General features: G+C 39.0%; 5 protein-coding genes across 8 annotated transcripts in view; 1 reads left to right on the forward strand and 4 right to left on the reverse strand.

The window, feature by feature from the left end:
- Positions 1 to 23,036: 23,036 nt before the first annotated feature.
- On the forward strand, positions 23,037 to 74,127 carry mapkapk2a (MAPK activated protein kinase 2a). 4 transcript variants are annotated; one of them, XM_036559022.1, is made up of 11 exons: positions 23,657 to 23,743; positions 42,274 to 42,366; positions 60,697 to 60,836; positions 66,963 to 67,027; positions 67,116 to 67,195; positions 67,775 to 67,901; positions 68,035 to 68,110; positions 68,227 to 68,351; positions 68,496 to 68,581; positions 69,591 to 69,671; positions 69,915 to 74,127. In XM_036559022.1, the coding sequence occupies exons 2-11, from the start codon at positions 42,340 to 42,342 to the stop codon at positions 70,059 to 70,061; spliced, it is 954 nt and encodes a 317-aa protein (XP_036414915.1). In that variant the 5' UTR covers positions 23,657 to 23,743; positions 42,274 to 42,339; the 3' UTR covers positions 70,062 to 74,127. The 4 variants fall into 4 exon arrangements, with proteins under 4 accessions (XP_036414913.1, XP_036414914.1, XP_036414915.1 ...); XM_036559020.1 differs by lacking the exon at positions 42,274 to 42,366 and having other exon boundaries at positions 23,037 to 23,743; XM_036559021.1 differs by lacking the exon at positions 42,274 to 42,366 and having other exon boundaries at positions 23,037 to 23,743; positions 69,594 to 69,671.
- A 4,758-nt stretch (positions 74,128 to 78,885) lies between these two features.
- il10 (interleukin 10) lies at positions 78,886 to 81,751 on the reverse strand. The gene is made up of 5 exons (XM_036559511.1): positions 81,576 to 81,751; positions 81,261 to 81,323; positions 80,805 to 80,960; positions 79,508 to 79,570; positions 78,886 to 79,342 (listed from the first exon to the last, which is right to left on the reverse strand). The coding sequence occupies exons 1-5, from the start codon at positions 81,741 to 81,743 to the stop codon at positions 79,247 to 79,249; spliced, it is 546 nt and encodes a 181-aa protein (XP_036415404.1). The 5' UTR covers positions 81,744 to 81,751; the 3' UTR covers positions 78,886 to 79,246.
- Positions 81,752 to 94,075: 12,324 nt separating this feature from the next.
- il19l (interleukin 19 like) lies at positions 94,076 to 98,551 on the reverse strand. Its single transcript, XM_036560168.1, has 5 exons — positions 98,405 to 98,551; positions 97,650 to 97,712; positions 97,408 to 97,560; positions 94,840 to 94,914; positions 94,076 to 94,173 (listed from the first exon to the last, which is right to left on the reverse strand). The coding sequence occupies exons 1-5, from the start codon at positions 98,549 to 98,551 to the stop codon at positions 94,090 to 94,092; spliced, it is 522 nt and encodes a 173-aa protein (XP_036416061.1). The 3' UTR covers positions 94,076 to 94,089.
- Positions 98,552 to 107,172: 8,621 nt separating this feature from the next.
- Positions 107,173 to 115,765, reverse strand: LOC118799635 (proline/arginine-rich end leucine-rich repeat protein). The gene is made up of 3 exons (XM_036559602.1): positions 115,471 to 115,765; positions 109,779 to 110,752; positions 107,173 to 109,626 (listed from the first exon to the last, which is right to left on the reverse strand). Exons 2-3 carry the CDS (start codon positions 110,746 to 110,748, stop codon positions 109,460 to 109,462), a joined length of 1,137 nt encoding a protein of 378 aa, XP_036415495.1. The 5' UTR covers positions 110,749 to 110,752; positions 115,471 to 115,765; the 3' UTR covers positions 107,173 to 109,459.
- Positions 115,766 to 137,645: 21,880 nt separating this feature from the next.
- Positions 137,646 to 144,179, reverse strand: part of zgc:113307 (uncharacterized protein LOC553753 homolog) — a 7,627-nt gene continuing 1,093 nt past the window's right edge. The window contains exons 2-4 of the mRNA XM_036559568.1: positions 143,986 to 144,179; positions 142,432 to 142,749; positions 137,646 to 137,812 (exon numbers count right to left, since the gene is read on the reverse strand). The exon at positions 143,986 to 144,179 is cut by the window's right edge and continues 440 nt beyond it. Coding sequence (XP_036415461.1) covers positions 137,661 to 137,812; positions 142,432 to 142,749; positions 143,986 to 144,179 — 664 coding nt within the window. The 3' untranslated portion in view covers positions 137,646 to 137,660. The remainder of the gene's footprint in view (positions 137,813 to 142,431; positions 142,750 to 143,985) is intronic.

The following is a 144,179-nucleotide window of genomic DNA, read 5'->3' on the forward strand; positions in this document are numbered from 1 at the left end:
ACCCTTCATTTTTCAAACATGACAAACTGAATTGCTGCCAAAGGGTTCTATTTTTGTTTTATTTAACCAAAATACATTGTCCAAAATGATTTGTATAAATGATCTTGTGAATACTTTAGACATGCATCTCTTTGTTTTTTTTTATAGAGAGTTTTGCATGAGGTTTTATAATGGAGGTGATTGTGGTGCAGTTCACTGCTTATTGTTTTCTGTGTTTCTGCTGCTTTCAGGTCATCCCGCAATTCTTTTCAAGTAACTCCTGGCTTCTCTCTTACCTTCCTTATCATTAGTCTGAGAACATGTTGTGAAATCTTGAAGGGTGCACCTGTCTGGGAATGATTAGTTCTGGTTCCATGAACTTTCCACTTGCATATGATTGAACCGATTGTACTGACATGGTCTTGTTTAAGATCTTTGCTAGGGCTGTGTAGCTTTTTTCCATTCCAGTGTTGTTCAATAATGTTGCTACTTAGGAGGCACATTCACCATGATTTTATGCAACTATAGTTGTTTCTGGTTTAGTAGTTTCAGGTTTCAGTATAGGTGTAAATCTCTGACCTTACAAGAACTCATCATGAAATCCCAAATTTTGCTTTAATTCAATTCAATTTGTTTTGGGTACAATTCAGAATTTTTTTTTAAAATACACAACAATGGTAGTAGTAAAGTAATACAGACAACAATACCCCAAGATTTTGGGGGGCAGGAATTTTACACTTAAACATAGCTAGAGAATTATATATTTAAAAAAAAAAAAGAGCGCACTTTATTGAACAGGGGAAGCCTTCTAGGCCTTTAGAAGGATTTCAGGGAACTAGAAAAATATCTAAAATATTTAGTTAATTTTTATTTCATAGAATCATTATACTTGTTGTTTTGAAACTCTGCAAATATTGTAATACTCTTATTTCATTGTTAAGTTTGGGTTGGAAACGAATGAAAATTGCCCAACAGAAAATTGTCCAGTCCTCATATGTGGTCTAATATCTACCATCTGGATGGTATCTAGGTAGATACATACAAGTTCACTTATTTATTAAGACTTAGGGACTGGACAGAAGGCTTAACATGTCAGATTAACTACCAACATAAATAGAAAGTGGGTGGGACCAGTTTTATGAGAAATTACTTCACTCTAGGCTTTCTGGAAGACCTCAGATACATCACTGACAGCAAATACAAGCAGTAGTCCAACCATTGGATTTCATCAGTGGTTAAGCCCTGTTCCATTTGCTCTTACTGGGGCCTTTGTAAAGAGCCACGTCGTACCATAATAAAAATTAGCTTTGTTAGCTTTTTTCCTCACTTTTTCGCTGAATTTTCTACATGTATGGCTCAAACTGAGGGCCGCTGCTTTATTGAATATTCGAATAATCAAATACAATCAGTTATTCCAATCAGTTGTAACACTGCCAAATCAATATTGGGTAAATGCTTTAATGAATTTTGACAACCTGGCTTTCAGACGTGGGTGTAGATAAATGAGTTGAATAAAGTAGCTTAAGGAGTGTCTAAACTTAACCAGATTGCAAAACCATGAATCCATCTTAATATTGCACCCCAGTCCATGATGAGTTTGACACTGGGCCAGATTCTCTTCTGTTGCTGTGCAGGGTTCTGCTGAATGTCCCGTCAAAAACTGACCACAATAAAAGCATACACTGCAGGGAAAATGGTGAGAAAATGAAAGGTGCTCATATGTGGCTCCCTGGAGAGCTGGGACATCAGCCCAAAGTTTCATTCTTAACTCAATCACATATTAAAATCATAACTAATGTCATAACTGCAGTAAATAGCCTGTAAGGTATGTGGCATCTGAGATGACTCATCCATAGTTTCACCCAAAGGCACAAATTAGTGTTTTGGGGTTCTGCGGTTTATCCGGAGGGGCATTGTCTCAGGGATATTGCAGCATCGAATGCTTGTTACCGGGGCATCACTGTTGCTAGGTAAACAGTTTATTTCTGGCCAGTGTCAGGTTTCGGTGGGGGAGTAATGGAGGAAAACCGTCTTGGGCCAGATTACAGGTGACATTCAGCTCTGCCTACCTCGACCAGGAAGAATCTCCTTCTTGTACACATGCGTGCAGGTGTGGCCTTTTCTGAGAACACTTTGGACTGTAAAACGGCACCACTATCAGCGTACCGTAAACACAAATGCAGACTTTAGTCTTTTTTTTTTTGTTGCTGTCAACAATGAGGAAAAAGACAGAAATGCTTGTTTACTGAAGACGTGACTGACAATGTTACCAACCAAAGCATGTGATCTATACATTTTGTACTCAGCTGACAGTGTGGAAGATATGGAGACACTCATTTAGCCATGGAGCAGATTGACTAAGTTTATATTACTCTCACCTGCAGCACCTGCAGAAACCTCTTTATAGTTAAATGGAAGCAATGAAGGTAGTGTGTGTTTTGGCTGGGTGACCGAATTACCTATAAAAAAAAAAACTTTACCTTCCTCTTTAGGAGCAATCAACATTGCATTTGTGACACATTAACTATAGCTATTGATATTCTCACTTAACCTTACTGTTGTGAGCTGAATAAACAAGTAGACTATTAATAAATTACGTTTATCTGTATGACACATCACGTGAAGGCCTGCTGCATCTTTTCGGGAAAGCTAAGGATTGATTGTTTTGACACTATCAGAAGTAGATAGGGTTCCTATAATTAGCCTTTTAAAGGGAAAACATCCCAACAAGCTCTTAAGGTTAAAAATACACAAAGCTCTCCTCTGAAGGGGCTTACCAAACCTCTCTGGCCTATGAGTGTGTGCATATGTGTGTGTGCCCTGCTGCTTGCTTTAGGGGGACAGGTGGGCCAGAAAGAGGTCCAGACCTCCTCCCAAGCAGCTGCTGGCCTGCTGAGAGTCCTGTCGAAGCTTTGTTCTCCGCCCTCACTGACCACTGAGTAGTTTTCCATGTCAGCGGGAGCAGCCCAATATCCATCTGCACGTGACAGGGAGCAGGGAGAGGTTTCCCTTCCATGCTAATCAGTTTTACAGTTGCTCTTCTACGGGGTTTTGGAAGAGTCTTAGTAAGGGAACCTGGTCCTAGGTCAGTGCAAAAGGGCACCAGGCTGGTGTGAGTGAGTGTGCCCTACTAAACTCTGAAAGGCATGGCACCCATGGACACCTGATCAGGGATTAAACAGCTGCTGGAAGAGGATTAGCAGAAAATCAAACACTAGGCAGCCACGTTTGTCTATATTATCACATTCAGTACTGGATGCTTTGAGATTCAAGGCTCTGGAGACTCACAGACTTAGGTCAGTGAGGGCAAATGTAATGTGTGGGGTAATATTTGTATCACAAGAAATGGAGCCTTTATTTCTGTGGAATTTGAAATGCTGGGTGAAAATGTTCTGATTAATCTGCATGAGCTATTTTCAAGTAGGCCTGTCAGCTGTCCAGGATCTCCCTTGATTTCTCCGTCTGGGAAAATATTTCAAATCCTAGGCGCAATTCATGTCCAGGTATCAAAGCATTTGCATATGTTAGCATTTCTAATAAAGTTTAAACTACTTATTTTTCCAGTCAAACTGTCTGTATGCAAAGAATGAGTTCAGATTACCCTCAAAGTCGGGACAATTCTTTATCAAATGTTGAACTGCTGGTGACATTTTTAGGCAACAGGCAGCACATAATGTTAATCAGAAGTTATAGTCTAAAAAAAGATGGTGTTTTAAGGGTTCTTTAGTAAAGAAAAAGACTCTGTATAGAACCATGAACACTCAAAAGGGTTCTTTGCATCATGAAAGTGTTATTCAGGCTGATGGAGAATGTGCTAAAGATGGTTATATATAACACCCAAAAGGAGGCTTCTATTTTAAAGGTGTCAAGTTTAATAGAAGAAGCCTTTTCAAAAAGGTTCTATATAGAACCGCCTATAGCACATTCATTTTTCATCAATCTAAAGAATCCTTTCATGATGCAAAAACCCTTTAATCATGCAAAGGGTTTTTTGAGTGTTCATAGTTCTATATAGAACTATTTCCTTTACTAAAGAACCCTTGAAGCACCATTTTTGTTAAGAGTACTTTTAGAAAATACAGTTTTTTAAATGCAGATTAACTGTACATATGTATTATATTATTATAGTAATAATTAATAATAACAATAATAATGATTATAATAAGAACAAAAATAATAATAAAATATGCAAAACTTTACAGAACTATTGTTTTTTGGTTCATAATGTTGCTTATTTCAGGATAGAAGGCATATAATTTTGCTTGTTTGAAAAAAAAAAAAACAAGCAACCAAGCAAATCAATCTGTCAACAGAATAAGGAAATTTTATCTATACAATAAAATGACTTAAAACAAGTAAAAACTTATAGAAATCAGTTAAATAATCTTTATAATTATGGTATTCTTAAAGCAATCTTAAAGTAACAAATATTGCATATATTGACTTAGAATTAAGATGTTTTCACTTACCAAGATATCATTTTTGTATTGATTAGCCATCAATGATCAAATTCATCAGCCTGGCAATAAAGATGATGAGTGTTTCATTAAGTAAACGTAGATTTGAAAATACAACAATTCAATTGCTAGCAACTCTACAACACTTGGAATTATACAAAAAGGCTTCAGTTTAAGAGGATGAGACAGAACATAGCTAAGAAAAACCTTGACTCAAGAAAGTGGAACAGGAAATAGTAGAGACCCATGAACAGGGGTCCTTTAAATAATTAATCTTCCATAAAGATGTCTATGGTAAATGTTGGCCGAACCAATGCAGTGAAAATCGTGTGCTATTTTAAGACACGCAAAGTGGATGTAGGAAGGCAAGGCAGTTATTCCCTTTGGAGCTGCATCTTTGATGATAATGTGAATAATTCAGTTAGTTCATTTGTTCAGCTTGCGCTTATGTTTCTTTCATATCCAGTGTATCAAATGCTCCTGATGACCACTTCCAGTGAATCTAAGGGCAACAAGAGCTCAGACACGAAGTAATAGATCATGTAAACAGTAAGGTTTCTGGTTGACATAAGGCCAAAAGAATGTGGACTTCTCTCCTAATTATTGAATTCAGGTGTTTCAGCCACAACCATTGCTAACAGGTGTATAAAACCAAACACACAGCCATGCAATCTCAATAGACAAACTCTGGTAGTAAATTGGGTCGTATTAAAGACCTCAGTGACTTTAAATGTGGCACTGTCATAGGATGCCACCTTTGCCACAAGTCAGTTCATGAAATTTCTGCCCTGCTAGATGTAGGTCAACTATAAGTGCTGTTATTGAAAAATGGAAGCATCTAGGAGCAACAACAGCTCAGCCACAAAACAGCAGCAGATCACGCAAACTCACAAAGCGGGGCTGCTGAGTCCTGAAGCGTGTAGCATGTAAAATCACCTATCCTCTGTTGCATCACTCACTACAGAGTTCCAACCTGCCTCTGGTAGCAACATCAGGACATGAACTGTACATCAAGAACTGCAAATGGGTTTCCATGGCTGAGCCACTGCATACAATTCTAAGATCTCTATGTGCAATGCCAAGTGTTGGCTGGAGTGGTCCACCACCACTGGAATCTAGAGCAGTGGAAATGTGTTCCCTGGCATGATGAATCATGTATAAAAAATTCTGGGTTTGGCAGATGCCAGGAGAACACTACCTACTGGAATACAAAGTGCCAAGAGTAAAGTTTGGTGGAGGAGGGATAAAGATCTGGGGCTGCTTTTCAGGGTTTGGGCTAGTTACCTTAGTCCCAGTGAAGAGAAATGTTAATGCTACAGCATACAAAGACATTTAAGACAATTACATGCTTCCAATTTTGTGGCAATATTTGAGGAAGGCCTTTTCCTGTTTCTGCATGACTGTGTTCCTGTGCACAAAGCAAGGTCCATAAAGACATGGTTTGATGAGACTGGTGTGGAGGAACTTTAGTGGCCTACACAGAGCCCTGACCTCAACCACAGCGAAAACCTTTGGGATGTTGTGGAATGTTGATCGCAAGCCAGGCCTTCCCAACATTAGTGCCTGACCTCAGAAATGCTCATTTGAATGAATGGCCACAAATTCCCACAAACACACTCCGAAACATTGTGGAAAGACTTCCCTGAAGAGTGGAGCCATAAAGGTGGGCGTGGGAGGTGGGCGTGGGGGGAGGAGGGGTAACTCTATATATTAATGCTCAGGAACTGTGGTTATGTAATGGGATGTCCAGCAAGCTCATATATGTGCGAAGGTCAGTTGTCCAAATACTTTAAGCCATAGTGTTGATTGAGCTGCTGGAGTGAGACTCCCAGGTGGAGTCCATTATGAGCTCTATCTCTCTATCCTATTGCTTACATTGCATGTACATTGGACCTTAGCATTAGCTTTCAAACAAATAACAACTACATGGAATTATTTGATTTGGCATCGCTGAGTGCATTGTATTCTAGCTCAAGGTTAGACTAAATTGAGGGCAGTGTGTGTATATCTTTGCCATGATCGCATGTTTCCCTGCTGTGGAAAACCTGGGAGACATCTGCGTATGCTATTTGAGGTGGACTCTAATTGGCCAAGAGGCCTTGAGGGGGGTAATTCGGCTAATCCTATTAGGCAGTGAAATTTACACTGGAAACGTGAGGCCGGCGTTTGTAGCAATATCGGAAAGCGATGGCGACACGGATATCGGTGGCGCTCGCGGTTTATTTATATTTTCTCTCCTCTGAAAAGACATGAGGAGGGATTAGCTCTTTCCCTCTGTGTCCCCACCAACCCCCAGTCGTGGGGGAATGGAAGTGGAATGGACCAGTTGGCCTTTGGGTCAGATGTCCCAACATGGTCATGGGCCAGGCATGACCAGAGGCTTGAGGCTGCAGGAGTCTTGTGCAGTGTGTCTGGAAAGGAGGGAGGCCATGCCAACTGGATAGACTAAAAATAGTTTGGGAAGCAGAGCATGCAAAATGCACCAACAAGAAATGATCCAGTTAAAAGCTCAAATCTACATGACAGGCCTGCATTTGAAGTGTGTGTGATGCAGTGAAGGGAATAGGAGGAGCTATCATACATTTGACTAGCATATCTTCATCAATGGAGATTTCCATCAAGGTTGTAGTATCATGCAAATAATGCTGGAGCTCAGAAAAATGGATGGTGCTATCAGTTTGAAGAGGTGGGAATACAGAAAAAGCAGTGTTATCTGGGGCAGTAGGCTGTGTTGTGGCAGTGTTGAAACGTGACAGGGATCAGACAAGCCAAGGGATTAGCGAGCTACTGCGCTGACGTAGCCTTTCAATGTACAGAACTACACTAGTGGTGGGGAGGGGAAGAGGACCACCAATGGAGAGTGATAAGGCTCCAGGCAGACTCTCTTCAGCCATAGGTGTCAGTAAAGTCACCTATTTATGCTAACCTAAGGCCCTCATCCAATACTTTAAACCCTAAGCAAAACAGTTAATGACCATAATGCAAAGATGACTTTAGATCAGTGTTATTCTCCAACTTTTTCTCTGGCATCCAGCATGGCTTACCCCATTGCGCCATATGTGGGTGACTTATGTTTCATGGGTAATCTTGCTCACAAAGTGGCTCTTTCACCTCCAGTAATCTAAATGCAGGATCAGGAGGTTTAGGCGGATTTAGCGTCTGTGCCCAGACGCCGAGGGGCCTAGTGCATGGACTGCGATGGAGCAAGTGGCTTGTGTTTCCTTTCTCTGCACCTGGGCTGAGTGGGTGGAGGGGTGAGGGGGAGACGACAGCAGGTGTGTGGGTCTGCAATGCGTCAATGATGAGACGTCACTGACCACACAGACAAGAGATGGTGCCAGCAAGCTTACTCGTCACATACTAGTTACTTCCATGTGAGGGTCATCATACAGAAACAGCTTTATCTGTGATGTACACCTCATAATTTTAAATGTCTTGCTGGGAAAACATAAATGTGCTCATGAATCACCTCATAGAGGTCAAAGCATTTGGTGATTTGAGCGTGATGACTGAAGGCCTTCTGTGATTGCTCGATGACCAGACACAAGTCTGATCTTGTTTGTGTGGCCAGGCATGTTTTGCCTTCGCCAGGCCTGTTGGGGTCTGTCCAGGGTATTGGGTTACTGCATCGGGGGGGATGGACATGGGGGGATAGTTATCATGCCTGTTGGGAGCAGCTCCTTGGGCTGATTCCCAAAAAATCAGTTGTATGTGACAACTGGGGCATCTTAGCTATGTCATCAGAGTGCTCCTGTGTGACTGGGTGGACCAGGCTAAAAGTGGGACAGTTCTTCCACTCGAGTGGGACCCGAAGAGACCTGGCACAGAGAAGTAGGCTATACAAACGCTCACCATGAAGCCGCTTGTTGTTTATGGGAACGGCAGAGGGGGAGGATGACCGGAATTTCCATGTGACTCAAACGTGCAAGAACTGCCTCCGTTAGTGATGCCCTACTAACCTCCCACCTCTCTGAAGTTTTGTCAGCACCTTTGTTGTACTCTAAGAGAAGAATTTCGAGATAAGCGAAACATGGGCGATGTTAATTACTGTTTTATTAAACCTTTTTCCCTGATCAAAATGAATGAAGCATTCTTCTCCATCCTAATTATATAACAAAACTTTTATTGTAGAACCTGCAAAGCATTATTACTACATATTTCCGAGAGCTCCTCACAGAGTTCCTGTACACTGTTTCATCTTAGTGGTAAGGCTGTTGTTTGAGAGTGTAAAGGTGATGTGCTAGTGGATGTGATTGAACAGACTGTTACTATTGTATGTGGATGTGAGGGGGTTGAAATGGGAGTGAAGGTGAGCTGGGTCCACTCTTTGTCTGATACAGGACCAGTGAGGTCATTGCTCCAGTTTTTCCTCACTTTTACTCTGAAATGGTTTTGACAGCTTTGGCATGATGCAGCACTTTGTGACATGGCATAAGATAGCCTAACATTTTTATTTTATTTTATTTATTTTTTTTTTTCCATATGATTTCATATGATTTAAAGAAAATAACATTTAAAAAAATCCACAAATTCAAAGGTTTTGCATAATTAAATGGTTAAGAAAAAAAATGCAGAGTGGTTTGCTATGAAACGCTCTGTTCACAGTTAGAACTGTTCACAGTGGTGGTGATAGGAACCAGACAGCCGACACATCTAACGTCTCTGTGATCTATCTCACAAAGTTATTGCAATAATTGTTACAAATATATCGCCTGATGTCTAAGACATTACTTTACAATAGTTTTTCGATAAGCTTTTGGCCTATGATGTATTTTTTTTATTCTATTCAGGGTGGAGAGATACATGCAGTACATTGTAAGGCAAAACAGTTCCCAAACAAAATGTATTTTTTCAGTTTTACTAGTATTTTGGCAACATCAGCATTACATATAAAAGCTCAGAAGACATGCATAGGTTCACTGGTGTTTTCGGATAGTAAATAAAATAGCTATATTTGCAGTGTTTACATTGCAACCCCTGGTTCCTATCACCACCACTATAAAGACATCTGAGTTGGTAGGTTTCTCTACAGTGAGACAATTCATAACAAAACACTCTGAATAAATGATTATTCAAAAAATTTGACTCCCTTTAAGTTTGATTCCTGTAAAGGATGTGTTAACATATTTCCACTTACCAGATCAGCAAAATGTGTAATTTGACCAGAGGTGTTCAAACTTGTGTGTTGCTGTGTGTGTGAATGTGTGCACATAGTAAAATTAAAAGAATGTATTGATTGTTCTAAATTGAAATCAGATGTAAAGGGGAGCTTTGTATCTTCTGTTTTACAGTAAACTCAACCCATCTCTATCTCTACATATTGTGAAATTATACAAAGTAATATGATACAACTGAATTTATTGTACCCAGTTTTTTTATTGCTCTTTAGATTAATGAAGTTATAAAATGGTCTTGACTGTGAAAGAACTGGCCTTTGTACAGCCTGTTTACTGTAACAGACAAACGTGACAAGAAGTATATGCTGCCATTAAACAGTGCCAGTAATCATTATTAGCATAGGATTTCCATTAGACCTCTCTTCCACAAACTGTATATGGCTCTGTTTTGCTGAGATGCATTTTATTTCTTTGTGAGTTCTGGGAAGGTGACATTCTCTGCTTGAACCTTCCTGCTCCCCTCCCCCCGACCTCCTCGTTCTTTGGCCCAGGGCTGCGATAAAATGGCCAGCACACGAGATTCACAATGCCTTTCTTTTCTACTCTCTAAAGTCCCGTGGACTTCACCATCACGGGGAATTTCCACTCAGCGTCACATGGGCAACCAGAATTACAAGCAGCAGTTTTATGGATGAAGAACCTCTTCAGAAATTCCTTATTTCTACGTTGCTGTCATTTGCATATGCACATTTGAGGCTTAATGCTTTCAACTGCATATTCAACTGTAGACTGTTACTGCTCTCTCTCTCTCTCTCTCTCTCTCTCTCTCTCCTGTGAGCATGACATAGTGCGGCTATTTTTGCACACTTGTGTACGTTTGTGTGCTGCTGGAGAGTAAGCACAGTGCTTTTAAGGGATCAGCTCTGACAGTCATAAAGAAAGACTTGAATAAAGAGAAATCAAACATCAGTGAGCAATGTACAATTTCTTGTATTAAACATTCCCTTTTGGAAAATACATTAGCGAGATAAATAAATTATGATTGCTTGGAGCTGGCCTGCACTTTCATGCAGCCAGTACCTCACCAAGGAAACATTCCACTCTAAAAATGTCACCGTATCCCATGCAGTCTGGAAAGCAGGCCCTACTGAGTTTTACATCATGCACTTTTTACGTGGCCTTGACATTTTTTGCCTATTTATTACTAGCTAATGGTGTAAAGTTTTATGACTATGCTGCTGCTTCTGTCGCACTAGACGCTTACTTTCTCCCAAGTTGCACTGCTCAATCTGTTTGTCCTTTAATGCTAATATAGCTCTGTCTGTGATGCCACAGAGCCTGAATTCCTCAGTCTCTAGAGAAATGGGAACATGTTGAGCTTGCTTCATCGCTGGGGGAGCCTGTAATAACTCTAACTGTACCTGGACTCTGATTGGTGGAGCCGCTGTCCCCTCCTGCCACTAGGTGGAACCGGGGTGGCTGTGGCATGCAGACAGGCAGTGTCTGGACACTCTGGCCATGCTGCTGAACAAACAAAGCCAAACATGTTAAAATGCCAAAATGAGCACTGATGCTGTTGCAGCCAGTGACAAACAGTGTCTATATGATTCTATTCACATTAAAGCAGTAGCTTGTCAAAAAATCTAATTTACTCAATTTACTTTTTAATCCAAAAGTGGCTCATCAGCCAAGATATGGTTTGGTGTCTGCAAGGCTAACGTGGCTCATATGTAATGGAAGTTTAAAGTAATAAGCTACGGGAGGCCGTGCATTACAGTGATTTTACCACAAGTAAGGGTGTTATCTGCTTTATGTCATGCCTGAAACCCTTACTTGTGATAAAATCAGTGTAATCTAATATATTATTATATTGTTTTAGTCTAAATTCCATTAGCACCTCTATGTGATGTGATACAATAAATCTTAAATAGCTTGTTGTTTAAAATACTAAAATACTGTGCCAAGTGTAGTCAGTCTCTAGTGTCACACTGGTATGTCCAAGATTCAATACGTAATTTAAATTATTAATGTATGTGTTGACCTGTGTAAAATGAAATATTTTGCAAACTGAACTACTTTAAGTAAACTTAGCTGTTAAACAAAGATATAAGACCTATCTGTATTGCAGCTGCTAGTGGCAATGGATTAACAATAAAGGTTTTAAGACATAGTTGATTAGGTTTGATCACTTCAAAAGGGAATGAAGTTGGCATGTCATCATTGACCATACTGTTCAGAAAGTTATGAAGGCTGTAATGTCAAGTTTTGAATCCTTCCATGTCAGTGACTGATACCAGATTTCTATTTCAGCACACCAGTTTACAGATGCTGCTGCTCCAAGTCACTTTTCTAATAAAAAGTATGTTACACATTTAAATAAGTATTTGTTCAATTGCAAGGCTGGATAGCCTATTCCACCCTTTAGCGAACACTACTAAGCTAATTAACACTAGCACCCGTATAGCAAGATGATAGTCGGTCACTGTTAGCCTGCTGATGTCAAAGCTGGTAGCCTACTGGCTTTTTGCTCAATGTTTTCCAAGTGGCCCACTGGTGGTAGAGCATTTTACAGCACTCATTTTCCATTCACAGTCTAATTTAGCACAGTCCAATATTGCACAGTGTCAACAAGAAGTCATACATTTTTTTCAGAATTGTTTGTAATATTTGTCTTAGATCATTTTCCAGAAAAAAGGCTTTGTGAATTTTAAATCTGTTTGAGGAGATAAAAACTAGTTAGACTGTGTATGGAGGACAATAATCTGGTTGATCTGGGGGTGGACTAGCAGTAGCCGAACTAATCAAGTCAAGGGACCAATATATGCTTGCTGCTGTGTGTGTGTATGTATATGTATGTGTGTGTATACATATACACACACACACACACACACACACACACACACACACACACACACACACACACACATACATATATATATATATATATATATATGAACACCTTTTCTAAGACCCACTCCCTGTAAAAATGTGCCAAAACTCTGGGACAAATGAAAAATTGCAGAAGTTTAAGACCAATAGAAGCAAAAAAGTACATCATTAAAATCTGTAAATACAAAAAAGGAAAGCAATGACTGGAAAAAAAAATAGTAGTAAAGTTATAAAGTAACAATCAATTTTGATTTATCTTTCATTATTTGTATTTGAACCTTTTTATATTTTGAATCTTTTGCTTGTGTATTGTATTATTTTACTTAAAGTTCCACAAAGAACAAGTGAAAATACCTTCATTTTCCATCTAAGAAATTTAGCAAACTCACTTAGCAATCGTATATCTTAGCTTAAGCTATTGTAGGGCTTGTTTGAAGGATGGACTCTCTGGATTGGGGTTTCTGCTGACAGACAAGCGATGAGAGCCATCTCACCCAGTCATATACCTCTCTATTCAATTCCAACGGTAACATTTCCTGTTAACAAACGTCCCTGTGGAGCTCAAGGCTAGCCATACAGTTATCTAAAAATTTGGACAAACGTCACTCGTGTAAGGCATGATCTTAGAAACCAAAGTAAGTCTATTTGAGATTACAAAGAACTAGATGAAAGACGATTCAGGTATTTAACATGGTGCTAATTGGTGGTTAAGCTTTCATTAATTGTTAGCTACATTAGCCTCATAGCTTCAGTGCCAAACTAAAGAAACCAGCTTTCTATACAAAACATGTCTGTGTTGATCAACTACAGCTGGGATAAGGGACAACTAGAGAGGACAGCATATGATGAGGTTAGGTGACCAGGTGCAGTGGGTTCACAATAGTCTGTCGACACAAGTGAGTCTGCTCCCTGCATAGACTACGCATGAAATCAGATCCTCTCCTCGATATAGGGCCTAGAGCCCTCCACCAGCTGAGCGTGTTTTAAGCTTTTAGGAAGCGAGCGAGCCTGGACTGAACTTGCTGTAAATAGTTGCTGGCTAGGGGAGCTCTGGGGCAGAGGAGAGTTTCCCCATGTGCCAAGTGATCACGTCTGGGAAAGAAAGAGAGAGTGTAGGCCCTTTGGGTTTATATTTCGAGAAGTTGTTTACACTTCTGAAATGCATTGAAATGGGACACACACAGATTGCATTAGAGGATAAGATGGGTGTTAAGGGACATGCAGGTAAACAGGCAGGTGCCTTAGAGGGGGTCTTGGCTATAAGCTCAGCCAGCAAAGAAGGTTGAATGAAAAATTTCCACTGTAGAAGAAATTGTTGTTATTTCCAAATAAATGCACCTAAATACAAACCCAATTTCAAAAAAGTTGGGACGGTATACAGAGAGCAGTACAAAACCACGATTTGATATTTTACTTTAAAATCATTGTTTAATTGTTTTGGAAATAAAGACAAGAATTGATCCAGATTTGAAAGCTAATTGTTTTTCCTATTCTTCGCTTATATATGTCTTCCACTGCACAACCATACAGGGCCTTCTTTTTGCATTTTGAGCTTAATAATGCGTCACACATTTGCAATGGGAGACAGGCAGGCCAGTCTAGCACCTGTACTCTGATTACACAACCATGCTGTGTAACTCATGCAGAATGTGGTTTGGTGTTTACATGTTGAAATAAGCTTGGCCATCCTTGACAAAAGATGTCTAGAAAACAGCATATGTTGCTATATGGTACTTTCACAGATGTTACACTTAATACTCTCCTATCATGATAGAACCCGGCTTTTGAACTTTATGCTGGAAACAGACTGGATGGTCCTTTTCTTCTTTGGCTTGGAAAACACAGTGTCCGTTATTTCCATAAAAACATAATCCGAAAGGTTGACTCGTCAGACCACAGTACGTGTTTCTGCCGTGTATCAGTCCATTTCAGAGCTCGAGCCCAGAGAAGTTGACTTCTCGACTTACATCTTCCTCTGTGCATAGCATAGTCTTAACTCCATGCAGTGATATTCATCGCAGAAATATGCTGGTTTTTTATGCAGTGCCGTCTGAGGGGTCAAAGGTCACGGGCATTCAGTTGTGGTTTTTGGGCTTGCCCTTTATGCACAGAGATTTCTCTGGGTTCCCTGAATATTTTGATGATATTATGCACTGTACAGGGTAAAATTATCTTCTTCAATTCTTGCAATCCCTCAATGAGGAAGATTATTTTTTTTAAAAAAAGTGTGTATTCATAAGCCTAAACCAAGATATTTAATAACTGATGAAAAATGATCAGTAAAAAGGTATAAAGACACTATATTAAAATAAATAGGTAAAACTTACATAAAAATAAATCAAGGTGTAATGCTGCAAGGGAAGGTTTCTATGCTAATCGCAACAGATGTCTTTATAAAAGATATTTCCATTGGTCAAGAAGATCTCACATAACAAGTAGCCATCATGGTGAAGGTGAAGGAGCTTCCTAAAGTTAAGCAAGACCTTAAACATCCCTGTCAGTACAATTGGTTTGATAATATGCTAGTGGAAAGTTCATGCAACCACAACTCATCATCCTTGGACATGTGCACCACACAAGATTTCACAACATGCTCTAAGAAAAATCATAAGGAAGGAATGAGAGAAGCCAGCGGTAACTTGAAAAGCATTGCAAGACCTGGAAGCAGCAGGAACAATAGACAGAGAACAATAAGCAATGACCTCCTTTTTACAAGACTTTTGGATAATGTATTCTAGTTAAACAAAACAAAAATAGAACTCTTTGGCAATAATTCAGCCTGCCATGTTTAGAGAAAGAAGGGTTGCGCATATTATCGCAAGAACAGTAAACCCACAGCGAAGTATGATGTTGGGAGCATTATGCTATGGGGCCACTTCTCTGGAAACAGTACAGGGGCACTACAAGTCATCAAAGGAAACATGAATAGAGTGATGTGCCGGAACATATTTGAGGATTATTTAATCTCATCGGTAAAGAAACTGAATTTGGGGAGTCGATGGCTGTTTAAGCACAACATCAAACCCAAACATGCAGCCAAAATGAAAACTGCTTTCTTAAAAAAAAGCTGAAAGTGCTTGCATGGCCTGGCCAATCTTCTGACTTGAATCCCACTGAACATTTATGGAGGATTTTGAGATTGCGAGTTTATAAGGGGGAGCCTCATAACTTTGTGGAATTGAAGATGGTTTGCCAAGAGGAACCTGATTCCCCTCACTGTATTTTATTGATCCCCAAAGTGAAATCTGGGAATAAATAAGCTACTGAGTGTATTCACATGAGTAAAAGTTTTTGCTGGCCAATGACAAGGCAATAAATGTTTTCCATTGTCACCTGGTGTTGGCTTATGTGAGTCGGGAATAGCTGTGCAAACAGAGCGCAAAAGTGCAAACAGGAAAACTTGGATCAGCCCAATTCACTGGAACAGCAGCGGAGCAAAATTGTGAGTAATGACTTCTGGTGAAACTGAAAAGCCTGTGAACATTTTGCAAACTCTTTATGAAGGTTATGTCTTCTTACTAGCATAGCGCTTTGAAATAAGTTGCTCTCCTGCCAGGGTAATCCACACTTATCGTATTCATTAATGATGACGTGGGTCCACAGGCACAAGCTGAACACAGTGCAAGCCTGCCTCTGGTAAGCTTTATTATATGGGGTTGCAAAACTAAATGAGCAAATTCTGGTACTTTGAAAGTTCTTCTGTTACACATGTTTATACTTAGATGAATTGCCAGAAAGAGTAAGTACCAAGGTAGTAGTGAGCTGGCGGATATGACGTAAATGGCTAGCACTGGTGCTTTGTTTATAGCCAAAGTATGTTATAAAGAGCAATAAAACGAGTTCCATATAACTGAGCAACCATCATTTCCTCTTTTTCTTTAAACAAACAGAATCAGCTTTACATCATTTTCTCTTTATCACAGATGTGGTCATTCAGCAAAGACATATTTGGTATCTGAAGTTACTTCTTTTGATTTGCACTGGAGCTACAAGGCAAATGTGAAAGGCAATTTGAAATACTGCTGTTTCAGCAGAGACAAGCAGGCCATTTGATAGCCACGAAAGCTCATGAACTGTGGTGTGTAGAAGCGTGTTGGGACTTAAAAGCGTAATGTGTAGTAGTTGAAATTCAAAAAGAAAGAGAAAGTGTGTATGTTTGCGTGTGTGTGAAAAAGAATTAGCTGAATGCTTAGTGAAGCAAGTGAGGCCTGGTTACATAACTGCCATCGTAACACTCAAATCTAGCCAACAGGGGGTTCGCAGTGGAAGGTACATTGTGACAATAGTGCTTGTGCTTGGGATTTTGCACGGCCTCTCAGGGTTACAGTCAGAGCTGTTCACCTCAAGCACTCTTTCTTAATGCCGTTTCAATTTTCAATGCTGCTCAGTGGGGATCAGAGTGACGGTGTTAGAAAAGTTAGAAATAACTTTAATTATCTGCTGTACTGGACTAGTTTATACTTTAGGTTCTCTAGACAGCCTATGTAGGCCTATGTTAACAGTACTGCAACCATTATTCATTTACTTGAGCACAATTTGACAATACTGTGTAGTTATTGCATTAGTTTTACTGTATTGCTAAATTAAAGCCTACTATGGTAGTTGGTTTGTTTGGTAGTTAGAATGAACAATGTCTACTACAGAATCCGCTCCGTTTCAGAATTAGTTTCAGCGGCTGTGCTGTGGAGGGTAGTATATGAGGCCTTAAATGTATATTTACATGTATGTTCATGTGCATTGCTGTAGAGCGTGAACAACTAAGGTGATAGGATGAGCCTTATGAGACTTCTCCTTACACCTGCAGTTTGCTGGACTCCCTTCATGCTCTCTTGCTAGCAAAGGAACATAAATCGTAGTTGAACGCAGCCAAATCTAGACTTGGACACATGCACAACACTAAGACATGTCCTGAAACAACACAAGTAGTCAGAGTACACATACTGAAATCACATTTCAGTGATTCCTCAATACAAAACAAACAAACAACTTGTCCTGGTCATAACACTAGTTATGATTGGCTAACATTGTCATATGCACAATGCTTTTGTAACCCTAAATTGGGCTCTGATTGTTTCATAACAAAATGCACAATAAGTTTAAAATGTGAGCTCAAGTATATTCAGCTCCCAGCTGCTGTAATCATAGGCACAGGCCAAGACGCCCTCTTGTGTCTGTCAGTGTAAGTGCATGGCTGCTGGCAATTTATTGCAGATTATGGTGTCTCATGGTTATTTTATTATATAAATTGTTTCATTTTTCAGTTATGTTATCCATGCACTGTAAACACTTTCAAAGGTAAAGGTAATTCACATCTACATGATCATTTTCCATCCTCTCTTTATCCCTTAGACTCATACAGGCTGGTTTTGTTGCTGTGCCTTTCAGACTGATATATGTAAATGACTTCTGTCCTGATAGGCTGCCCTCCTGTGCCTTGTTCAAAGAGCAGCCCAGGCTGAAACACTCTTTATGACTTCAACGTGAATGGGTGGAACAGCTGTAGGCTGATATTTGGACATGTGCTAGGTTTTTGTGACATCACAAAAACAACCCATTCAAAACAAGCTGTTTCTGCAGCTATATGGACCGTGTGGACTGAGGAATGAGCAATACATTTTTACATTTTTAACAGTGTTTGCAAACTACAAAGACACTTTTATTTTGAAAAAACTGAGACAAGTTCAGCTTTCTATGATTATAGACCCTTTAATGTCAAGCAAGCACATCTGAGATAAATAAAAAAATCTGGAAAAAAAAATCTGGAAAACCTGGCATCTCCTGATACAAAGATATTTTATAATGGTTTTTAGTATCTGTTATAATTAACATATTTTATTATATTATTGTTCTACTTATAAACCTTTCACATTAAATGTCTTAGTTCATACACAAACAAATTAATAAGATGGAAAATGTGGAAAAGATTTTGTCGCATAAAATATGTGATGTACTGTAAACATTTCAAATCCAGGCATAAATGAAAATAAATAAACTGCAAAATATGAAAAATGTAACGTTAAAACACTTTATGATATCGATGTCAACATGTAAATGTTCTACTGTGGAAAAAAAATTAAACCCAGGAAGAAAGAAAAATGCAAAACATGGCACAGATGACCCATCCTGTATTATACTGTTGAGATAATTGAGAAAACATATGGTGGTGTAGTAAGAAACTGTAGATCATGTGAATACAGGTCACTGTGAAAATGTTAGGAAATGATTTGTAAAGAGAAACGTCAGCGCCATCTGGTGGTCAAAGTATGTTACTGGACTCGAGATCACAGCCAGAGACTAACACCTGTTGATAAGCTATTCAGAAGTGTCCCCTCTTCTAATTAGAGAGATGACCCAGGGGGGATACATGAAGCTGAGAGCCGCCATATCAAAATATTTCCAGGAACGCAGTCATGTGGTTTTGGGGAGAGGGAGGGTGGACTCACCTGCCCCTTAAGCGGACAACAGAGATTCGAGCCCCATTCACACATGCGGGAAATTCTGCCCATTTCACCGATTCCACCAACACCCACACCCCCTGAATTACATGGTCATGAAGGAGCTAAAACATGAACATTGCTACATCCATGCTAATAGCAAGCTACTAGTCCTGCACACTGTCACATGACAGCAAGTCTACTATTAACCTTAAACACAATTTACAATAACTCCAGATACTCCTAACATACTGTGCTAATTACTCAATTCGGTGCACAGCAGTGCTAGTTTGCACATAGCAAAAAACATATTTTGGCTCCTTAATGACCTCGTAACTCAAAAGATCCAGTGACATTCAGAGGATGCAGGTTAAAACATATCTAGTTTGGAGCAGTTTTGTTAACCACAGGGCGTGATTCATTTTTGGCACAGAGAAACACAGCTCCGACCTGTTTTTAGTATAGGCATGACACGGACTACAGAATGATGACATTATTACATTACTTTACAATCCTTTACAACTACATCCATTTATGACCATTGTGATAATGCTACTTTCTACTAGATGAAAAAATGATGCTAGAAGGCTGCCATGATCTGCTGTGAGGAGCACTTTTTATTGAACACACAAGCAAAAAAACACAGAACACCAAACTCATAGGGAAGGTTACCTCTAGCTACACACTTCTCCCTGACGGTGACCCCACTTCCTGACACAGATTGACACGTTAACATATATACCCAACTTAAACTGAACAAAAACAACATTTAAACGACATAAACAGTCCTTTTTCAGGAGGGCGCATACCTACCATGAGAGCTGGAAGATCATGTCATGCTGTCTCAAAGGCAGATGCAAATTCATCTGGCCTTCAGGGCTGGTTAAAAGGCTGCGGGTAGTATGCAGCTATCATTAATGAGTTGATAATTCTGAGAATGCTACAAATGTGACAGGTAGATAAGCCAAATGCATTCCTTAAAGGACATCTGTTCACTTGATTATCTCTAAGACTTAGACTAAACCTCCATGCCTCTACATTTTAAATGTCCCTATTAGGTAGTGTTAATGGCCTTTCTGTTTCTAAGGATGGTAGGATGCATTTCTAGAGCACTACATCATCCAGTCAGAAGTATTCTTCAAACAAAGCTGAGAAATGACATTATGACCTTTATGTTATGTGAGTATCCTGTACAGTCCTCTGTCAATTCTTTGCGCATGCAAAAAGTTCAAGAGAAGTGCTGGCAGAACTAAACCAACCTCTACACATTGTTTAAATAAGGCTTGAGACTAGTATTTTTAAAGGTGGATATAGTTTAGTATTTGCTGCCTATACTAACATGACAGCAGGGATAGCACACCTGATTCAATTCATTAATTAATTAACAAGCTAGTCCTAATGGAAATCTAATGAAGTCTATGATACCTGTCTAATAATAATCCTTCTAGACATTACTAAAACACGCTACGCTGAGGTGAGGGATGTACTATACCCTCTGTGATTACTTTGTTTGGACTTTAATGATTGAATTAAGTAGACATTATGAAAGAACAATAGAATTCCCCTTAACTGGTAAGCGATTAGCCCAGACACCTATTAACAGTTGTACAATATTTATACATTTAGCTAACAAATATTTGTATTTTACAGATTCTTATAGGAATTCATTTGACAGACAATATTTATGAAAGGATTCACGGTATACAAAGTAAAGAACATCTTACATGCATGTCTTACAAGGTTCATGTGTCAGTGTTTAAGCTAGAACTGCCTAGAATTAAACCCACTTGGCACTAACATAACATGAAAAGGCCACATAGACACTGATAGAAAGTAGCATTGTCACAATGTCCATAAAGTTACATCAGAAATGCTGCATTTTAGTAGCCCATATCATTTATTTAGTCCTGCTTATTTATATTCAGCAAAAGCCCTCATAATGTAAGGTGAACTAGACTGATTTGTGAAAGTTACCCCAGCAGTACTGCAATTTTTTCCCTACCTCAAATGTTGCTGCATATTCATATTTCTAGTATCAAAAAGTTGATTTAGTTGGATGTAACTTTTGTTGTAAAGATTGTAAAAGACTGAAATGATACTATTTTATTAGTGTAGGTGATTGGGCTTGGCCAATCAGATGGCGTTCTATGCGGAGCTTAATGAATGTTAATGAGCTTTTCCTGCATATTCTACAAAAATACATGCCACTACCAGGGATGGGGACAATGATATTACAAAACAGATAGTTCAGGTCCTAAAATCTGTGTTCGAAGCCACTGTAAAATACTTACTATATTCATACATAAAACCACCTCACAAAAAACGGAATCTGTATTACAATACCAAATTACAAAAAGCGCGGGTGATAGTATAATTGTTGACTGCAATGCGGCTCACAAGGATCACTGAGTGTACTGCTGAAGTAAGAACACGATTTTGCTTAAACTGAGGGTCTGACAAATTGTTTTCTTAACTAGTACTAGGCTGATCAGCTGGCTAACATGCTAAACAACTTCTCCATTAACATTACATGGTTTGAATTGACGTACTAGTCTATGATTCACTGTAAAACTGCAATATAAAAATGTAAAATGCTTCAAATGTCCATGTTTTAGTTAGGATCTGCCTTAAGTAGCATTAAACCCAGGCTGACTCTCAAACGGCTCTCTACTACCTAAATAATGCGCTAATGCAAGTTATAAAGTTCTGGCTTCTGCAGTATTTGCCCAGTGTGCACATGTGACTGAATCCCAAATGGCTATTTGTAGATATACACTGTTAATGCACTGCATAGGGAGCAGGCCTCCATTTGAGGTTTAACGCCAGCATGGGAACAGGGATGTACAATGCTGTTCGCTTACAAGATGTTCACTGCAATGTTTGAGAAATGACAAAATATGAATGTAGGCCATGTTTACAATAATTAAACCAGAAGCAGACGGATTTCCTGTTTAATAAGTGGGGAGTCTTTAGTGACAGGAGCCACCCCTTCAGGTAAGCTAATGCTAAAGCTAAGGCTGGAACGAGTTTAATCTGACCGACAGCCAGTTTATTTTTGGAAGAAAATTGTTTTTAAATGTACTCCACTGTGTGCTCCTAAATTCTGTGTACTTTTGTACTGTTAACACAAATGCTACATGTGCTAGCAGGTAGTCTAAAATCAAAATTTGATAGCTGTAGCAACAAAAACTAATGGGGATGGGACTTTCTTAGAATTTTGCAGTCGATTATATTTCTCAGTTTCCAACACTGCTCGAAGGCGGCATAATAAAGTGTGTTTCGGAACGCCCGTTTTTCATGATACAATCAAATCTCGACTGATATATAATCATGTCCCACTGATGATAATTTCCTGCCTGAATATCCTGTTTTACTCTGAATATAGCACAGAACAGGCTAAACAGAGCTACATAGCTAATGTTTACATCATGATGGGGCTACTCTCAGGATGCTGAGGGAGCAGATGAGCCTGTCGGCTGAAATCTGGAAACCCTGATTACCTTTACATGAAAAAGAAGTTTATGTATAAATGAGGCTACGCTCACATCTGGAAAGAAAGAAAGAAAAATCAGGATACACTGGACTTTGCGTACATTTTCAGCTGAACTGTGAAGCAGCAAACTATTAACCAGAGTGGTGAATTTTAGTCAAGTCAAGAGGCTTCTATTGTCATTCCATGTACAAGTACACAGTGGAATTTAATTACATTCCTTCAAGGAACATGGTGCAACATGAAACAAAATAGACAGTACAAAGGTTTACTAATTTTATTAAAACATTTTATGAAATGTTTTAGTAATTGTTCCAACAAACATGCAAAGGCTATTTTCAACACAAAAATGAGACGTGAACAACAACAAGCAGTCAGTGTGCTGCTAACAACATAACTCAACTATAAAAGGAATTAGTAGCTGAATGTGAGGAAAGAAGTGTGAAATGGACCTAAAACCTCACAAACACATTCCAGCGTAAGTGAAAGTATTATCATTATTTTTAACTTTTTTTAAGTTTTCTCACAATTAGTTATTTTTAAGATGTTTTTTTCACTTTTCTCTCATTTCGGCTTTTTTGGATTTACTGTGTTCAGTTTTCTCTCGTTTCACTTCGCCTTTAAGAACCAAGGCATTCCAGCCAGTCGCGTGACGTCAAGAGAGAAAAAAACGGCTGAGGCGGAGAGTCGCTGGTGGAAACTAACGAAAGGGCAATGCGAGCTCTGGTAGCTAATGTGCGCCATTGTCGTCTTTTTAAACAACATTGTGTACGTTTTAATGTCGTCTAACTACTGTTATGAATACCCAGCGGGATTCGGAAGCCAGTGACCTTTAAAAACTTTTAACGCGGTTTGTTTTATTGTTTCTCTTCCGAAGGGAATTGGCGGTTTGACTTTCGAAATGGATATTAGCTAACCGGCTAGCTAACGAGATACCGACCTGGAAATAAGTTGGCTGAACTGGTCGAAAGAATCGTTATATAGTTCCTGTGTGGAGAAATATTCGGTCTTTTAGTCGATTTTTTATTTAATGTTGTTTTTTAGTTGTTTTGGGGGAAATAAACTTCAGGAAACCGTACTAGCGAACTAGCTCCTCAGTCCCCCCGAAAGCGAAGAGGGGAAGGAGCCGTCTCTTCCTCGACTCCTCCGGCCACGGGCACAATGTCGAACTCCCAGAACCAGCCGCCGTTTCCCAACCAGCAACCACAGCAGCAAAACCCGATTCAGTTTCCACAATTTCATGGGAAACCCATGCAGATAAAGAAAAACGCCATAACGGACGACTACAAGGTCACCAATCAGGTTCTCGGTTTGGGCATCAACGGGAAGGTTTTGGAAGTGGTTCAGAAGAAGAGCCTGGTGAAGTATGCGCTGAAGGTGAGATGAGTAAAATTGTCTGGAAACTGGGTGGCTGTGTATTAAATCAAGAGCTCTGAGCAACGAGAAAGGGGAAGGAAGCTTAATTTGACAATGTTTGGTAGAAATGAATGAGTTCTTGGGTATCTTATTCGAACAAGCATGCTTGAGAGTTCAGTGTATTTTATTTGAGCTTTTACTTTTAGGTGCTTAAGGTAAGACCTAGGAGTAACAAGGGAAGTGTAAAATTTATGCAGAGATGTAGCTTAATTAAAATTGACTTAAGCTTTGCATCCTGTTACAATGGCCATTAGAGGAAGCACCTGCCAGACGTTTCTAATCGAAATATTAATAGGGACATAGCTGTGACGTTTTTCCCTTCAGGTTTGCGTTTACAGCGTTTAACGGGGTAAGTGTTACCTGTGGATCGAGAATGCTGCTTATTTGCCTTATATCAGGCACTCTTTTAATAGATTTGCAGTGGTGGAAAATCACTTAATTGTTCATTTGAGAGTGATTAGTTACGTTCTGAAGCCTTCTTTTACCAGAAGTGCCGGTCATCCAATCTCCAGCCCCCACCATTGATTTTAATTCTACGTCGGTTTGACCAGGGATCAGCAGCTCCCGGGCAGCAAGCTGTCAGAGTATGTAATATATTGCGGCCTTAGAAAAGACGTGTATTTGTTTTTTATGTGACGCAAATCTGTTCGCAGTTGCGCAACATGGAAAATAAACCTGTTTATTGGAGCATGAAAGGATGAGCTCCATTTGTCAGGCTACTACATATTAACACACATGAATGACATGAAAAATTATTTTTCGTTTGCCTTTACGTTGTGACTTGTAGGCTTCTCTCAGTAGTTAATGCAGTGGGACTGCTTTAAGCGCATCTCTTATTAAAATAATAGCACTCCATTTGAATGAGTCAGGTGCTTCCACCTGTGGGTGTTTTTGAGTAATCAAAGTTCGGTCAGCAGGATTGAGGGCACAATTTGTTTATTTGTCTCAAAGGTCAAAGCACTTGCACTTCTGTGGTCTGCCTCCTCCCACTTGCTGTCTGCGCCCAGAAGCAGAGTGAGAAAAGCGGAGGCGTTCATTCACTCCTTCGCTTCTAAATGAAACATTGCGTTGGCAGCTAAGTATTGTCTGGTGTTAAAGCATTTGTTTAATACAGCAAAAATGACTTTTATTTGTGCCTCATCTGTAAAACTTGAGGCTTAGGGTGTGACTGGATGTAAAGGCCATAAAAATAGCTTGTTAATTGGCTGTCTCTCTGTCAACAGCAGATGGTCGATTAATGAATTCAGCATTGCTGTTTTACGTTCAACTGTTAGGCTAATGGCACTTGTTTGCAAATCGATAGAAGGAAGTACAGGAAAGCTGGCGCTGGCTTTTGCTGATGTTTGGCAGGGCACAGTGAGCCACCTCTAAAGGGAAACCCTGTGGCTTTAACAGTGACAGTGATGATGTCAGTCCCCTGGCTCAGTTTCTGTCATCGTGTGGGAGCTCTCTGTACTCCGGTGTCAGATCTGGCTCCTCATTGCATACATCTCCTCCTCCCAGCCTGGCTGTTTTTAGCTGCAGAGGAGCTCTGCATACCACTCTGTGTGTGTATGAGAGAGAGAGGGATTAGAGGAATAATGGGGGGAGAGAGAGAGACATAGACAGTGAGACCTTTGGAAAGCATATGAATGATCACGAAGCGTAGAAGGAAGATTCAGCCAACTCTGTCTGGTATGTGTGTCAGTAATTCTTTTACGAGCGTCTTGGTGGAGCTACCTTATAAGTAGAGGTGGACAATATGAAGACGTTTTATTGTAATTGTGATATTTTTTATAGTAATGAATTTTGTGCAATACAAAGAAAAGAAAACAAAAGAGTTGATCTTTGACCAAATCAAGCCTCATCTGTCTTTGGACATATTCTGAGAAGAACCATTATGCTTGGAAGAGTTGATGGTAAAAGAAGAAGAATATGACCAGCTACAAGACGGATGGATGCAATCAGAGGGATCATGAACCAACCATAGAGAAGCCTGAAGACCCAAACAGAAGACAGGATATTCTGGAGAAGCACTAATCATATGGTCGCCAGGAGTCAGAGACGACTTGATGGCACTTAATAATAATAATAATAATAATGCTAATAATAATTAGGGGTGAGGGGAAAACTCGATTCTTAGATGCATCGCAATGCAGACGTGGACGATTCTGAATCGATTCACAAATGTCAAAAATCGATTTTCTAAATTTTAATTTATAATGTAATGTTCATGGAACGCAAAAGGCGGAACTTGGAAGTGCGGAAGTGCAGTGCCCGGACACTCTGTGGCGGGGCATAATAAAAACACAACTGGATGAGCGAGAAATCTGACCGGCACCCTCTGCATTGAAAGCTAGGTTAGGTCAGGAGTCGACAACCCAAACGTTAAGAAGAGCCATTTTGTCCTTTTAACAAAAATCAAACCACCTTGGGAGCCACAACATTTTATGTCCAATACGTCTCAGTATGTGCTAATGTCCTAGTATATAAAAAATATAAACTGCTTTAAGATTTAGCTGTAGCCACTTTCCTCCCATCTCCGCCAGAAAACTTTTTCTCAAAAGTAGAACAGTTTCTTGTAAATTGTCTCTCAATGTTTGACTGTTTTACGAGGCTGAAGTTGCTTCTTATTCGAATTTTCCCTTTCCACCTTAAATTCTGCCTGAGGTGCCAGAATGTAAATGCGGCAGCGTTTAAGGTGGAGCGGGAAAATTCGGAAGAGAAGCTTCATCTTCTCAACTTTTTGCTCTTTGACAGTCTCTCATTGCAGGTTTAACGTTCCAGGAAACCAACTGCGCTGCTTATAAATCCATATGAGTCCATTCGTCTCCAAATGTTCGTCTTAAATCTGTCTCTTTGCCTTTTCGTTAGCGACTAGCTAGGCGAGACTGCGTTGCTATGTGACCTGCAGTCTGCATGCCAGTTCTCAGAACGAGGGCTTTCACGCTATGTTGCACACTTTGGAGCTGAGATTCAGCGTCCCGTCTCGAAGATATTTTACTGACACAGCGATCCCCACTCTCTACAATGAGACCAAAACCGAAGTTCTAAATTCAATAAAGAAAACGGGTAGGACGGCTGTAACGTGTGCTGCGTGGACATCTATTGCCACTGGATCTTATATCACCGTAATTGCGCATTTTATCGCAGATGAGTGGCAGCCTGCGTCTCATGTGCTTCAAACAAGAGCACTGAATGAGAGCCTTCCAGTTCACTTGCCACATCACTTCCATTTGTTTTATTAATAAAAGATATTGGAAGTAAATTCATTGTGGATCGTTGCAAATACTTTGGTTTAAAAGCACCAAGTAATCACACAGTGAGAAAGAAATCCTGTATAGAAAAAAAAAGATGCATCAAGATGCATCGATAATCGTTTAATAATCGTATCGCAGCCCTCCGAATTGTAATCGTAATCGAATCGTGAGGTGCCTAGAGATTCCCACCCCTAATAATAATAATAAGAATGATGATGTTTTGTCATGTTGACTATCCCACTTGTAAATCAAGAAAATCTGTTTTTAAATAAAGAGCCCACTATAGCCTTGATATAGACCTCTCAGTACTTCACTTAGTTTGCCATTAGCGTCTGAATGAGCCTTGGGTTTAAAATAGTTTTCTGTATGTGAAAACTGAATTATATGCACAAGAGTAGTAGAATTCAGTCCATTTAGTCATGTCACCAGCTACAAATTAATACGGGGATATATATATATATATATATATATATATATATATATATATATATATATATATATATATATATATATATATATATATATATATATCTCGGTTTATTGGATTTTTGGTGCTATTATGATTCAGCTTACCTGGAAATTGGTTAAAGTATTTATACCTTACACTTAAAAGAAAAGATAAAGGGCTATCATTGGTTATTTTTCTAAAGCTAAGGCAGAAATCATCTTTCTTTAGAATGAAGAGTTTTTGCATTCCAAAAAACTGGCACCATGTAGAGTGACGCTTGCAGGGAGAAAATCACCAATCACAACGTTGTCTTTCAACTCTAGGCAGTCTTCGTAATTCCTGTCCATATGTGTCGAGTCTTTGGGGTAGTGCTTTTGTCAAGGAGACTTCACAGTAGAACACTTCTGCATTTAATCATGTACATGCGTGTGGTGCCTTGCTTAGACTTGTGAAGGCAGTTATGAGCTCTCTGATGAAAGGCCTCAAGACAGAAAAAGGGCCTGCCTGAATTGAAGCCTTACAGGAATAGTAGGGATACATAAAAAGCCCCTGAACTTTTTTAGCTAGCAGGTTTTAGCCTGACTTATGCACACCCATCCTGATTGGTGTTACACAAATATAAATGCTCTTCTCTTTTTTGCAAGTCAGTAGGTTTCGTTAACCAGATGAACTGGTTAGCTATGTGTTCTGAAGGAATGCAATTTATAAGAGCCATGCACATTTCCTACAAAAATGAGCATTGTTTTGAAGTTCTCACTGCTGTGCCACATACATTAAGGCTCTTTTGTTTTGGAGGAGTAGTGTCATCTAAGCTTATGTTTACTCCTCAGATCCAAAGTGTGACTCCAGCCTCTGATCTATTGAGCTGATTAAGCAAGGGATTAAACAGCCATGTGGTGTCTGTTTTAAAGCGCTGTCTGTCTGTGTGTGGGTATCAGTAAGGTTCTTACTCTACTGTAATCCAGTGTTGCTCAGCTTTGAACTTCTGTGTCAAATCATGTTGTCTGGCTAAGAGCTCAACTCTGTGGCTTATTGCCATGGGAATGCAGGATCAACATTAGCTGACCATGATTCATCATTAAAGCATGTTGTCTATAGCCATGCTGCTGTAGCGTTTTGAGGCTGTGATATACCGTCCAGGATGTGCAACTGTGTGTTCCAGCTGCACTGGAGAAGAAGGCATTTCAGTCATTTAGAGGTGTTTTTCTGTGTGTCTTGTGTTCCATAGAAACTAAGTTAATTTGTTAGTTTGTCATGTGGTGTTGAAATAAGTATCCTGTTTTACTTTTCATTAAGACGTGTATACTCAGTGGTTGTTGTGTACTTCAGTTAGTTTTACTGTCAGGGACCTGGTTTAGTTAACTTTGGTGCCCTAGTGATATGCCTCTTGGCAGGTAACACTGACTGATATTTATGATGCATGATTTTATCAGTAATGGCAAAACTATTGCAGATAATGTGCTAATAATTATTACCGTTTTTGTCTGGCATTTCTGGGGTTTGAACCAGCAATCTCTAAACAAGAGTGAAAACTCACACTGTTGTGCCACTGGGGAAACCCTGCATGAGGCACCACCTGTTAAAGTATTTCACTGTAATACAGTCTGAACTGAACTAAACACAAAATACCATCGCAGTGAGAATAACAAAAACATGTAAAAATAGCAAAAAAAATAGGCAATTAACAGAAGCCACAACTGCAAAGAATTCTTGGTTGCCCTGCGATAAGGATGCATTGATGACAGGTATCGGCCCAATACTGCCCTTATTTACTCGTACCCATGCTAATAAAAATGCACCAATGCCAACATAGGATACCACCTGATACCCTGTGATGTAAGCCTACTGCACGCTGCCATGCTACTAAACAAATCACTCAGGCTGTCAGTGAACAAGCACACAAAAGATATGACTGCAGATATGATCTCTGCCGCCCCTTCTTATTACCTTTGTGTGTTAATGTTGATGAAAACTCATCAAGTAAAATATTACAGTGGTGGTGGTGAATAATGAGGAGGCAGAGCTGCACGTGTGGCTGTTTATTCTGAGCAGTATTGTTAGGGAGATCGGCTAAATCATTTGGTAAATGGAAACTGAAACTGAAGAGTAGTAATGCTCTGATAAACAGCCGGGGGTGGGGGGGGGGCATTTCTGTGGCTTTCGCTTACATTTTTAACGTTATTTTGGTGACCTGTTTACGTTTCAGCTGTTGCTTGGTAACAGACATGACTGACTGTTGCCCTCGATCGAGTAGGTTAAGATTTCCTAACTTAAATTACGATGCTGTAAGATAAAATTCCTAAATTAAGATGAAAATTGCTTGTGTAATATGAGTTTGTGAAAAATCTTATCTTGACCTGTCAGATCTTAAGACAAAAAGATAAGTTTTGGTAATACAGCCCCAGATGTTCAAAGCATTGAGTGCCCCTAAAAGCTCTCTTACACAAATTTATTATATGAAATGGTTATGAATGCACTATTCTGTGTCTGAAAAATTGTTTTGCAATAGTTTTGAGAAGAGATTTTGCCTTGGGAAGGCTTCTTTTCCCATGTTACTCTAAGCTATGTCTGTCTGTAATACCTGGTTTAATATTTTGAGTGCATGTTAATGCCTTTTTAAGCAGTGTATATTTGAGTGAACAATACCGCGATAATACCAGTGGTAGGAATTTTTCATACCATTTCATCCAAACTAAACCCTAAGAAAGAATATGCTGTTGAAATTTATTGATGTTGGACGATCATGGGTGGCCTGCAATTGGCATTCCTAATACTATTGATTACTTAAGCATGTTCGTCTTTTTAAATGCATCCTAACTCTGAAATCTTATCTGTTTACTCACCATGACAACTTGAATTTAGGACAGAGGCTATTATAGAGCAACAGTTCTTAAGTTAATAATCTTATCTCAGCACCAGATAAGAAAACAGTTTTACAGAAGCATCCTAACTAGACAGGATTCCTAAATACTTTTCTAACTTTAGGACATCTCCAAATGTGTCCTAACTTCTGTTTTAAGCATCTGTTTGTATCGTTTTATGCATTGACAGACAGCATAGTTCACTGTAAATAGCATAATGACGTTACATTTGTCTACATTGCAGACCCAGACACGAGTTCCACTGCCCCCTCTTATTACTTTTGTGTGTTAATGTTAATGAAATCTTCTCAGTTAAATGTTAGTGTCGGTGATACATAAGAGGAGAGGAGAGATAAAAGTTTGGCTGTTTATTTGGAGGAATAAAGTTAGCATGGTCGGCCAACGGGATGTGGAAACTGAAACCGGGCAGCGGCGGTGCTCCAATAAATAGCTCTCAGATATTCCTGTCTTCCAGTGTATTGTACTTCAGTTTTGGTTTGACCTTTGTACATCAGTAATAGTAGCTGTCTGGCTGGCTAACTTACATTTTTAACATTATTTTGATTACGTGTAAATGTATGTGTTTCAGCTGTGCACGTGTTGTTGGTTGCTTGCCAGCAGAAATGACAGTTGATTGTTGACCTCGACTGGTTAGTTTAAGATTTTCTAACTTGAGAGGAGATTGCTTTTGTGAACAGTTTTGTATTTCAATTTGTCTGTATTATATAAATACACAGAAATGTGTACAGCAATCTCTAAAACTGCTGTCGTAGTATCCATGTCATTGCTCTGAATTGTACAGCTGCATTAATATGCGAGGCTGTTTCTGTTTGGCTCTTGTGATTATGCTTATGTCCATGTCTAGGGTCTTTCTCATGCTTGGGACGTGCGCAAGACTGGGAGGGCAACAGTTCTGCTTTTTACATTAGGATCCAAGTTTGCTAAATTTTTATAGTGTTAAACTCACTTTAACATAGCCTGCATACTTTGCCATTTACTATTTTCTGCTGTGTTATGCCATGGTCTTTATGCTGCTGTGTTTTTGTAACACTTTTAAGCAAGCTGCTGTTTGTTGTGGTGTATAGACAATGCTAACTGTTTAGCATTTTAAGTAATTAGATATAAAATCAGTGTATTACTGGGTATATAATGTCTATATAAAATAGATGTGATAATATTGATAGATGACTAGGTTAGTAATGTTAGCTAGCATTAGCATTTGTCTGTTTATCTTGAAGGCCATACAGCTTAATGTCCCTCCCCCATCCAGCTTAATGTCCCTCCCCCAGCCTTACTGGATATGTTCATTTGTGTCTGACTTATGTTCCTGTTCCTTTTCACATTTAGAACTGTGCTAAATCAATATCAGTGCCATTTTTTTGGTTGTTGATTTCCTTGTCTACTAATCAGTATTTTTATCGGCCCTGAAAAACAGTGGTCTGTCCCTAGTGATCAGTTCTGGAAGTTGCTGATTGGTGCCATGGGTCACCGCCGATCATTGGTAGCAGTGTGCACCTTCATTAAAAACAATGGTTTTGAAATGTTTAATATTGCATGTTTCCTTGTTTGATCCTGTTTATAAATTCTCAGATTTGACCTCAGTTGACTTAAAGAGTATGGAGTGTTTTAAATGCTTTAAGTGCCATAAGAATGCATGTTGCATTTGGACAGCAGGGCTGCGTGTTTACAATACGTTAGCCAGGTGTTGTAGTTTGTGTTTGCATACTCGCGTTCAGTATACTTCTGGCCTTATGTACTCCTTTTAAAAGTTAAATTAGAATCAAATGCTGTACAAACATAACACCCAGTCCCAGACTTTTTTTGGCTGAAATGTCCATCTCTACGTAGAATTGAATCTGACGTTATCTGTCTGCCTGGTTTAAAAGGCTGGACGATTTGTAGAAATGCAGTTTGCAGTATAGTTGTTTGATATCGCAATGGCAATGTGTGCTACTGTGTCTAATTTCTAAGTGGTTATCCATTCCTGAATTTCCATGAAACCAAGAAGATGAAGTGCAAAAATATCTGCCAAACACATTCATAATTCAAAGGGTTAAGAGTAGTGTAGTCATTTGGCTGTTCACATGTGTTCGCTTTGTCTTTTTGCCCTCATTTACACCTGGTCACTTGCGTGTTGAGTATCAGGATTGTATCTGGATAAGGCCAAGCCACTTTAAATGCGATTACATTACATTTGATTACGTTTGAGACACTTTACTGCAGTATAAACATATCTGTCTCTCTAAAACACATTACACAAGCCATACTTCTCCCCATGCAGTACATCACTGGGTATGTGATCTGTATGTACGAGGAAGATAATCATGGAGGACGCACATGGTTGGAGAATGGATGAACCAAAAAGCTAATAGCAGTATGGACAAACACTACTGTACAAAACAAACTGCAGAAGGCTTAAAGGAACCGTGCAGTATTCAAACAAATATCAAAGCTTTTGGAGAATGGCTTTGCGTACCGAGCAAATTTGCTTATTCAGTCCCACATAGCAAGAATTTCAGACCATCTAACCAGAAACTCATTTGACTGCCAAGTGTAAATGCATGTGGCTAAAATCTCATCAGGATACAGTCCAGATTCTTGTCACACGAAGTTGTGACAGGTGTAAACGGGGTCTTTGAGCTCCCAGTCTACTTATTTCACCCATGCACGTCTACCCTGAAATCTTTCACTCTGGTGCTGTGTGTGGTATGACTATCAGATGGGATCAGATTCCAATTTTCCCCTTGTTTATTTGTTGAATATATTTGAATATTTGAAATATAGCTACATTATGTAAGTAAAATTCATTATTCATTCAGAGAAAATAGATAAGAAGATGAATAACTGCAGTAATCAGCAGATTTCCAATTCAATGTTATGTCTCCTGCATCTACTAGGGGGTGTCAGCATAAATTATTCAGCAACCCCAAAAGTACGCAGTGTTTAAAATAGCGATTCTCAGCTTTGCGGCTGCGACTTGCAAGGTCATTAAAAAAAGATATATAGGCCTGTTTTCATAAAATCCCCATGGCAGTGATATTTTGTTGTTGTCACACTGAAACTCGAGTGAAAAGTGCATTTTGAATTTACAATTATTTCTTTGAATTTGACAAGTTTTCGAATGTTGAATTTTATTTTGCCAGTTAGAATAGTAATTTGAGTGGTGCTATTACTTAGTGATGACGTATGAAAAATATGAAATATAAAAATTAGGGTTGCACCGATATCGGTGCCAATACTGCCTCTTAAAGGCAGTATCTGCAGTATCAGCAGTTGGGATACGGATACCTATGGCAAATACCTCAAAGGAGTTTCTGGCGCACTGACACATACATGTGCACCTGTAGATGGAACTTAGCACGTTGGTGTTGTGGGTTGTCAAGCAACAGAGAAAAATATGCATGACAGAATCTGTAAGGCCAGTATTTTGTGTAAAGGTAGTAGCAGCAGGTGATACACAGTTTGGAATTCTTCGTAAGCTGCTGGTTTCACTAACATTTCACAAATACACCAGATAACCTAACATACACCATCGCAACTTACCTCAATGGCTGAGACATGCTTCTCTCAGTAATCCCTCATCCTGCTATGTAGTCAGTTACTGACTGAGTTAATATTAGTCCAGGTTGTTATTGGGGAGCAAATGTTGGAGAAACATATGGAAGGAACCGCTGGTCTCTCGGTGTAATGAAAGCCTTTAGTCTTAGTTTAGCCTTTAGTATATCAGCCTGCTAGCCGGGACTGTGTGTCCACTAGCCCGCCGGTGGTGTATGTCCGTCGGTTCACTGTATCATGTGGCCGAGGGGTCTTGCAGCCTTTTGCGTCAACAAAGCAGAGAAATATTTGGTTCAGCCATTACGGCTGACAGTGTGAATGACTGACTGACTGACTGACTGACTGACTAATATTTACTAAACTCAAGTAAGACTTACTAAAGTCTGACTGTCAGACATGCAAGTGCAAGTGAACATGATGCACGTATGAGACAAATGACTGGAGAAATTCAGATGTGAAGCAACATTCAGCATGGTTTTTGCCGAGCCAGAGAAGCTGCTGCGTGCTAATGTGCAGACCACAGGTTTTTCTTTTATATTGTTCGGTTCTGTTTTTAACTGTTGCACAATAAAATAGTTTGCATTTGTTTCAATTGGTAAATGTTTTTTTTTTACTAATTATAAAATAGTACATACTAATTACATACAGTAAATAAGCAAAAATAGGCTACTCATCTAAAACGGTTTTAAATATCTGAATTTCCAATAAGTAAATGCCATTCATTCAAGCTTGATATGTTTTATTAGTTATACAGAACACAGCTTTTACCAAAATAAAAGCCAAACTATAGAAATATCAGGATTTATAAGCTAGTTAGAGTTAGTATCACTATAGGTTCTCAATGTTGGCTGATACTCAAGGATGTGGTATCAGTGCGTCCCTGATAAAATATGACTTGATACTGTTGGACAGCCCTGTTATTGAAATCAGTGAACATCTGGGTAGATTACAGCACATATAAGTTTTATCTTGGTGTAAGTAAGACGTGCTGGATGTCATAAAACTGAGAAATGATGACTAGCATTCTAGTTGACACATGCTTCCAGTTACTGTGCAACTGTATAAACTTGTCTGTGTATCATCTATGAAGCTGCTTTGTAATGTGTACACTGTAAAGGGTGTTACTGAGAAGGACTTGAGTAGCAGTGCAGCAGCAGTTATTGACCTCTTTTTTTCATGGACAAGTGATTTTGGCCTTTTGTACAAGTAAAATGTTCATTTGCTCATCTGTAGAACAAGTTCCTAAAAAAGCTTAAACCCTTTAAGGACAAATGTCACGCTGGTGATGCGCTCAGGACTAGGGATGCATTGATGCCGATGCTGGTATTGGATATTGGCCCATGCACATTTACTCATACTTATAAAAAATGATTTACCAATGCCAAGATGAAATACCACCTAGTACGCTCTCAGAAATAAAGGTGTGAAACTGTCACTGGGGCAGTACCCCTCTTGTCACTGGGGTTGGACCCTCAAGGGTACATCTCAGTACCTTTAGTCAGGAAACTTTAATTGTACCATAATCCATGGAAATTAAGTAGTATTGATTCCACACACCCCGTTTCGTCTCCAGGCTTTTTTTTGTTGATCTGTTTTAAAATATTAGGTTATGAAAAGGTACAAATACGTACTTTTCACCTGGAAAAACTTATCTAAGGTTCACAATTGGACCTTAAAATCACTGTATGGAACCTCTGGAACATTTACATTGTTTGTACCTCGATGAACGAAAAGTGTACCTGCGTAGAACCTTTTTCTAACAGTGTACCATGTAATGCAAGCCTGTTGTACGCTGACCCGCTAACGAACAGACGCCACAAGCTGGCAGTAATCGAGGGGCTGCTCGCACAGCGAAGTGTTGTTGATGACGTGGCAGTTGGACACCAAGTGGCTAGTCACTTTAAACATTTCACTTTGGCAAATTCCTGCCAGACTTACACTGTGTGACTTTTAGCCTTTTTTCCTTTTTTAAGCACACACCAAAACAGTCACAACCACTTCTTCTCCAGTATGGGTGGAGACACGCAGGGCAGCAAATGGAGATGAAAAATGTCTATGTGTGTGGGACTGAAGTCCGTATATGCCTGCCTTACTCTGTTAGACTAAATAGAATTGCAAGGTCCATTGTCTTTGTAAGATAGGCTGTAGAGAGACTGTGCTGTCCTAGTCGGGAACATCACTGGCTGGTTTCAGTTTCGTTGTTAGCAGTGTTAGTTACACAGTGTTAGCAAAGCTGCTGTAGCAGTTTCTCCGCTTGTTTGCTCAGTACTCGGGGGTACAGCGTGTTATTTTCAATGAAACAGCTTTGTTTGAAAGTGTTCATAGACAGAGCTGTCTGTAGAGTCTGCGTTTCATGTAGCATGTCAATCAGTGCTTTTGTACAGTGTGAGCATATGAATCATAGGCTTTGTCGTACATGATGGTCTATTCAAACATACAGTGAGAGTCACCAAAGAACAAGATTTCTAAAATTGCACAGTGTTTGTCTGGCTTTAGAGGACATTCATCCACAGCTCAATCAGCCAAAATGACTGCAGCAACACACATAGTGAGCTCATCAGATTAGCCTTGGATGTGATACCTGCTGTCACTGTGCTACAGTGACTGTTGTTGAAAGAGACAGATGAGGGGCATAGCACCCAAACTATAAAACATACTTTACTTACAGCTGTACAGAAGTGCATTTCTGACGTGCAGCAAAATCCACTCCTCTTCACTCATTTACACTCACAACTACTTAATTCTAAGTAGATTTGGTGTCTGTATCAGAATCTGTATCGGGAAGTACAAAAAACATGTACTTGCACTTGGTCTCAAAAACTGGTATTGATGCATCTTTACTCAGGGCACATTGTTTAAACTTATATAACCTTTCAACTGTTTGAGATCAACAAAGTTCTTCACGGGCCAGACTTTATAGCAGTTTTTTGTTTTGATAATCATCAGTTGGTACCCAGTCAGAGCATCCAGTCAAGCAGATCCAATCAAAGCAGGGATTCAGGAATTTAGCTTTATAGACCCTCTCATACTGCAGTGCTGAAAAACTACTAATGCTTTTCGAGGGCAGCAGCGAGGAGGCTGAAGACACCTGAGAAACGTCTGGACTGCAACGTGGCTCTGTAAAGCTAAAGCGATACACATTGCCAGAGAACATAAACTGAAAATGGCCCAGGATAACACTGAGGAAAAAATGGTCACATCTACACACTAGAGACATCAACTGGCCTTCATAAGTTCATAAACAAGTTTAGTGTTCAGATTATCCTTTCAAATAGTTTTGTTCTGTTTCTTCCATGTGAAAAAAGCACACACCACCACCATTTACAGTTTATCTGAGCCACATGGTTATCCATCCCTACAAGGCTGGAAATGTGATGAGAGAGCCAAAATTTGGGGTCCATCTGGTTAGGAAGGTGACTTGTCTTAAGGAAGTAATTATTGCAATGACTATAAAGAGTTTGGGCAGCAGGAGTGCCCTTGGCCATAGGTAGCTCTCCTTTTTGTGGTTACTCTGACGAAGGTTTTGTCGACTACACCGATGACTACATTGTAATTCATCAGTCTGAAAACAGCCTGAAAAATGTTATGGTCACTGGATCACATATGTGCTAATCTGGTTTGATTTAAGCTAGATAATTAAATCCTCCTGGTAAGAAAACTGGCTTATTATGGGTGTCTTGATCCAATGTGAAGGACTGGGATCAGGTTTGACTGGGTTCAGTCAAATACAAATACAAATTTGTAAATTTATTTACAAATAAATAAATAAAATAAAAAAATAAAACAAAAAAAAAGGGTAGAAATCAGTAGGTTTTTGTATTGGATGAGAAATCGACTCTACCTTTTTAGATGAGCTAATAAGCTAACAGAGTTAACCGGTACAGCACTGGATGCTGACTACTTGTCTTCTTATAGGTGGATAAAATGCCAGTATGTTTTCACTGTTTCTGGACCTAACTAACATCAGCTAAAGTAGCTTAGTTAGTGATTTAGCCATATCTCAGCTGGCCGCGCATTCACTGCCTTCTCAGTCACATCCTTAACTACATGTCCTTAGCAATGTGCTCATGTTAAGGTACTCGTTATGTAGTGACAAAGTGTAATACAATAGACTTTCTCGCAAATATGAGTGACCTTGCCATTTTTTTACAGTCCTGGTAAAGCATAAAATCAGCTTTTCACAAAATTTTTGGCCTGTAGTTTTTTTCAGTATTTCTGCAGTATAATGAAATGAATACCCAAACAGTTTAATGTTGACTTCTTGAGTGGTTAGCCGATACTAATGATGCACTGCATTCACTTAAGACAGCTAGGTAGATGCTTAGATTAAACAAAATAACAGCTAAATTAAATGTTATGTCATGGTTTCCACTCTTTTTTGGAGGAAAGACAGCACGCAAATCAAGTAGTCATTCACATCTCTGTAATTTATACTGAGATTTCTTATCCTGTGTGAATTGGTCATAAAGATAAAAATTAAATTGCCTGACCTCTCCATGCAAACTGTCAGAATAGTACCCGAGGATTCGGTTACGGGCACAGGCCTACTGTGTCACTTTAAAGTAATAGGCAGCCTAGCATATTTTATCTATTGGACTGATATTGCTAACTTTGTCTGGCTATGTGAAGTCATCAGAATGCTGTTTTATTTGTGCTGATTGGAGAAAATATAATCTGGTGATGTGTGGCATAATTTGTAAGTTTAGTTTTATGCAATAGCATTTTCTTTCAGATTGACTTTTTGAAATGGAAATCTACACTGTGGGATATTGTAGTTCATTTGTCAGTCCAAAGTTAGACCTTTTGTTTTTATTTATTCATGCGTGTGACTTAATACAGGATACCTTTCACTTTTTTCTTAGTACCTATTTGATGATGGCCTTGATAATGAGTCAGTCAGGTATGGCTCTGGCTTTAATGCAGATTTGACAAACATGATTTCCTCTTGAATTGTTGTTTAAAGGGCCTTTTATTTAGGTGTTGTGATTTATTTTGCTGTTGTGATTTATTTAACTGCGTTCACATTTAACTTGATTTCCTCAACTTTTTTTTTCAATGTTGATGCTCCAAGATCTATTACAAGTTGGGTGGAAAAGTTGATTTAATTTGTAATGAGCTTTCACTACACCATCTACTTTGTATGTAGTCTGCTTTTATGAAATAAAAATCTTCAGTCTTTGCCAAGCATGCATATACTGTTAAATGCTTTAGTGTTATTTTTGGTTATATGCCAATTTCTGACTTTAGCTCAAATTTTTGGGATGGTTGAAGGCATGCTAATTTCTTTTGGTACTTCCCAAAAGTCTGGAAGTCTTTTATTAGCGTGAAATGCGTAGTATCTTATCTTGGCTGACTTGATGAAGTGTGAGGTGGATGTAGAATATTTTTCTTAACTGAAGGGAACTCAGGAACAAGGTCTGAATGAGTTACTTGAGAACTTCTGTATTAATGTGTACTTAGGGAAAGGAAATGTCTTCACCCCTTCTATAAAAAAAAATCGCTCCTACCCCTTCCCAAAGAACCAAAATAACGAATTCTGAATTGCATTCGGGTCTCTGTATGTATTTAAACTGTTCTACAGGTTTTTGCACTGCTGCTTTTCTTCCTGTGGAAAAGGCCATGGGTGGGAAGTCCCTATCTAGGGCAGTATCCCGGATGTTGTGTTTGTTGGTGCAGATTAGAGAATACCCTCTTTACTTTCAAAGCACTAACTAGGCTAGGTCAGTGTAGCCTAGACCGCATAACACTCAGCTAATGTACAACATCCAAATTGATTCTCATCTTTTTGCCTAGTGACTAGAAATGTACCTTCTAGGAAGTTTGGAGCAAAAATACTAATGATGCTGCAATTTGGAGAAGCTGAATATATGATTTTTCTTTTGTGAAATGTTAAAAGGCAGAGTTTTAACAATGTTTCACAGGCGCAAAACACAAGTAATTACGAATAAAAAAAAACAAGATATGGAGAAGTCCCTTTTAATTTGTGTAATTTCAACTTGTTTTTTTTTTTATTATTAAATGCAATCTCATTTTATTTACCTCGATAGCTGCCTTCCTCAACTCCTTTTCACAGCTGATTGGGGATCAGAAGTGATGCCACTGCTGCAGTGATTAACAATTGCTAGACCGAATCCTGTGCAAAATGATGAATTGCTGTGCAAAATACAAAAATGATCAGTTGTACTTTTCCAATTTGTTTTGACCAATGAAGAGGAGTGCTTTTTCTGTTGGTTGTTTTTTGGCGTTGAGGCACATGGGAAAGAGGAACACTTCCTCTTTCTTAAGGTTAAATATGAACTGCCAAGTGTACTTTTTCCCTGTGGTGTGTACAAACCTTTTTTTTCACACAGGCACATTTTTGTGAATGGGTGGCTTTTTGAAACACCCTTAGGATTCATTCATAAGTAACACAAGGGTGAGAGAGACAACTGTATTTCATTGGTCAGACTTGTATGTAGATTTACTGATGTGGTAATTTATTTGGTTGATAAATTGCTAAAATGGAAACCCATGAGCAAACTGTATGGCCTTTAACGTACTAACGTGTAGGTGTGCTAGCAAAGAGAGAAAGAACCAGTAATGTTGTCTGAGCTGAATTAAACAAAAAAAAAATCAGTGAAAACAAGAACACAATCCCACAGTGATGAAAAATCTATCCATAGATCAGTAATAATCACTCTGAAACCTGGAATAAAGAAAATCTTTCTTTTTCTGTTGATTTGCTATGGGCAACTTGAAAAATCGACTCCAAAAAGCCATTCAAAATCCAGTGTTTGATAATTTGAGTATTACAGTGGTTTAAGCAGGCAAGGCTTTACAGCTTTGTTTTACAACTCGATTCTGTGCATTTTTACAGAATTGAATAGCGTTTAAGCATGGTTGCCTGTAAATCGAAAGTGCTATCGTACAGCATTATAGTTTCAATACTTCATGAAAGCAGAAAGCAGAACTGCCTGGGATTGCTCCATTTAGTCTTATGAGGAACAGGAATCACAATAGAGCTGTGGATTGTATGCTTATAAGGCATTTTGTATATATGCTTATAAGGCATTTTGTGCATTTTGTGAACAAACCACTGCTGATAAAGTTTCAGAGACCGATATTTCTGGCAATTTTATGTTCACTATTCAGTTTGAAATTCTGGGAGGAAGCTATTTCTGCCGTGGATTGGGAAAATACCTTGGTCCCTCTGCTACTCAGAGTCCTTCCTGTAAATATGAAAACCATATCTTGCTAAGCATGCCTGTACACCTACAGCGTGCGCACACTTTGAATGTACTGAATAGATCCAGTATTTTTAACAAAATTCAGCAAAGATGAAATTCATTCTCAGGCACTTGCAGTGTTGAGAATCTGTATTATGGCGTGGTCTGGCTTTCTGTCTACCACAAAAAAGCTGTCTCTCTCTAATATGTAAAAATGTTCAGGCTACTTCCTCTCTGTGGTTTCTGATTTATCTACGTCTAAATCTTCTAAGTGCGTATTTGGATTCTGTGGAATTAATGTAATTGATATTGAAATCAGATCTATTAAATTTTCCATTGTCCTTGTGTACCTCACCCTCCATTTGACCATTTGGTGTGATTTTGCTATGTCCACTGAGGAGTTTCCAGTCTCTTGACCACAGGTGGAAAAACCCCAGGGAAATCAAATGACTCAGCCAAAGAGGAAGAGCATTTGTAGTAATTCTCAGGTCACTATCTTTGGCTCAGTTCTGTTCTGCGGTTCAGTGTTATCTGATTACTAAGGGGGAACTACAGATTCTGATATTCAGCATCTATAAAGCAAAGTGCCATAACAGTGGCTAAGAGTTATGGAAAAAGAGTAAGGGTGGATAGTAGAGGAGCAGTCTGTCTTTGGTGGATTAGTCAAAGTGAAACATCTCACAAACTATCTTTAGCCTGCTTGCATTCTACTTGTGTTGAAGGACATCTGGTGGATACGTTTATATTGCTTCTAGGACTGCAGATGTGTCAGATGCTTTAATAATCAATTGTGTGTTCACTGGCTGAGACAGTCAGATTTATACTATTCATTTAAAAGGTGTTTGAGTGCTTTCACATTTAAATTCAGGAAATAAATGCAGATATTTTAATTGACAAGAATTCTGTAGGTGGTAAGTGCATGTAAGTGCTTATTAAATTTTGTTTTGTAATAATCAGTAGGCATTGGTATTTTTAGCGATACCAAAACATAGTTTGCATGAAATCTATAATTTTTTTTTTTTTTGCCTTGTATTTAGAGCTGTGTTTAAAAATATCGATACGGCAGTGTATTGTGGATAAGCTTGTGGCTGTACATGTGTTGATACAGTAATGACTGTGTTGATGGTGTTGATGGTGGTGTTGGTGGTGTTGGTATAGAAAGCTGTGTTTTGGTCTCTTCCAGTTTCACTCTGATCCCTTCTGTGCATGACACATTCAGGATAAACGGAGCAAAGAGGAAAGTTTATTCATGGGTTTATGGTGTGCTGTTGTGTGCGTAAGTATCCTTTTTTTAACTGTCTTTAAGGCATGTATGATCCTTGTTAGCCTTTTGTTTGATTTAGTTTCACTTTCACAGTTAGGTACTAAGGCCCAATCCCATTTCTTCTTTTTACCCCTACCTCTTGTTTTTGAGTGTCACCCTAACCCCTTGGAACTGAGTTACAAGGGGTAGTGGTTGAAATCTTACCCTATGAAATGGGACCCTCAAATTAAAAAAAATAAAATAAAATAGAAAAAAATAAAACACTGCTTCATTAACAGGCTACTAGTGGTGCTCTGTAGGCGACCCGGCCCGTCTTCAGTGATAGCAGAGAAGAGAGAAGTTCAGCAACCTCAGTGCTGGGTTTTAGTTACATTTAGGGCATCATATGCTTTCAAAGAGGGGGTATAAGACAATTATTTATTATTGCCCACCGCTAAATCTTTGGTGATACGAAGCTGAAGTCAGCTATTCACCAAGTTCTTGTTTGAATATTCCCGTTCCACCTTAAATGGTGCAGCAGTTACATTCTGGCGCTTCAGGTATCAGTACTGCTGGACTATTTAAGGTGGAACGGGAAAGTTAGCTAGCTAGCTACTGAGACGTTAGCATGCTGTCAGCGATTTCTTTTTTTTATGCTTGTTACGAAGAAAACGACCATAATACGTTAAAATGACATTAAACTAAGATAATACGATGGTTGTCGTAATTTTTTTTTAAGGAGAAAATACTCACATTTGTGGCCGTCTTTGGTCGCTCTCGCAGCCGTCTTGCCAGTTTTTCCTTTTGTTCTCATAACACTCTGTTTGGAGTGAGCCTCTGAAAAACCTCCGTTTGGAGGGCCATGTAGCCCTAACACTTCGCCCTTTCTCAACAAAAATTGGGACGCACTAACCCTAGACGTGAACGCACAAAACTGAGGGCTAAGGGCTAAGTGGTAGGGGCAAGGGGTGAATGGGATTGGGCCCAAGTGTCATTAGTTTTTAGCCTGTTGCGATTAGCATTTAGCCATTAGCATTTTGGATATGTTTTAGTAGAGCTGCTTTGTGTTGAAGTGCTGTTAAAAACTAAGCAGATGATTATACTGTGCTATGTCATCTCTGACTCATGTTTGTGAACATTTTGTTGTTCTCTGTTCATTTTATAGCCAGACTCACTATTTTTTTCATTTCCGCCCAAATACTGACTACTGCCTCACAGACCTGCTTTTACCAACATCCTAATTCCTTTTTAAAACTTACATTAAACATTTTAGATAAACATTAATACAAAAAGAGTGTGTTATTCTTCCCAGCCTTATTTATTTTATTGTTTTATCCTTGTAGTTTTTATAAGGTAAACACTGACAAAATGTCTACTGTACATCTGGTGTGTGTCATTGTGCGGTACTGTATTTTGACTCTTATGTTGTGATACCCAGCACTACTTGTATTGAACATACATCGTCAACATCTACCTTTTCACCCTTTTAATTCTCAGAAGTAAGAATTAAACAAATAGGAGAGCTACTAATAATTAGTAATTGATTTAATCTATTTATTATTTTATTTTTACATTTATTTATATACATTAACTTGCAAATTTCTGACCCGAAACATGAGCATGTTTATTTTCTCTGCTTTAACCAGGCTTGTTTGTGGTGTTATCACGTTACTTACTGAGCTGAATTGTGTTGTCGGGGGAAGGTTATGCCAATATTGATTGAGAGGTGCCTGAGCCTGTAGGTCAGGAGCAGCCTATCAGTCAGAAAAAAGGGGCATCTCATTAAGTGTTGGCAGTATAACACCAAAAACGTATTCAGTGGTAGTTAACAGTGATGATGGAATTTCAAAATTTTGAGGATATTGCAAAATTTATGTTCCCTGTTTGTCTAGTAAGCGGCCAAATAAACACAGATGTTTAGATGGTGCGCACATTAAATAACAAAACAAAAACTGTATCATACACATTGACTCTACATTCAGTTTTGGGAGAGTTTAAAAAAAAAAGTAATCCATTACAAATTACTTCCCTCATGTGGCAATGTATTTTTTTTATTTATTACTTTTCCTGAAAAATAAACTTCCCTACTTTTTCCCTGAAATAAAAATTAAAAAGGAGGAAGCTTAAAAAACAGTAGTACTTTCAGTGCATTCTTTAGGAAGAAATGGCCACAGAGAACATCTTTTTAAGGCATGTCACTTTCCCTGCTTTATATTAGCTCGCGTATAATGTTTGAAAATCTAAACAGTTCAGTAGAAATATACAGCGTCCTCAACAATTATTGGCACCCCTCGTTAAGATGTGTTCTTAGGCTTCTAATAAATTCTTTTGAAAATAATATAGGACAACAATGCAGAAAAAGAGAAAAATCCAACCTTTAATTCAAGTGCATTTATTCAGTGGGGAAAAAAATCCATCATTTAAGAAATAATTCTTTTACATGAAATCATCTGTGCCACAATTATTGGCCCCCCTGATTTTAATACTTTGTACACCCCCTTTTGCCAACAAGACAGCACTTAATCTTCTCCTATAACATTTCACAAGATGGGAGAATACAGAGAGAAGGATCTTCGACCATTCCTCTTTGCACAATCTCTCTAAATCGTCCAGAGTCCTGGGTCTCCTCTTCACTCTCCTCTTTAGCTCACCCCACAGGTTTTCAATTGGGTTGAGGTCTGGGGACTGAAATGGCCATGGGAGGAGCTTGATTTTGTGTGTGGTGAACCAATTTTGTGTAGAATTGGCCACATGTTTAGGGTCACTATCTTGTTGAAAGACCCAGTGACGACCCAGCTTCAGCTTTTGGGCAGAGGCGACCAGATTTTGATTTAAAATGTCCTGGTATTTCAAAGAGTTCATGATGCCATGCACCCTAACAAGGTTCCCGGGGCCTTTGGAAGAGAAACAGGCCCACAGCATCACTGATCCTCCCCCATACTTCACAGTGGGCATGAGGTGCTTTTCCGCATACTCATCTTTTGTGTTACGCCAGACCCACTTAGTGTTTGTTGCCAAAAAGCTCTATCTTGGTCTCATTTGACCAAAGCACACGGTCCCAGTTGAGGTCCCAGTTGAAGTCCCAGTACCGCTTAGCGAACTCCAGACGTTTACGTTTATTCTTGTAAGTGAGAAAAGGCTTTTTCCGTGCATGCCTCCCAAACAGCTTGTTGGCATGTAGATGGTACCTGATGGTTGTTATGGAGACTTTGTGACCCCAAAATGCTACTCTTTGATGCAATTCTCTAACAGTGAGCTTTGGAGAACTTTTTACTTCTTTTACCATCCTCCTCACTGTGCGTGGTGGCAAGATAAACTTGCGTCCTCGTCCAGGCTTGTTTGCCACTGTTCCAGTTGTTTTAAACTTCTTGATGATTCCTCTGACTGTAGATATGGGCAGGTGTAGGCGAGTGGCTAGTTTCTTGTAACCATTGCCTGACTTATGAAGGTCGACACACATCTGCCTTACATGAATGGTGTGTTCTCTTGACTTTCCCATGTTGAAGAGTGGATAAGAGAAATAGGCCTCTGTGTCATGTCCTATTTATACTCCAGGGAAACAGGAAGTGATGAATTACTAATTAAAGGTTCCTAGATACTCTGATCAACTTTAAAACCACAGCAGAAATGACAGAAATGCTTCAGTTACATTTAGTGTCTAGGAATTGTTAGGGGTGCCAATAATTGTGGAACAGGTGATTTTATGAAAAATAATGATTTCTTAGTCAGGGATTTTTTTAGTTTTTTTTTTTAAAATTCACTTGAGTTAAAGGTTACATTTTTCAGTGTGAGATTATGCTTCTGAAATAAAAATTGAATTTATTTTAAGGCTTTTAACACATCTTAACGAGGGGTGCCAATAGTTGTTGAGGGCGCTGTATGATGCAATTTTGCATATAAAATAATGTCTGGCTTGTTTAGTTAAGATACAGGGTTTTTTTTCTTTAGCCTGAGGATCTGTAGCTGTGTCGTTAGTGTGCAGTCTGATAAGATGCTTCGTTGGACCGATTGCTCGTTCAGTTTACAGAATTGGAAAGTTGTTTAAAGCTTGTGCATAACTTGCACCAAATTTGTATCTTTATGTACAGTTAATTAAAAATTATAGAAGTATATGTTTGGAAACATCCACTGTTGTCCTTCTTGGTCCTTTTAGAACCAACTGTGTAAAATACGTAAAAGGACAGATGTGGATAATATATAGATGTCATATGTGTTTTAAATATATTGCACATAGTTTATGATTAGTTTGGAAATGTGTAACACAAGTAACAATTCTTCATTGTTCTTAATCATGTTACAGTTGGGGTGTGTGTTTTATTTTTATTGTCGTTTAAAATCTGCACTTCTGTCTTTTTTGATTAGTTCAATTTGAACATGAGGATAAAATATAGCAAATTTTGAATTTTCCAAAGTAAAGGCTACCAAGCAAACTCATGAAACAATCAGTGACTCACCAAACCAGAACTGGCCAAAACGGTCACTGTTCAGCTTTTTGCCTCTTAACACATTTTGTAATTTGTCTCTTTTCATCTGCTGAGGTGACCTTCTGTGCTGCTGTGGTGATGGATTACGTGCTGGCTTGGCAACAACAGGAGTTAAGTTAGTGTGTGTATATATATACTTGGAACAGTATCAGTTAGAACCACAGTTGTCTCTGCTCTCTTATAGAGCCTAAGACACTCTGAACCAGCCTAAGTGCCTGATGAGGAGCACAGGAAGGCCTAAATGCCCTCAGGTCACAGGAAGCCACTCGGTGCAGGACAGTTCGCCACTGTTCTGAGAATCTGTTTTACAGTTTGTTCTTTCTGTTAATGAAGTGGGATGAAAAATGCTGACTCGCCATGCCAAATAAGCCTACTCCAAGGAGGAGGAAGTTTGTGGAATCTCCCCGATTAGGCTTCATGACTCAAGACTCCCTGTTGTGTTGCTTGTGGTGGGTTAGTGATTCTGGCAAGTGGTCTTACTTTTCCCCTCCCCTCCCTTCAATGGACTTAAAATGTTTAGTCATCACCGTACTTCTCAAAGAGGAAAAGGTGGAAGAAATGAATGGATGTTCCTCATTAGGATTAGGTTCCATGGGTAATGACCCCCTGTTATTTCCAGTAGTGGGTTGAGCAGAGAAAAGCAGGGGTTTGCCTGGCAGAGGTCTTTAATCAGATCATGACACTTATGTAGACATAAACATGTTTGCCATGTGATGATATCCTGCCGTTACAATGCGCAAACAACATTCTGAGCTAAAGTCTCATATCACTAAAGCATGCACGTACACACACGCACACATGCTGATCCCTTCAGGGGGAGGTGTTTTTTTTGTTTTGTTTTTTTTTCTTCTCCTTTTCCTTTAAACACCCAGCTCTATAGAATCAGAATAAGAAGCTTTGGTCACCCAGCCCAGCCTGTTGTCTCTAGGCTCCCTAACCAGAAGCAGGTGGGACATGCTGCCTTCACCCCCTCTCCATCCTCCTGCAGACCCTCACCCTGTTCCTTTGTGCTGGCCTCGAGGGCTTCCTTTGTGCTGGGCCTCTGGAAGTTGAATGGCCACATCTGCCATCCTCCCACTGAGCGGATGACGGCCCTCGCTGAAAGGACTTGGGCAGCAGATGGGGCATGATTGCCTGCAGATCTGCTGGCATTTAAGGCAAGGAGAGCCTGGTATAGATTTTTTTTAAGTGTGTATATATATATATATATAATAGTAACATATATATTAACATCCTGATGGAAATGCTGTAGCTGTGCATAGATTCACAGGGCCTCAGGCCAGGGGAATCATGTTTCACTTATCTATGTGTGAAATACCTAAAAGTACAAATTAACTCTCATTTTGGGTTAGTGTTCAGTGGCCCGCACACAACTGAACTTTATACGTCCCTATGTTAGTTTTATTTGAAATAACTCGCTGACTGCTGTCGTAAATGATAAATATGTCTAGGGACATATTATTGATGCTTTGCATAGAGTATAGAGCAATATGGGGTTAGGTGCCATAGCAGACCAACACAATCACAGTGAGATTATCGGAGGAAATAATCTCAATAACGTTTGGTAATATTGTTAGTAAATCCTTTAAATGTCCATTTATTGTAAGGTCTGATTTTCTGCATATATGCAGGGCTTGTTCCTGTTGTGTTGTGATCTTCCAAGTAGGGAAGTTTTGTTTTGTGTTTTGGCAGAGTTTCCATGTGGTCCATCTCCGTCTGGGAGAGATGAGGGTGTCCAGACTCCACCACTCGTTTCATAGGACATGGCTTTGTGCCAGCTCCGCCCCCCTCACACCATGCAACATGCCCCTGATTTCCTCCTACTTTAGATGACTCATGATACCTGCCTTTTGCCCTTTTTTCCAGTCAGTAATAATCTTTGCCAGCTTTATTAGGGTTTTGATCTCTCAGCACAATACTGTCAAATTTCAGTAGTCCATGCAGCATTCTTCTCGTTGTTTGTCAGTTTTCTGTGGCTGCCTTTCAAAGCTCTGTGCCTCTGTTTCAAGCATGTGTGCTCTTGCACTCGGAGACCTTCTATGACGCACTTGTTTGAGCCTTGTATGCCCAGCCACTGCATGCCTGTTCTTTAACCGTGCTCACCCCAGAGCAGCTACACAACATCTGATAGATAACAGAGAAATGAGGTAATGTGTCGTCACTTCTGAGCATCAAACCTTACTCATTGTGAAAGTAGAAGAATACAAGTCTTTTTACAACCCATTATACCTATGATCTAAACTTGATACTTTTTTAGTCTCCCTACATTTCACGTACAACTAGAACAGTCTGGTGTGAGGGCAGTGCAAATCATTTAGACTTTAACAAAGCAGATTGTCATTACACTTTAACAAAGGGATTTGGCTCCGTTTCTATCATAACATTTTAACAAAACAGCAATGGGGGTATCTCCTGTCTGTAGCCTATTTCCAGGAGGAACTATTACAAGGAGCTTAGTCCTTTTGTCCTCTTTGACCAATGCAGGTACAGAACAGGTGTCCACAGGAGCTGGTGTCTTGCTGAGCCTTGTTGGCTTGGCAACCTGCTTTTCATTTGCAGGCTGGGCATGTAATTATGCGAGTGGCTTAAACAATTGGGCATATCATCTTACCAGTTTCTCTGCCACCTATTAGCATGCCACACAATTCTCTTAGTTTTTTTCTCACATGCTGAACCTGGTACAGCACCAGGAATTTGCTTTATTGTTTTGGGGTAGTTCTTATTCAGAGGAGCAAAACATATGACTTTTTTCATATAGCTTAAAATAGTGGTAGGTTAGCAGAAAAATTTAAATATTCAACATTACAATATTAGACAGTGATTGGGATGCTAGTCTGTAGAGGGAGAGCAATCACATTTTGTTTTGCATTCAACCCAATCTATAATGTGCCCACAACAACCCACAAAACACTTACATCAGAGAGCTGTCACCTTGTTAGAAACAACTTCTTGGTTATAAATGATGAGAGACAAGAAGAAGGAGGAAAGAGTAAGCCTTTGCATCTGGTGGTGTGTGGGTGACATCAGTATCTTGCACACAAATACATTCACACACACACACACAATCACTGCTAAAGTGATACATTATTTTGTTATATTTATGTATAAATACAGTGATGGATGATCAGCTTTACTTGCTTAAAGTAGCTGTTGTGTTATGAAAATAAACATTGTCTTTCTGTAGTTGTATTGGATTTAAATACTGCTTAAACCATAAGCCTTTTCTGGCTTTCATACCAATACCAACGTGTTCATTTTAATTATCAGTTTAATTATCAGTGGTGCTGATAATCACGTCCTACTTTTTCGGTTTTAGTTCTCACTACAAGAGAACAGGAGTGTCATTCACCTTAAGATTTCTTTCCGTTACTTTAAGCGACTGGTGGAGAGACTGGATCCAGTAATGTGAGCACCCCCTATAGGCCATAGTTGATAGCTCCCACACAAGCAGTGGTGGGCAGTGAGAGGAATCCTGACATGTTGGCGAAGGAGAGAGCGAGACTCCCTGCAAAGGCCACTGTCATGAGATTCTTTCCACTGAATGTCATGCATAACTGTGTGGTGCAGTGTACCATGCCTGTGTGTGTTTGCATGCGTCAGTAGATGAGGACATTTTTGACTTCATGGTTAAAACTTGCCTCCAAATACTTAATTTGCCATGCCTGGTGTATGTCTGAACTTGAATTTATTGCATCATACAATAGCATACATAATGTCCTGAGCCTTGAGAGTTTGGATTTGTGAGCTGAAGAGCAGCTTGTAATCCTTCTGGTGCTTTATGTGTATTCATCCATGAGCCTAATTGTAAATATTAAATAATAATATTTTATTTATTTACTGAGCATATGCATCATAAAAAAGCAATGCAATAAAATTCGGTGAAATAAAAGATGAAGGAAAAAGATAAACAAAGGACAGCATTTTTGAGAAAAGCATACATAGGTGATAGGTGAATAATCTCTCTTCCTGTCAATTTAAAATAAAATAACAAAACTAAATCAGTTTTTCTTTAATCAGGTAAATAAAAAAGTCAATCAAAATTTAAATGTTAAATTTAAACAGTGCAGTCTGTGCTTTGTACATTCTGCAGTCTGTCTACACTTTTGCTGCAACTAAATTCTACAGTCACAAGTCTTTATGGAAATGGAGGAAAGTCAGTATCTCTCCGTGCTCTTGTGAGAGTCTAGCTCTCCTCTGAGAGCGGATATTCTCCATTGCAGAGGAGGCGTGCTCTGATGGAGCGGATGGAAAAGTGGTGAATGTTTGTGGCAAACTTGTTCTCTATGAACAGTTAAACTTTAATGATTTTGTGTAAACGCTTCATTTCTACGGTAACCCTTTGTCCAGCTGCCCTGTATTTCTGCTGTGAACCACCTCCTTAAACTGTTTGCGAGTGGAGCCAAACGTTCGTGGAGAACAGAACTGTTTGGAAACACTCACCTCTGTTCGCCGAATTTGAACGCACCGGTGGCCTCGATGTTAAGACAACCATGCGATGTTTAAAACAGTAAAAGTTATCTGAAAAGTGAACAGGGTCACTGTGAATAATAGTTACTTGCTTCTCTGTTCCAACTCCATTAATGATTCCAAAGAAAATGCATTTCAAAATACAAATGTTACAGCTCAGCTCAGAACATGAAGTAGGACAGAATTTAACATTAACATTAGCTAACTAGCTCGCTAGCACAACTTTCCCAAACCACACACGTCTGTACTTCACATACTACTCTAATGAGTGCACTTCTAATGGTGTATGTGCTATTTTTACACACTTTAGTGTGCTAGTATGCGGTTTGGGACGCGGTGTTTCTTACTAAGATGAATCTTCTTCATCCAGTGAGCCGGCAGGTTTCCTCCTCAGATGCTCCAACATGGAGGATGTGCTCCCATGCCGGTTGAGGTTGGCTTTACAAACAGCACAACTGACAGCCTTTTTTTCCTGAGTTTAGCGTGAAATGCTCCTACACTTTTGAGGATTTTGTTCTTGAGGCTGCCATCGCGCTTTGGTTACCTCTCCGGTGAGTGGTAATGCCAAAACGTTGTGAAAAAATTTGCGAAAATTGCAAAAAGTGAGTGCGAGAAAGACGCATGATGGCGTCACCAACTAATTGACTACTAAATTAGCTGCCAGCTAATTTGGTCGTTGATTTTAGTCGACTAAGTCGAATAATGGTTGCACCCCTATTGTACTGCTAATGGAATATTTTTGCTTGTTTTGGAATATTTTGATGCTTGTTTACAAAACGTTTGAGCTTGGGTTAGTGTAATCTAAACTGAATGTTTTATTTTGTGCTTTTGCTGTATATTTCATTGCATTAGTAGTTAATGTGAATGAGAGCATCTGACAAATACCGTAGATGTAATTTAATGGTGAAGATATTTAAAAGCTAAAAAGCCTCTTTCTAAATAATGTGAATAAACAAAGATTACAGTATATATTTGTGTTTGGGTAAACGATGGGGCGTAAGATTAATAGTAGATTATATGCCATGGTATTCTCTAATGGTTTGATCTCTTGTTGCATTAATACTACTTGTTGGATCCTGATTCCTTTTGGTTGAAAAGCCTTTCATGCACGTGTGTATGCCTGCCGTCACTTTATCTCTGCTGTGGTGTTCCCTTAGATCCCACCTGCTATTTTTGTCTGTCCTCTAAGTGATCTATCAGAATGAAATCCTGAGTATGGCACGTCCATTACAGAGTTGTCTTCCAGAGGCATTCCTTATATTTGCTTATATGAATCAGTTTAGTTATATTTCTTCTGTCAAACTATGGACAAGTAAAGGGAAAATTTGTTTGGCCATTGTTTGGCCGTTGGTGACCTAATTGTGTATATTCTGTATGGTGACTGCTTCAGCTTCAGTGTTTAGTGCATCTTTTTTTGGTTCAAATGAGAGTACATAGAGCTGTGGTGTAACTTTGCTATTTTGAAATGTTAGTGTATATGTACATACTAGGCCTGGGCGATACTATCAGATATCGTCGAGGATTGAGCAGTAACTTGGTGACTATGCTTAAAAGAAGAGAATTGCTGTATTGGGAATAGAGATGAAACGGTTACCGGTTTCACGGTAAACCGCGGTAAAATTGATGACGTTTAGTAGTACCGTTTAAACTTTAATGTATCGTTAAAACCGCGGTCGATTACCGCGGTGTGAAAAACTCGCTGCACAGAATCAAACAAAGGCAGAATCATCTCTCAGACACTTCTCTGTGTGTATGTAGAGGGTAAGGGGGAGGGGGAGGGGTAGAGAAGGGAGAACATGGGGGAATGTAGTGACAGAGATTTGGAGCTATTTCAGCCTTCTAAGAAGACCAAGTCTGACGTTTGGTCATGTTTTGGGTTTTATAAGGATGCAGAAGGAAAGTTAATTGAAGATGACCACCCTCTCTGCAGAACAGGCCGAAAGAAAATAGCGGCGAAAGGGGGCAACACATCAAACCCTACGAGTCATCTTCGCGACCACCACCCGCTACTTTTTAGAGAACGCAAGGTTAACTTTAACGGAGAAGTCTGTGGGGACTTCGAAGTAGAAGAAATGTCATGGTCTGTGTGGTTTAACTTGTGCTTATGGTTCGTTAATAATATAAAATGAAGCTTTAAGCGTCAAAAAAAGCAGAGCAGAGTCTCCAAAATGAGCTCTAAGTTAACAGTCACACAAGCTCTGGAACGAGACGCTGCAGAGGTTCAATCTGCACAGCTCCCCTTTCTCGCTTGCAGTGTTTACTGTCTGAGAAGAGAATTACACCGTCTCAAATCACTCAGTGTCCCTAGTACGCTACTGTTCAAACAAACACAATCATCATTAACAAGCAATTGAGTTTTAAATAGGGAATTTGTAACCTATTGTTAATAGATTGTTACTGTGAACGTTTCACGCACTCTTTGGGTGAAGGATTTGCTATTTCATGATCCACGAAGTGCACTACATAGGGAAGATAGTGTGCTTTGAGACGGGACCTTGCGCGAGTAAACGCTGTGTGCTGCTTTTAGGAAAAGCAGAGTTTCAGAGATTAAACTTTAGGAGTGTTTCTGCCGCAGCTCAGATGCGCGTTAATTTTAAGTTATGTTTTAGTTTTAAAATGCTTTTAGAGAAGCAGCTCCACAGGTGAAGACACACTGAGTTCTACGCTGTCTGCACGGTCACGCAGTTCCTCTGTGATTTTGGCTGTTTTTCCTGGTGCACTGTGTTGATTAGGGGAACAGCACCACAACGGCACAATAATGCTGCAGTTGCAGTTAGGACAGAAATCCCCAGAGTGCAACACTTCTTAGAAGTAGTAATTTTCCATTAAGACCCACCTCAGAGTTGGTCCAGATTTAATTCTCTATGCAGGGAAATCCCTATTTATTGTAATAAATAATAATAATAATTACAACGGTAATAATAATTATTATTATTTACAACAGTAATAATAATAATAATAGCAATAACAGTAATAATACATTTGCTATTCTTTTGTTTACAGAGTATTGTAAGTAATACAAAAGTAATACTACAAATGTATTGACTATATTTTTTTATTTTTTAAAGTGCATATTGCTGCCAATTCTATCTGTGTTAATAAAAAAGTTGGTGAAACGAGTTTCAGTTTGTGTATCAGTATTTATTTATTTATTTTACTTTTCAACGCTTTTGAACAATATCGCGATAATATCGATAATCGTGATCATTTTGGTCATGATAATCGTGATATGAAATTTTAATATCGTTTCATCTCTAATTGGGAAACTGACAGAGAACCACCGACTGTTAAACAACTTGCTAAAACCGTTGGGAAATTGGGGTTCATGTTCCTATTAAGACATGTGCGGAAGCATGCCCCAATAATCAGAGAGAGCGAGAGAGAGAGTTTAAGAAGCTGCCTGTTAGTTCTCTCTTCTACGCACTGTAGTGCTGGTAGTTCTCTTGCTTAGGAAATGAAAATAAATGCTGACGTGTTTTGAAATCTCATCTTGCTTTAGTGCGTTACTTGGAAAAACAACCAAGCCAGCTGCTATCCCCTAGAGCAGCTAGCTTTAGCCCTGGATCTTTCAGAAGTACAGAAAGTTCCTTTGAAACCCATCTCATGTCCAGGAAACAGGATCAGAAAAAGGTAACATAGTCTACACTAGACTACTACATTAGATACAGTCTACACAATGTTTTATTGCATCATTTATTTTCTTACGGTAATGACTATTGAAATGACAAGTGAAATAGTTTTCAAAAGATCCTAGGTTACGCAGTGTCATATTATTTAATGTGTTTTCTAACCAAAGATTTTCAAGAGCAATAATGTAATTGAAAACCACAATTTATTTTTAATCCAAAAATATCAGGGTTTTCCTCCTCCAGGCCTGAAAAAAAAATAGTAAGTGCTGGAAAAGTCATGGATTTTCCTGGACTTTTCCCCCATGCAATTCATCATTTCGTCACATTTAAAGCATTGAAGAGTCTAGATTGCAAAAAGCTTTGAGATCGAAGACTAATCAGCACGTGAACTAGCTTTGCTAACATTAACATGAATCTTGGCTTGCTCAAGTCTAACATTCAGGAAGTGTGTTGTGGACAGTGTTTTTGACATTCGAACACTGGAGAAGAATTAACAAGCCAAATGTAAGAGATAAAAACCACTTTGGTGCTACTTCTCATGCCTAGACCTTTGCAGCTAGCTTCTTCAGTGAGAGTCAATCTAGGCTTATACTTGACGCAGAAACGACACAGTTGCGGCACCTCCAAATTTCTGTAACTTGGTGCTCAGCTTAGTTCAAAATGAATGAATTTGAAGGGAGATTTGCTGAGTAGACCGGCCTCTACAGGTGCTTATTATACTTTGATCGTACCACATCAAAACTTCACTATAAACGTTAACGTGTTCACTTTAGTTTTGCGCACCGTCTTCGGCGTTTCCCAAAACTCTTCTTCAAAACTCAGTCTTCACAGCGCTCCACAGTGGCTGAACATCACATGCTGCATGTACATTAAGAAAGGATGAGGTAACTGCTGAGGTACTCTCATTGATTTTGATTTTATACAGTTTTGTTGTACTCTGGGTACTCAAAGGGAAATGACTCTCTCCTTACATTCCGCTCCTAAATTAGAGCTGGGCGATAAGGCCAAAAATGTTATCACGATAAACAAAATTCATATCGTTTGATATCGATATATATTGCGATAAATGTCAAATCATTATTTCTTTCACGTTTGAAGGCTGATTTTGCTCCTGGGTGGTTAATTGTGGTTCTAAACTATCACTTATGGTCCGATCATGACAAACGCTCACCAAACAGTGGAACATTTCACAAATCTGTCTTGGGACAGTGGGAGAAAGTTTCTGAGCTGTTTTTATCAGCTGGAAAAGCACAGCTGCAATTTTTGTAATAGTCATAATTTAAGAAAGAAAATAGATTATTTTTAGCTGGTGACGAGCACTTGGCTACCCCGTTACAAATGCTAAACAAGTGGCCAACAACAGTGCTAAACTCTTTAGTTTCTCAACAACGTCAACTCGGTTCGGTAGGAAACTGCTGTCACTCCTACCACATCCATGTCAGAGCATATCACAGTATTCAGACACCAGCTAGCGACGACTGGATTTCTCTATGCTATCATAGTAGTTTAAGGGGTGAACCGCAGTATATCTGTCCTCCTTTTAGGTATGTTTAAACTGAAAGTGGTGATTTTGTGTCGTGTTTGATCTACAGTATCATCAATTCACCATGTTGTGCCGGAGCGCTGCTGTAATTAGCCAGCAGCTAAAAACAGCTAGCCTGGAGAGATGGCGCTCTCCCGCTCTCCAATGCCTCACAGCTTCCTCAGTTTACTTTCGTTTAAATCAGGGCTGTAATTTGCATGAATCCACGTCTTTCTTTCACTTTCGTTGCTTAGGAATGCACTAATACTAAAATATATATATATATATATATATATATATATATATATATATATATATATATATGGCGCTGTAACATGGCGCTGCAGACGTGATTTAACACAGCTGAAGTTGTTAGGATGTATGGAAAGAGGTCAGTTCGCTGTAGGACAGTGCTGTTACACTACTGACCTCGTCATTCACACTCGGTCACAGGAGAACAGATCACCGGTCGCTCCACTCAAACAGGGACTGTATAACTCCGCGTTTCAGCCGTTGCTGAAGTATATTTGGCGACCATTTTTTACTCGTGGCCTCCTCCCTCTGTAATCAAGTCGAAAAATACTATAAAAATTGCCTCAAAGGTATCTTACTTTGCAGATTTTGGAGGGACTGAAGTCACTGAGAAACTTTATTAGGCTACCAAATACATTACCTCCCCACACCACACACAGGCTGCGTTGTTGATCTAGGCAGATTATGAGCTTAAACATTCTGTTAAATAGCTACTGTTTCGTGGTGTTGAGCAAAATGACAGATCCGTTCTCTGAAGTCGGAGTGTTAAACCTAATTCAGGTATCTGTATGCGGATCAGATTTTAATTTCACTTGCGGTCGTTACATTTAAACTGCATAATGACTTACATGCTAATAATATTTCAATATTAAATTAATATTTACATAATGTAACGGTTACTGATAAAATTCAATATTTTTTTTCAAACATATTACAGTGTCATGCTATCAGATGATAAAGTTTGGCGTTATTAAAGTTAATGAACTCATGCTTTCAAGTGTCATTATTTTTGTGAATTTCAAGCAAGGAGTACATCGTAAACCATAAGTAAAGTGTGCAAAATTTAAATGATCCTTATTTGTCAAATATATCATTAAAAATGTCACTAAAACAGGAAATGGTATGTCATCACGGTATACAGGTACAGATGATATATCATCCAGCACTATGCTAAATGTTTAGCATGGAAATTTCAATTTATGTCTTCGAAAAGTCATGAAATTCCCCTGTTTAAAAAGTGTGCAAACCCTGCAATGATCTGAAGGTATTCAGTAATCTGTGTTTTTCCTTTGTCTCTGTTCTTCAGCAGTGAACAATGATAAATAACCAGTGCGTAGAAAAATTAAAATGGGTATCAGAACGCCATGGATCCTTTAAACAGAACATCTTTGCGGATTTAGCTATTAAGGTTTGATGCACCCTTAGTCAATGTATTTACGTTTATGCTCTGTGTAGTAAGAGTCTAGATATTTGGAAGGGACTCAGCTTAATGCAAGGCAGTTTTGTTTGTTCTTAATTAACCAGTTCAGTAGAACTTGCATGGAACATATTGGTGGTCTAGACTAGCTATTAGGGCTGCTATGTAAGTTCAGTCGACTCTGTTGAGATCTGGACAGGCGCTTCAGAGGCACATGGCGAGTTAAATTTGTCTCTGGAATTCATCCTCTGTATCTGTCGTAAATCCCATGGTGAATGTAGTTTGCCTTGGTAGCCTTTAGAAAGGCTCATAAACCCAGTCCTGCTGCAGCTGTTCTCCTCTTTCTGTCTTAATGGGTTTCTCGGCCGTGCCTGATTAATTACAGTGGAGCACTAATGAAGGAAAATTAGCACTGGTAAAGGGGTGAGCATGTTGTGACACACAGGCTGCGTTGTTGATCTAGGCTCTAGAGGGGAAGTGTAATAAAGCGGGATTTCCTCCAGGGGGAGCCAAGCTCCAGATTATGAGCTTGTCTCCGCAGCAGCAGCAGGTGGCTGCAAACATGTCTTTTTATGTGTGAAAGTTTAGTCATCAGCGTTCATGAGTCAACTCTATAACCAAAATGAAACAATATTCATTGATGTGATTGTGGATGAAATTTCAAGTCAAGTGGTCTTTCGCATTCTTTATTATAACTTTCATTATACGCTGGAACTCTATGCAGAAACGTTTTTTAGGCCACAACAGCAGCATATTACACAGGATCACATGAAGTGCAGATAGCTAAACGGTACAATAAACAGATGTGACAAATACACATTACGCAACTAGACAGGAAAGCAAAACAGTATACATAAATTGCAGTCCCATAGCAGTATTCAAAGATTATGATTAAAAGAATTTAAATTGAAGATGTGCAGTGATGATTAAGGGATAGGTGATCCGGCTACATCAGTATGTTCAGTAGTCAGACTGCCTTGGAAAAGAAGCTGTTGCGGAGTCTGGGGGTGGTGAAACAGATGTGCTGGTACCTTCTGGCAGGAAGGTGAAGAACCCATGAGAAAGATGGTAGGGGTAGTCCAAGATGCTATTCGTTTTGCGGGTGCAGAGCTTGTGGTAGGACGTGTCAGTGTCGAGACAGTGCCGTTCCTATACAGTACCCATACACTCATCCACAGACAGTGAGACAGCTGGTCAGAATACACTCAGTTGCTCTCAATACTGGAGGTGGTGCTGCCAATCCCGACAGACTCAGATGCTGTATATTCCTCCAAATCACTTGAATCATTGTATATAGCCGCCTCTCTGAACATGTTCCAGTCTGTGTGCTCAAAACAGTGCTATGCTAAGATGGCTCACTCAGACCAAGTTCTCTCCTGATTCAGAGCCGGTTTGGCAGGCTTTAGCAGAGGTTTGTGTGCTGAATTTAACGTACCAGAGATATTGACAGCATCTCTGTGCAGCCTTGTACACGCTGTGGATATTGGTGTAAACGAAGTCTATTGTGTTTACAAGTCAAGAAAACAATGTGCTGGTAAAAATTTAGGCGTCTTTGACTTGAGATTTGCATGATTTAAGTCCACAACGGCAATAAAAAATGCATCAGGATGTGCAGTCTTTAAGATGTTGATAGCTCCATAGAGTTTGTTCAGCACTGTGATAATGAGCATGGTGGTCAATTTTATTGGGGCTTAAGACTGTTCTGGTCTTTGCAATCATAAAGTTCCCCAGTGCTGAGCAGTAGTCAATACTACCATGACATTTCTGCACCATTCTTCATTGGTATAGACCCACAGGTCTTACCAGACAGTGCTGCTATCCTGTTGGCCCAGTGCTCGGTTAGCCCCGCTAGCTGGATGGCTGTGTCTCGAATGCTGTCACTGAGCCGCGTTTCCATCAACACACAAATTCAGCGGTACTGGAGTTCTTGCTGGGGAGTTAGCTGTAGTCTGAGGTGGTCCAGTTTTTTATTGAGAGAGCAGGCATTGGAGAGAAGAGATGGGAGAGCCAGGTGGCTAGGTATAGCTTTTAGCTTAGCGCGGATGCCTGAGCACTTACCCCACTTCCCTCTGGAAGACTGTTTTTGACTTTTCCTCTCCTGTCACTGTCCTGAGGCCTGGTTCAGTTAGTAGCCTGAAGATGATGCGACTTGTTTTTGGTTTTTACAGCTCTCTGTCAGCTGTACGTGGCTGGCTATGACCGTTCAGAGAGGGCAGTGGTTTATTTAATGAGAGCTGAAGTAAAATAGTGGTGTCCCTGTTCCCAAGCAATTTGTTTTTAGCTTTTTAACAAAATTTTGTGCTCTTATGGTATGTAGGACTTCACATTTAACCGCAAAGGGTGCTTTAGATTGTTTGTTTTATAACAATTTAAAAAACAGAAATACTACAAAAATATCAAGTTTTGTCTCGGGTAGTGTGCTTTCTGTCTTATCACTTACAATACTGTGTAAAGTTCACTTGTCTTAAAATTACAGCAAACAGTCCAACAAGTCCAGGTCAAGCTCTGTCAGATTTATAAGACATCCTTTTTGCATTGTGTAGCAGCGCTTAGGAACCATGGGTTCACTAGCTTTTTATTAATGCAAAAGATCATCTGAAACCAAGATACATATGGAGAATATCATGATATTGAATTTCAGCAAAATTGCCCAGTCCTACGTTGTCATTTGTACCACAATGTTGTCCTCTTATAGTTTTAAAATGTTCTCAGAAAAGTGTAATTTTGTTAGTTGTTTATATTGATATAATTACACTTAACTGTGCTTTATGTGAAAGTAGTTTAAAGTAACTTGATGTCCTTCTTCCATAGATGCTACAAGACTGTCCTAAAGCCAGACGAGAGGTAGAGCTCCACTGGCGAGCGTCCCCCTGTGCTCACATTGTCCGTATCATTGATGTATACGAGAACCTTTACCAGAGCCGCAAGTGCTTACTCATCGTCATGGAGTGGTGAGTCACCCATTTACCCCTCTGCCTGGACTGCATCATCATATTTGTGCCTTTATCGCAATGAGTGAATGTACTCAAAGTGTGCATCCCCAGAAGACCCTCAGACACATGTCTGTAGCATCAGAAACACTCCACTGGCATAATTTCTGATTTTCATTGAGCATGGACTTTAAGTGCATTTGTTATTTATCATGTCTATATAGTACTTAACATATGAACTAGTTACGTTCGTGTTTACAAGGCATGATGCAATTTTTGAAATATTGAATCATTTAGATACCTTATCATTCCCAAGACAACTCATCTCCGGTGTTGTGATGCAGTCAGGAGGTTTCACTGTGCCTTCTGTGTAAAACGGGTACTAGCAGGTGTCTGGAACATTAAGTTATGGTAATTACATGGCTACGCTCTGCTCTTAGCTTGAGTGATCGGAAAAATTCATGTATAGAAGCACGCTTACTGAGACGGTGACCTCTTCTCCATATTATACACATACTGAGCAAGATTATTCTTAGTCACAAACGCCCATTTCACATGTTGGGTAAGGCCGTGACGTAACTTGCATCAGCGTATAAACCGTTTTCCTCTTTATTTCTGTCCCTATGTTTTTAATGCATGTACTGCATTATTTTGATGGGCTGGAATGTGTTAAGTCAGGCATCCAAGTCTCGTGCAAGGTTTCAACATGACATTTACGCAGCAGCCCTGCTGGCTTTAGGTATTTCACACTTGTACGCACAGGCGCATTTTGTGTTTTCGTTATTACCTGACTTCCCTCAAAGCTGTTGACACCTTTTCTTTCTCTTCCACTTAGAGGGAGGTGAAAATTACATATCGCACTTTTCTATTTCACCGGTTTACTTTCTAAAAAGCAGATGTTTTCTCACGTTTGCTGATCTCTAAGTCATGATAACATCTCTTGGCTGAAGGAGTGCACTGGCAAACTAAAGCGTGATTCACACCTTTAAGCGATGCTTTTGTTGGGAAGCATAATTTGATTCTTCTATGACTCATTTAGGGATGTTTTTGTTCATTAGGAATAAATGTAGTCTGGCTGTAAAAATGTACTTTCTAACTGTAAAAAGGTGAATATTATGATATTTCTGAAAGTAACATGTAGGCTTTGGGAATTTGTTTGTTTGTTTGTTTGTTTGTTTGTTTGTTTACCTTTGTGCAATAAGGTTTTCATTTTAACCTATGTACAACAATTGCAAAACCTTTGATTCATGAGGTACTCAAGATAATTACTGAGCCCTTAATGCAGTGTGATGGGTTTCTCAGAGTAAGGAATATAGAATCAAAAGCCCAGTCTTTAGGACTAGGATTGAAAACCATTGCTGTGTATTTTTCTCATCAGAGTTTTGCTCAACTCTTGTTTCTCTCCCGCTGCTTGCTGTTAAACTATGCTGTGAGCATCTCTGGCCAGAAACAGAGAAAAAGTATTTGGGGTAAAGTTGCGTACTTGTTAGTTGGAAATGTGAGTTTTTGAACTATTCATTTAGGTTCAGCATTTCAGTAGTTATTGTTTACATCTGTAGTTGTCTTTTTCTACTATGTTTCAGCATTCTGAGGAGAGAAAGGCTTTTTAGTCAGCGACTGATGCAGAGCTGCATATGTTTATTTCTTTTCCCTTTATTTATTTATTTATTTATTTATTTATTTATTTATTTATTTATTTTTCTCTGTGTGCCAAAATCTGAGCTTTCCTAACTTTATCTGCAGCAAGATTCCTCAAAGCTCCTGTATATGGAGCACAGGAATCTGCTGTATCAAATAGATGACGCATCCTCATTTCGTCTTCACCCTACATCTTCGCGTGAGGGGGAAATGACCGTAAAGCGATACTAGGGGAACTAGGGGACTGGCAGGTCCTCCCCCGTGTGGGTGTCTGCTGTCACCATAAGGCTTAGGGCACGCCTTGCATTAGAATCATGTTATACATCTGAGTCATCATAAATGACTAATAAATGAGAACAAGAGAAAAAGGAGAATTGGAAACCCCACTTCAGCTATATTGCTTGCGTGCATCTCTTGCTTCCCTTTTGGGTCTTTTGCTTATTTTTCACATTTGGGATATGTCAAGTTTTTAAATTTCATGGGTTTCTTCTTTGCTAAGGAATCAATCATTGAGCTGTGGTTGTATTACCAACTTGCAGACTGGTTGGTAAAAGGAAAAAATTATAGCAACCACTGAACAAAATGTAGTGAGCAAAAATTTTTTTTTCTTTTCTCTCAAGATATGTAAGGTGGATGTGGTACCTGTGGTTAACAGGCACCCATTGCATAATAATCATTTAAAAGTGTTTAAGATTCCTCACTTTTAGCTGTCACGGCAGAAATATAGATTGGAGCTTGAGTGATTACTCTCAGTGGTTAACAGTTAATGTCTCGCAGGCTTCCATGAGGCCATCTACTACAAGTTCAAACAGATTACAAGAAATCAAACCAAAATCAAGTACTCAGCACATGAGTTGTAACAGGAAACAGAATGTGGAGGTCATACGAACCGAACACAGTGCAGGTAGAAATGGAAACTGCTAACTTTGTTTTTTTTTTTAGATTTGCTTAAAGTTCTTTTTTCCCTCTGGGAGTTTGAAATCATAAGTATAAAACAGAATGTCCTGGTTTGGTGGAAAATTGCTACAAATGACAGAGCCTTGACTTAAAAGCATAAAATTAGATAGTGGAATTTATCACTGCCTAAAAATAAGCTTATGGTTGTTATATGAAATACTACTAGCTGAAAATGTTTCAACCGATTTAAGCAGTTTAACCTAGTGTATTTGTAATAGCTGGACTTGATGTGTAGCTGACGTGGAGGTAACTTACATATTCCCAAGATCCTTTTTTCCCCCAAATTTGCTGGTCCTGAGTTTACTGGTTGGTTCTATGCTTAAACAGAAATTAGTGCTGACCCAGAACTCTTCTAGCATGATAGCTAGCTAACCTTTGCCCTGCTTTACAGGTTTAAAACCTGCCAACAAAAATGAATGTAGCCTGAATAATTTTACAGTGTCAATATTACATGTTTAGTAAGATGTGTGTACGTAAAATGTAAGGTTAGGTACTAATAGCTTGACAATATACAGTAACTACTTTGGATCTCCCGGTCCAAACCAAAGCTTTGGATTTAGGCTGTCAAGCCTGACCCTATTCCAGTTTTCCTGATCCTGTCTGTCTGTTTGTCTGTCTTTCTGTCTGTCTGTTTGTCTGTCTGCTGTATTCACATATGTTACATAATGGTGCCTATAATGGACATGATCTAAAGCCTGCACCAGTCATTCATGTTTAAGTTAACAAGTGGTCTAAATGTCTGCTATCTGGAACGGTTTTGAAATGGATAAAGAAAGAAGCACATACAAAATACCTTGGAGTGTATTGGAGAAACATTTTCCTTTACTGACTGGTTTACCAGGTACTTTACTCATGTTAGAGCGCAGTGTACTCACAACACTTTAATGTGGTTATTTTTACTTGAATATTCCCAAAAAAAAAGATAAAATTTACTGCAGTGTCAGTATCCATGCATTTATACTGTCTTCTCTCCTGTGTCTTGTTCTGTCTTGAATTATGAGAGATGAGCTGTCAGGCATGACTGGTTGATATGTGGTAGTTCCAATGTATTGATTGATAAGCTCCTAGGACATCAAATCTTTAATCATTTATGTTGTTTTCCTGGTCTGTTAGAATTGGTCACTTCTGGTGAACGTTGTTTATCTATTTACCACTGATCCTCCAAATGACAGATTTTGAGCACTTGTCTTTTAATAGTTGTGATTTACTATTAACAGTTGCTTTAAAGATAATATCTGTACAGGACAAAACATTTGCCTTTTTTCTCCACCAGCTTGATCTCACAAAGCATTGTTTTTTTTTGTTTTTTTGTTACTTAATATAATTTCGTGGTCGCTTATTTTTTAGTGTTTTGCCATAATTTGTTGATAAATATCAGTTTGTACAGGCAGTACAGAGAGGTCTTTTCATGCGCAAGTTTAGCCTCTTAGATGTAAACTGGAACACCTGTTTCCTTTCTTTTCTTGTCTGGATTGAGAAGAGAATTGAGATTGGCTGACTATAGACTTGCGCACCATGTTTCCAAGTGATGTTGAAAGTGGTAAAACGTGTTGTGGTTTTTTAGCCCCTTACCCATGTCATGACATTTCTGTATTCAAATGCTTTATGCGTTTTTCTCTCTTTGTGTCAGCTGTGTGATGATTTCACTGGAAACCATCTATAATTCAAGTTTAATGGAGAAAATGAGACTTTCCTCACAGTCAACAAGAATGTTTTTAACAAGAATTTTATTCCTCACTTTAGTATTGCTGAGGTGCCTGACAGATTGAAATTGTATACCTGCAGATTCCCTGATAACAATTTTTTTTTTATTCTTATGCTGATCTCTCTTACAGTAAGAAATAAAGGCTGATAGACACACATTTCTGTGCATTTAAGTGATGGGCTTAGGTGTAATTTTTGTCCTTGTGCACTGAAGTATTTTGGAATCCTTGAAAGGCTCTGCATAGTTTATTGTGCAGTTAAGTCCCTATCTTTTCTTACTATTTTTTTAATAAATATTGACTAAAACCAAAATAATCAGTAGATTACTCAATTGCTAATATTTAGTTTGATTTTAGCACTTCAATTCAGCTCCTAGCAAAGCAATGTTTAAACATAGAGAAATGTTTTTTTGGTTAAAAAATACACAGTAAATAAATAAATGATTAAGCCATTTATTATAATGTGCAAATTTGGAGTCCCTATCTCTTTCAGTGTTGCTGTCTCGGTCTCTATGAATGAGCATTCAAAGCTTGATGACCGAATTCAATTCTTCTCAACTGGCAGTCTTCCAAGAAGGACAGCCCACCCAGCCGGTCCTTGGTTCACACTTATGGGTGGTTTATACAGATGAAAACCACACTGATAAAGGGGGGGGGTGGTTTGGTGTTGCATATGAAGACGCCCCCTGATTGTGGTTTTGTTTTTTGTAGCTTTGCCTTAGTAAGATTTTCTTATTCTGAACAACCCTTTCATTATGGCTTTAGGTTGTAGTTCAGCTAGGTTGCCCTGTAACAGTAATCAGCAGGCATGTGGGGTTTAAGAGGTGACTGCTGTGATAGTAGTTTAAGTTGTGGATGCCAGATTTGCTGTTTTAGAAGTAGCACAGATCCCTTTTAGATTCTCATAAACTGCCATGTCTCTTTTCTCTGAAGAGTGGGTGTTCCCTGTAGTTTTAAGAGGACATGCTGACAAGTGCACAAATGTGTTAAAAATGACCCATAATAACTTCATAGCTCACTCCATAGAAAAGCCAAGCCCTTGTATAAGAGGTCATATGTTCAGGTTTTTTTTATTTTATTTAACAGATTCCATGCCTTCCGCCCAGTGACTGCTGGGATAGGCTCCAGCACCCCCGCGACTCAGAAGGATAAGCGGTTTAGAAAGTGTGTGTGTGTGTGTGTGTGTGTGTAAGTGTGTGTGTGTGTGTGTGTGTGTGTAACAGATTCCATGTGAATTTTTGCCTTTTCCTTTTTTAAATGCTCATTTCTTTGCATTAATAATAATAATAATAATAATAATAATAATAATAATAATGAAGTATACCATGATTTTATATTTATCTTTCACACACATGCACATGCACGCACACTCACCCACACAAAAATTTGAGACCACACTGAAAATGTGTTGTTTAGTTCCAGGTTAAAATAAAAAACAAATAAAAAAACACAACATTTAAGAATCTTGTATATTTTAAAACAAAGAAAAGTTGTGACAAAATGAATATTCAAAATTCTGCACTATTTCTAGCTCGATATTCAAATAGAAGCATATTTGTGAAATTGATCATGTTACAGTCCTTGTCCAAAAAGGTCACATTTTTTTGGTCTTATTACTTCTGTTGAAACACCTGTTGAAATGACTCTCAGGTGGATTTGATGTGCTGATCAGAGGCTGTTGCACAAACTTATGGAGTCTATGCCAGCTTGAGTGCACACTGTCCATAAAGCAAAAGGGAGACGTACTAAGACATTCTGAAATTTATGTAAACATTCAAAGAATTCACACACATCACTCAAAAAACTCAAATGCTGTAAATATGCTGATTAATGTGTTGGTCTTTTGCAGCATGGATGGAGGGGAGCTGTTTAGTCGGATTCAGGACCGAGGGGACCAGGCGTTCACTGAGAGAGGTAGTGTTGTGCCCTTCTTAAAAACTTCTATTGTTAGCACCAAAGGTGGTTACTAATCCCTCTCTTTTTTTGTCTTCAACCACTATAGAGGCCTCAGATATTATGAAGAGCATAGGAGAAGCCATCCAGTTCCTTCACGGCATAAACATTGCACACAGAGACGTCAAGGTGAGAACCTTAACCTATCCTTGACTTGCTGGCGAAACAGTATGGCTTATGCCCTGTCCCACAGTCATCCGTGGCTGGGAGTCTAACAAAGCACAGTTGGCCTTGCTCTTCTTGGGTGGGTAGGATAGCCTTCTCTCTCCCCCATGACTAAGCCTAATGCTAGCCAACTGCCGTTTCGGTCAGCTGAAGTAACAGATTTGGTGATTAGGGTTCTCCAAGTGCGTTCAGCTGTCCAGTGAGGTTTTGATAGCGGCACTCCTTAAAGACGCGGTGGCTGGAAACAATATATGAGCTAACCTGTGGAAACGTGTTAGCCTTTACCTCACAGCTTGGTGGTGTCGTGTGATAGGGGGAGATTTAGCTAGTGGGTGTAATTGGCCATGATGAAATTGAAGTGTGAGGGGGGTAGTGGGTAAAAATCTAAAAAATAAAATTTTATACTGCCTAATAGATGACATTGAACTCAAAGGCATCTGTTATTGAGTTAAACACACATCCTACAGTAAGATGGAAGAATCCACTACTTTCTTTATATCCACATGGCTGGAACTGTTCTTACTGGTTGCCTCTGTTTTTCAGCCGGAGAATCTCTTGTTTACCTCAAAAAGGCCCAATGCCTTTCTCAAACTGACGGACTTTGGGTTTGCCAAGGAGACAACCACACACAATTCACTGGCCACTCCATGCTACACTCCCTATTATGTCGGTAAGGGTCATGGTCTCCAAAAGCTCACATTGTTCAGTCCATTTTTCCATTTCAGTGCTTGCTTGTGGTATTTGCATCTTCTGTGATCCTCTCACTTTTTAAGTGTAATTGCTCTTTCTTTTTGATGTTGTAGCCCCTGAAGTTCTTGGTCCAGAAAAGTATGACAAGTCCTGTGACATGTGGTCTTTGGGTGTCATCATGTATATTCTGTAAGTGATTTTGTCTCATATGCTGTCTTTCATAAATTTTTTGTGTTTGTTTAAAGGATAATTGATGACTTTTCCCCCCCCTTTTGTTTTGATGTTTTACATCATTGGAATTTTAGGCTCTGTGGTTACCCACCTTTCTATTCTAACCATGGGCTAGCCATATCTCCAGGGATGAAGAGAAGAATCCGCATGGGACAGTATGAGTTTCCCAATCCTGAATGGTCTGAAGTCTCAGAAGAAGGTGCGTGTGCGTGCGTGCGTGCGTGTGCGTGCGTGTGCATGCGTGCGTGTGTGCGCGTTTAATCATAAAACCTATAAACTTATTTATTTGTATTTATTGAAGAGTAGAGGTTAACTGGCTGCTAATGTTGGTTTTCCGTTGCAGCCAAGCAACTTATTAGGATGTTGCTGAAGACGGAACCCACACAGAGGATGACCATCACAGAGTTCATGAATCACCCCTGGATCAATGTAAGAACAGTCGTTTATACAGTAGACCTGGGCAATGTCTAAAAATAATTAGCACAGTGTTCTCTAGTTAAAAAATTGTGATTATACACACATGCAGCAGCTGTTTATATTCAATTTTAGTGTCTATGCTTTTTTATAACACAAACTATTTAAAATATTTAATAAAAATATGTAAATTATATTAAAAATATGAAATATTGTGATACAGAGTAGCTCAACATCTTTTGGTAACTACTGCACCTGATGATATAATAAACGTTACTGCAAATGTTCTTCTGCTGCATATTCGTGGTGAGGTACATGCTATTACCACTCACTGCTGGAGAAACTTTAGACTGCAAGTAATTTCCAAAGCCGTGCGAACATACTTTCAACGTTAAAAACAAGAAGTTTTCTTCTGTTACAGCGGCATTTTGATAATTCACCTAACTGTAATTCACACTCAGTGACAGTGGCGAGTTTACTCTGCCAGAGCTTTAAAGGCCCCATTTATTACTCAGTGTTTAAGAGTAAATGTGAATAAAACATGGTGTACATTTTAGCTAATATTATTTATTACATTTTTCTGAGAACACCGACCATAGACAAGGATCGTTGGACTTTCTCTCCAGGTTAAAGTTAATTTAGCTGCTCTACGCTAACTTCCAGTCATTTTAGCTTGGTTGTCTTACTGCAGCGGGTCACTTTGAGGCAGGCTAAAGTTCCAAAGCATGTCAGTGAGCCCGCTTACTTCATAAATGTGAACCCCAGGTTCCAAACGTACTTTGCAAGCTATTTAATGGTAAATTAGTCCTCTCTAATTCTTTCTGTTTTTTACCACAATGACGATTATCGTCTTTTACACATCGCCTTCGGGTTACTTGTCCATCATCAAAGATATTCGATTACATCGCCCTGTCACCCAGGTCTAGTATACAGACTAAAATTCTGCAATTAGTGCAGTGTAATGGTCGGTCTAAATGAGTGAATGAGCATTTCTAACCCATGATATATGCGTGTGGTCACCCAGCAGTCAATGGAAGTGCCACAGACCCCCCTCCACACAAGTCGCGTGCTACAGGAGGAGAAGGATACTTGGGAGGATGTCAAGGTAAGCTTCTTCTGCCTTAGATTGTACTGTTGTGGACAATACTCTTCAGTTGTCATCATAACGTTTTCTTCATGGTGTGGTTTAATTGTTCTTTTGCTGTATTGCGTTTGGCAAATCAGTCCTCTGCTGTGTACTCAAGGGTATTTTGGGGGGGGGGCAGTTGTTTGTCTGTTTCTGCATGATTATTCATTATTTCTTAATAGATTAATTTCACTGATGCCACTGCCTTTTTGTGTATCACAGGAGGAAATGACAAGTGCCTTGGCCACAATGAGAGTGGACTATGAGCAAATCAAAATCAAGACCATTGAGGACTCCTCCAATCCATTGCTGATAAAGAGGAGGAAGAAGGCCAACATGGCAACTGAAAATCAGACACCTGCCTGCTGAGGACACAGTGTTTGCCCACCTTTCCTTTATACACGTGTACACACACACACACACACACACACACACACACAAAAGACGTACGTTCATACATTCAAAAGGTTGTAAAAAGGAAGCAATAATTCATGAAAATGGGAAAGTGAACATGAATGGAATTTTCCTTAAGTTTGTTTTGATTCTAATCTTTTATCAATTTTACTGTTTGTTTAAAAAAAAAACACATTTGTTTTTATTACTCAGACTTTGTAACTAATCAACCACTCTATACCCTGAAAAAGGGTTATGAAATTTGGAAAGAGATTATGAATAAGAAGGAGCTAATGTCTGTAGTAGCTTATTTTGTGGTGTCAGAGCAATTACTGTTTTTTCACATGGTATTTTGGGTTACCTGAACATTGAAGAGAAGGAACATTTTGTCTTTCTCGATTTCATTATTATTTTTCCTTCCTTTTTTTTGTTTTTTAATCAATCGACAAAGCCATTGGTCACGCACACTTTTTTCACTGCAATTTAATTTCATACTACTCATTCTTATGTTATGGGATGGACTTGCAGACTGAATTGCACTGTTTTAATATGGGTTACCCTTGCATAGGTATTTCTTCGGTTCTTGTGACAGAAAGACCTGAGGAACTTGAGCCTTATGCAGGTTTTCTCACAAAATGCCCCTCCCCCATTTTCTCAGAAACACCCCTGCACTTGTATGTTGTGTGTTTAAAAGGCTAGTTCCAAAAATGTAATGCTGTTGTCATCACCACCATGCAGATAGAGCAAATTTCTGAAATGACTTGTCGAATGTAGACAAACTGTTACTTACTGTGAAGCCCTTTGAACGTCTCTCACTGACGCTTGAGGTTCAGTCACTCAGAGCGTCCGGATCTTTAAGAGCTTCAGATTTCATTATTAGTGGCCTGTGTTGCTGAGGTCTGGTTTGACTGTGGAGGGACCTGGCATCTGTTCTCCCATTGGAGTCACCCATGGATTCTTGCCCAGTCCTTTACACAAGGAAGCCCCCCTCTTCAACACATTTTATTTGTTTTTTGACTGTTTTGTTGATTCTATGCTTTATGCACTCGCTATGGGTGTATTTTGATCCGCCTTGTCACTGAAATCGCTATGCATTTTGTTTCCTCAGCCAACCCCTCCTAAAAAAAAGTATTTTAAAGAATGTTGGTCAGTGTTTGTTTAGAAATATCTGGGATGCAGTACATGGGCTGCACATTTTACACTCTCTGCCCCTAAATAGTGAATTGCAAAGCCATTTCTTAGGAACTCAAGTTGACCTGCCAAAAGTTCATTGTAACTGAAGGTCTGTTTATGAGTATGAATGGACTCTGATCGATGGGCAGTTTCTGTTAGAGCATAGCTGTGTTTTTTGCTATGGTAGTGGATTTTTTATGTCCAAGATTAGCTTGCATTACCCAATGAGAACAGCTATGTAAAGACAGCTATGTGGATGATAATCAAAGAAATATATCCTTTGCCCTCAGGCCCAAGTGTTACTGTAGTTTTATGTGCCCTTAAGTGATGGGGATCAGGTATGAATTGACACAGACCAACATCCTGCAGCAGGTCAGCTGGTTAGATGGTCAGAAGCCTCCAGCAGACTAGCATTGCTGCAGTCTGTAGCACTGGTAACTGTGGTGGTGTCTCTTTTAAATCTGTCGCCTCAAATTTCAGTACAGTTCAGTGTGTTGAAAGTCCTAAGTGGAAGCAGTGGACTGCCAACTCATGATCATCCAAAGGATTTCTGATTATACTTATTCCTCAGTCTGGAAATTTAAAGAATGTTTTTTTTGATATTCACTTGTTAATTTTTAAACCATTCTTTCTCTTTTTATTTCCTCTACACAAAGATTGCTTTTTTTCCTCTGGCACAAATTTGACAAATAGGATGTAGAGAGTGTTGCCTGAGCCCCAGGTTTACTTGCAGGGGAGTCAAATGTATTTTCAGTGTTCAGCTGCTGTACCTAAGTCTTGGTCTGCTTCAACTTTGGATTAAAACACATAAAAACAAACCTGTCTTTGGTGCCATGTTTAAATGTAAGACTCCCAATGTGTGCTATGTTGATTTATGCTCTGTAATGCTTGATTAGGTCTTTGATAAACAAAAGAAGTGTTTGTACATGCTTGATGTGTTTTGTGCCTAAAATGTTGTTTATGCTTCCTAATAATTCCATACAATGAATTCTTGAGTAGGGTTGTTGGAAGGTTGATGTGAGCCATTCTCCATATCACGGCCAGTACCGATTGTCTGGCAATGATGAGAGTAACCTGGGGTGTTCTTGAGGTTATGAGAGTAAACTGAGGTGAGGTTTTTGGGTTTGGCATTTTTGCAACTCAACCTGAGACATTGGCAGTATGTCAAAGCGTGTCATGGTTTTGCTCTGATGAGGTTTGAAACGGAGGTAGAAAATGCACTTAAAAGGAGCTCTGATTATTTAACCTTGGCTCTTTTTTTAATGTAACCACTGTCATTGACACATTTGATAGTTAATTTATTTGCTCTTTAGTTTGAGTATTTCTAAAGGGGCTGGTCATTATTGTTTAGATCAATGATTTTCCTAGTGGCCTCTTCCCTGGACAGTGTCAGCACTCCTAACTCAAAGTGCTTGATATTTACCTGATCAGTAGGATTTGGTGTATTGGGACAGGGAGTACTTGGATCTTTGCAGGGCAGTGGGTTCCATTGATTGCAGTTGAGAACCACTAGTTTATGCAGAGGTCATGATCCCTACCCCTTGGTGATACATCCCTAATCCACTTTATAAGTCTGTGATCTCTAGTTGTTCTACAGGATAGATTGAGCCATTGCCTCGCAATGCGTGGTTTCATCACTGTTAAATTGTGGACAGTTGAAACTTCCGCAGGCCATGAGTTGTGACAACTTATATGTTTGTTCCTGGTTACTGTTTAACAGTGCCATTTTTAATCTGGCCCCTTTTTCATCTAAAATGCTCCACAGTTCACCAGTTATGCTGATGGTTGACTCTGAGGTTTCCATCCTGACCCTTTGCTTTGTGTTTGTGGCTGATTCTAAGGTCAGCGACTTAATGTGCCATAATTTTAGATCATGGCATCATGGCTTGTTAATAGTTTGGCTAAAATTTCCACCAGTAATATTTGCATAAGTTTGTGGAAGTTAAGCAGCTGACGGCAAACATGCGCTGAAAATGCAGTAGTAGTAGTAAGCACTCTAATATGCAAACTTGCTGGTTTTATTTTAAAGTGACTGTGCTCTTCTGTAAGGAGCTGATCTGTAGAGAATTTAATTGCCTGTTGTTGCTGCTGGGGTCTTAATCATGAATTTTTAAAAAAGATGGGTGCCTGATCCTGGTCATCTACTGTGCTGATCCAGCACACCTAATCCAGTTCATGAAGGCCTTCAGGAGCATCTGAATATTATGTTAAAACGAACCTCTCCAAGGAAGTTGGGCTCTCCTGGCACTACTGAAGACAAGACTCTGAACAGCACCCTGGAAGTAATCTCTTCATCTCCTGCTGTCTTTTTGCTTGATAGCAGTTCTTGGCTTGACTGGAAATGAACTGCTTCTGAAACAGTTTTGTTTCCAGAAGAAGGCAATAGTACTTTCATTGTTGGTAAACACAGCCAGGTAATCGAACATCTGTACGACTGATGTGTGCCGAAAGGAAGCGATGGCCAAGCTGTGAAATGGAAACTCGCGACTAGGCATAATTTATCTTCACTGTTCATCATCCTATCTTGTTCATGCTACACTTTTGATTTAAAAAATTTTTTTTTTCAGTGTGCATTGTTTTGCTCGATGACAATACAAAGCATCACTGGGGTGGAAAAATACAGAGAAATGTAAGTGAAAGTATAGAATACAGAATCTTAGTTAAAAGTGGAAGTATGGGGCTAAAAATAAATGAGTGGAAGTAAAAGTATCAATATATAAACATACTGAAGTTTATAAAGTATAAAAAATGATTGTTTTAACAAGTTTTCTTCCTCATACAAAGACATTTGCATAGTTTTGTTCAGTTTCATTTTACAATGATGGTTTGGTTAGATGTTTTAATAAAAGCAAATTCAAATGCACAAGAACTCAACTGACTGGCAAGAAAAAGAATTCTCTCAGGCTTTGTGACGAGTACTTTGGAAATCCAAATAAAAATGTATGTTATTTCTTCTCTTAGAAATGTAGTTGAGTACAAGTATTAGTTTCAGTAATACTCAAAGTATTTTGCAGCATTTCTCAATGACGTGTAACAGAAAGAAAACAGAACATTTCAATGGTGAACATTCACAAAACGTTCCTGCTTGGATCACCATGGCTTTGGAAGCCGTTGAGCAGATTAACTGAGTAAAGTTTGGATCTGTATGAACTGAGTAAAGTTTGGAATATGAAACTGCATAGTATGCATAATTCTGTTCCTGTGAATGGTGCTTATTCATTCACAATTTAGTCCTTTCTTTACTCAGAAAGATCACTATCTGTCTGTCTCGGAGATACTGAGAACTTCGCCTTTGTATGCACTTTCTGAATTTCTTTTATTCCTGTCGGTTTCTCCAAATGTGCTGTCTGCATGCAGCTGCAGTGTGAAGTGCAAGCGCTGAGCAATAGAAACTAGCCCAGAGCAGAAGATCTTGCTGTACGAGGGCTGGTGCAATTAGAGTTGTAAAAAGGCTTGCTCCTTAGACTAGTTTGTTCTTTTTGTGACTTTTTGGTCTAAAATTTAAAAAAAATGTATGTATGGTAACTGGAAAGAGAGGTGTGAGCAACAGCAAAGCAGTCTAGGCCACGTGTCAGACTCTAGTTCTTTCAGGCCGCAGCACTGCAGATTTTAGCTGCATTACAAAAAGTACACTTGCAGTCTAGGTAGCTGTTACGTCTAGCCCGCAATGTTATTTAAGTGTATTGCAACCAGAAGGATCCTTCTAATACAGACAAGAAATGCAGCTGACATTTTGACAGTTCAAGTATTCATTGCCTGCCAAAAGCTCATACATGTTAAAATTAGTTTATCAGTTCCCTAAAATGTAAACGATCAAAACTCAGCGTGTTTGTGTTGAAAGTGCTTCACATGTTCTACTGCACCTTGTTTAAAAATGCCAGTAAAATGTGTAGTACAATGTACCATATGGTATTTCGATAGCTATTTACAGTTTGGTTATAAGTAGGTAATGCCATGGTAAGATTATAGTAACTAGTTGTACTGGAACAGAAAAAAAATTCTAAATTTCTAGTTGTTAATGAGTAATACATTAAGTGTAGTTCAGATAAAGAAAGACAACTGTTGTATAAAGGTGTGGTGTGTTTATTGTTCTCCATTACTGAACAAATTTCTGAGCCTTTTATCAGATTTGTAATAGAGTAACAGTATTTTGTTAACAGGCACGATTCTGTGTAATCTGAGTATGTTTACCTGTTTATGGGTAACAACACTTGGCTGTCAGTGGGCCTACATGTAAAAGCAATAGAAAAACTATGGGTGATTAGGGTGCAGTAATTTAGTCATAATTTCAGTCCAGTTAGCCACATTATGTTGAATTTTTAATGTTACCTGATGTGAGATACTGTAACAGAAAACAACCTGGAAAGACGTTTGCATTTTACAGCTGTAATACCATTTAGTTTACTGTAATTACAGCGTGTGACTACTGTATGTATGTATGTATGTATGTATGTCATACTGCACCTGACCATTAAAATACATACTAGGCAAGAACTACTTCTTTGTTTTTGGGGTAATAACTCTAATATTGTAAAACCCTATAATGATTTAAAAGAACTGAAGTAATATGTCGATTAAACAGATGTTGCATTGTAAGAGCTGGACACTTTACAACTATACTTATGGTTTAAAAAAAGCTACAATGATTGTTTAGTATTTATTCGCTTTTACGGTAAATATTACTAATTTATTCATTTTTATTATTATGAACTGAGAAGTTAACATTTTATTTATGGTCATTTGTGTTTGACATTTTTTCAGTTTTATTACCAACTAGTTACCGCTTTAATTTCTAAATTATTTTTTATTAAAAAATATATAATTGTCATTTTTAGACTAATACAACTTTTTTCCCCACTTTTTCTATGATTTTTTTCCATTTTATGCATGTTTTAGCATGTAGTTTTTAGGTATGTACAACTTCATCATAATATTGCCACATCATTACCCACCTATCTGTAAAGTGCTGCTGCTATTTCTTTAGTTATGTGTCATCTTAAGAGATGTTTATTAATGTCTTTAGCTTGCAGGATAACATTTCATTACAAAAAAAAATGCATGTTTTGGTCAGCAGCTTGACATCAACAGTATTTTCTCCAAATTCCGCTTGACTCCTTTCAAAACAAACAAGCCTATTGCCTTGATTTAGCATTCTGCCTTATTAAACACACCTGATTCCACTCATCAGCTAATTGGCAAGGCCTTCTTAAGCTGACCTCGGAGCATAAGAAGAGGGAAGATGATGATCTCCTCAGAGCTTTTGCCTGGAAGGAATCTCGTTTGATTGATTGAAGATGCTAAACCAGCAGAACAGAATTATACACAAATATTAATATTAAACACAAAAAGGGAACTAGGAACTTGGTGTTTAAAAAGAAAAAAGTAGGTTCCTTTTCTCAGATGTTATTGTGAATAAAAGTTAATCATCAAAGAAAAATATCAAAATTTTGCTTAAAGCTGCATTATGCAAGTCAGGAGGGAAACAAAACATGCTAAAATATAGTGTCTGTGCTGCTGTGAGTCACCCAGTAAGACCTGAAATAATTTAAAAGTCAGAAGTGTTGGGTTGGTGATTTTTCAGATCAAGTCCATACGTCTTTATGTAGTAACATTACACACAGACTCATTAAGTTCCGGCTCAGTTTTTAGGGCTCAAATGCGTAATCAACGTTATACTGATAAGGCTATGATAGTAGTAGTTGATAGTTAGCTTACATCATTGAAAGGCATGTCCTTCACCAAATTTTGACTGAGTTGTGTTTGAATACTTTTTCAACGCGCTCGCAATTGTCAGATTCATCCATTCGAGGAAGGGGTTTGAAGCACAACTGATGTTCAAAATGTTCTTTCTCTTGTTGTAATTACGCATTTAAACCAGTGAAAGGAGCTGAATCAGTATAGCCATTTAAAACCCACTTCTTAGTGGCTAAAGTCCAGTTTAAAAGAGCCAGCTGTATAATCTGTGAGCACAAGTTGGGTCTACCCAATGTGTAGCTCACACCTGGACAAGAAAAGCATTTTAGAAATAAGTTTTAGCATCATTTGATATTTCATGTGTATCATTTCGTCATTTATGCTTATTGTTCTGTAATCATCATTGCTTGGTGATCGGTTTTGTGGGTGCCTGTGTGTGTTTGTGTGTGTGTGTGTGTTTTGAGAGGAAGTGGTTTCCCTAAAACAAAGAAAAAGGCAAATCTCCGCAGAATGATAAACATGAACTTAAATCTTAATCCTATTGGGCAACTTTCTCCAAAGGGCAACGGACAAAAAATAGGTGACCCCATCCAGCCTCGCAGCTTGTCCCTTTTGGTGATGAGATGATGACACACTTATGGACTTTAGGAAGGATGTGGGGAGTAAGCACTTCCTGTTAAAGGCCAGATCCTCTACCTTTGACTTGTGTGTGCCATAGAGGAAACAAGAAACGTCGCTGATGCAAATCCCGGCAGTACCCCCGCTCTCTTCCTTGTAAGAGCTTCTGAAGAAACCCACCAGCTCAGTTCTAGATAAGTCACCATCATGACTGCTATAGGCTGCTGCCCAAAGCTCTGTGTGACTGAAAGGAACCCCACACAACTCTAAGGGCAGTTTTATTTATTTTTTTTTTATGCAAAGAACTTTCGATTTCCAGAGCAACACTAACCAACATCTCTAAGCTTTTCTCAGCACTAAACTCTACTCATCATTGTAAGAGCTTCTAAAGAAACCCACCAGCTCAGTTCTAGATAAGTCACAGTTGCGATGCTACAGGCTGCTGCCCAAACACTGCACAACTCTAATGGCAGTTGTTTTTTTTTTTGTGCAATGAACTCTCGATTTCCAGAGCAACACTAACCAACATCTCTAAGCTTTACTCAGCACGTTCAGAACTGAGCTTCTGAAGAAACCCAAAAGATAAGTCAGAGTCCTGATGCTGTAGTCTGCTGCCCAAAGCTCTGTACGACCGAAAGGAACCCCGCACAGCTCTAATGGCAGTTTTATTTTTTGTGCAAAGGACTTTCAATTTCCAGGGCTTCAGAGCAACACTAACCAACATCTCTAAGCTTTACTCAGCATTGTCAGAACTGAAACCACGTCTGTTTTTGCTGACACAACAGTCAGCGTGCTAGAGTTGATGGCAGTTAGAGGTTTGCTTTCTTATAGTCTGTGAAGTGAGGCATGCTGCATGAGTTTACTGTAAAGAGGTGACGGCGCCATTGCTGGAAATTGCCCTATATAGGTCACTTCTGAGGTTAGAAGAGTCATTCTTCAACACTGCATTTACTCAGGCTTTGACACACCCTAATGTAACCACATGGCTAGATCTGCCATAAGATACATATAGTGCTGTTGTCTTCAGTATGTTGTATTTTTTAACTGCTACCAAAACAGACGTATTATTATTATTATTATTATTATTATTATTATTATTATACTTAGAGATATAGCTTGCCATCTCACTTAAGCAAGCCCAGTTAGCACAATAACAATATGGAACTCAGCTGCTTTAGCTTTTACAGGTTTCTTTAATAAATGATGTAAACTCAAGTATGAAACGTTACAGCATTTGCAGACACATGTTATACAATGTATAAAACAATAAATAAAAAACAACGACATGGCAATTAACATTTAAATAAATATTAATCCTGATACAAAAATTTCAAGCTGAAATGTAAAACCTAATTGCAAAAGGCAACTACTTTTCAAAATAGCCTTGGTCAATGTGACTTAAAGTATAAGCTTAGTTCTTTTAAGAACATTACCACATCAGGAACACTTCTAGAGCAGGGCTCTAGAAAACAAACAGCTCAGTGCAACAAAAGATTAAGTAGTGTGGCAGCATAGCAGAAAGGCGCCCTGAGTTCTTGAATTAACGGCATGATCATGCCAAATATTAAATAGGTTTCTTTACAATATCCAGTGCAATTGTTCTTCCATGGTCCACTGTTGCCCCGAAACCGCTCTAATGAGCCATTCGGGTTATCCAGCGGCTTTCTCGTCTGTAGTCAGTGTGTTGGACGCTTTGATGCCAGATACTTTTCAATGTAGTTGAACAGCATATCCAGCTCCCCCATGGCTTTGTACAGCCCTTTCTTCTTCATCTAAAAGACAAAAAGCAGACATTAACCCATGCCCTTCATTTGATAGGCATATCCATATTGATCACTTGTGTTCAGGTGATGTCTATCTAATAATCATGCACATAATGCACACCTTTGGTACAATATGGCTGTTTTGTACTGTGTTCACTTGATATTGATACTTACTTGTTGATATGAGTCCCTGATGCTGGAAATTTCAAAGGGCTTCTGGCATCCAAAGTAATTCCTCTGTAACACAAGGACATTGCAGTTAGTCAGCTGTTTTGGTTTTAACAGTTGGTTTTATTGGATATTAGGTGCAGTTACTTCTTCACAACATGTGGTTACCCCATCTCTGTAACAATCACCACAATTACATAGTTAGCCTAGTCCGGAAATTAAAGTGCATGAATGAAGCTCACGTTCAAAGGGGGATTGCTCACGCTTTGTTCTAATAATAGTGATGCTAGCATAGCACACATTCTGCTGCTTGTATGTGTGCTAATGCTATCAGTCTGCAGAAACTGTTCACATTTCTAAGTGATTTTGTCATTTAGAAACGACTCTTTACATGCTACATCAAATGAAGACCTTGAATCCAGTTTCCAGTCCTGGTTAACTGAATTGTTGATGTTATTGGCTACCTAGTGTCATACTGACCAGTAATTACAAAATCCAGGAACAGAAACCAGATTCACCATGCAGATTTTAAGAACTACATATTGCCCTAAATAGGGAGGCTCATGAAATATTAGCTTCTGTGCTGTGCGGTGCTGTATGGCCAGTAGGGAGGCAACTGGGTTTCAGCCACAGTGGCTGCTATGGCTTAAAAAACAAAGCAGTTGAACTTTGTTTATTGGCTGCTATTTTCGACCCCTATGTCCTGTGGTGTATGAGTACCCTGCTGAAGAAAAAAAAGGCCAGCCTGAATTCTATGCTGGTCTAAACTAGCTTACACTAGTCTAGTGCTAGTCTGGTGCAGATTTAGCTCATACCAGCATTCAAAACACAACCTACGCTGGTTTTGCTGGCAGCCATGTTGGTCTAGGATGCCTTTTCTAGCAGGCTAGGGAGTAGGGAGTAGGGAGTAGGGAGCAGGGAGTACGGCACTTCAAATGGAGCGCAATCACAGTCTCGACCACTGCTGACACAACAGAAGTGGACAAGTGACTCGTGATGTCGAGGAACTGTGCCAGTGACTAATATCTGATGATTATGAACGCCGGTTAGTTTTCGAGTAAAATGTTTCGATCTGTAATCGTCCGGTCACAGCGTTGGAAAGCTCAACAAGCTGACTCGGTACTTTCAGCTACACGTTTAGCCCACTGACTGACTGACCGACTGACTGACCGACTGACTGCCCTCAAGTTCCTTACAGCTATGATAAACCTTGTGTATTTAGCATAAGGACGTATTGGTATTTGAATAAATCTGGCACTATACAGAAGCTCTCTTAGTGAAGTAAACAAGCGTGAACACTTACGCATTTGATCAGGTCCCTCTTGAGCTCGTGGAAGATGTTTCCAATTTCGTCTATTGGCGTTTTGAAGCTCTTCCCGTCCTCAGTAATCGCCGTGGGCAGCACGATGTCCAGATAGAAATGCAAAACGTCGTTCATCGCATGGCAGCCGTAAGGGCTCTGGAAGGGAAAACGAGACTTAAAATATCAGTCGTGGCCGCAATCAAGCAGTCCTCAACACTCGTAGGCGACTTTTTTCACATTTTGACTTGTGTCAAAACAGCTATGGGTTTAGTATCACCCTTCAGTTTCGATATGATGAGTAAATTGTTATTACGAAGCAGATTTGTACCCGGGGAAGAAAGCTGCAGTTGTAGGATTGAGAGTCCTATAGCACCAGCAACATCAGTTGAATCATAAACACTGGTAGCAGTAGTAGTAATAGTAGTAATAGTAGTAATCTTTGGATGTCATACTCACATTGAAGGATTTCTGAAGGACTGTCTTGTTAAAAAGTGCACTGTCAAGCTCATCTTTCTCCTCCTGCATGGATAGAAATAAAAAGCTCAGCCTCAAGTCTCTGTTAACCCCCTTTCTATGATTGCCCTGGAACTTCACAGTTGAACCCCTCAGTCAAACCCTCTAGACAGAATTGAGTTTGTGGAGGCTTCTGTGCTCCATGTTTGTACTAAAAGCAGCATTCCTGCACTCTCATGAAGGCTCCCTGACTCCTGCACCAGAGCTACTAAGTCAAACCCAGTATGTATTAAGATCAAAACAGGTGGTAGTACTCACATAGTAGTCTCTTATCTTGTCGTACGAGGAGCGCAGCCTGTTCAGTCTGAGTGGGAAGCTCTCCACAAAAGTGCAGCAGCTGTCTCTGCAGCTGACTCTTCTGCTCTGAGAGTCCTCGACCAGCAGCACCGTCAGAAGTGAAGGCAAGAGGAACTTGAAGAAGTGCATCCTCGAGGTTGGAGTCTCACTGTCTGTTAACCCTTATGTAAGATTCAGCTGAACCCCCAAGGGAGGAGAAGTGCAGAAGAGTCTTCGAGGTGTCTTTTTTATACCCCATTTTCAAAAATTTCCTGTGGGGAGGTGGGTTTGGACTTACTGGCAATGAATCCTTGTGTCATCATGTCACTCCCTCACTCTTAGATTGACAGTTCTTTTTTTTTGTTACATAAATGGAAATGTTTTATTAATGAATTACACTCCACCTGAGATTTTTCCCCTTAGAGTCAGTTATGCAGAATGCTGATATAAAATTTTAATCTACCTTCAAAGATTTCCTTTTTCCTTTTTCTTTTTAACTTTCTCTTTCTTTTTTTTTAACACAGAACCACAGCAAAAGTGCAATTTTATCCAGGTCTGTTTCAATAATAATTTCTTGCCTTGTTCACACCTTGTTCATTAATTCTAATTTTAAAGAAGTAGTGATGTCTAATATTTAGCAAATGTTGTGTAGAATGTAGTTGAGGAAATTTATTTCACAATGCTACCAATGCAACAAGAGGATGGCATTGTACAGTACTGTACAAAGGTCAGAGATCCCTCTTTCTTTATTTAATTTTCAGTCAGGAAAAAGGAAGAAAATAGAGAATTACGTAAAAGCCTTGATAACTAAATATCAACTTTTTCAGTATTCGATGTGTCCACTCTTTCTTTTTATGGCAGCTTCCGTTCTTTTCAGGAGACTTGCTTTCAGTTTTTCAAAGAAATCTGCAAGGAAATTTTTCCACACCTCCGAAGTTCAGTCTTAGGAGTTGGTTGCGTTTTCTGCTTCCCATGATCCAAATAATCCCAAATACGTCCAGTGATGTTGAAGTCTGGACTTTTTTATGTTTCCTTTTCTCAGTAACAGCTTACTGACAGCTACACATCTCTTCAGAACCATAGCATAGAGCTGTTTTCTTATAGGGGATGTTTTCATATATATGGACAGAAACACCTGTAGGTTTTTCAGATCTGAAGCAGTAGTTGAGCTTGATTTTCACTTCTCTCTCAAAGATGAAAGCTTTAAGTTCTGTTAATCTGATGGTGACTGTTTTGGTGGTCTACCATGTGTTGCATGGGAGTTAGGAATACCATAGAGGTTTATCTTAATGAATGAATAACTTAATGGACACTTTGAATGGAAATTAAATAAATGCAGGTTGGTCTCTGACTTATATATAGAGTACTGTGTGTATATAATACTCACCTTGTATCTGACTATATATACTGTCACTGGTGTGTATTTGATATTGTAATGCCTTTAATAGAATGTGCTCATGTCACAGGTGAGATGATGGTTAAACAGGTTTCTACTAGAGACTTATAATTAAATGTAATACTCTTCCACTTTTACATAGCTCTCCATGTGTATTTATTATTTTCAGTCTGGGTAATTTCACAGAAAATGGGTTGAGACTGGTAAACAAAGTGTGAATAACATGCTGTTCCATGATATAATGATAAAACAGACCCTGTTTTACAGATGGTGCATGCGAGAGAGTTGGGTGATGTGGCCCAACCCATGATGCAAATGCTTCTTCCCCCCAGCCTCAGAGATATGCTGAGGTGAGAAACCTCATTTAGGGTTCAAGGCTTTGGTCTAGATTACTGTAAGCCACTGAATGTAAAGGAGGACACGTGCATATCAATGATGCCAAGAGATCTACACAGTTTCTGACATGGGCATGCTTTGTGGAAGTCTAGTACTTAGTTTTCCCCAGGCATTTTTTAATTGCAGTGGTTAGCTGTAACCATATCCTTTTCTAAGTCTAAGAACACTAACTGCCCAACTTGGCCTTCATGATCTAGTAGATGCCTTGATTACTTGGATTGAGAGTGATGAAAAGAACCAAGAGCCAAGTGAAAACCTGGGGATCAGCTGGGATTTAAACCCAGGTCTAAACAGCTAGTCTCAACACTGCGCTGGTTTAGCTAAAGGGCATATTTTTAGAATGTGCAAGCCAACACCTGTACAGCCTTTTTCGCATGACCCTGTGTGGGAAAACACATGACTGTTATAGGAAATTGTACCCCAAAGAAGCCTTCCTGACATTTGCATCAGTGGTCCTAAGTCATGTAATCAGTATGTATTTGGAGGAAAGTACACTGCAAAAAAAAAATACTGTAAATAAATTGGTAAAGATCTGGCTGCAGGGTTGTCAGGAGCTTACTGTTACATTAATGATGTTCTACTGTTGTAAAAAATTCATATGTTTACATTATAATACTGCTACTGTAGTATTATACCATAGTATTATTACTGTTAACTGTAATGTACTGTAAACAAGCAACATTGTGTTTTACTGGTGTTAATTTAGTTACCTGTATAAAAAAAATATTTGCCTGTCATGTCAGCATAAACAAATGAACTTGGATGTTTTCTTTTTATTTTATAATCAGTTCACCATCAAAGGAAATTCCATGTTATGTCTGGAAAAGACTTAAATAAATAATAAAATAAATAAATAAATAAATAAACCCAAAAAAAATTCCAGCTATCACATCATAACCCAACTTCCCTCTTCTAGTTATATTTAATATTAAAAGTAGATTAAACCCCTTTACTGGTAGACTCTTTGGGAGAGCGATGTCATGTGGTAGCACTGGACTTAGCACTTAGTTTCCTCCTTGTCTGAGTGAGAACGTTGAAAGGAAGAGATGTTTAGCTCGCTGTTTCTCGTTCAATAGATAAGAACCAAGTGTCACCGTATGACATCACACTGCAACGACGGTGACTCACTATTAGAAGGATTTTGTCTGTGTTCTTTTTATTCCTGACATTTGAAGCTGTAGAATGTGGAAAACACAGCAGCAAGCCTGGTCAAGAAAGTTGGTTGTATAAGATGTGTCACTCAAGACTGACCATCCAGTGTCCAATACAGCTTGCTGGTTTCTTACCTGAATTAAAAAAAAATAAAGGGTTAACAACTGGCAGCAAGGATATTATTTTACTGAATAACTAATTTTTGTTGGTTTATGTAAATCTCTAGCGTTTATTCTTTGGGTTGTTCTGACAAGGACTCTTATTTTGAAGGCGGGGCCTAAGAAGTAAGACATAGCTAGGCTTAGAGCAAATTAGAAAACCTCCCTTTTTTGTATGGCGTGGCTGTGGCCAACAACAGCCTCTAGTAAAGCACAATGACTTACGCAGAAACTGTGTCGTCTTTAATAGTGCTGAATGCTACAGGACATTAGTGTAGATGTAACATTACACAGGCCAAACACTGCGTACGTAAGACATTTTCAAGATGCACCATTAAGACAATATTTAGTCTTGTGTGCATTTGACGGCTAGATGCTGAATATGCCGAAAAGACAACAAACGTAGTCTCCTACAAAATGATAATCCAGACGGTTGAAAATGTTATAAATGAGCTTTGTATAACCTCATAAAAGAAATGCAATGCAATGCAATGAATGAAATGAAAATCACGAGGAACCGACACCAGCTACACCAGCTTTATATCATACGCATTGTACTCACGTAGTAGACTCTTATCTCCATGTGCGAGGCGGGACGCTCTCCACAAAAGAGCAGCAGCTGCCTTTGCAGTCGTCTTATCTGCACTGACAATCCTTGACAGTACAGTAAAGCTAGAAGAGAAGGCAAGAGGAACCTGGAGAGGCGCATGATCGAAGCCATACTTTTATTGGCTGTTATTCCTTTTGTAAAATCCAGCTGAACCTTGAAGGGAGGAGAAGTGCAGAAGAGTGTTCAAAGTGTCTTTTATACCCTATTTTCAAACTTTTTCTGTGGGGAGGTGGGTTTGGACTTCCTGGCAATAAAGCCTTGTGTCATTATGAAACCCCCTAATGCTTAGATTGAGTTTTTTGTTTGTTTTATGTTTAGTTTTACATTCATGTATGGAGGTTTTATTAATGAATTACACTCCATCTGAGATTTTTCATCTTATAGTCAGATATCCAGACTTTAAAGTTCATTATTAGCCGTGTTTAAGATTTACATGTATGTTTTTTAGTCTTAGCAAACCGTTTACTAAAGAGCCAGTGACCATGATCCTGGTAATTTCTTCTAAACCAGCCCCTTAAGACTATCTTACTTTTAATTCCTCTGGTTAAATTAATAAAAATGATGTGAAAACCCCCTGAGATTTTTGCCTAACTGAAGGATGGGACTCTTTCAGATACAATACAGATAGATAGACAGATTATCTGTCATCATCTCTGCCTTTTACTGATTAGGTTTCATCCATCCTATGAATAGCAGTTGGATTGTTAAGAACATAACAGGTTGCGAGATTAACCAAAGTTAAGACGTACATGACCCCTATTTTGCTGAGACATCTTTACGGGCGACCACCGCGACCCAGAAGGATAAGCGGTTTAGATGATGGATGGATGGATCTTTACGGGCCCAATAACAATCTTTTGACACCTCACCAAGATGGCTGCAAAGTAGCTGTACGGTGACAGAAACGCTTCTGCGTTTACAGTCTATAGATACTGCAGATGGCCTGGACAGCATGAGGGTGATGCTGTCTGAGAGCTTTATTTTGTGCCTAACAATAACACATTCTCAGTCATTGCAGAGTAATGTTCTTATGACGGATGCTGTGGCTTTACACGTTCAGTGCCTTTCGAGGATGTTCCTCGAGAACGGAGGCGGAGGGAGAGAAGGATGAATGGATAGCTCATAGTCTCATTTTGTGTGACAAAAAGACTCTGAGCCAACTTCATTGGAACTGGACTCCCACATTGGTGAGAGGCGTATTTTTTCTTACAAAAACGCATCAAACGCATCACCCAGATGAAATGTCTTCCTTTGAGTCAAATAACATGACCTTAGTCATGACTGAGTGTGTGATGTGGCTTTCATAATTTAAGAGACTGTGAAAGCTTTATTTGTTTTTTTTTTATCTCTAATCTAACTCTTGAAATATTGCAGATTTCACCAAGGACCCTGGTGAAGTACTGTAGTATCGGTGCAGGAGTTCGATACCGTGTCAAAGTATCTGTATTAGTCAAGACATCTGAAGCAACTGCAATTAACACCTATTTCTTTACTTTAAGTCTTCTTTACTTTACATTAAGTCCTTCAATGCACAATATCATGTTCAACACGTCGTGTTTCATAAACGATGACGTCTTCCAGTTTTGAGATGGCTTACTGGAAATAGCCTGCTGAGTAGCGCTGGGCCATATTTGTCATTGTCACGGCAGCAAAATGTCTATTATTACCACTTCGTCAATTGTAAAGTGTGATGCTATTTTTAAAGCTTCTCAGTAACCTAAAAACATCACAAAAGTCAACCAATAGTTAAGTGGTTAAAGTGTCCAAATACTTTGTGGTCCAAATACTATGTGCATTATTGCTAGAAAACTTAAATGTTGTTTTTCTGAATGTATAATGACGAATGTATGTCATTATATGAATGTATAAATACATGAATGTGTGTCATTTTTTAAATTTTTGATATACTGATGAGGATTAGATACGGACATGCTTGCTTATGAATGATGAATGTGTTGTTTTAAAAATATTTAGCCTTTTATATATATGTGTGTATGTGTATGTGTATGTGTGTGTATATATATATATATATATATATATATATATATATATATATATATATATATATATGTAAAGAGGTTATGTGAGGTTGTGTTAAGAAGAAATGTGAATAGCATCCCTTTCTGTATTTAAACAGTTGACGGTTAAGAACTCTTCTGGATTTCAGCAAGGTAAGCCATCTTATCTTTCCGTAATGTACATCTTTCATCCTGTTTGTCTTTATCAAGTCTGTAAAAATGCTTTGCCCTTCAGCTCATCTTAGCTGTTCTTTGTCGTTTTTAACTTTCATTTTTCCTTCGTGTCTCTCCCCACAGGTTTTGCATAAAGCTTACCTTATCTTCTTGAGTGAAGTCCCAAATTTCCTGCTAAGGGGAGGATAGTTTCTGTTAAGCAATACCGAGTTTCACTTGAGATGACCAGTTTAGCTCAAATGCACCTACCTCGTGCCTTCTACCCTCAGATCAGCTCACAATCTCATGTTTAAGTTTGTAATGTGGGAAAATTATTTTGGGTTAATGAGTTGTCCCTTTGTGTCATCTGTTCACTGATCATTTTTGAATACTGTTGATGCCATGCGCTCTTGTAGTGATTCAACTAACAGGTAATCATCAAGCCCTTCCAACGTTGAGCCATGAGCCAAGAACCTCACAATCTGATTTTTGTGAATTTGTGAACCTTATACCATTCAGTCAAGGAATAGCAGGAAAATAATGTATATTTGCTTAGGCAAATTGTTATAGGAGAAACCTTTCATTGGTAGAGTTTTGTTATGAGGGGTGCCCTATCCTGGTCCTGGAGATCTACGACCCCAAAGAGGTTTTAGCTACAACCTTGATCTAGTACACCTGAGGCAGATAATGAACTCCAGGAGTGCCTCAAAAAAGTCTCAATAAATAGAGCAAATTGTCATTTTACCTGTGAAAAAAAAGCTCCATGTAGAAAGTCTGGATTGTAACATTCTTTTTGTGAAATTGTCATTTTCTGCATCACCGCATCATCAAATGGTTGTAGTCATACATTTAAAAAGGGCCCCAAACCAAACAGTTTTTGGCCATTTTGTACTTTGGGACACTCTCTCTTTACAAACATGGATTCTTTCTATAGTGTTTGAACTATCTGATGGACTATAACTACCATAAACACTACAATATAACCTGCTTTGCTGTTTACATGACTACGCTGAATAGATAGTTTGGGTGGTGGGGAAATGTTTCATATTGCGCACACCATGCAGTTAGAATAGCCCTCGAATAACTGACTATGAAAAATTCACTACAGTGCTCAACAGAATGTGACACTGGAGATGTACACAAGAAGATGTATACAAGAAAGTCTTATTTGTGTTGGCACAAGATTAATTTCTCTTAGTATGTGCAACAATATTGTTGCGTTGTTCAGCCCTGCGCTGAATGGTTCTTTAGAGAATCAAAAGTGGTACTTCTATGAAAAGCTGCTATCCTGAACTGTAAAAATGCACTATAGTGAAACCCCACTGTACAGTTCAGCAGAAGTCAATACACTGTGGAGAACATGCTACAGTGCAATATTGGAAACTGTAGTACCACATTGCATTAAAGGGGGAAAAAACCCAAGTCTTGTTTGCTCTTGATTTGTCTGAGTTCAAGCATGAAGCATTTTGAGCTTGTGCAGACTATTACCAGACACAGTGCAAAGAGGAACAGGACAGAGGAATTGTGAATGGATCTTATATCACAAAGGTTTCACCTCTTACTGGGTCAAGAAGGGGCCCCTCTCGGGCTCTTAGAAGCATATGGTCTTTGATCTTTTGCTCTCTTTAAAGGAAACAATCTTGTCAAACAGTAATACATACCGCACCGTTCTCTGCGGCGGTTTTAGTTTCACAAGTCGTCTTTATTTTTTCCCTTTTCTTTTCTTCGCCAACCACTCAGATGTAGGGTGTCAAGGCTGCCGTTCACACAGCCTGCGCCAGTGACGCAGAGGGAACGGTCGCTTTGCTCGCGGACGTGTCAATCCGTCTAGCAGCAGCAGCTGGGACTGCCCGTGCCTTTTGCGGGCGCGTGATGCAGCGCACACCAATTGGCCCTTGGCTGTGTGCAACAAAAAAAAGACGAGTGCTTCCTTAGTGTACCATTACATACATGTTTTGCAGCATGCAAGCCTGCATGTATGTTTTTTGTAACGTCTGTGCACAGATCTTGGCTTCCTGTCTCCAAAACGCAGCGTGCTCTGTTGTCTAGCATGATCATAGTCATGTGATTCAATTCAGTTGGCATATTTGTGTCACCCTAGAATTTTGTGTAAATCATCAGTTTCCACCATCAGTGGCCGCCCAGCTTGCCCAACCAGCACGCAAGCGATTGTGGCCTTGCATCTGCCTTTTTTGCGGGCACACGGATCAAACACGCTTGATTTGCTTACCACTAGCTACCACTGCTATCATTTGATGTGGTCTGAAGCAAGGTTTTATGTGTCAAACGCCCATCACCTGTTTCTCACCAAGCTCTGGCCTCTTGCTGAGGCACCTCAAGTTTCAAAACAGATGGTGTAGGGGTGCTGAGGGGACTTGGCGCATAAGACCAGTTCCCTTTGTTTTAGTGATGTCATGATGTGTCATACTCCAATACTTGACTAGAACGCACTATAATGGCCCCTACTGTAGGGTTCAGGAGAACAGTAGTTTACACAATGTACTCAAGAAGTAACCAACATTGCTTTTTTTCTTCATTTCGCAAGCGTAATCGGCAGTTTTCGACGGAAGTCTGGGCAATACAACAGTGGGCGTTAGGAAAACCATAAACCCATGTTTTTTTCCACATTTCTTATTCTGTCTTATCGAATAAGAATTATAAAGCAATATTGAATAAGTTCAAAGTTCTGACTTTGAAATGTTATGTCAAATATGTTTACGTAATAGTTTCATTTTGGAAGTCATACTTCAGCCCCTTTTTTCCTTTTTCATGTCCTCAAAATACTTTCTAATGCAATATTTGTGATGTCAGTGTACATATGTTATATTGCTTAGCTATCTGTTATAGGCAATGCCATATCCAGTACAAACTTAGTACTATAAAAAGACATTTATATGAAGTATTTAATTATTTTTTTAAGCCATGAAACAAAACTGATCTCTCACTTTTGCACTTAGTTTCGGCTTGCTGATAGTGTTAACCACACTTATCTATACCATGACAACACACCAAATTTCCATTTTGCAAAAGCGAATTCACTTGCAAAGTGAAAAACAGACAGTTGGTAGAGTGAATCATAAAATCCTTGCAAAGCCAGCAAATTTTGCTGTATTTTTAATCACATAACAGTTTTCTCCTACGACTATTTCATGACGAACTCATCAAAACGCCTGCCCGGGGGTGTGAAATGTAAATGAAAGCATGTTTAAGCATATATTTTGCAGCAGTACCTTGGACCTGAAGTTTCCAGGCCTGGATTTTGTAATCATTGGGAGTTAACTGTACTGTTGTTGTAACTTATTGGCCACCTACCAGTTATTACAAAATCCAGGCCTGGAAACTGGATTCAAAGTCCAGATTTGAAGACCCTTTTCATACAAGAACCTCCTTTGGTTGCAAAAAGAACCTTTCAAGAGAGTGATTTTAACCAAGATTTTAAAGAACCTTCCGCTGAAAGGCTATTTAGAGAACCCAAAGATGTTCTGCTTTGGCAGGGATGCCTCACCCTACCTCCCTGGAGAGTTTTGTTTCAACACACTTGACTTCATGCCTTCATGAACTGGTTCAGGTGTGTTAGATTAGGAAATAAACTTAGGGCAGTTGATCACCACGACCAGGGTAGGGCACCCCTGCTCTGTGGTATTGCTCCAAAGAACCCTTTTACGAGTGTAGGTTGAGCTTGGCTCGGATGATTGTCCAAAGGCAGTTTCCCAGTCCTGTTCCTGGAGACAAGGAGTGGGGAAACACTGCCATAGCTCCAGGTGTGAAGGGCTGACGTCCAGTGCAATTAGTTGATTTTTCCTGCCCATACCTGAGTCAACTCAGCAGTTTTACACAAACATTCACATGCAACGTTCACACATATGTTTCTATATTGATATACAATCAACAGTGATCAATTGTACACAATTGCTGAGAACATAGCTTATGAACAAATTTAGAATCACTTTCACGTATGTTTTAGAAATAAGGCCCCAGGTTTAGAAGTTTCAGAAGGAGAATTGCCAAATTGAGCTATTGTCCATCCCTCCAGGACCAGAACTGGACACTAAGACATTAAGGGATGACTACTGGACCTCAAAGGTATTTCAACACTGAATCAACCCAGAAGCCTGATCTTTGACTACTTTTTTGAGGTTACTTTTTGAGTGTGCTTTGGTTCGGGTACTTCTGAATCTTAAAAGGAAAGGCATAGCCTAAATGCGTAAATGCAAAACATAAAAGACATTTTTAGGCAGATTCCAGGATGATGGTGTTCTTTACTTGATTACAGGCTGTACATCAGAGTCCAAATGAACACATCAGACTTAAGGGACTGAATAAACAATATCATGGTGGAAAGTGTCATGTAGTGCCCATGCTTGTTACATCAGGGGGTTTCGACAACATTTTGTCAATACCATCATCATCGGACCCAGTCAGTCGGATTAATACGATGTGTACGATGTGTCAGATTAAGTATGTGTTGCAACAATGACACATACTTGTTACTGTTGCTTTCGTGGGGAAGTAAACGTCAAATTTCTTTTATAACTTGTAACCTTTTTGTAACTGTTTCACTCAGAAGATTTAGATTCCTGGAAATAAAACCTGTTATAATATGTTTGAATGTGAATGGCCAAAATGATCTATAGTCAGGCTTATACCATCATTGACCACCAGAGGCCAGTAGATGCATCACTATAGATCTGTATCTGTCAAAAGGGGACCACAATATGTGTGCTTCTAATATCTTTAATTGTACACCCTCATTTCCGTTCCTTGCATCTTTTCCTCACATTTTAGCTCTCTCTGATGTGAGAGTCAGATGTGAGGATGGAGGAGTCAACGTCAAAGAGGTTCATTAAAATAAGACGTTATCATTTTTATCACCTTACTGAGCTTAAATGGGAATTACACTGATCAAAATTTCAGAATAATTCAGTTGTTAGAAAAAAATCAGTGTGGTTTGATGCAAAATTTGCCATTCTAGAGAACGAATTTTAAAAAATACATTTTAGACCAAAACTATCGAAAAACAATGTCTCAGTCATCTGGCAGTGTATTTGTAGCCATTTCGTGTATGTGTATTTCTGTTCATCAGTACACTGTGAACTCTTCTACATTTCTCTAGAACAGAGCATTTCAAATCAATCCACTCTGAATGTCTGTTTAGAAATTAGAGAGAAATCGAGGAAGCAAAATTAGAGTAATGATAGCCACCGATCTTCAAGCATGTTTAGAGTATATCTTTTGGATGCATTGTAGAAAGTGGTGTTGGTGCCCACAGTAAATAGTTAGGCCCAATGTCATTCCACCCCTCGCCCCTACCACTAAGACCTTACCCCTCTGTTTTGCACATTCACATCTAGGGGTAGGGTGTCCCGATTTTGTTGAGATAGAGGGGTAGGGTGAAGTGTTAGGGCTCCATGGCCCTCCAAACGGAGGTTTTTCAGACACACCCCCCATTTATGAGGAAAAAAAAACAAAAAATAAAAAACAAGATGGCTACACAAGGGACCAACGAATCCCACAAATGTGAGTATTTTCTTTGGTAAAAATTACAATAATCATTGTATTATCTTAGTTTAATATCATTTCAATGTTTTATGGTCCTTTTCTTCATAACAAGCATAAAAAATCACTAGGAGTCTGCTGATGTCTCGGTAGCTAGCTAATTTTCCCATTACACCTTAAATTAAACCTTATACCTTACACCTTAAAAGCTGGAATGTGAAAATTCAAACAAGAAGTTTAGCTGACTTTAGTTTCATTTCACAGGAGAATTAGAGGTAGCTGATAATAAATAATTATCACATTCCCCTCTTTGAAGGCATATGATTCCCTGAATTTAACTAAAGCCCATCAGTGAGGTTGCTGAGCTTTACCCTCCTCTGCTATCACTGCAGACTGGCAGGGTCACCTACAGAGCACCACTAGTACCCTGGTAATAAAGTAATGTTCTTTTTTTATTTGAGGGTCCCATTTCGTAGGGGAAGATTTCAACCATTACCCCTTGTACCTTACTTCCAAGGGACACAGTGACACTTGAAAACAAGGGGTAGGGGTAAAAATAAGAAATGGGATTGGACCAACTGAACATAAAAATACCCCTAAACATATCGAAAAAGCACAAAAGCCTTGATAATGAACATTTATTTACTCTTTAGATTACAATTTCCAACTCAACTGAAATACTCTGCAAATTGACCTCAAAGGTCTACTTTCAAGCACAACCATTACATGTCATGCACCTGAACATTAGGCATTACTGTTGACATAAAAAAATAAGTTAAGCTCACAACAACCGCGATAAACTGGACATTAAATAAATAATCAATATGTATGCTGTTTTGGCATATTATAGCCTACTGGTCCACAGTAGAATCATTTTGGGAGCTACAATTAAGGTCAAACAAGTCATTTAACTTGCTGTTGATAATAGTCACTGTTCTCTAAATCCTCTGTACTCTTGTGGTGTTTGTAATCTTTTGATTCATCTCAGTCTGATAGTATCTTTTCTACCCTGTGTCATGTAGCCCCAATAAAGAATCAGCACTGTATGATTAAGTGGATGTTATGGACATCCAAATGTGTCAACATCATGATGGCCAGCATGGCTCGAGTTGTGGTCTCAGTTGCTGCGGAAGCTCTCCAGCCACTCCAGCACAGAGTCTAGCTCTCCGATTGCCTTCACTGATGCTGCCGCCGGCTCCAGCTGTGTGAAAGTACAAGTAGGGTGAGAAAAACCGGGAATTAGATACCAGCAACCCACGTAGCTATATATCCACTCATTCTCGTCCAACAATTAGCTATAGGACATCTGTTCTGATAGTCTAAATTGATGAAATTTTGTACAATTATACTTTGAATGAACATCTAAGGTGCGCCGCGACCAATTACCAATTGTTTATCCGTTCAGCCTCTTCCTTTGCTATGCTGCCTTGTCTGCAGTATGTCTTGCAAAAGTTGTGTCTGTCTGTATTGCTATTAAACATTTTGTTTCGTTCGGTCCCCAACCATACATGGATCACATGCCCAGTGACATACTGCATGGGGAGGAGTTTCACTTGTGGAATGTATCTTGTAGAGATGGATGCTTTTACGCTGCTATAACATGTGGCTCAAATGTATGTCAGACCACCTCCTGAAGTGGTTTGAGTGAAAGCATTGGTGCATTTACACTCGCATTCTTATGTGGCTTGGCCATATCCAGATATAATCCTATACGCAAGACTCATGAACTGACCAGGTGTAAACGGGGTCCATCAGTACCAATTTGAATTTGCTTGTTTACACGTGTCTATACTTTCATTCACAATCAAATTACTAGTATCATAATAATAGTATCATAAAAGTATCATAGTGAAATAAGGCTAATTACCTTGTTGTAGTTGGCCTGGATGGCATCAAATTTCACGTTGGTTTCCGCATTGCACTGGCAGTGCGTCTGTAAATGCTTTTAGAAAAGAAGAGATCAATATTAGTCTGCACTGAGAAAAGAACAAAAGACACGTCTACAGTAGAAGAAGGAGCTAATAATCATCAATGACTTAATTGACTCTTCAGTCTTTTGCCACCCAGTCGTTCATCAAGCTGGAGTTAAGTGACTACATTACATGCTAATGCTTACTTTTTTTGTGGATACTCTTAAAAATAAAGTTTACTAAATGGTTTCGGTGGCCCTTCTGAAAAAACCACAGACCAGCACGAATTTCATGCTGGTATAAGTTGGTTAAGATAGTTTATGCTGGTTTATGCTGGTCTGATGCTGGATTAGCTGTTCACACAGCATAGTCAAGCTGGTTTACCAACATATGATAATCCAAACCACAGCATGCTGGTATTGCTGGTGACCAACCCAATAACTTCCATTGCTGCTGACCAGCATACCAGCATCCAAAACACAGCATATGCTAGTTTTGCTGGTCTATGCTGGTTTTTCCAGCAGGCTGGTCCAGCAAACAGTCCTTTGTCATACTGTAGTTTCACGCATCATTCTGGTTTAGTTAATGCTACTTTCCCCTTTGGACATGATGTACGTGCAAAGCGGTGATACCATCAGTGTAATCTTCCGCCTACGCAGATTGAGAGCGAAACTTGGGTTAAAAACCATGGTAACTGAGGCTTATTTTCAAGCATATATTCAGATACATTGTAAGTTTGCACTGTGCAGACTTTGTCTCAGGAAAGTTAGTCTGTCTAGTGAACCGACCAGCTAGTTAATTAGCAAGCTAATACTAGACCTCTATCACACTCATAAGCTAACTGAAATGTTCCAGATCCAGTACATTTTGTCCCCTGCACATTTCCCCCTAGCATGTCACAGGATCCTCTGAAGTAGGAAGTCACTAATCCTACATGCATGCTACCAAGTAAGCAAGCAGTCCTGCACAGTGAACTTAAACACTATTATACACCTACTGGCCACTTCATTGAAACCACCTCTTTGTTTCCACACTTTTTTGTCCATTTTATCAGCTCCACTTACTATATAGGTGCACTTTGTAGTTCTACTATTACAGACTGTAGTCCATCTGTTTCTCTATATACTTTGTTAGTCCTCTTTCACCCTATTCTTTAATGGTCAGGACCACCACAGAGCAGGTATTATTTGGGTGGTGGATCATTCTTAGTACTGCAGTGACACTGACATGGTGTTGGCATGTTAGTGTGTGTTGTGCTGGTATGAGTGGATCAGACCCAGCAGTGTCACTGCTGGACTGAGAATAGTCCACCAATCAAAAATATCCAGCCAACAGCGTCATGTGACCACTGATGCAGGACTAGAGGATGACTAACACAAACTGCAGAAACAGATGAGCTACTGTCTCTGACTTTACATCTACAAGGTGGACCACCATGGTAGAAGTGTCTGCTGTCACTGCTGTGTCTGATCCCCGTGTACCAGTACAACACACACTAACACACCAACACCATGTCAGTGTCACTGCAGTGCTGAGAATGATCCACCACCCAAATAATACCTGCTCTGTGGTGGTTCCTGTGGCAGTCCTGACCATTGAAGAACAGGATGAAAGGGGGCTAACAAAGTACACAGAGAAACAGATGGACTACAGTCTGTAACTGTAGAACTACAAAGTGCACCTACATGGTATGTAGAGTTGATAAAATGGAGAATGAGTGTAGATACAAGGAGATAGTTTTGATGAAGTGGCTGGTCAGTGTATAACAATGCAAGGTATTCACTAGTAGTCAACTGTAGTCTACATCTGCCAAAGCAACTTAACTACCACATTAAACAAAGCTGGCTGCTTTGTGTGGGGTGTTTTGGTTAGGTTGCCAGTCTTATGATACCATTTCAGTGTGTGGCAATGTAAGATTGCATGTGGCAACATTTGTTTTTTGACTCCTTAATGACCTTATAATTCAAAGGATCCAATGATATTTGGAGGGAAAAGATATTTCTGGCAAAACATATTGATTTTGGAACATTTTTGCTTAACACAGGGAGTGGCGGCATTGAGAAAATCTGCTTAGAGTTCTTAATATGGGCCTGGCACAGACTACTAAATGAAGAAGTGATTAGGTCACCTATTAATTGCTTTAATTATTTTTTTTTGGCCTTTCAGCTTACAAAGACAATAAACTGTTTGGAATTTGGTCAATATTTTGCTGGGTTAGTCTTTCTAGTATTTTTTTTGCAATTATCTTTTGTTTTAACTTTGGTCTAGTACCAAACCTGTTAAGGAACCATCTGAATCTGTTTATTGTTGTATGCTCAATAAAGAACATTTTAAGTAGAGATTCAAATAGGCCTAACCTTTTTTATGAAGTTGCATGACAAACCCTTTAAAGAGTTCTTTGAGGAACCAAAAATAGTTCTTTTAAGAGCCATCGATTGAAAGGTTCTTTAGGAAATGGTTCTTGCACGGCTTGCTTCATTGTGGAAGTCTTGCAAAAGAATGTTTCACTAAGTAATTCTACATACACATGCTTGCAGGTCCTTGGTGATGCTGAGGAAAGAGTTGGCCAACACGCTGGTGGTTCTCCGGTGGAGGGAATGACTGCTTGTGTAGCTGATGAAGACTTTCTCAATGTAGAACCGTAGGACTTGCTTGAGGAAGCAGCAGCTCTCTGTGGCCTGGTAAAGAAATATATCAATTTCTTAGTTTCTTTCCCCTCTCCAAATGTTAGTATTTTGTTCATTCATCCTGCTTAAATATATCTAACCTGCAAGTTCTTCATCATGTCCCCTCTCAGCAACCGCACACCTTTGTGGTTGTCTTCCGTAAGCTGCACAACAACATGAGATTGTATCAGGAAAGTGAACTTCATGCCACAGAAATTCCTCTAAACAACAGGTCACGGTTTAAGTGAACTCGCTGATCTACTTTAAGCACAGTCATGATGAATTTGTGATTTATTAGCTCCAGGCTATGGTTGCGGCTTATGTAGTGAGAAGGAAATTCTTTAGGCTATTGTTGCGTCAGCGGCTATCTTTGGCTGTGACTCGTTACATCAGTGTACCTTTTAGTTGCGTCACTTTGCAAGACGAGGGTTTCCCAGCAACTTTTTGTGCCATGTTTCCTGACGCACATGAAACTTGGATTTGGACTAAATGGTACATGTTGCAGTGGAGTTTTGACATTTCGTCTTGTGTTATACATGCTGCCATACTTGTCAGGTGAGAACATCAGTAACAGGAAATTGCTAGCTGCTGTTATTACTAGAATTAATGTGGGCTGTGCAAGATTCTCACTCTAAGAACCTGTCATAGTGCGCAGATTATGACTCATTTGCTTAATGAGTACAGATCTTTTAACAGGTTCATTCACGTCTAACTCATTACAAGGAATCAGAGTCACAAGTCAGCCTACGATATGGTTCACGTTATGCAGCCGCTCGTTTCTTTATGAGAAGGAAGGAGCTCAGCCTTTTTGAGCCTAAAGGCCACGGGAGCCCTCAGAAGCTCTGAGCACGCTTACCATGCTGTGGCGGATCTGGTGGAAGTGATGTCTGAGTTCATGAGTGTGGACGGTCAGGGTACAGGCGCCGAGGTGAAGTCTGTGGCCCAGGGCTGAGCCATGCAGACTGACCAGCAGTGTGCATACAAGCAAGAGGGAGGTCTTCATTGTGATGTTGATATTGTGACCTGAAGAAAGAAATGATATTAATTGCTTGACCTGTGCATTACATTGCCAAAGCTTTGGTAACAAGAAGCAGGGGCAGCAGCACTGTTATTCGGTTCATATAATTTCAGTGTAAAGGCTGCAGGAGAACCCATATGGAAGGAATAGATATGTATATATCGTTGCTATCATAAAATCTTGTATACTCAAAAATGGAGAAAAGAAAGTATAATGGAAATTAATGTATCAAGATTTTTTGGACTATTTCTATTGGTGAGCTTATTCTTAAATTTGAACACAGTACAAAAGGTAGCTGGACCTTTTCAAATTAGGTAAAAAAAAAAAAAATTAAAAACATCAAAAATAGAGAAAAGCAATATATTTACTATATTTACTATATATATGTAACATTAAAGCATAGGTGCTACATATATTTAACTGTACCACTTTTCATTATTCAAATGTATGCCATATACATGCACATATGTCAATATATTGAAATATGTGCACATATGTAGATTAAAAATAAATTTTATTTTGTGAGTTTTTTTATATTTTCCTATATGTCAAACATATGTTAAAGTATACTACAGACTTGACCTATCGTTTGAAAAATATATGGAAATATATAATTTCCTCTACATGTAAACAGCCATATGGCGTTTATTGCTGACCATATTGTCCATATGGTTGACTTTTTAGTGTGTTTTACAAAAGTATACAGAAAAACATTTGAGTTGCAAATAGAAACTGTTGTTAATTAGTGACATGTCTGAGAAGCATATCAAGCAATATACATGTGCATGATGTATCCTTACCTGGTGAGGTGCGATGAGTGCTTTTGCTCTGAGGATTGTGCCTGTCTCTCCATGCTGGCCCTGGTGCTCTTATATTAGGATGCAAGGGGATTTCAGCAGGTATTCCTTGGCTTTCACTCACCTTTACTGTAAGAGGAAGTAGCAGCTCACAGCATCAGTCTGCTAATGCTGTTAATGGGTAAAGAGAATTTGATGCTAAATTATGCCTTAAAGCAGTTAAATTATTTTAAGACTTAATTTCACACTTTTGGAGTCTTCGCTTTAACTGCATTCAACAAGTGCATAAATTACACATATATAAATTTGAATGGACAGCTGTTGCACTCTAATGTTTTAACCAGGAGTTCACACATGTGTTTCATCAAACGTTTGCTGTCATGACTTAAAACAGCAAATAACCAGTTTGCAATAAAATTGAGTAATGGTAACAAAAATCTGTCTTATGTTCTGTAACTTATTTGATGCTCTTTGAACACAATGATTATTTACCTTTGTTTAAGACAGGTTTTTTGCGTGTAAAGTGAACCTAAAATCAGAGATAATATAACTATAATGTATGACCAACAGCCCAAAAGTTTGAAAGCAACCATAAATAAATATAAAAACATTTTGCAAGACATAATAGACAGTTATATCATTACTGTCATAAGAAAACCTTATAACTCATTTTTAAAGCTGCCCTTTATATTGTTTGAACATTTTATGATGGACAATAGATGAAGTTAAATTAACAGATGTTAAAACATTTATTCTCCTTTACTCTTTTATAAAATGATCATTTTGGAAAGATGAGGATTTTGTATGACAGCAACGGTATGTTAATTAACATGTTCCACTGTAGATGCTTTGTAGATGTTCAGTCTGTCTTTCTCAGTAACATTCAACTAAATGTCTATTAAATGCAACAGAATTTGAAGTTTTTATATAATCTATTAAATCAAACCCTAAACCTAATCTTAATCTTAATATCAACCCAAACCTACGCCTACTCCTAAAAGTCACCCTAACCATATTGTTGTTAACTGTCAGTCAGAGAATCTCCAGAAAATGTGTTAATAATTTAAGTGTCTGTGGATCATCTGTATGATCATCTATATCATCTATGACCCTTTATTTATTTTCCTCCATATGATTATCCTGAGTTTTATTGCAGCTCTAATCATATCTGCCTGAATCCTCTGTTCTGATGCTGAGGGCATGATTGATTTGCCTAGGTGGATCAAAATAAGAGCTTATAAATAATTTAAAAAGGGTTGAAAGTAAACTTAAACATTTATATATTATGGGAAATGCATTTTACTACTGTAAGCTTTTGGAATTGCATATTTTCTTCTTTCACTGCCGTATTTTTTCCACCCTTGTTAATTAACATGATGTAAAAGAGCCCTGAAAGGAATGCAGAGTAGTTTTTTGTGGTTTGGTTTTAGCATATTTCATACAACTTCTGTTTTTTTCACATTTTAGTTTCACGTATGGAATCTACATCTTTACTACTGCACAACTGGGCCAATTGTCTTTGTTAAGAAGCCTTATGTCATTCAGTGTAGAGGTGGGAACAGTGTTGTTTTTCAAATAGAAAAAACGTCTGCCTGTCTGACCACAGTGACATCCAGTGGGTTTCCACTTCATTTACCTGCAATTGCACAGATTCATTTAGTCATTCATTCATTAATGCATGTCAGAGCTAAAAGTGGAGTTTTTTATTCCACTCTGGCTTCCTTGCCAGTTTTTCAGTTCTTCTTCTAATGCTAGTCTATATTGTACATGCCAGCCCTGCTTCCTCTATCTGTGATTTCCTCTAAATCCTAACTGCTTGTCACAACTGCCATTCATGTTATCATACCAGGATTTTCACACTTCGGTTCCTTATGGGCACTTTGCCAAATGCAGTGTTTCCATTTTCTATACAGACCGTGCACTAATAGCTGTAGTATTTAAGTCAGAAGTATATTAAGTTAATTAATTATAGATTTTATCTCAGGCTAAATAGATTTTTCACCTTTACTTAAACTAGACATTTTTTTATTTCTCATTCCGGATCACTTGTTGTGGAAGTCTACAGAGATTTCCTATCAACTGTTGTTTTCTTTCCGATGTTTATGCGAGTAAGCAGGTAAATCATTTCACGTCATCCCCCAACCTCTCGTTTCCTTGCACCGAGCATTATGCCACAGCTGTCATGATTTTTCTCATCAAACCTGTCGGCTTTTTCACTATACCAGTACAGAGAACTCTGTCTTCATGCCAGGTTCTTACCACACCTCGTTACCATCATCAAGCACTACAGATATGAACAAGTTGAAAGAGTTTTGATTTATAATTCCCAGGTTTACGTGATGTTTCAGTCATTTGCTATGAGAATGACTCGTCTGCATCGTGTTTATTTTTATACCACACAAATTTCACACTTCTAAAACTCTTACAGCTTCCTGGCTGTAGTTTCAGGGGGTAATTTCAATATTTAGAGGTGATTATTAAACATAGAATCATCTTAGTCAACACTTAATATATAGACACATAATTTGTGTCTGAGTAACAAACCCCTTTAATCTGTGGTCCATGGCCACTCTGTACATTCATATTGAGCTCTACTGGCTTATTGATGTGTGACATATATTTTCTTAGATATATATTTGGGACTGTATGTTTTTCATGTATGCCGTCATTCTGTATGTGACCTGTATGAATTTTTTTCTTTGTACAGCTGAAAAAACTGCCAGAATGTAATACTATGTAATGCTGACACCAGTGTCACTCTTTTCTGACTCCTTCTGAAAAGAATAACCACTAGTAAGAATGCTACCTGTAAAGGAATGTACACCTTAAAACAACATTCACTTTCCCGGACGTGGTGACAGAATTGATTCATGCTTGATTATTTGAAAGGGAGCACTATGTTCAGAGCCATGTTCACTTCTTTGCTGGGGGAGTAAATGAGTGCTTTGAAGTTCTATAATGATCCACTGTGTTTCCCATCTCACATCCCAGGTCAGTTTGCCTAGTCTAGATGTGTGTACCAAGCAGTCATCACTGCTTAGGATTTAATACTGTTATTAATGCATCATTATTTTAATCCATTTGTGATATATTTAGGATTATTTCTGGAGATGTTAATTAGGCAACATTGTGTATATTACGGTGATCTTAATGCACCTCATTATGTGCATTTTATGTATGTTTCATTCAGATTTTTTATGCACAGTTGAGTTTCTGGAGACCGTGGCAGACCTTGTGTTAAGAGTATGAGTGTGTTGAGCCTCATCAGTAATGGAAATGGAAAAACCTCAAATGATAATGTAATACATGTAAATTGACTTTATACTATAGTGGATAACACAAGCACTGCACAGCAGAGTGGAGCTTATATCCCCATTCGGGGGGAAATACAGGCAAGACTCCTACTCAGGCCTGGATTATCAAAATAGGCCCTTGGGCACAAATGTTTTGTGGGCCCCTATCTCGAACAATTTTTTGGTGGTCGGGAAATGTTTTATGAAATCCCCCTCTCCATTCTCCCCTCACACTGCTCAAAGGCTCTGTATGTCTACAACGTATTATAAATTTAAAATATAGTATCTTCTAATTCAATGAACATACCTATGTGAACAGTTCTAGAAACAAACCTATTGAATGGAATATGTCTAATGTGGCCGAATGTAACATTCATCTATTCATAATTTAGTTTTTGTCCATTTAAAAAATGATATTTAAACTGTGTAAACTGTTTTTATTGTAGCCAATAAATATGTTCTACTATATTAGGCTAGTACTGTTATTTTCCTCTTCTCCACTTCATCCAGGAGGCCCTGGTTGCATAAAGACAGTTGTCGCGCTGTGATGATGTCATATGATTGCACTGGACTACAGCATACCCTGCAATACAAAATATAACTGTATGTCCCTCATCTTTCATAACATTCATACTATTTATTTAGTGAGGGACAAACCTTGACTTTATCTAAATAGATTTTACTGTATTTCCGAATCTCATTGCATTTATGTATTTAGGAAAATCTGTTAAGTCCAAATTTTATATATATATATATATATATATATATATATATATATACTGCAGTGGCAGTTCTAGAAAATTTTACAAGAAGTGGCAAAGAGGTGGCATGAAGTTTCGTCAGGCTGGCAGTATGAAAGTGCGAGCAGGGGGAGGGAGAGGAGCTGAGGGGTGCAAATTTGAACAGTTGTTCCACTGATCTCCGAATCACTGTCCCCTCAAAGTCAAAGCAGTACAGAAGAGACGTGATTGCAGTGAGAAAGTGAGAGTGGAGTGGGGGGGTGGGTTTTAGGTTGGTTGTGGTATGAGGAAGGGTAGAGACTCTGAACCAAAAAAATCTCTCCCATTAAAGACAAAGCAGTACAGAAGAAACTCATAATGAAAATGTGTGAGGGTGGGGGGATATTGCAAGTAGAATTGTTCTACATCTCCTCTGAAAGACGCAAACACCCACCCCACAACAAGGTGAAGGCCAAAAACGTGGCAGAAATTTTAGGATGGCATCGAGAGTGATCAGTCAGATTCCAGGAGGGGCCCTGGCCACCCATTTTTAAAACCACTCATCAATGCCTGCAACACAATCAAAAAAGTTTGAACAGACATGTTACATCATATTTCCTTTTAATTAATTAGTAATTCTTAATTATCTGGGATCTGAGCATACTACTTGTTGCAGTTTTGCAAGTGGAATATTTGCCCATTCTTGTTTGATACAAGTCCATGGTCATTGTTGTCTGATTCTCCTCTTCATGATGGATCAAACATTTTCAGTAGGAAACTAATCTGGATTGCAGGCAGACCAGTCAAGCCCACACACTCTGTCTATGAAGTCTATGAAGACTATAAAGTGTGTCTATGAAGCCATGCTGTTTTAGCATGTGCATAATGAGGCCTGGCATTGTCTTGCTTAAACAAGCAGGGATGTCCTGGGAAAAGACATCGTCTTGATAGCAGCATGTGTCTCTCTAAAATATCAATATATGCCTCTTCATCAATGGTACCTTCAAGCATATGCAAGTCACCCATGGGCACTGATGCACCCCTATACTATGTCAGATATTTGCTTTTGCACCTTTCATTGATAAAAAAAATCCTTTTGTCATTGGCATGTTCATTCTTCCCAAAAACAAAATGAAACATGGATTTATCTTACCACAGCACATATTTCTACTATCTTTCAGACCATCTGAGAAGAGCCTGGGCCCAGAGAACTTGGCAGTGTTTCTGCATAGAATTGATGTATGGCTTTCTCTTTGCACAACAGAGTATCAAGTTGCATATCTTAATTCAGCGGCAGACTATGTTAAGTGACAGTGGTTTTCCCAAGTACTCCTGAGCCCATGTGCATATGTTTTTTTTTCTTTTTTATTTTTTACTCGATTTTCTCCCCAATTTAGTCGTCTCCAATTCCACCCGCTAGTTAGGACTCCCCCAGTCACACGATGCTATCAACGCTAGGAGGGTGAAAGCTAACACAGGCTTCCTCCGAGACCTGTGAAGCCAGCCACCGCTTCTTTTCGAACTGCCGCTCACGCAACGTCACTGGACAGCCGAACGCGCTCGGAGGAAAGCGCCAACCGCCAGATCTGTTAGGTCAGCTAACAGACGCATGCGCTGACTAGCATCGCGCTGAGTGATGGGGGGAGACGGAGGGGCCATCCTACCCACCCAGAGAGAGCGAGGCCAGTTGTGCTCTCTCGGACTCCCGGCTACGGATGGCTGTAGCATCACCAGGGATCGAACTCGCGATCTCCTGATGATAGGGCCAACGCTTAGACGGTTGCACCACTCGGGAGCCCACATGTGCATATGTTTTACACAATAGCACGACAGTTTCTCATGCAGTGCCGTCTGGGGCTCAAAGGTCACACACGTTCAACAGTAGTTTCCGGCCTTGCTCTAAACAGACTGAGATTTCTACGGATTCTCGGAATATTTTCACAATATTATATAGAGGAGATGGTGAAAGACCGAAATTCTCTACAGTCTTGCATTGAAAGATGTTCTTTTTGAACTGTTTGACAATTATGTCACAAAGTTGACTGTCCCAACTTTAGTTTGAGTAAGTTGCAGACATCAAATTCAAAATTTGTTTATATTTACAAAATACAATGAAGTTGGTCAGCCAAACCATTAAAAGTTATTTCTTTGTACTTTTGTCAGTTAAACAAAAGTTCAAGAGAATGAACAAATCACAGATTTTTATTTTTTATTACATTTTCATACATATATAGGGACCATTATACCAAATCAGTTAAAACGGTAATTGTACTGCTTGAAAAACAATTTCATATTCAGACCATAGAAATTTACAAGGATTATGTTATTATGTATGATCTATTTAATCCCAAGGTATTAATTGAGATAGTAATAAGCTAAATATACACAAAATCATCATTTATGAGTAACTTTATTCAAAAAATGCCGTCCCATATTTTCATGTCACTACAGAAACAGAAGGAGTTTTAGTCCATAGTTGGAGCCTTATTTTAGACACACCCCTGCATTTTAGAGCTGGAAGTAAGACTGCATCCCTGTCCCTCATGGCCACATGGTGAGCAGCTGGATCTTATTGTTTTGAAGTAATGGAATGTCTGTGGAAGTAGAAGTAAAGTCTGAAAATCTGTTTGAAACATTAACATGATCACTACTGAAACACGTTTTCTTCAATTAAGTAAACATATTGTGTTTTAATGAAAAATATTATGATTTAATGTGTGTACAACTGTTCAAAGCTGTGTTTGCTAGTTGTGTACTTGCTAGCATTTTGAGTTATCCCCAAAATTAGCTAAAATTGTCACTACCGAAACATTTGGTAAAGTTTCGGAGGCATTATTATTGTATTGGTAAAAATGGAATGTTCAATCATTTGTTTTGATAAAATCAACATAATTAAGTTCTCTCAAAACAAAAGGATTTAAGCCTAAAGTCCAAGTCAGTTAAAAGTCTGGAATGTGTTTCAGCTCTGATTTTGAGCCAATGCAGTAGAATGATTCATAAATCATATTGAGATATCAAAAATATTGAGATATTCATTTTTAGTCATATTGTCCAGCCCTAGTTGCCAGTGCCACCATCGTTGAGGATAAGAGATCATCTCCGGCCTCAATCTACATATTCCATAATCTGACAGAATAGGAACTCTTTAGAAAATGTACATACATTTTGTGGGCATCTGCTATCATCTGCTATCATCTGAACCGTAATATTTGCTTGATAAACCTCTTATTGTATTTCTGACCGTCAGATGATCATTTGGGTGAGTTTAGCGTTTCAATAAACCTGTGGGTTTCGAAATGATGGAAAAGGGGACGGGTAAGGATTGCACCAAGAGGTCAAGCGCGTGTCTTACGGTTTAACCACAGAATATTATAAAACATCCAATTCCGTGTGCGAAAACTGGTAATTTCCAGTGTGTTGTTTTTATAAACAAGGGCACCTTGTGGGAGGAAGGAAGCTCCAGAAGCCTGCGCCCATGATGTGGTGTCATGTCACATGCTCTTGAGGTTAAGACGCACACATGCACACACAATCTGGATAATAACTCTGTGCACTTTGGCACATGTGCTAAGCCTCTGATTGTGTTGCCTGTGTGGTTTTCCTACCAGCAGATGGCGAACGTAAGACGCTTACGTAAGCAGCGGCCTCTGTACGAAGACAGAATCTTGATTTCAATTACTGTGGTTATTTAGGGCATTACCACATTTGCCTGTGTCATCAATTTCTATAGGCACTATCTTTGTTACTTTCCAATGTTCACATAAACACTGTGCTTGTGTTTGAGAAATTAGAGTTTGTGAGTTTGACATGTTTATTCCTTCAAAATAAGAACTTTAAAGTTAATGGACTTGCTGTGGCTCAGGTGGCTCAGAGCACCCGAGCATAGAAGAATCTAATAAACGCATGCAAGTAGGTCTTGATAGAGAGCACCATGATAAAGAACACAGTTTATTTATACAGAAAAGATGCATACCAAGTGAAGGCAATATTACATGTTACCTTAAAAACACAGGTACATTAAGGACATTTTAACTACATGGTAGTAACGTTATTCTCTCTTGTCTTTGGTCATCTTTTAAAGTAGGCTTCAAAATGTAGCATACCCTCTTCTAAGTGCTATCAATCTTTCCCCTCCAGTTCAGCTCCTCCAGTACAGTCTGTTTAGATACTGTTCTATATTTGAAGGGTTCCATTCCAAAATACATTGACAGGGATGTGGGAAGGTGTTTTAAGCTGGGGGTCCTGAAAGTTTAAACAGCATATTTGTGATGTAATCGATGGTGTCAAGCGAAATGATTTGCATTTATTCATTTATTCTTTTTGCTAATTTTTGTCAAACCACAGATAACAACATATAAATATAGCCTTATTAACGCACCAAATCACTGATGCATATCATCTCTCTGCTCTCTCATTCTCGATGAACACCCACAGGCATGCGGTGAGATTTAACACTCAAACCCACGCAGAGCGAGAGATATAACGGTTAATATAATGTTATTATAAAAATAGATCGTTATTTTTAAGATGAAAAAACAATATAAGGCTTCTACTGACCATTTTGAGGGTGTGTCATTGAAACATATGCAGGTGGAGGTTCTCTTTAAACCTCAACCTGTTTGTGTTTGATCTCAATTTATTATTATTATTATTCAGAATGTTTTTATTAATGCTATTATTTTTAACAGTGGCAGTCCAGAAATCAGGGGGTGCTGCAGCCCCCTCAGCACATCCTTTTACATTGACATAGACCACTTTCAAGGATTTTTTAAAATGATATACGGTGTTGGGAGTGGGCTTTACACATACACGAAATAACATTATTAATACCACCTTTATTAAAGAAATGAAATTGTGTTTTCCAGGATGCATATTGTACATCAGCTGTTATTCTTTTCAAAAACCTAAATATCTAAAATTGTTACAAATGGACATAAAGCAGAGGGGAACCTAATGATTTCTGAGAACTTAAAAATGGATGTCTGCAGTTTGTAGTACATTTTTATTAAAAGTATTACACGACTACTTTTATTTCATTGTTAAGTTTAGGATGGATACAAAAAGATTAAATTCTTAAAATGGTGCAAAGAATTACCCAATTAGGAGATGTTTTTCTTTGTGGTATCTAGGTAGATATAGCTAAGCTAAGTGAGTATCTAGGTAGATATAGCTAAGCGAGCTCTCCTATTGGTTAGGACTTCATAAGCTGACAAGAAGGCCTGATGCATTAGATTAACTGTCAGCATAATTACAAAGTACCAATTGTGTTTAGATTTCCAATGGGCAGAACCAATTTTGAGAGAAACAACATCACCTCTAGGCCTTCTGGAGGACCTAGATATGTCTCTGACTATGAATATGAACAGCAGCCATATCAGTGGGTTTTTCGAAACGGAAAATAGCAGCAGCAGGTCTATACCAGAGCTCTACTGAGTCACTTTGAAACTGCTACAAGGTAAATATACACTAACATGTCTGTCATAAGCTTCAAGTAAAACAAGTTAGAACTATCAAAAATGTTCATGGGAATTGACTTCAGCTTAGAGCTAACAAGCCACTAAAATCTCATGGGGATGGTAGGAAAAGTTAACATTATTGTAGAGGGTTGTTTTTTCCTCGTGTTTCGTCCAAGTTTTGGCATTATTGGCCCATATAGAAGGCCTAGCACAGCCACGGTTTATGAATGATATACAGCATTTTAGAATGAAACTCTTCGTTTGTAACTACACTGTAGATGTAACGCTGTATGTCAGTTAATGTACCTTGATTTCAAGGATCTTTTATTCCATTGTTATTAATACTGTTGCTTCATAAGAACATATATAAAACTTGTATCTTTAATGCAGAAACATTCATGCTCAAAGCAATTTTTTCCTATTTGATAGTTAATAAATATTTTGAAAAGCTCAGAACAACATTCCTGAAGTTATAAAAAACAAACGAACAAAAAGATATCGCCATTTCCTTGTGTTTCCCCATAGTACTGTTTGATTCAATCAGTACTGTCAAGTGGACAGGAGCGCTGTGCATAGATATGCATAAATGTGTTCAAGAACATCAGTTCAAGACTAATCCAGACTTCATCTATATCACAATAGAGTGGAGATGTCTGAAGCACATGATGATGTCCATGGGGATGGGAGGACTCAAGTGATTGCCATCCAGCCGCAGGTACCTGAGCTTGGGCATGTCATTGGCATCATGCACATCCTCGCTCGGCTTAAAGGGACAGATCTCAGTTCCGTTTAAGCCTAGGATGAGAGTACAGTAATATTTAACAAGCAGGTCAGTGAAATTTGTATGGACAACACATTGATTTCAATAAGCAATTAAGAAAAACTAAAGTCTATGAATGGACTTGACACAAGTGATCAATGAAAAGTAAAAGGCTTCAGTAACTTACTCTCAATATTGTTGTTGTTGAGATGCAGATGCTCCAGGTGACTGTTGAACATTGGAACGGTGCTCAGCTTGTTGTGAGCCAAGTGCAAATCCAGCAGGCTGCTAATATTAAACACCATCTTCGGGAGGCCTCTGTCACTCAACTGGTTGTAATTGAGCCTAACAAAGGCGATGTTCGTGAAGCCCTTGAAATAGTCCCGGGGGATGTCTTCAATGTTATTTCTGTCCAAGAACAACTGAAAGACACCATTGGGTATATTTGTGGGCATCTTCCTGAGGATGTTGTGCGCCAGGTTAAGCTGTATGAGATTCTTAAGATCCTTGAAGATGTTCCTGCCCAGGTTGCTGTCACTGATCCTGTTGTGGTGCAGGTCCAGGAGCACAAGGTGTTCCATCTTGCTGAAAGCTCCGGGGGCAATCTTTGAGATTTGGTTACGGCTGAGTCGTAGCTGCTCCAAGCCAACTGGCAGGTCACTGGGTACTTCCCTTAACTGGTTCCTCTCCATGTAGAGATACAGCAGGTTTGGCAGCTTCCCAAATACTTGTTTGTCTATCGAGCGAATGCGGTTGTTCCCCAGGTTTATCCACTTGAGTTCTGTGGCATTGTTGAAGGAGTCCGCAGCCACTTGATCAATATAGTTGTTCTGTAGGTAGAGATAATGGGTGCGAGACGGAATGATAGGGACTTTTCGGAGGTTGCGGTTCTCGCAGTACAGGGCGTTTGGGTAGGAGGGGGGGCAGAAGCACTCCCTTGGGCAGTCCGCGAATGAAGAAGGTGGACCAAGAATAGGAGGGGGAAAGTCAGTGGGCTCCTGGGGCTCAAGTTCGGTTTTGGGAGCTGGTTTCTTTGGAGCAGGAGGCTTCCTTGTGGTGGGGGGTTTTGGCCTTGGCCTTGGCCTCACCCGCTGTCCAGAGACATCTGTGGTCAGGAGAAGGACCAGCAGACAGCAATATCCAAGCACAGCCTTCATTGTCCTGAGTCAAAAGAGGGGAAAAATAAATTCCATCCTATCAACATTAATATCAGCAACTTGCTAAAAAAAGTCAGCCCTATTACACAGTGGTGGACCCACAAGGCCTTCTAGGCCGTCTATAATTTCGATTTCATTTTCATTTAATAGAATGTAGAATCATCATGCTTGTTGCTCGTGGGTCAAAATCTTAAAATGGCTAAATGAAAATGCAAAATGGTCAATGATCTTTCATCAAGATTTTTTGGTATATTGGTAGATATAGTTAAGCAAGTTCTCCCACTAGTTACAACTTAAAGAGGATGCATGATATTCACCACCAACATAATTAAAGTCACTCTGGGCATCCTACATGTGTCACTGACTGTGTATGTGAGTTGTAGTCTAACAAATCAGCTCTTTAACAATAATCCACTTTTATAAAGTTGTATAATCTAGTAAACTGAAAATAGAAGCATTAACATTTTAATGTAAGGCATATTTCAAGCCACTCTACTCTTGATGCATCATGTGTATTGACTTAAGATACCACTGTATCGTATCAATCTAATTATGTTTTTGTGAATCGTTACACCCCTATGTTCCGTAGTGCAAATATCTCACACCTTTGGGTATGTTTTGACCTTTTACACTTTCTTGCATTCCTATACCATGGTTGACTAATGATATAGGGTGCCATTTACTTTTCATGGGAAAGAAAACATACTGCATGCCAAAGAGACGTGTGTAAGTGCTCCCCTGATACTGTTATGGCAGCCAAGACGTGCACTGCCACACTGAGTTTGACTGGATTGGTACAGGTTTTACAGACTCTTGAATAAACACCCCAGCATTAGATTTTCCAGGTTCCTCTCCAGTGTCAGGGTACAGAGCTCCAGATAAAGGCCCCTTTGTGTGAAGCAGAACCTGAGAGAGGGAGACTAAGTCTCAATGAGGGAAACAGAGAGTCCCAGAGGACCTGGAGATCCTGAAAGAAACCACTGATCACTGGTCACAGCATTGCTATGCTTTCTTCTTCTCCATTCACCACACTTCTGATAGCCTTTCTGCCAAAGTTGGCACAACATCAAAGGTGGATAGATCTCCTGAGGAACATGTGGAACCAAGTTACTGTTATTACCATGAGATATCTCTGTCAAGGTATGTATGGCTGTGCCAAGAAGCGCAAGTTCCAACGCTACTTGCCCCTTTTTCATAATACAAAAAAAGCCTTTTGTTTTTGTGTGTTTGTTATGAATCCTTGCTAGTTCCATGATAATCAACAGGATAATAATGTTCTTTTCCACAATTGTAAGCATTTTATAATGATTTACAGAAGAAGCATTCAGCCAAAACAAAAGCAGGAGGCCATTTTTCTTGCACTGGAATTCAGGGCAGGTTACACAACAAATAACTAGTAAGCTGTGTTCAATCTGCTTCTGTTCTGCTTAAACACAGCATATGTGTTAGTTGGAAGGGGTAGCATTAAAAAAGGTAGCAATGCCAGAGTCATGTGGTACAGCATAGTGCCTTTTCTGGCTGGTTCCTATAAATGAATCGTGTATGATATAGTGGTGGACAAAGTACATAAATCCAGTACTGGAGTAAAAGTAGAGATACCATAGATAAAATAGTACTCAAGTGCTCTATTTATATTTTTATCTGAGTTCAAATACAAAAGCACTTGCTTATAAATGTACTTAAAGCTACACTATGTAAGATTTGGTGATTTGGAGACCTCTCTGACAGAAATATGTAATTGCATGCAGACATTTCAAAACGTCAGCTGTGCTTTGGACCCCTTCCCTTAGTGCATGAATCTGTTGATTGTGCAAGTGTTGAGAGACTATTCAAAGAACGTGCAGCCAAACATTGAAGAATGTGACCTCTGAGGATGTGAGTTATCTACTATTGTCATAATTTGAGACCTAAACATCAAACCAGACCTTATTTTTGAGCTTGTGTTTGACACTTTACAGGACTATTTCAGGCTTTACAGGGTGACATCTAGCAGTGCACAGCATATTTTAGCATTTTCTTTCCTAACTCAGTAATGCTTCCTCTAAAGTTTGCAGCTTTAAGTGTCAAAAGTATTATGAGATATACTAACAATGCAATGGAAATGGGTAATATTTCACTCCCTATCCAAAGTCCTGGGATATTGGGCATCTGATTTTAAAATACTGCACTATGTTACAGCATTTTCTACAATTCTGAAAGCTTGTCAGTGGTGTTTGAGCCTAGTTAATTGCTAAGTGTGATTGGACTATTTATGGGAGGGGTTTAGTGAAAGGTGCGCTATGATTGGTTGGATTTAGTTGTGAGCATGCATCATATTCTTTCGAATATTATAGAAAATCTAGTTTTTATTTTACAGTATTTTTCTGAAAGTAGCTAAAAGTAGAAAAAACGAGTAAAAAGTAAGCTATTGTAATGTTAAACATAGTAGAGTAGAAGTAAAAGTTTCACAAAATGGAAATTGAAAAAAGTACTTAAGTACAGCTATGACGTTCATGTACTTTGTTACTGTCCACCACTGGTAAGGTGTTAGATATACCAGTAGGGATGGGCAAAATGGCAAAAATATAATATCACATTTTCTCTAAACATATATGTGGCTGTTGTGAGCACAAAACCTTATATCTCCAAAATGGTAACTTTACAGGAAAACTTACTTTACTGTTTAGTCAGTTTTCTGTCTTTAAAAGCCATTAACCATGGGATTTGCAACAAGACACCAATTCATTATACTTTACTAGTACTTTTGAGCTCTTGGCAGCCTTACACATCTGTTTTATAGGACACACACATTACTGCCAGATGTGTAATATTCTATCATAAGAATGTAGTGAGTAATGTCAGCTTTAAGAATTAAGGCATTTGAATCAGCATATATATTTGAATCAGCCAATAAATGTCCTTAAATCACTGTGCTTGAGACAAAAGAGGAATTTTGACAGTCTTGGCCACTGAAACAAAAGTGTCTATGAGCAAAAATCAGAGACCATGTGTCTGAAACTTCTCAACAGTTTTTGCCTTGACTGTATTGATGTGTATGATTATGTGACCACAAGAGATTCTAGATCCTGAGTACAGTATGGGTTTTAACAGTCAATTGCAAATAATGAAAATCAGATGTTTGGCTCACACCATCTGGCTGAGTGACAGCTGCCTCATCATGAAGACCAGGCAGGGGTGGGGCGGGGCCTGGGTAGCAAGGGACCCTGGGAAAATGTGGAATTGTTTATTAATTCAGCTGCATGCCTCCTTTAGGTGGGGCCCAGTGGAGAATTGCTGTAAATGAAGATTATTTGCTAAAATGCACGAGAGTCTCCATTCAGTCATAACTCTGCAGACTAACTGTACAAAGTTTCTTGCCATTTGGACAGGCAGTCACTGAAAGTAGACTGAATCACTCGCAGGACATCGAGCCACCCAGCTTGATGTCCTGTGAGTAGTTTAGTTGACTTTCAGTGACTGCCTGTCCAACGATTTTGACACACAGCATCAGAAGATAATGTTCTGATGGTTGGATAGGGTTTCACATCTATATGACATTAGCTTAACTGAAGTAAACAACTTGATGTCTCTGTGCAAAGTTGGCACTTTCTACTAAGCCAGACTTTGTGTACACCAGAAAATATTTAGTTGCTTTCAAACAGGGAGAAACAAATTATTCTTGCTGAGCCAGTATAAACAAATCTGATTTGGGAATTTGTTCCTGGTGGGCTTATTATTGGCAGCTGTCACCACTGTTTTTACTTGCCCTCTTATTTCCTAAGTCTAAAAAAGCTTTGTCTGAAATCAGAGGCTGAAAACAAAGAAGTTCAGCTACAGGCTTAATTGATCCAAGGTCAGTTTGGGCATTCGGATCAAATCATATAATGCAGATTACAGTTTTTGTTCTGCTTAGAACTACTACAAAAGACTAATAACTACTACATATTAGTGACACCTCGTTTTTGAGGATTAGCATAAGAAGGAGCTTTTTCACCCACTTAAAAAAGAGATGATGATGCTGTAATGTTTGGCTCCTTTACAGGATTTATTGGATTTCTTATCCAACAGACAACATTTTTTTTTATTAAAAAAGTTTTAAAAGCTTTCAGATGGGCAAAGAGCAACTTTGGTCTATGTATAACTGCAGTGCATCTGAAATAAAGGGGAATTTGTGATGGAATGGACATAGATGGATAACCTGATGATCTTAAAAGTCAGAGAACTTTCTTTTGAACAGATTTGTAAAAAGAGAGGAAGCTGAAAACCTCTGGAAAATGGTTCAGGTTTTTGAGGACTAAAGCATGTTGCCTATAAAAACCGTAGAAATGATTGCCTCTCCCAGCCAGTGTAAATGTTCCGTTGTTTTACTGAAATTTACAGGTGCTACACGGCTGAATAAACATCAGATAAATCAAGCTTAAACACAACAGTACTTGCCTTTGTTTTGATGCATGGAGACGGAGAAAGCAAATACGCTCTTGAGTCCAATAAGTTCTCACAGAATATTCCTTGAGTGAAAGTACATATGTTCTTTGAGCAAATGCACAGAGCTTGGAGGAGAGTACCAGTCTGGGGCAGAGGGTTTCTATAGAAACAGAAAGGTACTGTGCATGCACCATCGCTTGCCAAGATCCACAGCAACTTTGGGCAACATGTTTATCTGTCGTTTTATCCTGTACAGCTCTACGTTTCTCTGAGTATTCCCACTTTGAATGAAGGATACAACAAGGCATGGTTTCTTACCTGCTGCTGGTACCTGCCCTCGGTTTATGCCTTTTCAAGTTCTCTCCTTCACGCTTGGAGTTTCTGCCTCCCTCTCTTCGTTCTCTCTTCTTTTCCTCCTCTCTCTTCTTTGCTATCCTTGCTGTCCTCTGTTAAGCAGGCTTACTATTGGGTCTTTGCTTCTCTGCTTTTCACTCTAAAGGTCAACAGTGCTCTCTCTCTCTCTCTTTCTCGCCCTCTCCCTCTCTTCCCCCTCCCTCGTGGAAAGTGTCTGAGATTAAGTTCGAATGCCCATCCCTCACAAAAAAGGGATTTGCTCTCATCACCTCATCACAAATGCGCGTGAGGGTGGGTGGATGTGTGCATGGACGGAGGGCTGGCAAAGCAAAAACTATGGAGAGCAACATTCTTATGTTCCGATACTCTTCAGTGCTTTCCAGCACTGTGTTCTGCCCAGTCACGAGGATACTTGGCCACGTTTTCAACAAGCTTCATGTGCCTCTTATTTAATTTGCCCAGTGATCCCACAGAACCCTGGACGGCTGCCTTCCTCCTGGATTTTTACATTGTCCACACCGAAAGCTTGCATGATTTTGCTGCCTGACCTTAACAAATAAATACACTGCAAGGACCCTAATTGCAAGGTTTCCTGTGGGGGCAGATTCTCACTTCCTCTCCTTGTAGCTGAAGGCCTGATGTTGAGAGCCATTAACAAAACAATCTTATAGAGTTTCAGCTGCAGCTGGAAAGCTGATCAGGAGAACACATGGATGTGAGGATGTACACCCCACCCACTTCCCTGAGACCAAACAGCCCCCTATCCCTATAAGTAACGGGTGAAGTTAAACATGGTGGTGGGGCGTATTGCAGCATCTGGACATGTGGCCTGCTTCCTGTGTGCAGTCGGTTGGATAGTTATTTATTTATCTAATTCATTCACTCGTTTATTCATTCTCTTTTTTTTTAAACTTGGATCCCCCCTGTGGCAGAGTGGCACCACTGTTCTGGGAGGGCAAAGTGTAGAAGGACACTTTCCCCACAGCTTTGTTCAGATCAATTCAGCAGTGTTCTTTTTTATTTACCAAAGGCATCATCACAAAGCAGCTTTACAGAAATTTGCGTCACACCAACATGCACAAACTGAGGGCTACAATTGCAGTAAAAACTACCTATTTGTAGTTTTGTAAGATGTTTTGGCATCTGTCAAAAAATGCACTGATATGTGTTGCTGGATTGTTGTGGAGAGAGCAGAGACTGATGTGAGCAGGAAACATATTCAAACATGAAAACTCAAAAGCAGAAACTGCTGTTATTTTTCATAAAATGAAGAAAAACGTGTGAGTCTGAGTTGACCCTCAAGTCTTTGAGGTGCAAGTCTAAGTTGTGTCATGAGTCTCTGTGGTGTGAGACTGAGTTGAGTATCAAGTCTCTAGGGTGCAAGTCTGAGTCAAGTATCAAGTCTATAGTGTGTGAGTCTGAGTCAAGTATTAAGTCTCTAGGGTGTGAGTCTGAGTCTTGTATCGAGTCTCTAGGGTGCAAGTCTGAGTCAAGTATTAAGTCTCTAGGGTGTGAGTCTGAGTCTTGTATCGAGTCTCTAGGGTGCAAGTCTGAGTCAAGTATTAAGTCTCTAGGGTGTGAGTCTGAATTGAGTATCAAGTCTTCAGGGTGCAAGTCTGAGTCAAGTATTAAGTCTCTAGGGTATGAGTCTGAGTTGTGTATCAAGTCTCATGGGTGCAAGTCTGAGTCAAGTATTAAGTCTCTAGGGTGTGAGTCTGAGTTGAGTATTAGGTCTCTAGGGTGTGAGTCTGAGTCAAGTATCAAGTCTCTAGGGTGCGAGTCTGAGTCTTGTATCATGTCTCTAGGGTGTCAGTCTGAGTCGAGTATCAAGTCTGAGTCAAGTATCAAGTATCTAGGGTGTGAGTCCGAGTCGAGTATCAAGTCTCTAGGTTGCAAGTCTGAGTCAGATATCAAGTCTCTGAGGTGTAAATCCGAGCGGAATATCAAGTATCTAGGGTGTGAGTCTGAGTCGAGTATCAAGTCTCTGGGATGCAAGTCTGAGTCGAGTATCAAGTCTTCAGGGTGCAAGTCTGAGTCAAGTTTCAAGTCCCTGAGTTGTGAATCTGAGCGGAGTATCAAGTCTCTGGGGTGTGGGTCTGAGTCGAGTATCAAGTCTCTAGGTTGCAAGTCTGAGTCGAGTATCAAGTCTTTGAGGTGTAAATCTGAGCGGAATATCAAGTATCTAGGGTGTGAGTCTGAGTCAAGTATCAAGTCTCTGGGGTGCAAGTCTGAGTTGAGTCTTGAATATCTTGGGTGTGAGCCTGAGTCGAGTTTCAAGTCTCTGAGGTCTTAGTCGAGTTTCAAGTCTCTGAGGTGTGAGTCTGAATTGAGTTTCATGTCTCTGAGGTGTGAGTCTGAGTCGAGTATCGAGTCTCTAGGATGAGAGTCTGAGTCAAGTATCAAGTCTGAGGTGTGAGTCTAAGTTGAGTCTTGAATCTCTGTGGTGCAAGTCTGATCGAGTCTCAAGTCTCTAGGGTGCAAATCTAAGTGAAGTTCTGAGTCTCTGAGGTGTGAGTCTGATTGAATCTCTTGTGTGCAATTCTGAGTTGACTCTCGAGTCTCTGACACGTGAGTCTGATTGATTCTCTAGAGTGTGATTCTAAGTTGAGTCTCAAGTCTCTGAGGTGTGAGTCTGATTGAATTTCAAGTCTCTAGGGTGCAAGACTGACTTGAGTTTCTGGGGTGCAGGTCCAAGTCAGGTCTTGAGCCTTTAGTAGAAAGTTTCAGTCTTGCTATTTGCCACACCTGTCAAGGTTTAAATTCTTTAAAGAATGGGCATTTCATTACAGAAAAACTTTCACTCTAAAGGACAGAACTGAAGCCCTACATACAGTAAATATGGTGCTTAAAATAAAATGGCAAAACAACTTAAAACAGTTGGTTAGTCAGTAGTTTGTCAGTAGTTTATTAAGTTTTAGAGGAACGTTATCTGTAACTTACTAAAATGTCAAGTAGAGTAGATAACAAAAAAGAAAAAGAAAATAGAGAGCATTTTCCATCGTGACAGTGACTACAGCTGCCTAAACTGACTACAGTACCCATAATGTAATGCCTTCAAACCCCAATAATGTGCATGACTTTAGTAAAACTGAAAGGTGAACCCATATTACATCACTTTAACAGCGTTTTAGGGCCACTGTTAAAAGATTTAAATCAGTAGACTTAGTATCAGTAGAATAAAGTCATAATATTTCTCTGTGCCATTCAAAGAGGACATGTAGTTTCATAGGAGACAATGAGAATGATGATCAAAATGATCGATCCCAAAGAAGTGGAACTCGGGCGCATTGGGTGTCTTCGTTGTTGTCCGTACAGCCAAAAAAGCCCCAACGTGTTATGGGAGCCCACCTACAATCAGCCTACTTTATCCTCAGAATATCGCAAGTTTATTCTTGTAACTTTATGACTTCATTCTCAAAATATTATGACTTTATTCTCAAAATATTATGACTTTATTCTTGAAAAATCATGACTTTATCTGTTTTCTTTAATTAATATTGGTGGTCCTAATTTGATCGTATTTGTTTGTGCTTTTTTTTTTTTCTTCTGGGTGACATTTTGTGAGTCTTAAGTCAGCCCGTCCAGGCTGAGTTGCAATCAGTTAATCACAAGTCATTTAAGGACACGTTAAAGTCAAGTCAGGTCAGCATGCCACTCGAGGGCAGCTTGGGCCCAACTTGCAGAGTGAATTCTTCATTTCATAACAGTACATGTTTTGGTTTATGTGAGACTGAGACACCCACATCGTACAGAGGAAAGTCATCTGCAGGATAAGCTGGTGATGTAGGTGGGTAATATTAACAGTCTATTAGAAAACAGACAGAAAAGCAGCTCCAAAGTGATCTAGCAGCTCTGGAGTATTCTAAGACTCTTGGAGGAGACCACTAGACCCTCAGCTTTACCATGTGAAACTGCAGACTCCCACTTGGCCAGTACGCAGCATGACAACAGTGGAGGGAGTGACGCCTATGAGGCCTGTGAGCCAGTTGTGTCCTCTGGGACGCATGGCCCAGGCAGCTGTCAGACTGGAATTCCAGCTGTGGAGTGCATCTCTTCAGTGAGTGCTACTCCACATGTGAATTGTCAATTGTATCAAAGTACTTCTTGATGAATGTCCATGCTTGTGATTTTCTGGTGAATCTCTTTATTCAAGGTCCGCACTTGGCGTGAAAGTCTAAACATCTGTAGAATGGTCTCAATGTTTGGACGTTTATGTATCTGGTACTGATCCAATAGTGTTTGCCAGCTTGTTAGGAACGGACAAACAGTAACTCAAAGCACAGACACGGCAAGGCAAAAAAGACACCTACAAAACTTACTTCTTTCTATACAAAAGAATCTTCTTGGTCCCTTGAAAGTTCAACAAATGCACAAGAGATATGACTAACCACTGCTTGGCTGATCAAAGTTCAGCCTTAGTTTTCTCAGAATCTCACCAGCACTGCTAAATCAAGCAATGACTGATCTACATTACATAAAACTCTCTGTATAAACGTGTTGGGTGTGACTACTTTCAGTGAGCTCTCTGTATGACTCATTGTGACATTTGTTGTACTTCATGAGATAAATTAGGTCAAATCACCTACCCTTTCAGCAATATTCACACCACGGGGAGCGCGTTTAGGCCGAGAGCTGAGTTTGTTTGCAAATGCTTTCTAGAAACAACAGCATCGATAACTTTGAATTCACAGAAAGCGAATTCAGAGCAGGCATTACGTTGATGTGCTCTCGGCTGTTGTTATGACCAGTTTTGGGGTAGTTATTCAAAAGACCTTAACCCATTACAAGTTACCAATCACTTCTCTCAAACTGTAATGGGATTGCTTCATTTATTTACTTATTAGTTCCTGGAAACAGCATTCTTATTACTTCAAATCTGTTCTAACAGAAGAAAATTCAATAGCTTTTCAGTGGTTTATTTAAAAAAATGGTAAACCTCATTTAAAAGGCCCATCACTGTCTCTGCTTTTTTGAAAACTCAGTAGCTTCCAGAAACAGCTGCATTAAAATACAAAACAAGAAAATGTAAAGCTTACAGAACTGTTCCTGAATGAAAATCGAGGTACATGCAGGGTGTTGCACTTCCCACACTTATGCTGTACTGCTCATTTCAACTGATACAGGTTGCATACACACGCACAAATGATGTTGATGGACAGGCATGTTTTTTTTGGATCATTTAACTGAGTTGGTTCAAGGTTGTCAGAATTGAAAACACATTTCAGACTTTTAACTGACTTGGATTTTAGACTAAAATCATTTTACTGTTGGGACAATTGTAGCAAATTTTGAGCAGAATTCAAAAACAATAGCCAGTATATGACTAGCAAAGACAGATTTGAACAGCTGTAAACACATAAATCATAATATTTTTCTTTAAAACACAAATAAGATTTCTTAATTGCAGAAAATATGTGTTTAAGTAGTGACAATTCTTTATGGTACACACCGATTTTCAGATTTTGGGACACAATTTAAAATAAGGCTGAAATTTAGTCTATGGACTAAAACTCTATGTTTCAGTAATGACATGAAAAAATAGGATAGCACTTTTTGAACATAGTTGATTTATTTGAAAATTACACTCAGGTTGCCATGAACTTCAGTTTGAAAAAAATGAAAAAGATATTTTAAAAAATAACATTGAAAAAATATATATACAAAATTCAGTTATTTTCACAAGTTAAAATTTAGGGATTAGTCACTTCCTGATAGAAAGTACCCTATATATATACACACACACTCAAATTTACACACTATGTAACTGCAATTTGAACTAATTCAGTAAGAGAACACACTTGTGTCTGTGGTTTGTGCAAAAGTTATGGCACATTTTATATTGTATGTTTGATTTTTTTTCCCAATATATTAAACTCTGCAAATAAATAGAGACTTTGCAATACAATTAGCAGAAAAAATGTTAAATATGTTAAATATGTTCTCTGTAAAAGATGTGCTTACTTATTTTCTCTTAGAAAATCAACAAAACATGTAATTTGACCAGGGGTATTCAAACTTTTGACTGCATGTAAACTGCAAAATTCTTAATGAAACATGAATTTAACTGTAATGCATTACACTTCTTCTTTTTACAGAGAAATGTAATTACATTGCTGCAAGCTCTAAGCTTATTCTATAAAAAAACACACACACACCATGGTCTAATCTAGTGCTTTTGTGATGATAACAAAACTAAAGACCAGCACAACAAAACTCTAGAAGACAGTTTGATAAGGCATTTAATGTGTGCTATGCTTAATCTAATATTAACCCTTTTTCACAACAACCATAAAATGCTATTTGCAGCAGTTTTAAAGGTCCCTCAGTTTTTGTGCTATGCATTTTTTCCTCAATAACATTGATAGGATGCATTGTCTAAATTATTTAGTTATTATTAAATTAGTTATTGAGGAAAAAATGCATAGCACAAAAACTGAGTGAAGTGTGTGATTTACGAAACAAGACGTTAACTGGATTTTCGTCTTTGTACCCGAGCAAGCATGTATACAGTATTCTATTTTGTTTAATTTATTTCCTTCTTGTAGCAGACGTTTTTTTGATATGAAGAAAGCTGTAATTGTGCTGTCTATTTTATCTCGGCACGACCATCATTGTGAGGAGATGAGAATTGTTTTGACAGCGGGGGGTTCTCACTCTGCCCTTTCGCCCCTCATTGCTCACTAGCAGCTCAACAGAGCAACAAAGTTCCAGCATCTTACACACAGAGAGCCAACAATGTCCTAGTTATTCTAAAAACAGAGTTATGGGAAATATTTTTCATTATATTAATTAAAAATATGTAAGTCAGTTCACTGCAGAATGGCCATTAGTGCTTGGATATATGAATTATGCAAGCTTCCAGCTCAAGTAAACTAAGCAAAGCCTGCAAGTATCAGACCCTGAAAAACAATAAACATGCTTCCTCGCAAGTTCTCTTCACTAAGCCGCAATGACAATTTTATGGGCACATCAAACCTTAATATTTATTTAAGCCTCATTGTCAGTTGCCACACTAGTGCAGTGCAGTTAATGAAAGGCTTGAAGACTGAGTGCAATCAGCGTTCCAATACTAATTTGTTTAAGAAATATGAGATCCATGTTGTCATTCATCTGTTATGAATGAAGCCCAATGTATTTCATGTGTGTTTATTTGTTATTTACTGGATTGGGAAAGACTCTCATAGACTCGAACACATGCAGACACTCAGACACACAGATATGCAGATTCTGTACATGTGTGAACCACATATACCCACACACCTTCAGACTGTTTCCGTTTGCCTTACAGATGTGTAGAAATGTGGACGGCGTCACGTTTCGGTAACCGAAATTCTTGCGCTCCACCCAGCAACAATACTATTTACTGCATCAAACCGGTTCATGCAAGTGTGTTTTTGGTTTCCGATCTTGCTTCCATCAACTAAAGCACAACTGTCAGTTTTCCTCTCTCGTTCAGTGAGCTGGGCTGGGCTGGGCCGGGTCATATAGTTCCTATATAGGTCTCTATGTGACTCACCAGCAGATGTTGAACACTTTTTAACAGTTTTCACATGATCCTCTCCACCCTTGCGAAAAGAAGCACACTTCAGTACATCAATGCTGTACACTTAGGAGTATACAGAGAATACTTAAAGTACATTTTTATTTAATGTATTCTATGGAAACAGACCTAAAATGTACTATATACATTTGCACTCAAAATTATTTAACTCCTGTTGAGACCATAAGGATTTACAAATTATTTAGACCCAGACAATCTGATACTTGTGTATCAGTTGAGTGACCTATTCAAATTGATAGTGAAAATGTATGATGTCATATTTCTGACTAAAAGAATATTTTCTTAATACAGCCATGACAAATTTATTCAACCCTTATTTAATATCACTAGTTTTTAAATCACTTCTCATCTGTAAGTCTACAAATTTGTGCTACAACACAATTAAGCCTTATGGAACTCTATGATGACAGTTATTTGCTGCAGTTGTGATACATATATATAGTGGTGCTAGAAAGTTTGTAATTTCTGCATAAATATGACCTAAAACTTCATCAGATTTTCACAGTCTTAAAAATAGATGAATTATGAATATTTGAAATATTGGACTTGGTCATTTATTTATTGAGTAAAATGATCCAATATTACACATCTGTGAGTGGCAAAAGTATGTGAACCTTTAGGATGAGCAGATCATTTGAAGGTGAAATTAGATTCAGGTGTTTTCAATCAATGGGATGGCAATCAGGTGTGAGTAACCACCCTGTTTTATTTAAAGAACTGGGATCTGTCACAGTCTGATCTTCACAGTATATGTCTGTGGAAGTGTATCATGGCACGAACGAAGGAGATTTCTGAGGACCTCAGAAGAAGAGTTGTTGATGCTCATCGTGCTGGAAAAGGTTACAAAACCATTGCTAAAGAGTTAAGACTCCATCAATCCACAGTCAGAAAGGTTGTGCACAAATGGAGGAAATTCAAGACCACTGTTACACTCCCCACGAGTGGTCGACCAACAAAGATCACACCAACAGCAAGGCGTGTAATAGGTCACAAAGGAACCAAGGGTAGCTTCTAAGCAACTAAAGGCCTGTCTAACAGTGGCTAATGTTAATGATCATGAGTCCACCATCAGGAGAACAATGAACAACGTGCATGGCATGGTTGCAAGGAGAAAGCCCCTGTTCTCCAAAAAGAACATTGCTGCCCATCTGCAGTTTGCTAAAGATCATATTGACAAGCCAGAAGGCTACTGGAGCAATGTTTTGCGGATGGATGAGACCAAAATAGATCGTTTTGGTTTAAATGAGAAGTGTTATGTGTGGAGAAAGGAAAACACTGCATTCCAGAATAAAAAAACCTTGTCCCATCTGTGAAACATGTTGGTGATAGTATCATGGTATGGGCCTGTTTTGCTGCATCTGGGCCAGTACAGCTTGCCATCATTGATGGAACAATGAACTCTGAATTATTTCAGCAAATTCTAAAGGAAAATGTTAGAACATCTGTTCATGGACTGAAACTCAAGAGAACGTGGGTCACAACGACACAAGTCGTTCTACCAAAGAATGGTTAAAGAAGAATAAAGTTGATGTTTTGGAGTGGCCAAGTCACTGACCTTAATCCTATAGAAATGTTGTGGATGGACCTGAAGCAGCAGTTAATGGGAGGAAACCCACCAACATAAGAGTTGGAGCTGTTTTGTATGGAGGAATAGGCTAAAATTCCACTAAGCCGCTGTGCAGGACTCATTAGCAGTTACCAGAAACGTTTAGTTGCAGTTAATGCTGCACAAGCGGGTCACAGCAGATACTGAAAGCAAAGGTTCACATACCATCACGTTCACAGTTATGTAATATTGGATCATTTTTTTCAATAAATTAATGGCCAAGTCCAATATTTTTATCTCATTTGTTTAAACAAAGGTTCTCTTTATTTACATTTAGGACTTTTGTGAAAATCTGATGGACAAATTTCTGCAGAAATATAGAAAATTCTAAAGGGTTCACATACTTTCACGCACCACTGTAAATCCCTCCCATGCGTGTGTTCAAGCTCAGCAGCAAATATGGCAAAGAAAAAGGAGCTCTCACAAAAGCTAAGAGGAGAAATCATTTCATTGCACCCAAAAGGCAACATCTATGAGAAGACATCCCAAATGCTTAAAGTTCCAAGAAACACAGTTGGAAGTATCTTACATAAGCTTAAAACTCAGGGCACAGCAGCAAACCTACCTGAGCGTGGAAGAAAGACCAAAATTTCACCAAGAAGAATCAAACATTTGAACAGAACAGCTGAGGAAAAAAAAACTCACAGTACTGCCAAACAACTTGCAGTATGACCTGATGAAGTCAGGAACAAAAATATCAGTGAACACGATAAGAATAACACTACACCAGAAAGGACTTCTTGCCGCACTCCACTATTGACCAAAAAGCACATAAAAAGTGGGCTTGGATATGCAAGAAGGAATTTAGACAGGACTGTGGCGTTCTGTGTGACAGTGTTATGGAGTGATAAAATGAAATAAGAGCTGTATGAACCCATGGATCAGCAATATGTCTGGCATAAGAATAGCATGGCTTGTGACAAAAAGAACACCATCCCTATGGTCAAGCATGGAGATGGGGCCGTCCTGTTGTGGGGGTGTTTTGCTCCTGCAGGAACTGGCAATCTTGACCATTTGACTGGCATCATGGATTCTTTGAAGTACCAGGCCACTCTGGAGAACAACATGTTGTTTTCAGTGTGTAAACATATGCTTAGTGATCACTGGACTTTCCAGCAAGACAGTTACAGGGTACATCCAAGTCAACCAAAGCTTGGTTCAGGGATTGGTCATGACATGCCCTGGAGGGGATTTAGTCCCTGGATTTAGATCCCACTGAAAATCTCTGGTGCTATTTAAAGAAAGTTGTGGTGGCATGGAAACCATCAAACATTAATGAGCTGGAAGCTTTTGCACATGAAGAATGGGCAAAGATTCCAATACAGAGATGTCAGAAGCTCGTGAGCACTTACCAGAAACTTTTATTGGAGATTATAAAGTGAAAAGGATGTACCACAGAATACTGACTTTGGGGGTTGAACAATTTTGCACACGGACATTTGTGGAGAGAATGATTTTTCATTTGAACTGTTAAAAGCAAACTCAACTTTACAGTCTCAAAATCACTTGAACCTGCAATAAGAAACCTTCTATGACTGTTTACTGAAGGCTTTGTTTACTGCCTTGCACTTTGAGGGGCTGGTTAATTTTGAGTGCAACTGTATTTACAAGTGTAGATTTTTTTTTTAATTATGCTTTGGTTTGCTTTAAAGAAATACACTTGAATTAATGTATTTCCTAACCTGCTGAAACATACGTAAGCAAAAGTATTTATTTTTCAACTTAAGCATATTATGTAGAAGTGTTATTTAGAATTATTTTAAAATAAGCAGTGTCTTTAAAAATACTAAATATACTAGCAATCAAATACGGTATTGGTACACTCAAGAGTATACAATACATTTAAAATATGTTAACTTCATTGCAAACAAATTGCTCCAGTTTAGAACAGAAATGCACTTGTAAGCATAGCAATATAATTTAAGTATGCATATTATCTAATGAAATATTCAACTGTATGCTTATGTTTTTTAAAAATACATTTTGTTTGTTGAATGTATTTAAGTGTATTTACTGACATTGAAATTTCAAGTGCATTTTAGTTGCAGTATAACTCAAGTATGAGTAGATTCAGTATGTTTATATTACATTTGCAATATATTCCAAGTGTAGTATGTTATGTCTACAAATTACATACTTAAATCCAAGTGCAATACAAAAAATCAATTAAAAGTACAACTAAATATAGTTAATATACTGTAGCATGTTCTACATTTATTCTGGGTATTGTTCTCCTGTAGTTGTTCTCTGTGTTTATTCTGACAAAGACTCGAAAGTGGGGCTATTTCGCCTTCAGTGGATGTAGTCAGAGCAGACAGGAAGTGTGTGTCAGTTGAGAGCTGGTAGCGAAAGAGTGCAAATGTGAGCTGAGTGTAGAGTGAACTGTTTGCCAAAATTCGGCTTGTGTGTGGTGTAGTGTGTGGCTACAACCATTTAATAAAGCACAGTGACTAGTGCATTAGCTGTGTGTCTTGTAGGAGATTGTAGGGCTGAACTGAATAATTTGTTTGTCATGTTTGTATTTGTTTCTCTGTTTAGTATTCAGACGTTTCATCTTTTTTAAAAATAGCCTAAAATTAATTTGATCAACAATAAGGTCTTTAGACACAGAAGTAATTGTAACTATTAAAGCTAAAAGTGCGGATATGCCTAAGAAATCACACATGTATCAAAACTTTAAATTATTGGACAATATTAAAAATTAAGCCCATTCAAATAAGCTTATTCATGTATGGTAACCGCTTTAGGTGGTAATATCAGCTCCTTTTTCTCCATTTCTTATCTATTTAAACAGTTTTACAGCAAGTGTCTTGCCAGCACAAACAACTGATCTGCTTATTTCAACAGAATCACAATCAGAGGTTTTACAGAAACATCCTAACTCTGAAATCTTTTCTGTTTAGTCACCAACTTCAGTTAGGACTGAATTTAGGACAGAAGCTATTACAGAACAACAGTTCTTAAGTTCCTAATCGTATCCTAACTCTAGATGAGAAAACAATATTACAGAAAAATCCTGACAACTTCCTAAATACCATCCTAACTTCAGGACAACTCTAGCTGTGTTTTAACTTCATTTCTACTGTTTGCCATTCTATAAAAAATACAATGATACTGTTTTTATGTAGATGACAGGCAGCATAACAAGTTTACAATAACCAGCATAATACATTTATTCATACTGCAAAATAGTGGATTCACTTGTGAGAGCAATTTTTTTCCCCCCTAAATCTGCCGTTCAAAAAATCCCAGATACTGAAGACATGTTCTCCACTGCCTTCCCCTCATTACATATGTGTGTTAATGTTGGTGAATAGTTGTCTAATAAAACACTGCAGGGATGTCAGTGAATAATGAGGAGACAGCCCTGAACACGTGTTTATTAGGAGGAATGACGTTAGTGCAGCTCACATGGCAGATAAATCTTCGGGAAATGGAAAATGAAAGCGGGGAGCAACAACGCCTCACTGCACAGCACTTTTCCCACATTCAAACCCCAGTTTATTACACTTTAGTTTTGACTTACAATCTTTGTTATTTTGATTACATGTTTATGTTTCAGCTGTGCGTGTATTGCCAGATGCTTGGTAACAGACATAACAGTTAATTATCAACCTCAATCCAGTCGAATTTCAAACCTGAGATAAGATGCTGTGAAATTATTTCCTAAATTAAGATGGATTTTGTTTCTGTAATATGAATTTGTGAAAAAAACGTCATCTTGACCTGAGGGTTTGGTAATATGTCCCCAGATGTTTCTACACCTGTATTAAAGAATAGTCTCCTCTACACATCGTTAGTGCAGCGCAGGAGCTGCTGTGCAACTAGTAGATCATTGCATAAGTATGGATCAGAATATCATAGAAAGTAGAACTGTGTGATTTGACTTTCCAATGGGTGGGACCAAATTTGTGAGAAAAACATCACTCTAGGCCCTCGAAGTCCCAGATATGTGAATGCCAGTGGCAGTCTGATCAGTGGGTTGTAAGAAATGGAAAACAGTGGTGGCAGCTCTATACCAGGCCTCTCTACTGCAAGAGTCACTGTGAAAGTGCTACAAGGTAAAATATAAACTCAAGCTTCAAGTTAAACAAGAAATGTCTTTTAGAAGCTTCAAATGTCTGTTTATTCTAGAACTAACAAAAAATGTTCATGCAAATCGCAGTTAGCTTAGTCCTAACAAACCACTAGAATCCCATAGGGATGCTAGCAGAAATTAGCATTATAGTAGAGGTGGGTTTTTTCCTCTTGTTTTGCCTGAGTTTTGACATTCATGGCCCAAATTGAAGGCTTATCTCTAATAGGCATGGTTCACCACTGCCCATATGACATGCAGTGCTCTTGAAGACCCATCATTTGAAAGGCTCCTCACTGTCATGCTGTTGCAGAGTGTCATTTACAACTGCTGAGTGCGTATCCATCTCCTACAGCTGCTTTGTGTTACTGCTTTATGTTGCTGTTCCCGAACCTCTCATAACAGCAAAATTTATGCTTGACCAGACATCTAATTGCATTTCTTGGTACCACCCACAATTAAGAAAGATCATGAATTATGGTTTTCGCTTGCTTCATGTGAGCTGAAGTCAACGGGCATTAACACTGGATGTGTAAACATATGTTTAGCACTCAGCCTTGCCAGTCGTAAGAAAGAAATACAATCCATTGTAGACAGACTTGTAATGCGGCTGCGGTCAACATGCGTACATTGATTACGTCTATCAAGGAGGCCTGTTACATGCATTCAAACTGAGTGTCTTTAAGACCTGCTTACCAAGCTCCTTTTCCACCCAGGAGGCTTTAACCACAGACCTCCACCAGGCTTTGGATGTGTCTAGGTCAGCAAAAAACAAACCATCTCCTACTGAGAGGAAAGCCATCAGTCCTGGGGAAGCATATCTCTTAAGGAGAGATTAGGCCGAGTTGTACTGGGAAGCAGTCCAGTCATATAAATCTCGTCTACATTATTTTGCTGTACTTCTTGCAAGGTGGAGCACCACTGACCTGAAATAGTGATGAAATATCAATGTGCCTTCTTGCAAGTTTGGAAGTGTTGACTCACTACATGATGACAGACACGTGGGTCCTTGTATTTTTAGTTATTTTTTTTAATAATGGCACCTTTGGGGAATTCTCTGGTCTCCTGTCGGAAATGCTTTCCAAGGTCCTACTACACCTGGGATCTTCTCTTCCTTTGGAGGCGATACGAGTAAGTCTCATGCCTCGCTAATGACTCTACCACCACAGGGCTATATATCATTCCGTTCCCCATGATGCTCTTGTCTGAAACAAGCTGAGTTAGACTGTCTTCAGGCCAGTTGAAGTTTTTCTGTCTCAGGCTTTCTCAGCAAAAAAGTTTACATCGAAGTCCAAAAAAGAACTTCTTATCAAAAACATGCACTCACAAGAAGTGTGGTAAGTTTCAGCAAGCATACCAGAGAAGCAACATATCGTCGCTGTCAGAGCAAAACTGTACAAAAGCTTTAATACCGTTTTTGATATAATTTCAAAACACCAGCTGACCAACTTATATTTTATGAAAGTTCCATGATGAATGGTGTCATGTGAAATGATTCGTTGTAGAGAAACCTACCGACAGATTTCTTTCTAATGGTGGTGATAGGAACCAGGGGTCACCATGTCTACAGCACAAATATAACTATTTTATTTACTATCCAAAATGACCAGTAAACCTGCCTCTTGTCCTCTTATTTTTAATGTTGATAATGGTAAAATAGTGGTAAATCTGAAAAAAATATGTTTTCTTTGGGGCTATTTTGCCTTACAACACCCTGCATGTATCCCTCCACCATAAATGAGTTTTAATACACACTTTATAGGCTAAAACCTCATTTCAAAACTATTATAAAACAATGTCTCAAGCATTAGGCAGTGTAATTGTAACCATGTCATGTAGTAACTTTGTGAGAGGTAGCTTTTAGAGGGTATAAAACACTGCAGATGTCTTGTTGTCCACCATTATGACCAATTTTGAATCAGTAAGTTTCTCTGGAACAGAATATTTCCCATCCAAATAACTCTAAGTGACTTTGTTTACATCTTAATAATTCAAGTGTACAGAAATCAGTGGAATTTCCCTTTCAAACTGGCCAAATACCATGCTATCATTAAAGCATCACTGCTCCTCAGGAGTGTGAGCTAGAGACACGTGTTTTGCGCCTTGCAACTAGACAACCAGTGCTAAAATATGAGCCAAGTTTATTTCCTTCCTAAGTAAACCTACAGTGTTAATGTAAAGAAAACTTGCAGAGCCTTTCCATGCACTTGGCATAATGCTTGTTCAATTGTTTTGCCTACAGATCAGTTTAAATGCACCATCTTTATTCGTGGCATGTCATAATGTAAAGTCCACATTCTGCGTTTGATTGGCTTTGGCTAGCGAGCCATTTGGAGTGAATGATTTGGAGATTTGAAAGATGAGGTGGGCATGGCCATGCACAGTGCTGGAAAATTGGTACAGACATTGGCATTGGTTAGGTTGCTGCAGCCAATCTGCGTTTCAGAGAAAGTCACAATGGGAGTCTGTTTGGACAAGAAAGAGAGGACAGAGAAAAGCAAGAAATGCAACCCAAAAACAGAAAAGCAAAAAGTATGGCTAAGAAGATGTTTTCTACAGGCGAGGCTCTAGAACTGCTGTTCCAGCATGGAATGATGCACATCTGACAGTTTATGCTCAATATAAATTTGACACCTGCAACACATTCCAGAAAATTTGGGACAGTAGCATGTTCACCACTGTGTTACGTCACCTTTCCTTTAGAACCACTTAGTAATTTTGTGGAGACTGAAAACACTAATTATTCTAGTTTAGAGAGCAACATTTTTTGCTGTTCTTTGGTGTTTATTAACAATGGACATTCATATGCGGTTTTCATCCTTTTCCTTTATGCACAGAGATTTTTCCGGATTATATGAATCTTTTGAGGCAACGTAGAGGGTAAAATACCAAAAATCTTCGAAAACTGTTTAAACTGCCGGATTTTTGCTGATGCATTATCGGCAAAATGGTGAGCCTTGACTCACCCTTGCTCATAAAGGACTTTTCTGGATGCTCCTTTTATACACCAGCATGATTACATCACCTCTTTTAAAATGTTTTCTGAACATTTAACAATGTTCCTAGTCTTAAAATGCTCCTGTGCTACCTTTTTGGAACGTGTTGCAGGCATCAATTTCTGAATGATCATTTATTTACAAAAAAAACGATGAAGTTGACATGATGAATCATCAAATATCTACTGTTTTTACTCAAATACAGGTCAAAGTAGATTTATCAATTACTGCTGTCTGTTTTTTATTTGCATCATCCTACTGTCCCAGTTTTTTTGGAATTGGGTTTGTATTTTTGGTCAAAAGGATTTTCTTTGAACATCATGGTTTATTTAATTTTTTTAAATAAAAATTGCAGAAAACTCAAACTCTTTTTTGTGCTACTATTGTTTTATGGGCTAATTCACAAATATAGAGTGTAGAAATATTTACTGAATGACATTCTATTAGCTGAGGTTGTGCTGAATCTGGATATATATACAACACTTTATGGTTCCGTTCAAAAAATCAAAATGAAAGTAGTGCAGAAAAAGTATGCAAAGGTGGAGGTGTGTCACTGAAGGTCAAAAATTGCAAACTTACAATGAAAGCTAAAGATATGTTTTTCTTTTTTCTGAGAGGTTGAAAAGGGCTGAGCAGTGGTTAACAAGAAATCAGTAACGATCTGTTTGGAACAGAACAGGCTGGGGAGGAATTCTCTGTGTCAAGGAGCAACCCCGCCAGCCCCCCCGTCCCCTTGGGCTTTCATAGCAGGCGGTTCTATAAGAGTTCCTTGGGAATGAGTAGGCTGAAGCCTGCAGGCCTGGAGACCCTTCCTGTTGTCATTGCCCTAGTGATGAGGAAGGCAGGGGCCAAGCCAGAGCAGGTCCTGCAGGAGAAACTGTTGCTATTACACATCTGCAAAAAGTTCACCAAGAGCCTGCATGGGAACCGAGACAGCTACAACAAATGCCCCAATAAACTGAGAGTATGAGACATATATGGGTAGGTTTTTTCCCAGGCTTTTTTAGAGAGGAGTGGGCTGAAACCATCTGAATTATGTGGCTCAATCACTGTGCATTCAAGATTAGCATAACTGAGCCGACTTCTGAACTGAAGCTTCATCACTTTCTTTGGCTAAAGTATGACAAGCGTTTATGAGAAGTGTCAGTGCCTTGTTTATGGGATCACACTCTGTTCCGTGTACTGCATAAGACAGGGCTGGAAAGAATGAGCTCCCTTCCAGAACGATCTGAGCATGTTCACCTCCCTGGTCCACTCAGGCCTTGCTTGCAGAGCTCTTGTACTTTTGCGAGGGAGAAGAGAGAAAAGCTTCTGATCAAAACATCCATTAGGCTTACTTCTGCTCCAGCTCTCCCTGCCACTCATGAATGATTAGGAAGTGAATGCTGATGAACTCAGGAAAGATTGACATAGACTAAAAGCAAATTGATCCTTCACTCTTTCTACACACACCTCATTTAAACCAGTTTTTCCTAGTTAGGTGAGTACATGAATTTTACTGCTTGGCCAGACTCATGACACAGACTGTATGCCTTTGGAAAAAATGACTTGGAGAACTTGGAGAAAACTGAAGTTTATTATTGGTCACAAGTATGTATGTATTTTGCCAGTAAACAATAGTGAAGCAAGGTTAATGAAACACAATGAATTTTCATCTGAATATGTATTCAGAATACAGACATTTAGTATCTGTTTTCATTTCAAATTACATTTTGTAAACGCAGTATTCAGAATACAGTTACTTTTCGTATTTTTAGGAAAATATTTTTAGAATACTTACCTGCTAAACCATAAAAACAAAACAAAAAAAAACACAATATTCAAAAGAAACACCATCAATTGTGTTTAACTATTAACTATGGCATATAGCAAACAAGCTCCATAGACAAATTAGACCTTAATTTATGGCCCCTGCTAAAGCCTGAGTAGACCAATAAATCAATGTGATGAACAGTTGTTAATCTCAGTGTTACTGAGCTCTGTTAAAGACTGATAAATCAATGTCATGAACAGTTATTAATCTCTGTGTAACTGAGCTCTGCAGCGTGTAATTCATAAACATTATGAATGACTACTTAGCGATTATCTACAACCTGTTTAAATGATTATTAAGTATTATGTTACTCAGTGGGGAACTCTCATGGCCTTCCAGGGCTTCAGAAAAGGCCTAATGGTTTCTGTGAAATAAAATAATACATGTCTGTAATTATTAGTTTTCAAGGTTTTAGCTTTTAATTTTTATTTGATTTAATTATCATCGTTTGAAAGTATCATAGTACTACTATTATTTCATCGTTATGTTTTAGTTGGGAAAAAAAAATTTAACTAAATTCTTTAAACACCTAACAGAAAATTATCCAAACAGATTTTTTTCTCTGTGGTATCTAGACAGATACAGCAAGTGTATTCTCCCATCTGGAACTGAAATGATGGTTTTAATTTCTTTTGTACAGCTTTCATGCAGGAGCTCTCAGGTGCATAGTTGGTGTTAGATGAAGTTTATGGCTCTAGTCATGTGACAATATATGGTGCCTACATTTTAAAAATGTTCATAATAAATCAAGACAATCTTTTGTTTAGTGTATAGTTTGCCATTCGGTAACAAGTCTTTTAGACCTTTACAAATCCAAAATGAAATTCTAGTCAAAGGTAAGATTAAATGGGTAAAGAGACACTTACTGTGGCCCTGTTCACATTTGGTATTAACATCCGTCTTGAATGACCTGATCGGATCGCCCAGGACACATGTTAAGGCCAAGTGTGAATTAGGCCTATGTCTGCAGTCTGTCGCTCTGACCTTGCTACCATTTGGGCCTTACTTTAAAGATTATCTGAGAAACAGGTTTCCTCTGCACCCCATATGAACCCAAAATAACTGCCTTATTATCTTACTCTGCAATGAAAGGACCACTGTGACCGACTACCTTATGCAACCTCTAATAAAACCTATCAAAACAGAACAGGTAATATGAAGATGGGCAGCAGTCCTCATTATATCTCATAACATTTTCATGGTTACTCACTATTACAAAATGGTGGAGAAAGAATGATAACAGCTATTTTACTGGATTCTCAGCTGGTCTATTAATTCCAGTGGAGTCCAGGGACCTGCTTTCACTCACTCTCTTTCTGGAAATGTGATTCAAGGATGAAAACAATGTTTCCATGGTGCTAACAGCCAATCGGTTTTGCCAGTGATTAAAGGGTTTGTGTCACTGCAGTGGAATGTTTTTTTGGGTCCAGAACCTATCAGAGGTTTTCTAAGAGGAGAGTAAACTACTTTTTTGCCAAGGACACAGGCAATTCCTGTAGATTAAAGCACTGGCAAGGGACTGGAATGGTAAGCAGCTACCTAAATGCATTGAATCGAGATCTGAAGACAATCTGAGACAATTCCTTAGGGCATTAAGATGAACTGGTAGATTCTTTACAGTGCTTCAGTCTCAGCACTGCACCAATGGAGGGAAATTCTCTCCTGGTGGCTTTTAGTAGGATTTCTTTTAGCACAAAGATTTTTGGTCCAAAAGACAGAGCTCAGATGCGCTCTGAAACTGCAATTCCCTTTTGCTTTTTTGTGAACACCCTTTTAAGAGAAACTTGGTTTCTCACTTGGACAGTTCTCAACACTTTAGAAGGGAAAAGTTTATCACACCTCCCTGTTTAAGAAAAGCAGCTTGTTTGTTTTAATTCTGATTTATTCTGCACAGAGACATAGAAATACTCTTCATATTTCAGACAAAATGTTCTAAAACACAATAACCATCTATATATTCACTGATCAGCCATAACATTGAAACCACTTTCTTGTGTTGCGCTGGTATGACTGGATCAAACACAGCAGTGCTGCTGGAGTTCTTAAGCACTGTGTCCTCTCACTATCCACTCTATTTGACGCTCTTAGCTTGTTGGTCATCCTCTAGTCCTAAATCTTGGTCACAGGATGCTGCCCACAGGATATTTTTGGTTTGTGGACTGTTCTCAGTTGGTTTAGTCAAACGTTTACCTAACTTATAGTTTTTAGTGCTGTGTCTTCCTTAGATCTACAAAATCCAATTGAAGTTGAGCTTACTCAGAAAAAAAACGTTACGTGCTTGCCACTGTATGAGCTAAAGTTGCTTGAGTGTTGTTGGATTTCTACACAGTTCCTCCTCCAATTTGGTCAAAGCCATCTATCTGTCCGTCCGTCCATCCATCCATCCATCCATCCATCTATCCATCCATCCATCCATCCATCCATCCATCCATCCATCTAACTAATCACACAGCACCCCTAGCCTGATTGCTCTGGGGAGAGGGCTTCCTCCTCTCAGACTTGTGACCACAGAAGGCTGAAGCATCACCAGGATTTCAGCTCATAGTCTCCTGTCTCGTGATAATCTAGCATCACACTGAAACCATGAAATTACAGAAAGAAACAATGAAAAGGTATAAAAATATTTTTAACACTTTGCTGAAGTTAAGTTGCACAGGTAAATCTCTTTCTCTAAGCACAGTCAGTGCTGTCTGTTTGAGCATGAGGAACTATTAAAGCACAGGTCACACTGCTGAGTTTTTCTTTGATAAAGAAATTTAAGCAATTTTGTAGTTCTTGAGTGGCACAACTGTCTGATGGTATGCATCCACTTGCAACTTCACCTCGCTGCATGCAGTTCTTTTCAATGGTAAGATCTGCCACATCACTTGGTGAATGACGGTGAAAAACTTCAGCAGATTTCAACTTTACAGCAAAATTCCCCCTAAAATGGGCTAAAATTCCACCAAGCTGACTAAGCAACAGTTATCTGAAACGTTTAGCTGCAGTTATTGCAACACAAAGGGGTCACACCAGGTACTGAAAGCAAAGGTTCACATATTTTTGCCACTCACAGATATGTGATATTGGATCATTTTCCTCAATAAATAAATGACCGGGTTATTTTTTGTCTCATTTGTTTAATTTGGTTCTCTTTATCTACTATCAGGACTTGTGTGAAAATCTGATGAAGTTTTAGGTGAAATTTATGCAGAACACTAAGTTTCAAAGGGGTGACCGGGGTGGCCAGAGTCCTCGATGAAATCTGCTTGCCCTGCTCTCACATTCATGTCACCACCCTGTTGAAACTCTCTGCCACTCCTTTGCCACCCCTGATAAAGTTTTCTAGATCCACCGCTGGCAACACCGGCTCTTTTTCTCTTCTTTGAATCCGTGATGGTTTGAATCCATGGGGGGAGCGGTTTAACAAAATAAAGGAAATAACTTTTTATATAGATAGAGAGTGATGATTTGAATGGAAGATTGGATGAAGTTTACATCATGTGAGCAGGAAGGCAAATTTAAACCATACAAAGCTTCCATGCTAAGGTAGCTAGCTTGCTAGTGGAATTGATTGAGCTAAATTGGACGACATGTGGACGACCGATACATTCTGAAAGCATAAGTCTGTGTTTTATTGTCATTGTAAGCATCTGTGTTGCATTAATATAAAGAAGAACCCAGATTTGTTTAATACGGTTCCTTTATTTCCATAACAAAAATGACTTAGGAACGGCGATCGACAGTGAGCAGAAGGAAGCCCCGCCCCAAAGCAGAGGGCACTGCACAAGGGGAGAAGCTGTAGCCTGCAGGGGGAACTGGCAATGACTACACTGAGGGGAGCAGCTGAGTAAAAATACAACAAAAAATATAAGCAATTTTGACTAAACTAAGCTGAGGAAAAATACTTTAAACTGGCTTAAATTTTTTTACAGAGTAAAGAGTAATAAGAACCATCTGAGACATTGAGACATTTGAATACAGTCTTGAGTTCAAACTAATTCCATGCATTCTAGAAATATCAGGTATATAGTTTTGAGACTTACATACAACAGCGATTATAGTAAAGTGATTATGCTGCACTAAGAAAAGCCATTAAAAAAGGTAGATATTTAGGGAACAGGTCAGATGTAAATGTTGTGAAGGACTCTGAGACAGAATGGCCAGTCAGGAGGCAGTTGATGATGTGCCATCTTGTTGCCATCCAGCCGCAGTGTCTTAATGCGTGAATATGATGTTGGACCCACCGTTCTGCAGAAACTGCTCACGTTAAATTCTGGAAGAAAGGACAAAAGGTGTTCACACAGTTTCTCTGCTGGGCGCTACAGATTCTCTGCTGCTATTTAGCAATACACATACAATTGATAGAGCTCTATAAAGCTTTTGTAATCCCAGTAACATCCTCATTGTTGAATTGACTGCTAAAGTGTTGAAATTAAGATCCCATATCCTACATTTCTCTTGTATTTTTTGGTCCCTGAGGCCATTTATATCATTTATGTGGTATTATATACAAAAAAAACAGTCTTACCTACATCAGTACATGCCAATATATCCTTGTTCTTTAGAATCAAAAAGGCTGTTGCTGTGCCTTTAAGACTGACATACAATCATATGCAAAAGTTTAATCAGATGTTTTGTTGATTTTCTAAGTGAAAATAAGTTAACACATCCTCTACAGTGAACAAACCTAAATGTGACTTTTTTATGCAAATTTTGTGGTCAGTTTCTATTTATTTGCTGAGTTTATCATTGGAAAAAAATAAACATAAAATAAATAATGTGCCATACCTTTTGCACATTTTATGGTTTTTATTTAAAAAAAAAAAGAAAAGAAAAAAATATGTTAAATTCAGCAAGTGCACAGAAGTGCTGAAGCAAAACAAATGGGTGGGGCTGAACTGATGTATGCCGAATATGCAGATGTATGTAAATGTGTTGTTTTTGCTTGAGATTTTTGTAATCACTTCAAAACAGTCTGTTTTTTGCAGCTTAGTTTGCATATACGGATGCATATAGTCTGGGGAGAGAATATCATAAGATTGTTTAACTATTTTTTTATTTTAGTAATTTTGATTAGTGAAATTATCTCACTATATTATCCATTTAGCTTGTTTTAAGAATGCGCAGCACTCTGTTCTGTCTGAAAAAACAGCTTTGGAGTGAAGCTACAAATGTTTTACTCTCCTCCCTCTTTTTGCATTTCTTTCCTTAACTTGTATAACTTTATTTTCCCTCTCAATTCCCAGAAATTCAGACTAAAGGAGCTCCTTTCCATGTACATTATGGCTTAATTGCCTTGTTAATACCAGTGTGTCTTTGTTACACATCCTCCTGGCTCTGACGTCCATAAAGACTCCATTTCCCAGAAGTTTCTGGGAGATCACGTGACCCATTATAACCATGACTAGAAGGTGAGGTTATATTAAAAGTACTGAAAATAGTCAGTTTTTATGATGTGTGTGTGTGTGTGTGTGTGTGTGTGTGTATATATATATATATATTTCATAATAGGTTATTTTGCATCAACATGTACAGGTTATATATCTAAACTGTATTTTCATGGGGCCCTTGGTTCATGGGGGCCCCAGGCCACTGCCACTTTTGCCTAGTGCAAACACTGCCCCAGTGAGGAGCAGATGGTACAGTTTGAGACACTGGCAATACAGCAAAGTATAGAAAAATACGGTTGTCCGTAATTCCTACAATGTTTAACTAGACATAGATCAACACTGTAACAATTTCTTCAACTTTGCAGGTGTGGGGAAAACATTAAACTGCACAGAGCACTGTGTTTGCCATCTGTAGCAATTTTTCGTGTTATTTTAGCAAGAAAAACTGCTATATTAGACATTTTTGAAGATGTCATCTTCTTATTGGCACCAGTGCCGAAGTATCCTACTCATACAGAAGCTGATTCTCCAGACTAAGTCAAATGGGTTGCAGGTGTACTGGCACCTGGTGTCAGTTATACTACAGGGAATGAAAAGAGCCTTATTCCAGCAAGGATGGACTTGAACCACAACTGCAAGAGCCCAAGTGGTTTTGGACAGTGCAAGAGGAGGTCTGTTATAATGAAAAGACTGTCTAAGAGTCAGACATTGAATATGTGCGTGTGAATGTCTAGTCAATCTATGTTTTGTCTTATTATTGCCCGCATGCATTGCGTATCACGTCTGCTGAAATCTTTGTGCAAAACAGGCAGACATTCTTTCCTTTTGCTTCTAGATCCAAACATTCCCTCTTCTCAAAGGGGCAGGTCAGAATGTTCCCTCTCTATTTCTTTTCCTGTGTCTGTTTTTAGGTTGTCGGCCTGACAGGCTGTTGTCTGAAGGCCTAATCCGCAGCATCTTAGAACAGCTGTCCACATAAACCCAAGTAAAACGGTCATTTTTATGACTTTCCTAATAACAGTCCTGGTTTGCGCATTGGTCAGAATTAATCACACTTCAAATAAACTGGTAAACCACTATTAAAAGCTGCAGTCTTTTTCCTCTCTATTCAAAAACGAGTGAATCATAAGCACTGTGGCTCTCATAACTAAATGCGGTAAGGGCCTGAGGAGAGAGGATGGGGGGAGGGAACAGAGCGTGCTTTTGGCACTGTTGGATTCCTCCTGGAGTGTTCACAGATGTTTCCAGATCTCTCTCCCACCACCCCTCGTCCCTCCCACTTCATTAGCTAACCCACTTTTCCTCCCTGGCCGCCTCATGTCTCTCTCAGGGCTCCTCATCCATGTCTCGTAAATGCGACAAACACTTTGCAGAGAGAGACCTTTCTCTCCCCTCCAACCATGTCACTTTTTCCGTCATTTTTCTCATGGTCTGTTCGGGTCCCAATGTTGACGTTCCCATGCCAAGGATTATTTCATGCCTCTGACGGCATGCTTTTCTCCTCGGCACTGCTGTCCAGCATGCAAACACTGCGACAGACCTCAGTCGTCAAACGGCGCAAGCAGCGCAAATTTACACCAGCTTACAACCCTGACCTCAGAGCCGTTTCCTCAGAAAGTTCACAGGCTTGAATAGTTATTGTTAAGGTTAACAAATCCACAACCAATTAATGTATTTTCCTAGTTTTATGTAAACTCCGATGGATTACTTAGACTAGTGTCATGGATATTATTAGGAAGCTCTACTTTGCACTGGTTGTTATTACCTGTAATTCTGGATTTGACTGAGTTAAGGTTTTCACCTGATTCTACAAACATCTTATTTTATGCACTTATTTGCCATGCTGTGATGTTTATTAACCCCTTAAACCACAGGCTTATTACATCAATACATACATGCATAGGTAAGCTCAACTTAAAATGATATAGTAACTGATTTTTCTTCAGTTGACTCAACTTGAGGACACAAGAGTTCACACAACTCAAACTTCTTAGTTGAGTCAAAAGTTCTCTTAATTTTTTAGTTCTGCATCTCAGTTGGGTAAATAAAGTGAATCTGTTTTTATACTAAACTTTCCCCCTAGCCAGGACTCTTTCCATCACACAATGCTGCTAGACTGATGGGACTGTGTGATAGAAGGAGTGCCAGCAAGTAGGAAAATTGAGTAAAATAAGGCAAGTTCACTTTTGTTTATCTAACTGAGATGCAGACCTAAAAACGGTAGCTGGGAGAATTTTTTGACTCAACTAAGAACTTTGAACTGGGTGAACTCCAGAAAAGCCATGTAACCTATAGCTACATCATTTTAAGTTGAGCAGACTTCTCATTGTTTACAGTGTACTAAGGCTTTCAGCAACTACAGGGACTTTAATGCAAACCTGTTGAGCTATTCTTAGATTACAGAAGTGTGTAATAAAACTTTTAGTTTTAGTTAGCCTTTTAATGGGGTTAATAAATTTGAACTTTGAACTTGAACTCCTTAGACTGGCCTTACACAGTAAAACTTTCATGCAACTTCAGTTTCTTGAAACCTACATGAAACTAAATTGCACTTGGGTTGCATGATGTAAAGCGTCCTGCAATTCGCAAGTGTCTCCACTCCATGAAACATGCAACAAATTTCATGAAATATCCAATTATGTCATCACATCAAACAACATCCTTTCAATTGATTTCACTGAATTAACGGCCAAAAAATAAAACAGAAGATGGTTTATTAAGTTGTTGAAATAGAGATTCTGATGAGAGAGTTTATTTAAGGCTGGTAGTTATTCATTTTGTCCGTTTCCTGAGTTATGACAACCAATTTGAGTTTCTCAAAGCTAACCAGCCACGTCAACTAGCCAGCTAACAGCAAGAGCCTGCTTGTACTCCTGTGATTTACATAGCCAGATTCATTTTCTCCTCTACTGACACCCCCTAATTTTACACTGAGCTCTGATTCATTTGGGACTCAAAGGATGAAAATGATTACAGAAGGGAAGACTGACGTATTGTGTGCAGTTTTGACTGTTTTTAAGTTGCTTTGTTTAACTCAGGTTGCATGGACGTTCAAGCTTATTCTGTTCTAGACCTGTAATGACAAGAATCTGCACGAAAAGGAGCTACTCAGTGGATCAGCAGTGGTCATTGATTGCCTGAGGCAAGTGTTCTTTTCACTGGTTCCTCAAGTGATCTCCTCTGAGCATGTTTAGGTGCTTGACAGCACAGCATGATTTGTAATTGCAGATGATTATAGCAACAATTGCTTGTTATTTCTGATGCAGAAACATTCCTTGCTCACCATTTACTCAGTAAGTCATCTGATCTTTTTATATTTATCTTTAAGACCCCTAAAAGTGTTATGACATAATTCTCCTGAATCTAATATTTTCCTTTCCTTCATTTATAAGGAGCTGTGTAATGGTCCACAGCTGCCAACAAATTACGTCATGTCTAAGAGAACAGAACATCCCATGAGACAAAGCCTGAATATTTCATGAGAAATCAGTCTGCATCTCACCTCTGATGTGGTTAACCTCCAGATAGAGGTACTGAAGGGTGGTCGGAACAACTGGTATTTCAGTGAGCTGATTGTAAGAGAGGTCCAGTTCCACTAGAGAGGTCACGTTGAACGCACCATAGGCCAGCCCCTCGTTTTTCAGCTGGTTATGGCTAAGGCGCAAATAGCGGAGTCCATTAAAGCCTTGGAGGCTGGCCTCAGACATGCCTGTCAGGGTGTTGCTGGTGAGGTAGAGCTGTTGAACAGATGGAGGCAGATGCTTGGGGAACGTCTCCAAGAGATTGTGACTGAGATCCAGCAAGTTAAGGAATGGAAGCCCTGGTGATGAACATGACAGACAGACACAACACCGTAATTCCTGTGTTTACATCTGTGAGTGTGACAGCCATGGTCACTAATTCAATCTTTCCACATAAATTCACTGTTGGAGGAAATGTTAGAGATGCAAATGGATTTTTAAAGGATGGTGTAAGTGTTAGAGAGATTATTTATTTGACCTTGATCATGAAGAGAAGTGCTGTGTTTACATTTTGGCATTGAAAAGCGGTTGTTCCTCATAGCAGAATTAGCAACGGCACACAACTGACGGTGGCTTTAGGCCATATAAACGTTGCCATTGCCAGCGTTTCTGCCCGTATGCGGGGCAATGGTGTTAACCACTATTTCATCCTAAAAGTGTTTAAACACATGCTAATGTTTCTAATGGTGTGTCTTTGTTGAAGTCCAGGGGTTGATGTAAATGTACAGGTAGGTCTGGAAGAAGCTTTCCATGGCTATGTTTCTGTAAAAATCGATGTCCAGTTTATTCCACCGCCATGGTCAACCGTAGAAGTTGGGAAAACTTTTGAAAGAACATTTGCTTAACCCTGCAGTTAATGGAACAATGCGGCTGCTGGTGGCAAAATTCTTTGTTCCTTCTATATTATGCTGGGTTTACATGTTGGTGGTAGATGGAGGCCTGGATATTCCATTGCATCCAGTGGACCCGGATGGAAAATTCTGCCATTGCCAGCAACGTTACGCAGACCACATAGTCAAACAGAGCATCCGTCAAGAATTCAATATTCCAAACTTTTGCCATCAACCATATCCACCTGCCTTTTTTTTTTTAATCAGGTGTGTCCAATCTTATCCGCAAAGGGCCAGTGTGGCTGCAGGTTTTCACTCCAAACAAGCCGAAGCACACCTGATTCTACTTGTTTAATCAGTTGGTCTTAGTCTTCAAGCATTTCATCAGGTGATCTCCTGCTTTGTTGGAGTGAAAACCTGCAGGCACACCGGCCCTCTGCAGGTAAGATTGGAGACCCCTGCCTTAAATGAAGAATCAACATTATTAAATCGCTTCTCTGATACTGCCGCCATTGGTTACATACTGCTGTGAGGCAGAAGACAGCAATATTTTGAATGCCAACATGTGAACACAGCTTAAAAAAACAAGAGAATATGTTGTTTGCCATGGTCCATTTACTGCCAACATGTAATCACAGAATAAAAAACAAATCTCTAATGCAGAAGTATCAGTGGGATGAAATTTTGTCAATTTTATGGACATACCTTTGAAGTCAGCCTCTCCAATAGCTTTCAGACGATTGCCTTGGAGCAGAAGGAGTGTTAGATTCTGTAGATTCTGGAAAGCTCCTGGGGGAATCCTCTCAATGTGATTGTATGCAAGTCGAAGCTGCTTGAGTCCACTGGGCAACCCTGCTGGCACCTCTGTCAGGTTGTTATGGTTCATGAAGAGGTTCACT

The sequence above is a fragment of the Colossoma macropomum genome, unplaced genomic scaffold, assembly GCF_904425465.1.
Source record: "Colossoma macropomum unplaced genomic scaffold, Colossoma_macropomum, whole genome shotgun sequence".
Taxonomy (NCBI): Eukaryota; Metazoa; Chordata; class Actinopteri; order Characiformes; family Serrasalmidae; genus Colossoma; species Colossoma macropomum.

What these genes read in the sequence shown, in the direction of transcription:
- il10 (XM_036559511.1), bottom strand. Translation starts at nt 81,743, where the DNA reads ATGCACTTCTTCAAGTTCCTCTTGCCTTCACTTCTGACGGTGCTGCTG. An exon ending in AGAGGGACCTGATCAAATGC is followed by an intron (nt 79,571 to 80,804) that starts GTAAGTGTTCAC and finishes CTTGTGTTACAG; the next exon opens with AGGAATTACTTTGGATGCCA. An exon ending in TCAGGGACTCATATCAACAA is followed by an intron (nt 79,343 to 79,507) that starts GTAAGTATCAAT and finishes TTTGTCTTTTAG; the next exon opens with ATGAAGAAGAAAGGGCTGTA.
- LOC118799635 (XM_036559602.1), bottom strand. Translation starts at nt 110,748, where the DNA reads ATGAAGGCTGTGCTTGGATATTGCTGTCTGCTGGTCCTTCTCCTGACC. An exon ending in CAACAACAACAATATTGAGA is followed by an intron (nt 109,627 to 109,778) that starts GTAAGTTACTGA and finishes CTCTCATCCTAG; the next exon opens with GCTTAAACGGAACTGAGATC.
- mapkapk2a (XM_036559020.1), top strand. Translation starts at nt 23,528, where the DNA reads ATGTCGAACTCCCAGAACCAGCCGCCGTTTCCCAACCAGCAACCACAG. An exon ending in TTACTCATCGTCATGGAGTG is followed by an intron (nt 60,837 to 66,962) that starts GTGAGTCACCCA and finishes GGTCTTTTGCAG; the next exon opens with CATGGATGGAGGGGAGCTGT. An exon ending in GGTGTCATCATGTATATTCT is followed by an intron (nt 68,111 to 68,226) that starts GTAAGTGATTTT and finishes TTGGAATTTTAG; the next exon opens with GCTCTGTGGTTACCCACCTT.
- il19l (XM_036560168.1), bottom strand. Translation starts at nt 98,551, where the DNA reads ATGAAGACCTCCCTCTTGCTTGTATGCACACTGCTGGTCAGTCTGCAT. An exon ending in ACCAGATCCGCCACAGCATG is followed by an intron (nt 97,713 to 98,404) that starts GTAAGCGTGCTC and finishes GTTGTTGTGCAG; the next exon opens with CTTACGGAAGACAACCACAA. An exon ending in CCAAGGACCTGCAAGCATGT is followed by an intron (nt 94,915 to 97,407) that starts GTATGTAGAATT and finishes CTTTTCTAAAAG; the next exon opens with CATTTACAGACGCACTGCCA.